Source organism: Arachis hypogaea, chromosome 19 (genome assembly GCF_003086295.3).
Source record: "Arachis hypogaea cultivar Tifrunner chromosome 19, arahy.Tifrunner.gnm2.J5K5, whole genome shotgun sequence".
Classification (NCBI taxonomy): Eukaryota; Viridiplantae; Streptophyta; class Magnoliopsida; order Fabales; family Fabaceae; genus Arachis; species Arachis hypogaea.
The window spans coordinates 100,219,116-100,363,294 of record NC_092054.1 but is presented as its reverse complement, the minus strand read 5'-3'; the positions used below and the strand labels follow the sequence as shown (position 1 = coordinate 100,363,294).

The following is a 144,179-nucleotide window of genomic DNA, read 5'->3' as shown; positions in this document are numbered from 1 at the left end:
TAAAAATCTAGTCTAGAACTAAGAGAAGCATCTTCATAAACACTTGGAAGGTAGAAAAGTAAAACATGGCAAGATTACAAGAATAATAAAATCTACAACTACCAAATGTAAGAAATTAATAACAATAATTAAAAGAAGCAACAATAAACATGAAAACATAAATGGCATTAAAGAGAATCAAAATCAACAAAAGAGTTCATAAACTAAAATGACAAAATAGAGAAATTAACAAGTAACAATAAGAGAATTTAGATGCTAGAACAAGAAATTGTAAATGAAACTACATTTAAACAAGAATTAAATCCTAAACTAAGAAGAAGACTAAACCTAAAACCCTAATTTCTAGAAAGAAAAGAAAGCTTCTCTCCCTAGAATTCTAACCTAAAATATGGCCTAAAACTATCCTAATTGCTCTTTGATGCATGAGCATCTTTACCCTATTTTCCCCTTATGTTCTAAGTAAATTGATGCACCGCTATTTGGTGGTGCATCCTATGCTGAATTTAGGGGATTTTATCACCCTTTTCCCACATTTACCCACTAAAATAGCATGGTTTCATGTTTGTCTCCTAATTTGTGCTTAAGTGTGAAAACATGCTTTTTAAGCCTTAATTAGCTAAATTTAATTCACCTTTGATTCCACTAGATGACTTGATGTGTGTGTTAGTGATTTCAGGTTGAAAAGGTCTAGGAATGGATCAAAGGAATGAAGAGAAAAGCATGCAAAGTGGAGAAATCATAGAAAATCAAGAATTGTATTTCAATTCTTGTAATTCTCTACTTTTATGTTGATGCACTTTTGTTTCCTCTATTTTTCTTTTAATGCAAATTATGAATCATGTTCCTTTATTGTTGAATTGCTTTGTTGTTGTTCAATTCCTTTTATTTTCCTCTTATGCCTCTCAAGTGTTTGATGAAATGCTTGGTTGGATTTTAGTATAGATTTTTCTCCTCTTGGCTTTGGTAGAGTAATTAGTGACTCTTGAGTTATCAAACTCCCTTGTTGATTGATAATTAGATGTTGCTAATTGACTTGAATGCCACTAAAGCTAGTCTTTTATCATGATTAGGCTAGGACTTGTGGAATCAAGTTAATTCATCCACTTGACTTTCCTTCATAGTTAGAGGTTAACTAAGTGGGAGCAATGGACAATTCTCATCACAATTGATAAGGATAACTAGGATAGGACTTCTAATTCTCATACCTTGCCAAGAGCTTTTCTAGTTGTTAGTTTATTTCCTTTGCCATTTACATTTCTTGTCTATTACCTCAAAAACTCCAAACATACTTCATAACCAATAACAAGAATACACTATTGCAATTCCTAGGAAGAACGACCAGAGGTTTGAATACTTTGGTTATTAATATTAGGAGTTTGTACTTGTGACAAACAAATTTTTGTATGAAGGGATTATTGTTGGTTTAGAAACTATACTTGCAACGAGATTTATTTGTGAAATTTTAAACCACACAAAATTCCACTTATCAAAATGGCGCCGTTGCCAGGGAGTTGCAACGGTGTTGTGTTATTGGTTATTGTACATTTGTGAATATTGTGAATAGTTTGCTTGTTTGATTTAGTAGCTAGATTTATCTCCTTTTTTATGCTTTTTATTTTTGTCTTTGCTATCATGAATTCTCACTTTGGCTATGAGTTTGGCTCTAACTATGTTGTAGGAAATGGAAGCTACAATAAAGATGTGTATCAAGGATGGAATAATCAAAGGTGGAGGAGCCATACGTATATGATCAATCTTCATGGAAATAACCTCCCCCAATGCACTATGAACAAGAGCCATTCTATGATGCATATCTATCCAATGGCTATGGTGAATCTCCTTGTGACTTTCAAGAACTGCCACCGTATGCCTATGAGCCATATCCTCAACATAACCCGCAACCACACTCACAAGCCCCTTTTCACTAACCACCTTTCGAGCCATATGAGCCACATATTGAACCACCACCATCTCAACCTCAATACTTCCAAGAACCACCTCCTCCATACTATTACCAAGATGAACCACCACATCCTTATTATGATGAACCACCTTCCTACTATGAGTCCTTCTTCCAAAATGATGAACCCTTCCATCCACCCCAACCTCCAATGGATGACATCCTTGATGTTCTTATTCAAGGACAAAAGGAGATGAAAAGGGAGGTACTAGAATTCATGGCTGTCTTGTCCGAGGTAGTAAACCGATTAGCCTCCCAATGCTTGGACACTCAAGGAACTCCCATGGCAACACGTGGAGAATCAAATGAAGAGCATAGCATGAAGAAGAGATTGGAAACTCCGGTGGGAAATGAGGGAAGTTGCTTTGTGTTGGAACAATTGGAGGAAGCTATAATTGTTGAAGATAAGGAAGAAGTAGTTGAAGACTTAGGAGATGCGGAACCTCCATGGGAACATAGAGTTGAAGAAAACCCCTCCAAGAAGATTGAATTTGATGCTAAGGAGGAATGTGCACAACCTCCAAGGCATATTCCATATGAATAATTGGACGGGATAGAGCAAGAATTGAGTTCCCTTGGTGATGAAGATCAAGCATCAAGACTTAGTGGTGAAGAATCCTTTGAGTATGAAGAACCTTCTCCCGATGACATAGAAAATAATGTGGAGGTAAAATTCTCTCACCCTCCCATTTATGATTTGAGTAAGGGAAAAGGGTTAGATAAAATTGTGGAATAAAAGATTGAGATTAAGAGATCTTGTGAGGAGGTGGAGGTCCACAGAAAAGGGAGGACGGGATACGCTTTGTCAAGATCCTTGGAAGCCTCTTTACCTAGGTTGTCATCTACTCCTTCATTTGAGTGGGTAAAATTCATCTCTATTAGCTTTATTATCCCACTTGAGTATGTCTTGCTTGAAACGGATGGTCAACTTAGGATGCTTTGCGGGATGAAGCGTAAGAGAAAGATGTTTCGTGGTTGGCGTTGTAAATCAAGGCTCATTATGGTTGATACATCAAAGATGGAATATAAAGGTTGGAATCGTGCTGGACTAGATGGGTCTAGGAGGATTGTTGGGCACTTCATTGAGAATTCATCTTGCTTGCCACCTGGATGGACTAATAATGACTGTTCCGAGGGTTACCAGAAACTGTAGGTCGATCTCGGACGAGATCTTCTGTACCGGTCGGTGCTATTGTATCCGACTTGATGATGGTGGCCGGAGCCGCCGTGTCCAACTTGTTGGACTTGGTGGTGGTGCTGATCCTTTGTCACCGGAGGAAGGTGGTACCTGCAAGGGACTCCGATGCTTAAGTTAGCAAGGGTATTAAGCAGATTTTTTGTAGAATCAGAGTGTGAGTTATACCTGGGTGCTCCAGTGGATTTATAATGGTGTGGAGTGACCTTTCTGGGGATAAGATAGTTATCTTATCTTATCTTTGAGTGAAGTCATCTTATCTTTAAGGGAACCGCCCTTATCTCTCTAGGCTTGGGCTGCCTTTGGATTTGGGTCGTGTTCCTATGTTTGGGCCCTTTTTGGGCTTCTTCTTGGTGATTTGGCCGAACTCTTTAAGAAGAGGTCGGATAGTCCTGACCTGAAGAGGTCGGTCGACTTGTCGTTAAACATCCCGAGTCGGACAGCTCGATCCAGGATATGAATAGTGCCCCTGCTTGAGCGTGGTCTTCCTTTTGAGGTTGAGTCACTAGTTTCAGGACTTCAACCCTTCTCTGTAGAAGCCGAGCTCGAGCATTGTCAATTTCTTTTTGTAGAGATCCCTCTAAATGCGGAACGTCTTTTTCTTTTTCCATTATCCTTTGAAAACTCGTGTCTCTTTGCTTTGGGAACGTGCGAGGGTTTAATAACCCATTAATGCTCCATTTCTTTTGCCTCCTACTTTCATTTTGAATTTACACCAAAAACTGTTTTCCTGTAACTTCCCCTTTTCTCTTCATTTTCTGTTTCGTTTGGCTTGCCTGGGACTTGCATTTTTTCACGCTTTCTCTCTGTGACACCTTTGGTAGTTTGCTGTGGCTTTGTTTGCTCGAAGGGTGATTCCGGATTTCGTCTCTTCGTCTTCACTTTCAGAACGTTCCTTCTTTTGCAGGTTGGTTCTTTCTTTCTATCTCTTTCTTTTACTTCTTTCGTCGCTCTTACCTTGTGCTTACATTTGTTCGATTCTTGGAAAAGTTTCAGTTTTGCTTGAGTTTGCGTTGGAAAGCTTGAACCTTTTCGTATTACCATGCTTGGTTGTCACTGTGATGTATGTTTTCTGGTTTTCTTTTGACCTTATGTATGCTCTTGGGTGGATTTCCTGATAGTTTTGACACTTTTAGGGCTTTGCATGTTGTCGCTGCTTTTCTGATCGTACTTTTGATGAACTACTGTTATCTTTTTAAGAAAGATTGCTCCTTTGATGAATTTCGCCATGTTAGTAATTTTCTTTTTGATAAACTTGTAGAAGATAACGATTTTCTGGTGTCTTGCTTTTGATTTATTTTGATGCTTGTTTGGAAGGGGATTTATTTTGCTGAGAGTTTTGTTGGGGTGTAGCTTTGTAGACTCTATCCCTGCCTCCAAAGGATACCCCTGGACCTTGGTATGTGTCTTGGGGTTTTCTTTTTACTGCTTGTATTGCTCTGAGTCATGTTTGTCCGAGATGATTTGATTCTGCCCGAGCTGCTTTGGTTAGTAATCTATTTTCTTTTTCTTGCTGTAGGACTAGTTGGTCATGTCTTCCAACAAAAATATTGTTGAAATGTCTTCCAAGGTTCCTGAGGGTATGTCCGAGTGGCTGGACTCCCTTGTTATGATGTGTGTCTCAGTAGTTAATTCCGAGTATCTTGTGGAACTTTGAAAACGTCATCGTATCTGTAGTCGTAGAGACCAGGAGAAAGATTATGAATTGGTGGCGCCAGACTCCGATGAATGAGTTTGCTTTCCATCTTTGACCCAAGGGGAATGTCCCTTCTTCTATGCTTACGACTATTTTTTCAGCCAGCTGAACATTACTTTTCCTTTTACTTCTTTTGAGACCAACTTGTTGTGGTCGTGTAATGTTGCCCCATCTCAGCTCCATCCGAACTCCTGGGGCTTCATCAAGATCTTTCAGTTGCTTTGCCAAGAGTTGGATGTCACACCTTCTCAAACTCTCTTTCTGTATCTTTTTATTTTGACCAAGCCTGGGACTACCAAAAAGAAAGCTTCTTGGGTTTCTTTCAGGTCTACCCAAGGGCACAAAGTGTTTTCTATGTACGATGAGTCTTTTAGAGATTTTAAGAATTACTTCTTCAGGGTCTGAGCTGTTGAGGGAGCTCGATTATTTTTCTTAGAGTCAAATGGTGAACCTGCCTTCCCTTTATGTTGGCAAAAGAAAGTTGTAGTATCTAGATATACGTGAGAAATGCTTGATGAGGTTGAGGAGGCTTTTGTGACTTTGTTGGAGGGGATTTGGGGACAACCTCCTCATCTTGACACAAAGAGATTTTTAGGAGACCCTTCTCTTGTCCGAGCCGAGCTGGGTAGTGGTCGACTTCTTTTTGCTTTGGCTTACTTGTTTTTTCCTTCATCATTCTTAACTTTGTTTTGTTTGTATTTTTCAGAAATGGTTAAAAATAATGACTCCATGAGGGCCTTCAAGAAGGAGAGGAAGGCTACAGCTGCCCAGAACATCTCGGCCAAGGTGGCTTAAGAGGGATCCTCTCATGTTCCTCCGAAACAACCGATCTCGAGTTCTTCTGGGTCGAAGAAGATGATTCCTACTCCTCGAGTTCAGTTGATTGATCCTTCCCAGGCTTCAGCCACTACCTCCTCTCCTACTACCGTTCCTCCTCCAAAAAGACAAAGAACTGTTGAGCCCTTCAATCTGGATGCCCCCGACTTTGATGCTGTCGGGTTTGTTGATCAACAAATTACTCCTTATGTTGTCATTCCTACTGACGATGTTTCCCTCCTTCGTCACTTGGACTTCATTACCCGAAGTAGCCTTAAGATGGCACATATGGGGGCAGCTCTATACCGAACTGCCCAGGATCTTCCTATCTATGCAACGAAGGCCTTTATAGAGGAGGCTAAATCAGAGTTCGACTGGATGAAGGGTCTGAAGGAGGAGCATGAAGTAAAGGTGGTGAGGCTAGAAAAAGAGTTGGAGGGTGAGATGACTTGGGCTACTGCTGCTGTGGCTTCTGCCAAGTTGGCTGAGGATATGGTGCTGAAACATAAGGAGAGCTATGTCACAACTTATGGGAAAATGATGGATCTCAGGAAGAGTTTGGAATCTGTCCGAGCTGACTATGCCGAGCTCCAGGGTCATCTTGTAGGCAGTGTAACTGCTGCTTATGAGAATTTGAGGGATCAGGTTCGGGTTCTTGCGCCCGAACTCGACCTCTCCCTTTTTAGCTTAGACAACATTGTCAAAGATGGTAAGATTGTCCCTGATGACCCTGATGATGATGATGATGTCGACATTCCTCCTGTACCGTCTGCCAAAGCTTCTGTTGCTCCGCCTTCCTCGATTCCAGCAGCTGAAGTCGTTCAGCCCGAGTCTGATCCTGATGTCCGGATCTTAAATTGGGATGATGGGATAGTGGATGCGGTTCCTCTTCAGACTTGTCCTCCTTCACCCCGAGATGCAGCTACTGGGAAGTCTTTGGATCCTTTATAAGTATTTCTGATGTATTGTGTATAGCCCAGCCTGTGGGCTTTGAATTCTTTTATTTTGTAATTTGTGGTCTTGACTTCTGGATACTTTAGTTGCTTTTTTTAGCAACCTTATTTTGTAAAATGGTAGTTTTTCAAGCCTCCAGGGGTCAATCTTAGGTGGCCTCCTTTATTATAGCAATTTTGTTTCTGCTTGTTGATTGCTTGCTTAATATTTTTCAAGTATCTCCAGGGTGTTGGAATCTTGTTTTCAGACCTCTTTTGATTGCCTTCGTATTTTCATACTTGTGGCTTGATTCTTTTGAGGTCATGGCTTTCTGGGTCCAACTTGAAGTCCCTTATAGCGCATGCCTTTTGTCCGCCGACTTCTTTATCTCGGTCTTTTCGAAGTTATTTCTTAGTAATCCGTTTTATTTGGACCTTGGTCGGGTCTCTTTTAGGGATTTACTTTTTATAACTTTGTAATTTTGTTAGGCCGACTTCATCATGTCGGTTCTTTCTAAGTTATTTTTAGTAATCCTCTTTATTTGGACCCTTGTCGGGTCTCTTTTAGGGATTTACTTTTATAACTTTGTGATATTGTTGGGCCGACTTCATCATGTCGGTCCCTTCTAAGTTATTTTTAGTAATCCTCTTTTTTAGGGCTGGCCAGGCCTCTTTCCAGGGATTTACTTTTTATAACTTTGGTTATTGTGGTCGACTAGTCCGACTTCTTTATGTTGGCCTGTCTTTAAGTTATTTTTAGCAACCCATTTTTATTAAGACCTCGTCAGGTCCTTTCTATGGATCACTTTCGATAACTTCTTGCATTATTCTGTTTTTGTCGCCTTTTCATCTTTGCCGATTTTGTAAAAATTGGGTTTGATCCCCGTTTGGTCGACCTTTTGATGAATTTGGTTTTCATCTTCGTTGATCTTTATCATGATCGAACAGTGAATTTGATTTTCACTTTCTACCGATCTGTAGCTCCTTAAGTTGCAGGCGTGCCATGACCTTGGAAGCTCTCACCCTTCGAGTTCAGTCAACCTGTAGTATCCCTTTCCGAGCACTTCTACAACTCGGTAGGGTCCTTTCCAGTTTGCTGCCAATTTTTCTTCTCCAGGTTGACTTGTTCCGATATCATTTCGGATTAAGACGAGATCGTTCTCGACAAAACCTTGCTGTACTACTTTTCGGTTGTATCTTGAGGCCATCCGACGTTTTAACGCATCTTCCTTGATCCGAGCTCTTTCTCGAATTTCTGGAAGTAGGTCGAGTTGTTCCTTTTAAAGTAGGGAATTGGCCTCTTCATTGTAGTGGATTACTCTGGGTGGTCCTTCTTCAACCTCCACTGGGATCATTGCCTCCATTCCGTAAGCTAATCAGAAAGGTGATTCTTTTGTGGTAGAGTGTGGAGTTGTCTGATATGCCCATAAGACTTGTGGGAGCTCTTCATCCCAGGCTCCCTTTGCATCCTGTAATCTTCATTTTAGTCCGGCTAATATAACTTTATTGGCGGCTTCTGCTTGTCCATTGGCCTGGGATGTTCTACGGATGTGAATTGATGTTTTATTTTCAAGTCGGCCACTAATTTTCTGAAGCCTGCGTTTGTGAATTGAGTGCTATTATCTGTGGTAATGGAGTAGGGGACCCCAAACCTTGTGATAATGTTTCTATATAAGAATTTTTGACTTCTTTGAGCAGTGGCGTTAGCTAGGGGCTCTGCCTCAATCCACTTTGTGAAATAATCTACCCCAACGATGAGGAACTTGACTTGTCCTGATCCTTGGGGGAACGGTCCAAGGAGGTCGAGTCCCCATTTTGCAAATGGTCAGGGTTAGGTTATGCTGATGAGCTCCTCTGGTGGGGCGATATGAAAATTAGCATGCTTCTGACATGGTGGACATGTCTTTACGAATTCCATTGCTTCTTTTTGTAAAGTAGGCCAATAGAGTCCGGCCCGGAGTACTTTTTTAGCGAGGGCTTGTGCTTCAAGATGGTTGCCACAGATGCCACTGTGTACTTCTTCTAAAACTTCTTTTGTGTTGGAAGTCGGCATACATTTTAACAGTGGTGTTGAAATCCCTCTCTTGTATAGAGTATTGTTTATGATGGTGTAGTATTGTGCTTTCCGTTTTAACCTCTTTGCTTCCTTCTTATCTGTAGGGAGTGTTTCTATTTTGAGGTAGTTAATTATGGGAGTCATCCATCCTTGATCCAGACCTGTTATGGATAGGACCTTTTCTTCTTCCGAGATTGACGGGTTTTACAGCATCTCTTGGATGAGGCTTCTGTTGTTTTCCCTTAGTTTAGTGCTGGCTAGTTTTGAGAGCACATCAGCTCGAGCATTCTATTCCTGGGGTATGTGGCGGACCTCATATTCCCCGAGTTGTCCGAGTTGTTCCCTGGTTTTGTCTAAGTACTTTTTCATGGTGGGATCCTTGGCTTGGTAACTCCCTGCTATTTGTGAGGTGACTACTTATGAATCACTGAAGATAATAAGCTTCTGAGTTCCAACCTCCATAGCCAGCTTCAAATCAGCCAGTAGTGCTTCATATTTGGCATGGTTGTTTGAGGCAGTGATAAACCCATATTTCATGAGTTCTTTTGGGCTTAATTAGAGTGATTTATTCAACTCTTCACCTACTTATTCACATTAATTGCATGATTTTACTTTCCCTTCCTTATTATGTCATATTGTGAAAAACATGTTTCCTAAGCTTTAAAAAAATTAATTAATTTAATTACCTTTATTTCCATTCGATGTCGTGATTAGTGTGTTGAGTAGCTTCAGGTTTCCTAAGGCTGAATGACTTAAAGGATGAAAAAAGGAAACATACAAAAATGGAAGGAGAAGGCAAAACGGAGTTTTAAGGAAACTGGTATCCACGCGATCGCATGGACGACGCGATCGCGTGCCAGAAGCAAAGAAGCAGCGATGCGGCCGCATGACTGACACGACCGCGCGCCTTGAGTAGAACACCCACGACGCGGACGCGTGACTGACCTGACCGCGTGGAAAGGAAAAGCTCCAGATGACGCGACCGCGTGACCCATGCGGACGCGTGACAGAGGCTGTAAGTCCCACATCGGTTGGAGAGGGGAACGAAGCATGCCTTATAAGGGTGTGGATACCTCTCCCTAGCATGACGCATTTTGACGAGTGAGTGTGGGGGGCTTTGGCTAGCATCCCTATCGTCAAAGGCAAAACCGTGAGGCCTTGTGTGCCAAAGCGGACAATATCGTGCTAGCGGGTGGTTTGGGCTGTTACAAATGGTATCAGAGCCAGAACCCGGATCGATGTGCCAGCGAGGGCGCTGGGCTCCCTTAGGGGGGTGGATTGTAAGGCCCACATCGGTTGGAAAGGGGAACGAAGCATGCCTTATAAGGGTGTGGATACCTCTCCCTAGCATGACGCGTTTTGACAAGTGAGTGTGGGGGGCTTCGGCTAGCATCCCTATCGTCAAAGGCAAAACCGTGAGGCCTTGTGTGCCAAAGCGGACAATATCGTGCTAGCGGGTGGTCTGGGCTGTTACAATTAGGGCCTTTGTGGTATAGGCTAGAATTAAGACCTTGTTCAAACCAACAATCTCTATGGGATCGACCCTCACTCACCTGAGGTATTACTTGGACGATCCGGTGCACTTGCCGGTCTATCTGTGCAAATATTGCGGAATCAATTTCGTGCACCAAAGGCAACAACAATAATGAATGAAGTTGTCAAGTTCTTTTACACTTGTTTTACCTTTTATTTCTTTTATTTCCTTCTATTCAGTTTGATTTTCCTTTTGCTTTTGCATTGTTTTTATGTTTCTTATTTCTTGTCTTGTCTGCTAAACTTACTACTTGTAAGTTCCTCTTAAGCACTCTAAACACATAAAAAGAGTTGTTTAGATGAAAGACAGTTAAATCTGATAAATAAAGTCAACTTATGAAAAGTGGTGGTACATACTTGTGATTGTCATGGATTGAGTTAAAATGTTGATGATCTTATATGAAAAGAAAGAACGATTCTTTAAGAGCATGAGGCCTAAAGATGTATTATGAGACCTCTGACCAAACAAAAAGATCCTTGAACTTGAATTAAAAAAGAAAAAAAAAGAAAAAAAAAAGAGAAAAAAAAAAGAAATAAAAGAAACAGTATAAAGAAAAGAAACCAAGATAAAGATTAAGGGCTGCAAAGCTCTGAGCATCAATAGTTAAAGAGCCCATTTATATATCTGTGGTGTTTATTGCCCAAGGATAGGGCTCGGGTAAATAGATCTGTAGGGTGCCTCATAACCTGATAACTTGGGCTAATAGGTCCGGGATTATCGATCGAGAACCCACCATCAAGAGTTTCCTTGAGACAAAACATTTAGAAGTCCAAAGAGGCTATGGACATTGATGGCTGAGAATTTAAAGTCTTTAACTATATGGTTGTGGTGCAAATGTATCAAGGAGTGTCTCGGATAACTAGATCAGAGATGTGCCTTATCATCCGGTAACTTGGGCCAACTAGTCCAGGATTATCGATCAAATGTCCAAAATTAAGAGTTGCCTTGAAAACGGAGCATTTAGAGTTATCAACCCAAAAATCTCTCTATTATAAATAAGAGATTCAAGGATCAATCAAAGTTTAAAAGAAGAGTCTCATAATATCATCCGAGCCTTAACTCTCGGGGATCCTTCACTCCCAAGAATGCAAGATTCATCAAGAAGGAAGAGAAATTAGAGATAATTACATGATTTGCTAAACCCCACTCCTAAGAGAGACATGAGCTTCAGAAATGATTTAATCACCCTTTATCTAATGCAATTCTTTTCTTTTCTTCTCTTTTGCTTGAGGACAAGTAAAGTATTAAGTTTGGTGTTATGATGCATTCGTATCTTTAGTATTTTTCCTTTAGAATTCCAGTCAATAAACTAAGAATTCTTGTTAGATAAGCAAGGACATCATGGTTAAATGAGCAATACTTTGAGTTAGTTGACTTCATTTGTTACAGGAGAAATTGGAAGAGAATTGGCAAAAAAATCAAGAAAAAATAGAGACTAGGAGTCATCATGAACAAAAAGCACATGAAAGGAAATCAAATAGAGAGCTCTCTGGACCAAACAAAGAGCTCCCTAGACAAACAATAATGGTCGTGGAACATGGAAGACAAGGCATAACACAGCTAGGATCAAACAGAGAACAAAGTGGAAACAAAAAAGACTAGCCGTGGAACGTGGCACCCTAGGCATGGCACGTTGGGAAAATAAAAGGGTATCATGCATAAGCATGCTACATGCGTACGCACAATAACACCAGTCATTGCACACAGGAACATAGCCGTGCAATGTGAAGAGAAGTTTGCCCAATCATACATATGCATTTCTCATATGCAGCCGTCTAACACCTAGAACAAACAAAGAGCAAACTAGGAGCAATTAAAGGGTGTCATACGTACGCATCTAGCATGCATACACACGACCATAGCAAAAGAGGGACATCAAGCATACGCATCATGACACAGCTGTGCAACATGAGAACAAAGCTATGCAATGTGAAGAGAAGCAAACAGAGGCTGTATTGAAGCAAAATGAAGCCACGTTCAACGTGGAACTCTTCATGTCTAACGTAAGGATCAAGACAGAGAGCAAATTAGACCAAGATTTGGCTTCACGTACAACGTGAAGGGACTCACGTGTGACGTGGTACTATGGGTCCCCTCCCAGAGGCCTTAATTCATCCACTAAGTCCTCCAATTATTCAACACTTAAAATGATTTACTCAAGGCTCAACATAAGCCCATGAATTCTAGCATTGATTGCAGATCATGAGGAGAAAGATCTAAAGTCTGACTTGGGAAGAAAAAATATTAATGAGTTAGATTTGATTATGTTTTAAGTTGATTCTCTTTTAAGTTTTGAATTTTGAATTTGTTCAGGGTTAGTATGTAGGGAGAGAAGTCACATACACGCTCTCCTCTTGGGCAGTTTATACAACTCAAGATTTTTAGGTTTTCTCTTGAAGCATGAGAAACTAATCTCTTTCGTTAAGGTTAGAAGCTCTGTTAATTCCTAAGGACTAATATTATAGCTTTTCTACCTTTGATTAATACATTTCTGTTTTCTTAAGAAAAAGTTTGAATATGTTGGGAAACAATTCTTTTCTAACTTGAATTCTCTTAATTTCTTGGAAATGTTAGTTAATTGAATTATACTTGAAAATTTCTTCTCACAATTCTTGAGTTTGAAAACTAGACTTGATATGTGACATCGAATCAACTAGGAATAATTCTTGTGAATAGTGTGGCTTTTAAATCAGTGAAAGCGCTTCACCTCTTTTCTTAAATAATTGACTAGGGGATTAGCGATTAATTAAGCTAAAGAGAAATTGAATTACTAAGGGATTGGGGTTTGATTACTAATGATTTGTCATAGATACATCTTTGCGTAATCAAGGTGGAAAGTGAAACGTGTTTTTCCAGAAGTCTCAACATCTCTAAAACCTCAACTTTCTTAATCATATTATTTTCTAAACCAATTTTAGTTTACTGTTTCATTCTCTGTTTTCATGCTATTTGATATTGAAACCCTTAATTTTGATTGTTTGACTAGAATAATCAATTGACTATTGCTTGCTTAATCTGTTAATCCTCGTGGGAACGATAACCCACTCCCGTGGTATTACATGGTACGACACGATATACTTGCAAATCGTAAGTGTGAAAATTCCGCATCAATCATTCCATATTTTTAATTTCTATATTTGATATTTCACATCAATTTTAAAGCACTATTTTATTTATTAATTATTGGAGTACATTATAGATAGACAAAAAAATTATTAAAATAAAATAATCTACCGTTGGAATATACTAACGATAACAGCCCAGTTAATTTTCAAAAAAAAATTTACAAAAAATATTACCGTCGGATTAATCCCACGGTAAGGTGGCGCAAAGCCGTATGCTCTGGCGCTAACGTTACCGTCAGAAAATTTCTGACGGTACATTGCAACAGATTTTGTTTTCTTAACATCCATATTTTGCCACTAAATCCTATGCAAATTATCATCGGATGGATAAATCCAACAGTGTGCCATCAAGGTGTATTTCGTCAAATAAATTTGTTACCAGTAAGGATTATTCTGTCGAATAAATTTTGACGCAAAATCCGACGGTAAATAGTCTACATCGGATTTAATCATTTTTTCGACGGTAAATCTGACAGTACTCAATATTTTTCTTGTAGTGATATATATATTTTATACATAAATATATTATTTTATTATATCTAGCTCATTCTTAGTTGAACCTTGGTTGAACTTTTAAACTTTTGAACTTTTAATTCTACCGGTTCAATAACTGATTCTTGGTTGAATCTTATGGGCTACACTAATAAATTGGAAAATATATGACCGAAGCTCAGATTTGTTAAAATGGAACAATCCAACCCATCATAGAGACCACTGAATTTGCTTAGGCCAGTTTTAAGTCAATTTTGATTGGATTGAGCTAATTTTAACATTATATATAGTTGAATTTTACATGCATTGTTAGGGGTTTGAATATTAGGGCTTCCTACTAGTTGTCAATCTAAATTCTAAAGACTTAGATGTTCTCAAATATTCTTTAATTAAGAAGTTAGAAGTTCGATATCTATGTTGAGTATATAGAATTATATTTGCCGCAAAGATAAGTTAAAAAACTAGTCATTTCTCTCTGTACAACCAAGATTGTTTAAGCCTCTGCTACCTTGAGATTGTTATAGGGAGCCTAGGACTGGCTCATTATGAACATCAGTCATCACCAAAAGAACAATATAAATTATAAAAGGCTATTGAGAAGGTGAGAAAACAAGTAGAAGCTTTCTTAGGGACTCAAATCTTCATTCCGAGAGAAGAGGAATGGATGTGCGACAATCCTGGAAAAGGTATAAGTCAAGGAGAAGAAGGAACTTTTGCTCGAATGGTGAAGAAAGTACTAAATAAATACCATATGGAAGATGATAAATTTGATTCAGAAGAAGGGAAAGGCGAAGAGAGCAAAGAAGAAACAAAAATGATGAAGAAGCAAGAAGAGGGAGAAAAGGATTTGTCATTAACACTAAGGGGTATGGTTTAAGAAAATAAAAGAGGGCCTTTTCAAGATAGTCATTAGTGAGACTACTAAAAGAAAACTTTGGAAGCCATGGTGGGATTCTCTAATAGTGAAACCGCTAAGTAGCAAAGTAGGGACACAGCTATAAAGCGAAGGCTAGAAAGCATTTGGAGTAACAAACGGAGCATATATGTCATTAATATGAGTAACAACTTCTATCTAGTCAAATTCTATATGAGCGAAGACTTTGACTTTGCTTTAATGGAGGATCCTTTAATTTGAAGATATATGATCATTAATTACCTCACAGCGAGAATGTGGGAACTGAACTTCAACTCGTTGAAAGCTACAATAGCCAAAGTTACAACTTGAGTTAGACTCTTAAGTCTCCCCCGTTGAGTCGTATGATAAGATCATTGTCTTAAAATAGATTGATAACCTAATAGGAAGAATTGTCAAGGTTAACAACAATATCAATGGTCTATATAGGAAAATTTTTGCTAGAATACATATAGTGGTGAACCTTACTAAGCTAGTATAGGAAGGTACATGATTAATGGGAGAGGGTTCAATGTTGACTATAAGAGTAACCACCAAATCAACTTCACTTGCAGAAGGATTGACCATGATAAAAAAAATCACTATCTTATCAATAAAGAAAAGTTAGAGGTAATAGGAGTAGAAGAAGAGAAACAAAATATAGAAGCTAGTATTGAAAATCAACATACAAGGAAGCCCTAGAGAACATCCCAAGAAGAATCCATGATGAGTGCTAGCTCTAGAAAACAAAAATAAAGGGAAGCAAGTGATGATGGATAGTAATGACAACTTTGGGTCTTAGATGCTAGAGCAAATGCCAAAGAAAGGAAAGAAAGGACACAAAGAAGATCTGAACAGGAATGAAAGGGAAACAAGCAAACAAAATGAGAATTTACATGCGAAAGATTCTTTTAGCAGCAGAGCAAAGTGAAAAAAAATGAAGAAAAACATGAGGGGGAAAAGAGAATAGAAGGAGGGGAAAGAAAGAATTACAACACAAAAACAAAGATAGACGCAAATAAGACAGAAGAAAAAAGGGAGGAACAATCAAGTAAATCTAAAAGGAAAAGAGTAAAACCCCTTTCCGGTCCCTAAGTTTTTTGAACTTATATAATCTGCACCTTAACGATTGGAAAATGACAACCCGCCCCTTGTCCTTCTTTTTCATTAGAGACATAAGTCCTTCTATAATAATTTTCGGCAAAGGATGACGGATAATGCATACGTGTGATGTAACTTGTATGACCTAGCCTTCATCAGTCCTACATGGATGATAATCATTTGATTGGGACTATTTAGCTCCTATATAATCATAAAAACAACGTCCCAATCAAACGTTTATCATTCATCTGCAATGTCTTTTTGATAACTATATAGGCAATCAACAATCCCAATCAAAAGACACAAAAGCATTTTCCGCTACTTTTTGTCGGGGCTCATATGTCTAATAAAAAGAAAGGATAGGGGACGGATTGTTATTTTCCAAGCTTTAAGGTGTGGGTAGTCTAAATTAAAAAGAGACAGGGGCCGAAAAGGGATTTTACTTAAAGGAAAAAAGATAGAAGAAGAAAAGGGAAAAGGACAAGAGGAACATATGCTCTTAGTACTTATATGAGATAATTGGACAACGATGGAGACTTCCCCACATGACAGTGGCAGTTTATGTCCAAAAACTCATTCGTGAGTGCCTCTACTCATTTTTTAACTGGCAACTTTCTCCAAAGAAAAGGAGGACATTTTGGATTTAAAGCACAATGAGGCTTGTTTATAGCTATTGAAATCATGAAGCTCTGGGATGGTAAAATTAAAAACGTATCCATTCGCCTCTTTCCAGCTTGTGTAAACATCAAGACGACGACCTTTTATGACTACAAAAATAGAAAATTCTACATTCTATCTTCTATTTTGTATCAACACATTGTAATTCACTGGAACTCAATGGAAATGTTCTCTCCTAATCCTTAGTTAATATCTTAAATCCCGATTTCAGCAACGCATTCGAAATCAACGTGTCATCACCCCGTATCATCATGAATTAATGCATTATCCTTTTCAACGACCACGTTTCACCGGCCTGGACTTTCATCAATTCATGCATCATCATTTTGTTTAGTGACCAGGTGTTGTTGCCGTGGAGTTAACTGTAATGGTGGGGTAAAGATTTAATTTCACAATTTTACTTTATTTTATTATTAATATATTTATGTATTTATACATTTATTTTTCTTATTTACTATAAGTCTTATTTGGCTACTCACATTTATTACCAACATTATTGGACTGGTGAGGTTATTGTTGTTCTGGCTCTCATAGAAACATAAAATATATAAAATATAAATTATCTAAATTATAAATTACTGTAAATTAAATATATGCAAGCGTATAAGCCATTAGTAACAGAATAAATATTTATACATTTACATGTAGTTTATATATATATATATATATATATATATATATATATATATACACACGTACTATTTGTACTATTAATAATATTAAAGCATTAATTAAAGGATTAATAATATATAATATACAAGGATAAAAGGATTAAAGGAGTAAAGGGTTAAATGAAGAAAATATATCTATATATCTATATATCTATATCTATATTTTGTTGGTATGTATTTAAGAAGAACCAGACTCACCGTCTAGCCATATCACACCACGTAAAGATCTCATTTCCCCATTAACCTAGCATTTGTCTTCTCTCTTTCTCGTACATTATCCCTTATCTTTTTCACATTTCCTCCTCAACGGCTAGCATGGAAGATCAGCACCTAGTTGGAAGCTCCCGATCATCCACCACACAGATTGATGCCGTCTTCGACGGTGGCCATTCTCGGGATCCAACCAATTCCAACTTCTCGGTGCTGCCAACGGACCTGATTCTGAAGATATTTCTTCTATCCAATGGAAAAACAATTGGAAGGGGCAGATGCATGTTGCGTGATTGGCACAATAGGTTGAACCTGGCAGATAACATGGTCACTCATTTGAAGTCAAAAGGAGGGAAGGCGGTGGTCCTTCATTTGGACAATCCGCTGAAAGAGGTCGATTGTGGATAGCTGTCTCTGTAAGTCTTCGAAACTTGTGTGGAGGTTCTGATGACCGCTCCTCTCGTCTGGACGTGGTTTTCCTTGGTAGGGTCTGTCATGGGCAAGCTTTGTGCTAGGTATTCTACCGATGGCTGTTCCAGTTCGTTGGTTATATGGGATCCGTTGGGCTCCTAGAGGTCTATTATTCCAGATCCAGGGTCTGACTGTTACCACTTCAACCATCATAATGACTGGTCTGTTTATGCCTTTGTCGGCGTGGTTGGTAGTGATGATTATAAGATTCTCAGCCTCGCCAAGTGTCACCTGGCAGCTACTAGATACGACATACAGATCTTTAATTCGAATGCGGGTCAGTGGAGTCACTCTGTTCGGACCCCACCAATGGTTGATAGACTGGGCAGTAGTTATGCAGTTGCCAATCATTATATTTATTGGGTCAATAATGAAGGGAGATTTCGTAAGAAAGCGGTTTCTGTGGTTAGGTACTCCACGCTAGATTCTACATGGAATGAGATTGAAATAGGTATAGGTGTACGTGTGGAGCATCCTACTTTGATTGGGCACCATGATTGTGTGGATTTTGTTACCTATGAGCGGTCCTCTGCTAGGTTCGGGATCCATCTGATGACCATCAACTTTGGACCTTCTGGTGGAATGGAGTGGGGTTGGCATCTCTTTGTTGGTGATCCTAACCAGATCGATACACCATGTGTTATGTTTGATCTCAACCTCCATGGAGTGGGGTTGGCATCTACACCATTTAGCTTCGATGTCTTTGATTCGTCACTTGATGCCGTCATATCGGAGGCGCAATTCCGTTCTGTTGGTCTGACTAATGGAGTCGTCAGATTTGTTGGTCGCATAAGATGGGCCAGAGTTGTTTCCATCAAGGGTAGCATGGAGTTTTCTGCATGTGTGTGAAAAAAAATGCTGTGGTGTTTTGTGCGTTGTTTTATATGAACTTATCTTCCCATTAGGTGAATAATTTAGGCGTTAGGCATTAGTCATTAGTTATTGTATCTCTGCCTTTAATTGTATGGTGTCGCCTCTGTGTGATGCGTTTCCCATGATTGGGCTTGCTAGCTCCATGTTTTATTTATGAATGTTTTTTAATTTGCGTTGTGTATTTCATGGTTATTGTGTGATCCATATTAGTAAGCCCTCGATGTTGCTTTAATGGTAACAAATATGTTTGGGTGGGTGTGGCATTCTCTTTCGAGGTTCACGTTTTGCGTGCTCTATACTGTTTGTTTTTACACACAGCAGTTTTGTGTTGCTTTGTACTCCTATTTTGTTTGAGGATTTCTACTATTTGGGTACTAATTGATGCTTCAGTTCAAATTCAACGATAACCGGCCTGTTGGCGCACATCAACCCAATGTGATATTTTTTACTATGTGGTTTACGTGAGCGACGGCCCACTAAGCTGTTATTTCCTTAACTTGGCACTTTCAGACTGCATACACCCTGAAACCCTTGATTTGGCCAATGCTCTCAATACTTAGTCCGGCTCATTAGGGGCTTCCGTGATCGTTCCGAGGCCGATTCTTTGACCCGTCGTTGTGGCGGCTACTCCTTCACCATCGACAGCTTACTCCCTTTTTTATGTGTTCAGTTATGTGTTATCTATCTCTTCTCTGGTTATATGATTCTTGGCTATTCTATGAAAATAGTTTCACAAAAATAATGGTCCCACAAGGTTATCATGCTATGCTCACTTCGCATTCTTCCATAAAGTGCGCAGTCCGAGTTTATGCATGTTAATTTTTTTTAAATCTTCTTGCATGAGCAATCCCATCTTTTGTTTGTGCACACTTTCTTTGACTTGGATGAGTTCAGATCCTTGACTTTTGATTTTTCCTCTCTTCATTTCCAGCTCCGGCGTATACATGGGCAAGGCTAAATTTCGGGCTTCATGTGGGTGTATGGGGGTGTTAACAGGTTTTGGAGCGAATTTGGAATCGTCTCTGTGCATGTACTTGGTTAGCTATTTTTTAGTTTTCACACCTCCAAAGAATAGTCATCGTTAGACTTGCCTTCTACTTCGTTGTTAATGTTATTCAAAATACTTTTTTATCTGCTGATATGCACCATTAACAAAAGTTTAGCTAATAAAGTTTAATGGGATCTTAAACTGTTAAACAAGCGACTATATGTTATCAAGCTATGCCTTTCATCGTGTGCCGTTAATATTTGGCCTCATAATTAATTCTTCCATTAGCTTCTGCTATACGTATCTTATAAACTTGATTTTATCTTGCCCATACTCTTTTTATTTTATGCCGTATTTTTCTTTGACTCTAATGTGTCAGTTTCTTTTCTGATTGATTCCCATTTATCCCTTGGTATACCGTGTTTCCCCTGGACCTGCCCATTCAGCTATTTTTCCCCCATCCCAACCATGTTGGTGATTCAATGCAATTAATTTTCTTTACCTGTGTCCCTTACTTTCTCATTCAGCGTGTTCAACCCGTTGGAGGAACTGGTGACAAGACGTTTTCCTACCAGGAGTAATTAAAGTTAAACTTCTTTCCCCATTGAACATTTACTTTCATTTTAATTTAATGGTATTCTTTCTTCCTTCAGTGCAACTTATCTCTGGAGTATTGGAACTGGGTAATTGTCTCTGCTATTATCCTACTTCAACCCTTGGTTTGCTTACTGATCACAGTGAATAACTTACATTTAATGACGACCTGTCCATTATTAATTTTTCTCGGTCTTTCTTCAAAAGGTGGGAACACCTTCCCGTTCAATTTTTCACTTGGAGCCACGGATTACTATAAAGTGATCCGTCAACTATCAATAATAAATTTTGATCTACAGAGATAAACTCTGTACTTACTTTATTATGATTATGATTATTATTATTATTATTATTATTATTATTATTATTATTATTATTATTATTATTATTATTATTATATTATTATTATTATCATTATTATTATATGTTAAATATTATTTCAGGTTAATCCATTAAGCCATTTAATCTAATGTCATTCTTTGTATCCGGGTCTGGGGGCCCAAATATTATCACTGACGATAGGCTCCATTTCTTGGATTTCATTACAATATTTGCTCAATTTGTTTGTTCATTTGTTAGTATTATTATCTAATATTTAAATAATAATATTCATATATTCATACGCATCTCTTAGGCTTTATTATAAATATGTCAATGTTAGCCATACCAATTTAATTTCGGTCTACGCTATATTTCTTTCTCATCGCAAAATATTCACCACCCTCCCCGACCATTCCCCACCCTTCCCCTGTTTCCCTCGGCTTTTGGATTTATATTTGTCATGCGGTCACTTTCTTTAATGATTCAAAAGTTTATTTTCACATTGGTGGACCATGGGTAAGTGACCAAAATTTATCTTACTTCATATTTATGTCCAGACACACACGTATATTTGTGCCTTTTATGGCATTTTTTGTTGATACTCTTACCCAATATGTGAGGTTCTTTTCCGTATATAGTATCTGATGTCGTTACTCTCATTTTGTGAAGTATGTGTCTTTGGCCATCTGCTGACTCAAGCGAAAATGGTGATCCCAACCCTGATTTCTATAGACTTCTCTTCCTTACATTGGATCCCGTGGCCGTACGTTTCCTTCTGCGTCAATACCATATCTTATTCATATATGTGAATATTCCTATGAAGCCTCATCTTTTATGGATTGCAATGCTCCTTTCCTTTCTTTTTTCGTTAATGTCTTCATGCGTCATTCTTCCCAGTTTCATTTAATTTATGTCATATATTTATATATAACACCTTATATAGCTGATATACATTGTATACATATAGATAAAGTAAAAAGCTTTGGATCATACATACATACATATATATATATATATATATATATATATATATATATATATATATGAACATATTGCCATTAATGAAAAGGTCTTCATGCACGTACTTATACTTGGCTATTCTAATTTTATAAATATATCAAGGTATGAGTTTTACGTTCCCAGTTATTTTTAATTTGTCTGTGTTCTCCGTATATGTTTCTCAGAGACGAGTTGCAATTCTCGGCCCCTTTTATCATGCATTTCATCATGAACTGGGTGATTTCATGATGTTTAAGGACAATCATGGAAATGAGTTTCGCATTATGTTAGACAAGGTTGGTAACAATGCATTTTTTTCTAAAGGATTCTCTTCTATGGTTGCCGCCTATAATATCAGGCATGGGGCTTGGTTGCACGCCTACTACCAAGGTGATGGCACTCTATGCATCTCTATAAGGAACCTTGATAGATCCCGTATTGTTTATCCAAGACCACATACTCGAAGCAACTCCACTGGTCTAACACTGATTAGCATGGATCCATGTCGTCCAGGCGCCCTTTCTTGTGATGTGTTTCGGATGGGCGACGTGATACCTCCATTTGCCATCGAATATACTCCTCCCCCCTCTCCTGTACGTAGCAACACCAATGGCAGTCCAGAATACCGAACCAACATCCTTGGTTGTCCTATATATTTTGCTTCCACCGCTTCCCATGCAAGTCTGGTTAGCCAAGTCGACATCGGTTCGCCATGGCGAGCACAAAGTCCACCAGTTGCACAAGATAACGGCCGCATTTATTTATCTTATCCAATAGGGTCGTATTTGTCTGTATCCCACAAAGCAGGTGTTTTTTTCTGGGGTTAACTAAGCATTATAAGTTGCTGATAATATGTTTAGATGCAGATCCTAGCAGCTTCTCCGAGTGATTCGTCGCTAAAGTTGTTTTGAATCTTGCTTTGCGACCAATGATGCTCCCAAGCATGTATCAACGTGTCATTTTCCTGTTCTACTCTTCGTTATTTCCTGAATGGTGCTTTGCCATATTGTTGGTAATTTTTTTTTATTTCATCCCCAGATTTGTTATCAACGGCGCTTCAACTCTTTATAGTTTCCCAGACCGGGATGGTTAATTATGCTGTATGCCGCAAATAGCCATCATTTCCATCTATGTATCTAAATGCATTAGTGTTGTAATGAAGTTATCTATGCATGACCTACACGTTGATATGCGTATCCTTATAATAATATATATATATATATTATATTTATATCTTATTTTTTGTATATATATAAATTATAATATATATAATATGTAATTCATATTTTATTATTCATGTATTATATAATATCTAATATATATTATAATAATGTATAATATATAATTTATCATATATACTATGTTTATATATTATATAATTATATATTTATATATAATATATAAATATAATATATATATATATATATATATATATATATATATAATAAATGCTGGTGTGGGTTCTTATCATTTTTCCCTTATCTTTTGATTCCTGCATTGAATTATACACAGTTTTAATTGCCCTAACAAAGTCTAATGCGGTGGGTTGAAACTGACGCCTCGGCCTACCTTTTGGATAAACATTATAGAAGATCATAACGAAACAACCTAGATAACAATAATCATTATCATTATCATCTTTTTAATCACCGGTCTACCATAACAATACTTTCTTAAGCTTGTTCGAACATGGCTTTATAATGGTGACACTAATTTTGGTTCAACAATCTTGATCATAATAATCATAAATATATTAATATTATTTGTTAGGATAACTCTACATGACTGACCGTCATCGGGTTCAGCATCATTAATTCCCTTAACTTCCGTTTTGATACAAAAAATTTAAAGAATAGGAAACCCTGTACGCTCTTGGTTCTACAATAAATGCAGTTCAGGTGACTTATCTCAAATAAACTTTTATCTTCGGGTCTGTATAAATAATTGAAGCTTCAATATTGATAACACAAATAAAAACAAATTAATAAATAAGTAAATGCATAAATAAATATAAATATAAAATATGAAACATGAATTAATATATAATATATAATTGTATAGTGTAGCTGTATTTATACTGTATTACTATATTACTATATATAATATAGTATTATGTAATATACTTTTTAATATCGCGTATAATATATATATATATATATATATATATATATATATATATATATATATATATATATATATATATATATATATATATATATATATATTATATATTTCTATGTTTATATATTATATTCTATTCAACGGTTAAATTAACACTATTACCTACGCCACCTTGACAGCCACTTCCATTCAATAATTGCATGATCTACTTTAACTTTGGCTTTCTCCTATCCCAACCCCTCTAACCCAAAAAAGTGAACAGCCCAAGTCGTGCTCCTTTCAAATTGCTTCTTTATCTCTTTGCCATCGTAGCTCATTTGCTCTCATCCTGGATATCTTTAATCAAAAGGTGAGTTGGCTAACCATTATTTTTTTATGTGATAGCTAATTTTGTGGTTTTTCTCGGCCAAGCAATCCCTTATTTTAGGTTTTGGCTGTTCTAATATTTTTTTCCACGAGATCGGTCATACCTTGAGCATAGTTTTGTTTCCCACCATCACACAAACATCGTTTGGGTTTGCTGGGTAGTTCATGTGAGATGGTTTGATGTTGGATATGCTGCTTAACACTGTGTTAGCTTTAGCACCCTTCATGCGGTCAAACTTTCTTCGTTGTTGATGATTCGAAAAACATTGCTGTCTCATGGTGACATAATTCTTTCTCGTGTGCTCGGTTTATGTTTCAGGGAACATGTCCACCTTTTGTGTCTCAGGAATTGCATGCAAATGCATTTTTTTGTGTGGACTCATATTTGGTGCGTTTCTTTACTTCATCATATAAGCGTATGCTCCAAAAATTATCGTATGTGATTCATGTTCAAGTTATTGTAGTAACCACGAATTTTATTTTCAGGTCACCGTTTCTCTTCCCCACGTTTTTAATAGGCAATTTCGGGCTGAACTGCTAGATGAGGATAAATTTGTTGATTTCTCCGGTCGTCAATTCACCATGCTGCTCCAAAAGACTCCTTCTCTTTGTCTAATAGCGGGAGGATTGACTTAATTAATTCATTCCTTTAAGATCAAGGCCAGATGTTGGTTTTTTCTGGCTTATGTCGGTAACGCCGAGTTCGTTATCATTCATGTCTTAGATGCAAATGCACGTTATGCCGATGCTGAACTATCCTTGCACGAGCCTTTTATTGTTGGTGAACTATTCGGGGATATTTATAATTTTCCGCCTCATTTTGTACGCGCATTGGGTGATGTTAAGGATTTGTTACTATCTGATGTGTTCCACTTTAATTTGGCTTCTCCTATATATCCCAATGGTGATACATACACCATCTAGTTGGCATCTATCATACAAAATATGCCAATACTGTGGTTACTTTTGGAGTTGTATTTGACCTCTGTAACTGCGTTTGCTGTACCACCTATTGATTATCGTATTGTTGCTTCAATGCTTGGTCATTATTCAATTGCATACCCCCGAATACTACCCTACTTGCTACCAAACTGTGAGGTTGTTGTCGACAAAAAGATTACTAAATACCAAGCTAATGCCAGGGCATTTTGGCCAGTTTCACTGACCTTTTCTTTACTGTTTTTAAGGTAGTTTTATGCATTTTCTTAGGAAATAAGCTAGTTTTGGGTAGATATTCACTTACATCTTGATTCAAGCATACATTGTGCACTTTACATGATTTCATGAGAATTTTTCATGAATTATATGACAAATTAGAGGATGCAGGTCTCATGATTTGGATTAGAACTTTGATGCACTTTATTGCTTGATTTCAGGACAAAGGAAGCAAGGAAGAACCACGTTAGCAGCCACGTTAGTCTAACTAACGTGACCACTAACGTGGAATGGGAGCTAGCTTGCAATGTTAATGAGAAAAGTAATCGCCAATAACGCTCTCAAAGCCATCATAACCCACGTTAAGAGTCACGTTAACTAAGTTAACGTGAACTCTAACGTGGAAGAAAGAAAATAGAGCCAACGTTAGTGACACTTACCTTTGTCACTAACGTTGGACCAAGCTCATAAGTGGCCACGTTAAGAGCCACATTAACTTAGTTAACATGGACTCTAACGTTAAGAAGCAAAAGAGAAGCCAACGTTAGTGACATTCACCTTTGTCACTAACGTTGGCCAAGCCTCCATAAGCCACGTTAACTCCCACGTTAACTTAAGCTAACGTGGAGAGAGCAATTGATAGCCAACGTTAGTGACACTTACCTTTGTCACTAACGTTGGGGTGAACCACCAAGAGCCACCATGAGCAACGTTAACTCCCACGTTAACTTAGTTAACGTGGAAGCTAACGTGGATAAAGAGATGATGAACCAACGTTAGTGACACTCACCTTTGTCACTAACGTTGGAGATGGCTAGCATGACTACATTAGAAGCCAAGTTAACTTAGTTAACGTGGACTCTAACGTTGGAAATAGGGGCACATTGGAACGTTAGTTACAAAGGTAAGTGTCACTAACGTTCTCGAAGAATTGGCACTGCTACGTTAGAAGCCACGTTAACCTAGTTAACGTGGACTCTAACGTAGGGACAAGGGAGGACTCTCCACGTTATTGGGAAAGGTAAGTCCCAATAACATGTGCGAAGGACTAAAAGGCAACGTTAGTGGTCACGTTAGTGCCACTAACGTTGAAGTCAACGTGATCATATTTGAGTTAGGAACGTTAGTGAAAAAGGTGATTGTCACTAACGTTCTCGAACCTACACTTTCACTTAACGTTGACACCACTAACGTCCTGAGTCAAAGTCCCTGCATACTTCACCTTTTCTCTCTGAAAGCAAAGCTAAGCCCAATGAAAAGGATAACTGCTTCAAACTCAAGATTCAGAGGCCCATACCCAAGACTTGAAGAGCCAACTAGAAGATGAGAAGAGTAGTATATATAGGAGTAGCTTTGAATTAGTTGGGAGTTGGAAATTTTAGGGAGCCTTTGGCATTGAACTACTCTCTGTATTTTACTTTCTCTGCACTTCTGGTTTTACTTTCATCATGTATTCTCCATCTTGGTTTTCATTTTCCAGAGCTATGAACAACTAAACCCCTTTCATTGGGTTAGGGAGCTCTGTTGTAATTTGATGGATCAATATTAGTTTTCATTCTCCTTCTTCTATCTTTTCTCTTGATTTTACTAGAAAGCTTTCGATCTTCATCCAATTGGGTAGTTATCTTGGAAAAGAAGCTATTCATACTTGGATCTCTTCTGAACCTTGAAAGAGGAATGAAGAGATCATGCTAGAAATGGTTTCTCATGCTGGACCAAATTGGGTTTGGATGGATATATGACTATAATCCTACCAACACTTGATTTGGGAAATACATGTGGTATAATCAGTGACCATACTTCATCTCTTCTCATGAGCAATTGACCAAGGAATTGGCTATTGATCAAGATTTGAGAGATTGAATTACCAAGAAATTGGAATTCGATCACTTAAGATTGCCAAGGAGATCAATGAATGCATTGATTGAGGAAGAGATGAAAATGAACTTGATCCAGAGAATGCAACATCTCCTGAGCCCAATGAACTCCCCATTTCTGATCTTACCCATTCTCTTTAATTTCTGCCATTTACTTTTATGAGCAATTACCCCATTCCCGTTTAAGATTCTACAATTTACTTTCCACTATTTACATTTAGCTCTTTATTTCTAGCATTTACTGTTTCTGCTATTTACTTTTCCGCCATTTAATTTTCTGCAAATCTCAAATCAAATTCTGGTTCGCTCAACTAGAACATTCCTCTAATTAAAGTTGCTTGATCAATCAATCTCTGTGGGATTCGACCTCACTCTATTGTGAGTTTTACTTGACGACAAATTCGGTACACTTGCCGAAGAAAATTTGTTGAGAGACAAGTTTTGTGCGTATCACAAGCTGATGAGTATATTCTGGTGAGATTTTCTTCAATGGTTCTGTGTTTATGTGTATACTTTCCTATCGGCTTTCGTCCTTCATATCTATATCTAAGTAGCCACAATCTTTTCTTCAATCTTAAAAGATTTTGTTTCATTTGTTTTGTAGACCCTTCTGATCAGTTTTGTTCAAAGGGCTTTCCGGGTTAGGCCTGATCAAGTCGACGTAGTTGATGAGGCCGGGGCATGTTACAAGGTCGATGTTCGCTCCAAACCCAGTCGCCCCGAGAGTGTTATTTTGGAAAGAGCTGGAAGCCTTTTTGTTAGCAGCACATGCTTCGAACAGGGAGCATCATCAGGCTAACCGTTTACTCGCTCAAAAACTGGCGTGTCCATTGACATGTCTTATGTATTTGATATTTTGTTTAGTAAAACCGAATTCTGTGTTCCCAACATCAAGTATGGATCTTGGTATTTCGGAAATGTGTCAATTTAATTTTCAGACATTATACGCGTTAAATTATTATTACAAATTATACTGATGGTGAAGCTATAATTAAGATGATATTAAATCCACATCTAGTATAATATATCCTTATTTTTTAACATAAGTTATGAGAATGCTCTGTATTGATTCGGAAGTGATTGTGATACAATAATGTTAAAAAAATTTAACTATTTTGGTTAATGTATATCATAAGCATAATGTTATACAAGTTTATAGCTTTTATGTTTTTTTCTTTTTGTGTAGATCAGATACTCATCATCAGTATTATATATGAAAATTAGATAAATAATAATTTCCAAAAACCTTGAATTCTTCCAAATAATATCTTTTTCTTTTCACGATTTCCTACAGTTTGACTACTCGCGATTAAGAACCTTTTTTGTACTCAAAACTAAAGTAATTTGATTTAATCATGGACGTAACAAAAAAAGTGAAACCATGTAAAGAACTTGGCACAATTTTTTATAATTCCATTGACAAAGAGTGTTAGTATTTTACTCACGTGTTGACATGTGTCCGTCTTGTTCAACTAAGTTACTGAGTATTCAGACTGAGCTGTCTTGCACCTAGAAGAGTGAAATCCTTTTGGGTTACCATTTATGCTTTTCGAAATAATTCATAACAACTTTGAGTAATTACCTTGGCCTTATTATGCAGAAGAACTGGGAGTCTTTTTTTTAATTTTGTTAAATAATCCGCGTAAGGCGACAAAAAGTTGTATTCGGTTAGATTGGATAATCATTTGGGCCATCGTTCCGATACTCTGGTTTAGATTATGAATCTCGTATCCATATTGTTTACCATACCATGGGCCGTAACCCACATTTCCGGTCTAATGCAGCAACGGAGACCATTCGGTAAAATCCAAAAAAACTTCCATCAAAAGAGATTTACACGGCTCACCTTTCATGACAATCACAACATACTGTTAACTATTTATGCACAGTGTGACTTGATCACTCTAAATAAATAGCAGTATGGCTACTTCGTCCATTCATGGGATACAAAACTGGGTTTTTACCGCAGGCTCCGATCGGGTGCAGGTTTTCCTGTAACCGGGCCTGGTTCACGTACTGACCTGGTTCATGCTCAAAGCCAGAAAAAAATAAAACAAGAGTTTCAGTCATTTGCTAGCGTCACACCTTACGTAGAATATTTTCAGATCCAAGTGTAGCTCATTACTCATGCATATGCATATGCATATATCTGTATTAACTGCCACTTACATTAGGGTCGATATAGGTAGTATATGCATAACAATTTGCAAATTTTATAATAACACTCATATTATTATTAATTCAAATTAAATGGCAATTTCAAACTTAATCTCAATTCAAGTTTTCAACGGTTTCGTTCAAGGGTGAATTTAATTTTTTCCCACATTCAAACGGTACGTACCGTAGTCCGGCTCGCAGTTAGGTATATGGCCCTTCATTAATGCAAGGACCTCCTTTTCTATAAATTGTTCTCTAACTTGCATGATGCTTCCACACTTACTTGCTCTAATACTTTTATACTAGTCAGTTTTATATCTTAGCTTGCTTCTCTCTCATGTGTATTGTGAGTGGGATAAATACATATGTGAAAGCTTAGCCTTTACTGCCTTAGATATAACCGTTTCAGGCATAACATAATACTTAACTAAATTCTTGAGTTTTCAACATATTTTGAGGTTTTGGAATCTCTTAGATCGTCAATTTCTTAATATATATTGTTAGTATCATTTAGTCTATTTTCATGGCATCTTAATAACAAATTAAACTTATTTTAATGTGTCATTTATATTCTTTAATTATATTAGACGTATTACGTATATATATAGTATATGTTACAAAATTTGCAGTTTATTCTTATATGTTTATTTATATATATGTACCTATATATATAAATAGTAATATATGAATGTCTGTATATTTTTTTACATATTTCTGCTGTGTTGGCCATATGTGCGGTAATTATTTTTTTTCACAATTCTTCTTAAATTTCACCAAATGACATCCACTATTAGAAAAGCAATATCTTCACCTGATTTTGAGTATATATTATATATATTTATGCCTTTAATTACCACCATAATTATTTTGTGTCCATTTTTCTCTGATTATTATAATAGCTACAATCATTGTTAGGCAAATAATAAAACATTAATTCATCGATGCTATTATCAAAAAGGAAATTAATGAGTGTGATGATTATTATCATATGCATAATTATTGTTAAACTTCTTATCATTATTTTCATCCCCCCTCCATGTAGATTGTTGTGTTACATGTATAATTGTGCCTACTCATTTATATTTAATTTTACTAATTTCTATAACTGTCTGTACTTATTTATTCCTATTCTTATTCTAATTGATCCTACCTTTTTTTTTCGTTCCGATTTATGGAAACACCATCATAAAAACGGTCTTCATGTTTCTAAAACCTAACAGGGTTTATAAGGTTCCCATCTTATATTTTCAATTCAAGTTCCTCCATGACCGAAATCCGACATATGGATCAGACTTTTGATTTTGTTAAAGACGTTTGACCTATTCCCGATAAAAATTGGTGTCTTAAAGTCAGGATTTTAAAGATGTGAAAGGTTCCCTCATATGAAAAGAGTTACTCTCATCCTTCAATGGAGTTGGTTGTCCTCGACAAAGAGGTCAGTTTGTACATTTTTTTTTATTTCTTTTATGTTGTTGCCTTTAGCTTTTAGTCGCTCCTTTGATATCATCCTTACCTTTATATTTTCTTCAATCGTTGTCAGGGATCTCGAATCCATTGTTTCATACGATCCTTTTATTATCGTCTGTTTGAACCGATCCTTGAGGAGGACAAGGCGTATTTTCTGGCTAATTTCACAACTGACTCAAACACGTTGAAATTCAAGCCCACTAAGCATAATATAAGGATCATATTTAAGAGGGACACCATGGATATCCTATCTTCGGTCAGAGATGACTTATTTCTTATTGGTATGCACATTGGTATCCTCAGTGTGTCGCCCACATTCATGTTATCTGCCTAGAATATCATTTCTATTATATGTGATTATGTAATATGTGATGAGTCATCTAATTTTTTTTCTTTACCTCTTCCAAGTGTTTGTTAACGCGATGTTATCTTGTGTTTATCTTGCTTAGATTTTATTGGTCTCCTGTCCGCAAAGACTGACTTAATACCTTTTGAAAAAAAGGCAAAGAAACCACACTACATGAAAATTGAGCTCGATGATCTGAGGTCAATTTTTCCATTTTATTAGGAATAAAAGTTTGGAGTACACGTAAATACCACAATTCATACTTACCACTAATTATGTCGTATATTGATTTTTACTGTTTTATACTAATTGCCGTCAAAATACTTGTTGACCCAAAAGTGGCAGCGAGAAGTTATCATGCACGTTGTGGGAGAATTATGCATCTGACTTTGTCACTCTTCTTGTTGCTTACAAGGCCACCGAATATATAATTGTGCTTCAATTTGCAAAGATGAAGTTATACATTGGTAAATTTAAAGTTGGTAAATTTGCAAAAATTGTCCTTCTATGTAACCAACTATTTATCGAATCAGATATAATTTTGTTTCAGGTGTTATGACTGTCACCAACACAAACTTCACAACAAAGATTATGGTGAATGCTGACCTAGAAATGGTTAAGAAATTTCATCAAAGTACGGTTCCTTAACAAATCATTTCCTGTTGTTCAGTTACTTTTAACAAACAAGTTAACGCTTTTAAATCTTATTTGTGATCTGATGACTTCTTTTTTTCCCATAAGGCTGATTGGATTTGGTGGCAAGCATAGCACCAATGTTGATGTTATAGGCTGACTGGTAAGGCATTCTCCTACTGAAGATTTTCTCAGCCATACCCCGTATGCATCAAACTGTCAGATAAAGCAAACTATCGAGGTGTGTTCATTCGGTGCTTCCTATTTTAAAACAATATCCCTATACCCTTTTTCATATGTTGTTAGTGGATTCCTTCATGATGCAGTTCAATATATGTGTTCCCTTTTTACATCGGATACATGGTCATTTGAAGAAATTTTCACCTAATTGTACTAACTCCATTTGGTTTCTTTTTTTTATATCTGTTCTTTTCTGCAGAAATCAACCTATGTGACCTGTGGAACTGTTATCGACATTGACAGGAATCATGCATGGTGGTACAAGGCTTGCAGGAAATGCACACAGGGTCTAGAGTCACTCACTGACCAATTTTATTGTGCTAAATGCGACATTTATGGTTCAACTTTTGTAACAAGGTCGGTCACCATTCATACGTGGTATTTTTTCCTATGTTCTCTCCTTATAGTTAAAAACTGGCACCATGTTTTTTTTATTAATACGATCCTAGAATCGACGTTCGTATTTACGAAGGGATCCATTTCAAGTCTGTTATTGTGACTGAATCTGCTGAGCACGTGTGTATCGTCACCAAACATGACCTTTTGTTTCATTGTGACTTTACTTGTGCTTGAAGGTTTTGCATTCAGGTTTGAGTTGTCGATGACTCCGATACAGCAACCTTTGTGCTCTTTGAGAATTCTGCTTCAAAGTTCTTAGGTGTCTCTGCCACTGACATCTGTTACGATCTACTTGCTAAGGTTCATGATTTGTAGTTTGTTTTCTTTTATCTTAAACTTTGTGAACTCTGCTCTTGAAGACTGACCTTTTCTTTTTTGCACAAAAAGGGTTATGGAAGTGATCATTTCCCAAGGGACCTTAATGCACTAATTGGGAAGACGCTTCTTTTCAAGCTAACTTCTAGGCCTGATAGCCTGAATAAATTTCAGCCGTGCGTGATCACCGTGTCTAGGATATGTTCTGATCCTGAAATTATCATGTCCCTTGCTTCAGATAATAATATTAATTTGGTACGTTACTTTGATTAATAGATGATCCCATTTCTGATTGCTTTTCTAATTCAATTGTTGGACACCTCTGTGTACATAAGCAGTTTCCAAGTTGACTTTTGTGTGCCACAGGACGTGTTGCAGAAGGTGGCCATAACCCCGGTCAACGCAATGATGAAGCGATTGGAACTGGCAACATCGGCGGGGTTGCTGGTTCCATCACCCCTCCGATCTCGAATGCCACAACTATTTGCACCGTGGACTCTGAACCCATGGTCACCCATACACCTGTGAAATAGATCTGTATTAGAACCGATGATAGCGGTTCCTCTCGTGCTCCCTGCACTGCATCGAAGAATCTACTCCCTGCGTTTGAGAAGTGCATGATAGAGAATGCCAACAATCCTGGAGCCGAGGATATCTGAGCCCATCATCCCTTGGTTCATGATAGAGCTCTAATAAAAATAAAGCCAGTTGAATTAATCGGTGTTAAATAAAGAGCTTCGCATTTTTCATTTTATGCAATTGCTATGGACCTTCCACTTTAAATATGTGCCAGCTATTCTGTGCCTTATGTTACCCTGACCTGATTACTGTAATGCTTCATGGTTTAAGTGAACTTTTTTCTAGCCCAGTGTTGCCAAGGCATCTTGGCTAGTTTCACAAGCCATTTTTTTGTTTGTTTTAGAGTAGTTTCATGCATTTCTTAGGAAATAAGTAAGTATTTAGATGAGAATTTCATGCACTACTTGATTCATGCAAACTTGGTTATTTATGTGCTTTTCTTAAGATTTTATGCAACTTGTGTTTGATGATTTAATGATGCAAAGATCTTATGAATTATAGAAAACTTTGATGCAAATGTTTGGTTGATGATAGGTGGAAAGGAAGCTAAGAAAAGGGAAGGCTGATGAGCGGATATTTTATATGCTTTTTGAGGTATTTTCATATAGTTTTTAGTAGGATCTAGCTACTTTTTAGTATATTTTTATTAGTTTTTATGCAAAAATCAAATTTTTAGACTTTACTATGAGTTTGTGTGTTTTTCTATGATTTCAGATGTTTTCTAGCTGAAATTGAGAGACTTGAGCAAAAATCTGATACGGAGGCTGAAAAAGTACTACAGATGCTGTTGGATTCTGACCTCCCTGCACTCAAAATGGATTTTCTGGAGCTACAAAAGCCCAATTGGCGCGCTCTCAATTGCGTTGGAAAGTCGACATCTAGGGCTTTCCAGAAATATATAATAGTCTATACTTTGCCCAAGCTTTGATGACGAAAATTGGCGTTTAATGCCAAGTCTTTACCCTATTCTGGCGTTAAACGCCAGAAATAGGTTGCAAACCAGAGTTAAACGCCAGAAACAGGCTACAACCTGGTGTTTAACTCCAAAAAAAGTCTCTACACATGGAAGCTTCAATGCTCAGCCCAAGCACACACCAAGTGAGCCCTGGAAGTGGATTTCTGCACTATCTATCTTAGTCTACTTAATTTCTGTAAACCTAGGTCACTAGCTTAGTATAAAAACTACTTTTAGAGATTTATTTTGGATTTGATGACATTTTCATGTTTTACATTGTATCTCTACAGTATGAGTCTCTAAACTCCATGATTGGGAGTGAGGAGCTCTGCTGTGTCTCAATGAATTAATGCAATTGCTTCTATTTTCTATTCAACCCGCTTGTTTCTGTTCTAAGATATTCACTCGTACCTAACCGTGAAGAATGTGATGATCTGTGACACTCATCATCATTCTCAACCTATGAACACGTGCCTGACAACTACTTACGTTTTATCTGTAATAGCTTGAGTGTATATCTCTTGGGCTCCTGGTTTAGGAGTTTGATTGCCTCTCTTGACAATAGAGCGTTCAAATCCCTTAATCCAGAGTCTTCGTGGTAAAAGCTAGAACTAATTGGCAGCATCCCTGAGATCCGGAACGTCTAAACCTTGTCTGTGGTATTCTGAGTAGGATCCGAGAAGGGATGACTGTAACGAGCTTCAAACTCACAAGTATTGGGCGTAGTGACAGACGCAAAAGGATCAATGGATCTTATTCCAACACAAGTGAGAAACGACAGATGATTAGCCATGTACATGGACCCTTTTCACTGAAAGGACGGATGGTAGCCATTGACAACGGTGATCCACCATCATACAGCTTACCATGGAAGGAGCCTTGTGCGTGTGAAGAAGGAGATGGGAGGAAAGCAGAGATCCAGAAGACGAAGCATCTCCAAAACCTCAATCTGTTTTTAATTACTGCATAACAAGTATTTATTTGATGCTCTTTTACTTTTTACTATTGAAATTAAGAATTATCATTGATATCCTGACTAAGAATTACAATATAACCATAGCTTGCTTCAAGTCGGCAATCTCCGTGGGATCGACCCTTACTCACGTAAGGTATTACTTGGATGACCCAGTGCACTTGCTGGTTAGTGGTACGAGTTGTGAAAAGTGTGATTTACAATTCGTGCACCAAGTTTTTGGCGCCGTTGCCGGGGATTGTTCTAGTTTGGACAACTGATGGTTTATTTTGTTGTTTAGATTAGGAAAAATTTATCTTTTATTGTTTAGAGTCACTAAAATTGCGTCTTCTATTATTGTTTTTGGTTGAAATTTTTTTCAGAATCCTTATTTTATTTTTCATTTTTTTTGAAAATTTTTATAAACTAATAATTGAGTTTTTCTGTTTGAGTTTAATTTCATATTTTAAGTTTGGTGTCCTTTGTGTTTCTGTTTTCTTAAAAATTTTTCAAAAGTTGTTCTTAGCGTTCATCGTGATATTCAAAGTTTTCCTGTTTGTTTTCTTTGTTTTGATCTAAAAATTTAAGTTTGGTGTCATTTTTACTGTTTTTCTCTTTCTTCATTAAATTAAAAAATATCTTTTCTCTTTATTTTAATTAATTTTTGAATTTTCCTTTAAAAATTCAGATTTTTATTTTAAAACTTTCTATTCTATCTTATCTTAGTTTGAAATTTCAAAATTCAAAATCCTTTTCAAAAATCATATCCAAGGCTTTTCAAATCTTCTTAATTAAGTATTTATTTTCGTTTTCAAATTTATTTTTCTCATACCTTTCGAAATTTATATTTTAATTTCTAATTATTTTATTTTATCTTATTATTTTTATTTATTCTTAATAATTCGGTTTATTTCTACTTAAATAAAATAAAAACAAAAATATACTTTGTTTGCAATTTATATCAATTCCATTTTATCCATCATGGACCTAAATAGAAATGAACAGTCTAGAAGGACTCTGGGGTTATATGCTAACCCCATTACTACTGCATATGGGAGTAGCATCTATATACCTCCCATCAAAGCGAGCAGTTTTGAGCTAAATCCTCAGCTTATTGTCATGGTGCAGCAAAATTGCCAGTATTCTGGTCTTCCACAGGAAAAACCTACTGAGTTTCTGGTGCAGTTCCTGCAAATTGCCGACACAGTGCGTGACAAAGAGGTAGATTAGGATGTATACAGGCTGTTACTGTTACCATTTACTGTAAAAGATCAAGCTAAGAGGTGGTTAAATTACCAATCCAAAGCAAGCATAAGAATATGGAAACAGTTATCAGATAAATTCCTGAATCAATATTTCCCTCTAAAAAGGATGACACAGCTAAGGCTGGACATCCAAGGTTTTAAACAAGAGGATGATGAATCCCTTTATAACGCTTGGGAGAGGTACAAAGGGATGCTAAGGAAATGCCCCTCTAAAATATTTTCAGAGTGGGTGCAATTAGACATCTTCTACTATGGACTTACAGAAAAAGCTCAGATATCTCTAGACCACTCAGCTGGTGGATCTATACACATGAGAAAGACTATTGAAGAGGCTCAAGAGCTTATTGATATAGTTGCTAGAAATCAACATCTGTACATAAGTAATGAGTCCTCCATGAAAGAAGAAGCTAAGGTAATATCAACTGACTTTAGTCCTCAGGAACAAGTTGCTGAACTCAATCAGCAACTATCTTCTATAACAAGGCAGCTAGCAGAATTCAAGAAGATGCTACAAGAAACCAAAATTTCTAACAAGGATATGGAATCACAATTGAATCAAACAAAGCAGCAGTTATTAAAACAGATAACAGAGGAGTGCCAAGCAGTTCAATTAAGAAGTGAAAAAACGTTAAATACCTCAACTCAAAGCAGCAGAAAGCCAAGAAAGGAACAACTGACAGAGGATGAGCGACCTGCTACACAAAATTCCTCTGAGGACTGTAAGAGCCCAGAGAGGAATAAGTTTGACGTTCAAACGCCAGAAACGGGTGAAAAACTGGCGTTAAACTCCCAATCCATGTCCAGTTCTGGCGTTCAAAGGTCAGAAAAGGGCAGGAATTTGGCGTTAAACGCCCAATCCACGTCCAGTCCTGTCGTTCAAACACCAATGAGGGATCAGACACCTGCAAGTGCTGATAATAACTCCCTCAAGAAGGCTTCTCAACCTGCCTCTGTAGGAAATAAACCTGCAGCAACTAAGGTTGAAGAATATAAAGCCAAAATGCCTTATCCTCAGAAACTCCGCCAAGCGGAATAGGATAAACAATTTTTCCGCTTTGCAGACTATCTCAGGACTCTTGAAATAAAGATTCCGTTTGCAGAAGCACTTGAGCAAATTCCCTCTTATGCTAAGTTCATGAAAGAGATCTTAAGTCATAAGAAGGATTGGAGAGAAAAAGAAAAAGTTTTTCTCACTGAAGAATGCAGTGCAGTCATCCTAACAAGCTTACCAGAAAAGCTTAAGGATCCCGGAAGCTTTATGATACCATGCACATTAGAGGGTATTTGTACCAAGACAGCCCTATGTGACCTTGCGGCAAGTATCAATCTAATCCCTGCATCCACTATCAGAAAGCTTGGCTTGACTGAAGAAGTCAAACCAACCCGGATATGTCTTCAACTTGCTGATGGCTCCATTAAATACCCATCAGGCATAATTGAGGACATGATTGTCAAGGTTGGGCTATTTGCCTTTCCTACTGACTTTATAGTGCTGGAAATGGAGGAGCACAAGAGTGCAACTATCATTCTAGGAAGACCTTTCCTAGCAACTGGACGAACCCTTATTAATATCCAAAAAGGGGAAATGATTTTGAGAGTCAATGAGGATAAGTTCAGGCTGAATGCTGTTGAGGCAATGAAGCATCCAGACACATCAAAAGACTGTATACGTGTTGATATTATTGACTCCCTGGTAGAGAAGATTAACATGGCTAAGAGTCTCGAATCAGAGCTAGAAGACATCTTTAAAGATGTTCAGCCTGATTTGGAGGAATCAGAGGAAATAAAAGAGCCTCTGAAAATTCTTCAGGAAGAGGAGAAACCTCCTAAACCTGAGCTTAAACCACTACCACCATCCCTGAAATATGCATTTCTGGGAGAAGGTAACACTTTTCTGGTGATCATAAGCTCTGCTTTAAATCCACAGGAAGAGAAAACACTACTTCAAGTGCTAAGGACACACAAGGCAGCTCTTGGATGGTCCATAAGTGATCTTAAGGGCATCAGCCCAACAAGATGCATGCACAAGATCCTATTGAAGGACGATGCTAAGCCAATAGTTCAACCACAGAGGCGGCTAAATCCAGCCATGAAGGAGGTGGTGCAGAAAGAGGTCACCAAGTTACTGGAGGCTGGGATTATTTATCCTATTTCTGATAGCCCCTGGGTGAGCCCTGTCCATGTTGTCCCCAAGAAGGGAGGCATGGTAGTGGTTCATAATGAAAAGAATGAACTGGTTCTTACAAGAACAGTTACAGGGTGGCGTATGTGTATTGACTACAGAAGGCTCAATACAGCCACCATGAAGGATCACTTTCCTTTACCATTCATAGACTAGATGCTAGAGAGACTAGCAGGTCATGAATATTACTGCTTTTTGGATGGCTATTCAGGTTACAACCAAATTGCAGTAGATCCTCAGGACCAAGAGAAAACAGCATTCACATGTCCTTCTGGAGTGTTTGCCTACAGAAGGATGCCTTTTGGTCTGTGCAATGCACCTGCAACCTTTTAGAGGTGCATGCTCTCTATCTTCTCTGATATGGTAGAGAAATTTTTGGAAGTCTTCATGGATGACTTTTCAGTATTTGGAGACTCATTCAGCTCCTGCCTTAACCATTTAGCACTTGTTCTGAAAAGATGCCAAGAGACCAACCTAGTTTTAAACTGGGAAAAATGTCACTTTATGGTGACTGAAGGAATTGTCCTTGGGTATAAAATTTCAAACAAGGGAATAGAGGTGGATCAAGCTAAAGTAAAAGTAATTGAAAAATTACCACCACCTGCCAATGTTAAGGCAATTAGAAGCTTTCTGGGGCATGCAGGATTCTATAGGAGGTTTATAAAGGATTTTTCAAAAATTGCAAAACCTCTGAGCAATCTGCTAGCTGCTGACACACCATTTGTGTTTGACACAGAGTTTCTACAGGCGTTTGAAACTCTGAAAGCTAAGTTGGTCACAACACTTGTTATCTTTGCACCAGACTGGACATTACCATTCGAGCTAATGTTTGATGCCAGTGACCATGCCATTGGTGCAGTATTGGGACAGAGGCATAACAAGCTTCTGCATGTCATTTATTATGCTAGCCGTGTCTTAAATGATGCATAGAAAAATTACACAGCCACAGAAAAAGAGCTGCTTGCAGTGGTTTATGCCATTGACAAGTTTAGATCATACTTAGTAGGATCAAAAGTGATTATGTACACTGACCATGCTGCTCTTAAATATCTACTTACAAAGTAGGATTCAAAACCCAGGCTCATAAGATGGGTGTTGCTTCTGCAAGAGTTTGATATAGAAATAAGAGACAGAAAAGAAACAGTGAACCAAGTGGCTGATAATCCCAGATAGAACCAGTAGAAGGGGCATCCTCCCCCTCTATTGAGATCTTTGAAACCTTTCTGGATGAGCAATTGTTTGCCATTTAGGAAATACTATGGTTTGCAGATATTACAAACTATAAAGCTGTAAGATTCATACCCAAAGAGTACAGCAAGCAGCAAACAAAAAAATTAATTACTGATGCAAAGTACTACTTGTGGGATAAACCATATCTCTTTAAGAGATGTGCAGATGGAATAATCTGTAGGTGTCTGCCCAAGGAAGAGGCACAGAAGATCTTATGGCATTGCCATGGATCACAATATGGAGGCCATTTCGGAGGTGAGCGAACAGCCTCCAAGGTTCTCCAATGTGGCTTCTACTGGCCTACTCTCTATAGAGACTCCCAAGAGTTCATACGTAACTATGACAGCTGTCAGAGAGCGGGTAATCTACCTCATGGTTACGCCATGCCTCAACAAGAGATCTTAGAGATTGAGTTGTTTGATGTATGGGGTATTAACTTCATGGGGCCTTTCCCACCATCATACTCAAACACGTATATTCTGGTGGCAGTAGACTATGTATCTAAATAGGTAGAGGCAATTGCAACACCCACTAACGATACTAAGACAGTTTTAAAGTTCTTCCAGAAATATATCTTCAGTAGGTTCGGTGTCCCTAGAGTATTAATCAGTGATGGGGGCACTCACTTCTGCAATAAACAACTTTACTCTGCTATGGTCTGATATGGAATTAGCCACAAAGTAGCAACTCCATATCATCCACAGACAAATGGACAAGCTGAAGTCTCTAATAGAGAACTAAAAAGAATCCTGGAACAGACTGTAATTACCCGTAGAAGGGATTAGGCAAGAAGTCTGGATGATGCTCTGTGGGCATACCGAACAGCATTCAAGACTCCCATAGGGACTTCTTCATACCATCTTGTGTATGTGAAAGCGTGTTATTTGCCAGTGGAACTGGAACACAAGGCCTACTGGGCAACCAGATTCCTAAATCTTGATGCCAATTTAGCTGGAGAGAAAAGATTGCTCCAGTTGAATGAGTTAGAGGAATTCAGACTCAATGCTTTTGAAAATGCAAAAATTTACAAGGAGAAAGCAAAAAGGTGGCATGACAAGAAACTGTCACCCAGAGTCTTTGAGCCAGGACAGAAAGTTCTGCTGTTCAACTCTAGGCTCAGATTGTTCCTCGATAAACTAAAATCTCGGTGGAAGGGACCATATGTGATTACGAGTGTGTCACCATATGGGTATGTAGAGCTTCAAGATATTGACTCTAATAAGAAGTTCATTGTTAATGGACAGAGAATCAAGCATTATCTTGAAGGCAATGTTGAGCAAGAATGCTCAAAGCTGAGGCTAGATTAAAAGCTCAGCAAGGTCTAGCTAAAGACAATAAAGAAGCGCTTGCTGGAAGGCAACCTAGCCATTAGCAAAGCTTATTTGTTATTTAAATAATAATTATACGAGTTTAATATAAATAATCCTCAAGGTAAAGTATCAATTGCATAAGTTCACAGAGCTACAGAAGGATTCAAAGCACAAAACAGGGAAAAGGAGCTCACTGGCAAGAAAATGCCAGTAAGAGGTATATTTGGGCATTAAACACCCAAAAGAAGCTTCTACTGGGCGTTTAATGCCAGTAAAGATACCTTTTGGGGCGTTAAACACTAGAATGGGTGCCATTCTGGGCGTTTAACGCCAAACTTGCAGCATCCTGGGCGTTCAGAAAAACGCCCAGTGACAAAAGATTTCTGGCGTTTAACGCCAGCCAGAAGCTACAGCTGGGCGTTAAACGCCCAAAAGAAGCTACAGATGGGCGTTAAATGCCCAAAACAAGCAGCAGTTGGGCGTTTAATGCCAAGATGGTGGAGGAGAGGAAGTTTTGTTTTCCAACTCAATGTTTTTCAAATTTTCATGATTTCATCCATAATTTATTGCATAAACATGTTACAAATTATCATCTTTCAATTTCAATTTCAAAAAAAATCTTTCTTCATTCTTCTTCAACTTCTTTTCAAATCTTTTTCAAAACTCATCTATCTTTTTAAATTCTTTTCAAATCTTTTTCAAATCATCATTCTATCTTTTCAAAAATTAGATTTATCTTTATCAAATCTCTCTCTTATCTTTTCAAGTTCAAAACTACATCTTTTGCATATCATAATTATCTTTTTACAAATCATATCTTCTAGCATATCTTTTTCAAAATTTTTGAACCCACCCCCTCCTCTTTAAATTCACATTCGGCCACCCCCTCTCCTCCACAATTCGAATTTGTCTCTCCTTCTATTCCTCTCCTTTCCTTTCTTTTACTTGAGGACAAGTAACCCTCTAAGTTTGGTGTGCTTTTTGTGATCACTTAGCTAAGACTCACTAAGATCATGGCTCCTAAAGGAAAATAAACCACTTCAAGAGGCAAGAAAGAAAATATTCCAAAACCACTTTGGAATCAAGAGAGGTTCTTAACCAAAGAATATGCAGACCATTACTACAAAATAATGGGTCTAAGATCAGTGATCCCAGAAGTTAAATTCGATCTGAAAGAAGACGAATATCCGGAGATCCAAGAGCAGATTCGAAACAGAGGCTGGGAAATTCTGGCTAATCTTGAGACAAAGGTGGGTAAAAACATGGTTCAGGAATTCTACGCAAATCTGTGGCAAACAGATAAGTAGAGATTAACTAGAGCCGCCTTTTATACCTTTCGAACCTTGGTCAGAGGGAAGATTATGTACTTCCACCAGGACAAAATAAGAGAGGTCTTCAAGCTGCCTCAACTACAAGATGATCCAGAATCCTTTAATAGGAGAATGGTGAGACTTGATAAGTGCTTAGACCAAGTTCTAGAGGACATATGCATCCCTGGAACCAAGTGGATAACCAATGCAAAGGGTGTCCCAAATCAACTCAAGAGAGGAGATCTCAAACCAATTGCTAGGGGCTGGCTGGACTTCATTGGGCGTTCTTATACTGCCCACCAGCAACCGCTCTGAAGTCACTGTCAAAAGAACAGTGATGATCCACTGCATTTTGCTGGAAAATAAAGTGGAGATTCATCATCTGATTTCTTGTGAGCTCTACACAATTGCAAACAAGAACTCCACTGACGCTAAATTGGCTTACCTAAACCTAATCTCGCTGCTATGCAAAGATGCTGGGGTGAAGATGGGAGTGGATGAGTATATCTCAGTCGAGCAATCAATCACCAAAAAGTTAATAGAGGGACAACAAGTGCAGGATAACTCCATCAAAAGGAGGGCACAGGAGTTCCTCCCAGAAATCCCTCAAATTGACTACTGGACCCGCCTAGAAGCATCTGTCACCAAGTTGCAAGAAGCTATGGATCAACTGAAAGAAGAACAGCAAGTTCAAAATAGCATGCTCTGCAAACTGCTGAAGGAACAAGAGGAGCAGGGGCGTGAGATACAGGACCTGAAGCGCCAGAAGCTGTCTCTTGAAGGGCCAAGCACCCCACAGACTAAAGGAGCATCCATCTCCTAAAATAAAGGTTGTTGAGTTCTAATCTTAGTCTTAACTCTGTGATAATTTTTACTATTAGAAATCTACCTTAGAAGTTATATGAGTAGTAGTAATTAGTATCTTTATTTTTATTCTTACTCCCCAAATAAGTTATAATTTATCTTTTTTTTCATCATTGAACATGAATAAAATAGCAGATTTTTAGAATAAGAAAGCAATTTTATTTTCGAGTTTTTAATAAGAAAAATTCAAATTATTTATATGTGGTGGCAATACTTTTTGTTTTCTGAATGAATACTTGAACAGTGCATATGTCTTTTGAATTTGTTGTTTATGAATGTTAAAATTGTTGGCTCTTAAAGAATGATGAAAAAGAGAAATGTTATTGATAATCTAAAAATCATGAAATTGATTCTTAAAGCAAGAAAAAGCAGTGAAAAAAAAAGTCAGTAACCCTTTAAACCAAAAGGCAAGGGTAATAAAAAAGGGGATCCAAGGCTTTGAGCATTAATGGATAGGAGGGTCCAAAGGAATAAAATTCTGGCCTAAGTGGCTAAACCAAGTTGTCCCTAACTATGTGCTTGTGGCGTAAAGGTGTCAAGTAAAAAGCTTGAGACTGAGCGGTTAAAGTCGTGATCCAAAGTAAAAAGAGTGTGCTTAAGAACCCTGGAAACCTCTAATTGGGGATTTTAGCAAAGCTAAGTCAAAATCTAAAAAGGTTCACCCATTTATATGTCTGTGGTATTTATGTATCCGGTGGTAATACTAGAAAACAAGGTGCTTAGGGCCATGGCCAAGACTCATAAAGTAGCTGTGTTCAAGAATCAACATACTAAATTAGGAGAATCAATAACACTATCTGAATTATGAGTTCCAATAGATGCCAATCATTCTGAACTTTAAAGGATAAATGGAGGTGCTAGAACTGTTCGGAAGCAAAAAGCTACTAGCCCCGCTCATCTAATGAGAATTTGAGCTTCATATAAAACTCTGAGATGTTATTGCCTCTTGATTTTCTTTCTATCCTGTTTTATTTATCTAGTTTCTTGAGGACAAGCAATAGTTTAAGTTTGGTGTTGTGATGAGCGGATATTTTATATGCTTATTGGGGGTATTTTCATATAGTTTTTAGTAGGATCTAGGTACTTTTTAGTATATTTTTATTAGTTTTTATGCAAAAAATCATATTTCTGGACTTTACTATGAGTTTGTGTGTTTTTCTGTGATTTCAGGGTGAAAAAAGACTGTAGATGCTGTTGGATTATGACCTCCCTACACTCGGAGAGGATTTTCTAGAGCTACAGAAGCCCAATAGGCACGCTCTCAATTGCGTTGGAAAGTAGACATCCAGAGCTTTCCAGCAATATATAATAGTCCATACTTTGCCCAAGCTTTGACGACGAAAATTGGCGTTTAACGCCAAGTCTTTACGCTATTCTGGCGTTAAACACCAGAAACAGGTTGCAAACCAGAGTTAAACGCCAGAAACAGGCTACAACCTGGCGTTTAACTCCAAAAAAAGTCTCTACACATGGAAGCTTCAATGCTCAGCCCAAGCACACACTAAGTGGGCCCCGGAAGTGGATTTTCGCACTATCTATCTTAGTTTACTTAATTTCTGTAAACCTAGGTCACTAGCTTAGTATAAAAGCTACTTTTAGAGATTTATTTTGGATCTCATGACATTTTCACGTTTTACATTGTATCTCTACAGCATGAGTCTCTAAACTCCATGATTGGGGGTCAGGAGCTCTGCTATGTCTCGATGAATTAATGCAATTACTTCTATTTTCTATTCAACACGCTTGTTTCTATTCTAAGATATTCACTCGTACCTAACCGTGAAGAATGTGATGATCTGTGACACTCATCATCATTCTCAACCTATGAATGCGTGCCTGACAACCACTTACGTTCTATCTGTAATAGCTTGAGTGTATATCTCTTGGGCTCCTAGTTCAGGAGTTTGATTGCCTCTCCTGACAACAGAGCGTTCAAATCCCTTAATCCAGAGTCTTTGTAGTAAAAGCTAGAATCATTTGGCAGCATCCCTGAGATCCGGAACGTCTAAACCTTGTCTGTGGTATTCTGAGTAGGATCCGGGAAGGGATGACTATGATGAGCTTCAAACTCACAAGTATTGGGCGTAGTGACAGACGCAAAAGTATCAATAGATCTTATTCCAACCCAAGTGAGAACCGACAGATGATTAGCCATGTACATGGACCCTTTTCACTGAAAGGATGGATGGTAGCCATTGACAACGGTGATCCACCAACATACAGCTTGCCATGGAAGGAGCCTTGCGCATGTGAAGAAGGAGATGGGAGGAAAGGAGAGATCCAGAAGACGAAGCATCTCTAAAACCTCAATCTGTTCTCAATTACTGCATAACAAGTATTTATTTGATGCTCTTTTACTTTTTCCTATTGAAATTAAGAATTATCATTTATATCCTGACTAAGAATTACAATATAACCATAGCTTGTTTCAAGCCAACAATCTCCGTGGGATCGACCCTTACTCACATAAGGTATTACTTGGACGACCTAGTGCACTTGCTGGTTAGTGGTACGAGTTGTGAAAAGTGTGATTTACAATTCGTGCACCAAAGGCAAAGAGGCAACAAGAAGGCCATGAAAGGAGGCAAAGGGAAGCAACGTTGGAGCCAAAGTTGGTGCTCCAATGTTTCTGGAAACGTCGCTCCCCACAGCCTGAAGAGGTATACTTTCAAGAAGAATAACATGAGCTACAGAGATCCAAATGAGGTGATTCCAAAAGCATTGGAAAGTAGGAATCGAGAGCTTTCCAAAAATATATGGCAATACATGGTGGACAATAAAATTGAGGGAGAAAACTACCCCGAAAAGTGCATAAACGGACATGGTACCAACCTATAGTAAGGCTAGCTGACCTCTGCATCTTCTATGGAGTATAACTCGAGCTGTGGAGCTCCAAATGATACGCTTCCAACGGCATTAAAAAGTAGAAATTCAGGGCTTTCCAATAATATATAACAGTATGGGGGTGGACAGCACGTTTGAGATTCCAAATTTGGCAATGTTCCCAACGTTGGTGTGCCAACGTTGCCTCCAACGTTGCACACCGACGCTAGCGACCCTGTCCCCGTCAAAGGAGCATAACTTGAGTTGTAGATATTCAATTGAGGTGATTTTAGTTGGGTTGGAAAGCTGACATTCAGATCTTTCTAACCATATATAATAGTCTATAGTCGGCATCAAATTGGCAACGTTGACAAGAGGACAAAGTGACATCTCAAGGCTTGATGTGTGGTGCACGAAATTGCGATCATCAACAATGGCTCCCAAAGACTTGGTGCTCTTAAACATGAATCACACTTTGTCACAACTCCGCATAACTAACCAGCAAGTGCACTGGGTCGTCCAAATAATAAACCTTACGTGAGTAAGGGTCGATCCCACGGAGATTGTCGGCTTGAAGCAAGCTATGGTCACCTTGTAAATCTCAGTCAGGCGGATTCAAATGGTTATGGTGAATTGATAATAAAAACATAATTAAAATATAAACTAGGATAGAGATACTTATGTAATTCATTGGTGAGAATTTCAGATAAGCGTATAGAGATGCTTTCGTTCCTCTTGAACTTCTACTTTCCTGCTGTCTTCATCCAATCTTTCCTACTCCTTTCCATGGCAAGCTTTATGTAGGGCATCACCGCTGTCAATGGCTACATCCCATCCACTCTATGAAAATGGTCCAATGCGCTGTCACTGCATGGCTAATCATCTGTCAGTTCTCGATCATACTGGAATAGGATTTACTATCCTTTTGCGTCTGTCACTACGCCCAGCACTCGCGAGTTTGAAGCTCGTCACAGCCATCCCTTCCCAGATCCTACTCGGAATACCACAGACATGGTTTAGACTTTCCGGATCTCAGGAATGGCCATCCATGGGTTCTAACTTATACCACGAAGACTCTAATATCTCGGACTCGGTCCCCTGTATTAGATACCTAAGAGATACTCATTCTAGCTTGTTTGCATGTAGAACGGAAGTATTTGTCAGGCACGCGTTCGTAAGTGAGAATGATGATGAGCGTCACATAATCATCACATTCATCATGTTCTTGGGTGCGAATGAACATCTTAGAATAGGAATAAGCTTGAATTGAATAGAAAAACAATAGTACTTTGCATTAATTCATGAGGAACAGCAGAGCTCCACACCTTAATCTATGGTGTGTAGAAACTCTACCGTTGAAAATACATAAGTGATAATGGAGTTCATTGGTCTCGGCCCCAGAGGGGAACTGGAGTGACCAAGACTTTGAATACAATAATAAAAAGTCCTATTTATATAGTAAACTAGTTACTAGGGTTTACAGAAATGAGTAAATGATGCAGAAATCTACTTCTGGGGCCCACTTGGTGTGTGCTTGGGCTGAGTATTGAGCTTTACACGTGTAGAGGCTTCTCTTGGAGTTGAACGCCAGTTTGTAACCTATTTCTGGCGTTTAACTCCACTTTGCAACCTATTTCTGGCGTTTAACTCCAGAATGCAGCATGGAACTGGCGTTGAACGCCAGTTTGCGTCATCTAAACTCGGGCAAAGTACGGACTATTATATATTGCTGGAAAGCCCTGGATGTCTACTTTCCAATGCAATTAATAACGCGCCATTTGGAGTTTTGTAGCTCCAGAAAATCCACTTTGAGTGAAGGGAGGTCAGAATCCAACATCATCTGCAGTCTTTCTTCAACCTCTAAATCTGATTTTTGCTCAAGTCCCTAAATTTTAGCCAGAAAATACCTGAAATCACAGAAAAATACACAAACTCATAGTAAAGTCCAGAAATGTTATTTTTATTTAAAAACCAATAAAAATATACTAAAAACTAACTAAATCATACTGAAAAGCATGTAAAAACAATGCCAAAAGCGTATAAATTATCCGCTCATCACAACACCAAACTTAAATTGTTGCTTGTCCCCAAGCAACTGAAAATAAAATAGGATAAAAAGAAGAAAATATACTATGAATTCCAAAATATCAATGAAACTTAGCTCCAATCAGATGAGCGGGACTAGTAGCTTTTTGCCTCTTGAATAGTTTTGGTATCTCACTTTATCCCTTGAAGTTCAGAATGATTGGCATCTATAGGAACTTAGAATTCAGATAGTATTATTGATTCTCCTAGTTCAGTATGTTGATTCTTGAATACATCTACTTTATGAGTCTTGGCCGTGGCCCTAAGCACTTTGTTTTTCAGTATTACCACCGGATACATAAATGCCACAGACACCTAATTAGGTGAACCTTTTCAGATTGTGACTCAGCTTTGCTAAAGTCCCCAATTAGAGGTGTCCAGGGTTCTTAAGCACACTCTATTTTTGCTTTGGACCTTGACTTTAACAGCTCAGTCTCAAGTTTTCACTTGACACCTTCACGCCACAAGCACATGGTTAGGGACAGCTTGGTTTAGCCGCTTAGGCCAGGATTTTATTCCTTTATGCCCTCCTATCCACTGATGCTCAAAGCCTTGGATCTTTTTTATTTACCTTTGCCTTTTGGTTTTAAGGGCTATTGGCTTTTTTTGCTTGTTTTTTCTTTTTCTTTTTTTTTCGCTATTTTTCTCTTTTTTCCTTTTTTTTCGCAAGCTTTTGTATTCACTGTTTTTTCTTGCTTCAAGAATCATTTTTATAATTTTTCAAATCTTCAAATAACATTTCTCCTTTTTTCTTATTCTTCAAGAGCCAACATATTTAGCATTCATAAACCACAATATCAAAAGACATATGCACTGTTCAAGCATTCATTCAGAAAACAAAAAGTATTGTCACCACATCAAAATAATTAAACTAGTTTCAAGGATGAATTCAAAACCATGTACTTCTTGTTCTTTGTTTTTAGAACATTTTTTCATTTAAGAGAGGTGATGGATTCATATTCATAACTTTAAGGCATAGACACTTAGACACTAGTGATCATATAGTAAAGACACAAACATAAATAAAACATAAATCTCAAAAATCAAAAAACAGTAAAATAAATAGACAAGGAGATTAAGGAATGAGTCCACCTTAGTGAGGATGGCGTCTTCCTCTTCTTGAAGAACCAATGGTGCTTTTGAGCTCCTCTATGTCTCTTCCTTGCCTTTGTTGGTCCTCCCTCAAAGCTCTTTGATCTTCTCTAATCTCATGGAGAATGATGGAGTGCTTTTGGTGTTCCACCCTTAGTTGTCCCATATTGGAACTTAATTATCCTAGGGAGGTGTTGATTTGCTCCCAATAGTTTTATGGAGGGAAGTGCATCCCTTGAGGTATCTCAGGGATTTCATGGTGGGAAATTTCCTTATGCTCTTGTTGAGATCCATGCTCTCTTGTTTGCTCCATCCTTTTCTTAGTGATGGGCTTGTTCTCTTCAATAAGGATGTCTCCCTCTATGTCAATTCCAGACGAATTGCAGAGGTGGCAAATGAGGTGAGGAAAGGCTAACCTTGCCAAAGTAGAGGACTTGTCAGCCACCTTGTAGAGTTCTTGAGGTATGATCTCATGAACTTCCACTTCCTCCCCAATCATGATACTATGGATCATGATGGCCCGGTCTATAGTAACTTCAGACCGGTTGCTAGTAGGAATGATTGAGCGTTGAATAAACTCTAACCATCCTCTAGCTACATGCTTAAGGTCCAGTCTTCTCAATTGAACCGGATTGCCTCATGAGTCAATTTTCCATTGAGCTCCTTCTACACATATGTCCATGAGGACTTGATCCAACCATTGATCAAAGTTGACCCTTCTAGTGTAGGGGCGTGCGATTTCTTCCATCATTGGCAAGTTGAATGCCAGCCTTACATTTTTCGGACTGAAATCTAAGTATTTTCCCCGAACCATGCTGAGCCAATGCTTTGGATTCGGGTTCACACTTTGATCATGGTTCTTAGTGATCCATGTGTTTGCATAGAACTCTTGAACCATTAAGATCCCGACTTGTTGAATGGGGTTGGTGAGAACTTCCCAACCTCTTCTTTGGATCTCAAGTCGGATCTCCAGATCCTCATTCTTTTTGAGCTTGAAAGGAAACTCAGGGATCACTTTCTTCTTGGCCACAACTTCATAGAAGTGGTCTTGATAGACCATTGAGATGAATCTCTCCATCTCCCATGACTCAGAGGTGGAAGCAATTGCCTTCCCTTTCCTCTTTCTTGAGGATTTTCTGGCCTTAGGTGCCATTGATGGTTATGAAAAAAGAAAAAGCAATGCTTTTTACCACACCAAACTTAAAATGTTTGCTCATCCCCGAGCAAAAGAAGAAAGACAGAAGGAGAAGAAGAAGAGAAATTTAGGAGAGGGAGAGAGGGGTGTATTCGGCCAAGGGGAATAAGAGAGGGTTGTGTAGTGTGAAAATGAAGAAGGAATGAGGGGTTTATATAGGAGTGTGGGGAGGGTTAGGGTTTGGCCATTAGGGTTGGGTTTGGGAGGGAAAAGATTTTGAATTTTGTAGGTAGGTGGGGTTTATGGGGAAAAGTGGATGAATGTGAATGGTGAAGAGGTGATGGAGAAGAGTGATTGAGGTGATTGGTGAAGGGTATTTGGGGAAGAGGGTTATGAAAAGGTGTGAAGAGGAGAGAAGAAAAGATGGGGATCCTGTGGGGTCCACAGATCAAGTGGGGTCAAGGACTTAACATCCCTGCTCTAATTAGGCATGTAAAACGCCCTTGCTGTGCAATCCTGGCGTTTAACGCCAGGCAGATGCTTGTTTCTGGCGTTAAACGCCAAACAGATGCTTGTTTCTGGCGTTTAACGCCAGACTGCTCTTCCTCCAGGGTGTGCTGTTTTTCATTCTATTTTTCATTCTGTTTTTTTATTTTTTAGTAGTTTTTGTGACTTCACATGATCATCAACCTAAAGAAAACATAAAATAACAATAGAAAATAACTAAATATAATTAGATAACATTGGGTTGCCTCCCAACAAGCACTTCTTTAATATCAATAGCTTGACAGTGAGCTCTCATGGAGCCTCACAGATGTGCAGAGCATTGTTGGGACCTCCCAACACCAAACTTAGAGTTTGAATGTGGGGGTTCAACACCAAACTTAGAGTTTGACTGTGGGGGCTTTGGTTGACTCTGCAGTGAGAGAAGCTTTTCATGCTTCCTCTCCATGGTTACAGAAGGAGATCCTTGAGTTTTAAACACAAGGTTGTCCTCATTCAGTTGAAGGACCAATTCTCCTCTGTCCACATCAATCACAGCTTTTTCTGTGGCTAGGAAGAGTCTTCCAAGGATGATGGATTCATCCTCATCCTTCCCAGTGTCTAGGATTATGAAATCAGCAGGGATGTAAAGGCCTTCAACCTTTACTAACACGTCCTCTACTAGTCCATAAGCCTATTTTCTGGAGTTGTCTGCCATCTCTAATGAGATTATGGTAGCTTGCACCTCAGGGATCCCAAGTTTCTCCATTACAGAGAGTGGCATTAAGTTTATTCCTGACCCTAGGTCACACAGAGCCTTCTCAAAGGTCATGGTGCCTATGTTACAGGGAATTAGGAATTTGCCAGGATCCTGTTTCTTTTGAGGTAATTTCTGCCTATCCAATGCATTCAGTTCCTTGATGAGCAATGGAGGTTCATCCTCCCAAGTCTCATTGCCAAATAATTTGGCATTTAGCTTCATGATTGCTCCTAAATATTGAGCAACTTGCTCTTCAGCAATGTCTTCATCTTCTTCAGAAGATGAATAGTCATCAGAGCTCATGAATGGTAAAAGGAGGTTCAATGGAATCTCTATGGTCTCTAGATGAGCCTCATATTCCTTTGGTTCCTCAAAGGGAAACTCCTTATTGGTCACTAAACGTCCCAGGAGGTCTTCCTCACTAGGATTCACGTCCTCCTCCTCCCTTGTAGGTTCGGCCATGATGGTCAAATCAATGGCCTTGCACTCTCTCTTTGGATTTTCTTCTGTATTGCTTGGGAGAGTACTAGGAGGAGTTTCAGTGACCCTTTTACTCAGCTGGCCCACTTGTGCCTCCAAATTTCTAATGGAGGACCTTGTTTCATTCATGAAACTCACAGTGGCCTTAGATAGATCAGAGACTATATTTGCTAAGCTAGATGGGTTCTGCTCATAATTCTCTGTCTGTTGCTGAGTGGATGATGGAAGAGGTTTGCTATTGCTAAACCTGTTTCTTCCACCATTATTAAATCCTTGTTGAGGCTTTTGTTGATCCTTCCATGAGAAATTTGGATGATTTCTCCATGAGGGATTATAGGTGTTTCCATAGGGTTCACCCATGTAATTCACCTCTGCTATTGCAGGGTTCTCAGGATCATAAGCTTCTTCTTCAGAAGATGCCTCTTTAGTACTGTTGGATGATCCCTTCAATCTATTCAGACTCTGAGAGATCATATTGACTTGTTGAGTCAATATTTTATTCTGAGCCAATATGGCATTCAGAGTATCAATTTCAAGAACTCCCTTCCTCATAGGCGTCCCATTACTCACAGGATTCCTTTCAGAAGTGTACATGAATTGGTTATTTGCAACCATGTCAATGAGTTTTTGAGCTTCTGCAGGCATTTTCTTTAGGTGAATGGATCCACCTGCAGAATGGTCCAATGACATCTTTGATAACTCAGACAGACCATCATAGAATATATCCAGGATGGTCCATTCTGAAAGCATGTCAGAAGGACACCTTTTGGTCAGTTCCTTGTATCTCTCCTAAGCTTCATAGAGGGATTCACCTTCTTTCTGGTTGAAGGTTTGAACATCCACTCTAAGCTTGCTAAGCTTTTGAGGAGGAAAGAACTTGGCTAGGAAAGCTGTGACCAGCTTATCCCAAGAGTTCAGACTATCATTAGGTTGAGAATCTAACCATATTCTAGCTCTGTCTCTTACAGCAAACGGGAAAAGCATGAGCCTGTAGACCTCGGGATCAACCCCATTGGTCTTAACAGTATCACAGATTTGCAAGAATTCAGTTAAGAACTGAAAAGGATCTTCTGATGGAAGTCCATAAAACTTGCAGTTCTGTTGCATCAGAGAAACTAATTGAGGTTTCAGCTCAAAATTGTTTGCTCCAATGGCAGGGATTGAGATGCTCCTTCCATGTAAATTGGAATTTGGTGCAGTAAAGTCACCAAGCATCTTCCTTGCATTGTTATTATTTTTGGCCATGTCTCCTTCTTTTTCGAAAATTTCTGTCAGATTTTCTCCAGAGAGTTGTGCTTTAGCTTCCCTTAGCTTCCTCTTTAGAGTCCTTTCAGGTTCAGGATCAGCTTCAACAAGAATGTTCTTATCCTTGTTCCTGCTCATATGAAAAAGAAGAGAACAGAAAATATGGAATCCTCTATGTCACAGTATAGAGATTCCTTATGTAAGTATAAGAAGAGAATAATGGAGGAAGGAAAAGATAAGAATCCAAACACAAGGGAGAGGAATGCGTTCGAATTCTTGGGTGAAAGAGGGGTGTTAGTAGATGAATAAATAAATAGAAGGGAATGAAAGATGAGAGAATTCGAAAATTAAATAAATTAAAATAAAAGTATTTTTATTTTTAAATTGAACTTAAAATAAAAATTCGAAAATTTAAAAAGAAAAATAAAATTGAATCAAATTAAAATTTAAAATAAATAGTTAATTAAAAGGAATTTTGAAAAAGAGGGACGGTGATTTTCGAAAATTAGGTAGTTTTGAAAAAGATATGATTGAAACAAAAAGATAGGATTAGTTGAAAAGGATTTGAAATTTAATTTTGAAAAGATAAGAAGTTAGAAAATATTTTGAAATTAATTTTGAAAAAGATGTGATTGAAACTTATTTTGGAAAAAAGATTTGAAAAAAAAAATTCAAAAGATTTGATTTTTGAAATCAAAGTTGATTATTTGACTAACAAGAAACTAAAAAGATATGATTCTAGAGTTTAAATATTGAACCTTTCTTACTAGGCAAGTAACAAACTTAAAAACTTTTTAAATCAATCACATTAATGGTTAGTAAAGATTTTGAAATATGAACAAAATAAGAAAAATATTTTTGAAAATCAATTTGAAATTTTCGAAAATTATGAAAGAAAAATGAAAAAGATTTGACTTTTGAAAAAGATTTGAAAAAGATAAGGTTTTTAAATTGAAAATTTGACTTGACTCATAAGAAACAACTAAATTTTAAAATGTTTTGAAAAAGTCAACTCAAATTTTCGAAAATTTATTAGAGAAAAAAGGAAGGATATTTTTTTTATTTTTGAATTTTTAATGATGGAAGAGAAAAACATGAAAAAAGACTCAATGCATGAAAGTTTTGGATCAAAACAAATGATGCATGCAAGAACACTATGAATGTCAAGATGAACACCAAGAACACTTTGAATGTCAAGATGAACACCAAGAACTTATTTTTGAAAATTTTTAAGAAAAGAAAAACATGCAAGACACCAAACTTAGAAATTTTCAATAATTAGACACTAACAAATTGAAAATGCATATGAAAAACAAGAAAAGACACAAAACAAGAAAATACGAAGATCAAACAAGAAGACTTGTCAAGAACAACTTGAAGATCATGAAGAACATATGCATGAGTTTTCGAAAAATGCACAAATTTAAAAAAAAAACATGGAATTGACACCAAACTTAAAAACTGACACAAAACTTAAACAAGAAATATAAAATTATTTTTTTTGGTTTTATGATTTTATTAATTTTTTTTGTATTTTTTGAAAATTATTTTGAAAAAGAAAATAAGGATTTCAAAATTTTTAATAGGAATTCCAGGAATCTTGCAATGTTAGTCTAAAGCTCCAGTCCAGGAATCAGACATGGCTTACTAGCCAGCCAAGCTTTCAGTGAAAGCTCCGGTCCAAAACACTAGACATGGCCAATGGCCAGCCAAGCTTCAGCAGATATTGATACCTCCCATGTATACAACAACTATGTGTGTAACTGGCAAATGGGTGAAGATCAAAAAGCTCTTGTGATGATAAGTTGAAACCCCGGTTCAAAAGATTAGACATGGCTTACAGCCAGCCAGGATTCAACAGATCATCATGAAACACTAGAATTCATTCTTAAAAATTCTGAATAAAATATATTTTTGAAAATATTTATTTTTATTTTTTTTTGAAAATAAGAATAATAAAAACAAAAAGCTTAAAATTAAAATAAAATTACCTAATATGAGCAACGAGATGAACCGTCAGTTGTCCAAACTCGAACAATCCTCGGCAACGGCGCCAAAAGCTTGGTGCACGAAATTGCGATCATCAACAATGGCTCCCAAAGACTTGGTGCTCTTAAACGTGAATCACACTTTGTCACAATTCCACACAACTAACCAGCAAGTGCACTGGGTCATCCAAGTAATAAACCTTACGTGAGTAAGGGTCGATCCCACAGAGATTGTCGACTTGAAGCAAGCTATGGTCACCTTGTAAATCTCAGTCAGGCGGATTCAAATGGTTATGGTGAATTGATAATAAAAACATAATTAAAATATAAACTAGGATAGAGATACTTATGTAATTCATTGGTGAGAATTTCAGATAAGCGTATAGAGATGCTTTCGTTCCTCTTGAACTTCTGCTTTCCTGCTGTCTTCATCCAATCATTCCTACTCCTTTCCATGGCAAGCTTTATGTAGGGCATCACCGTTGTCAATGGCTACATCCCATCCTCTCTGTGAAAATGGTCCAATGTGCTGTCACTGCATGGCTAATCATCTGTCGGTTCTCGATCATACTGGAATAGGATTTAATATCCTTTTGCGTCTATCACTACGCCTAGCACTCGCGAGTTTGAAGCTCGTCACAGCCATCCCTTCCCAGATCCTACTCAGAATACCACAGACAAGGTTTAGACTTTCCGGATCTCAGGAATGGCCATCCATGGGTTCTAACTTATACCACGAAGACTCTAATATCTCAGACTCAGTCTCCTATACTAGATACCTAAGAGATACTCATTCTAGCTTGTTTGCATGTAGAACGGAAGTATTTGTCAGGCACACGTTCGTAAGTGAGAATGATGATGAGTGTCACATAATCATCACATTCATCATGTTCTTGGTTGCGAATGAACATCTTAGAATAGGAATAAGCTTGAATTGAATAGAAAAACAATAGTACTTTGCATTAATTCATGAGGAACAGTAGAGCTCCACACCTTAATCTATGGTGTATAGAAACTCTACCATTGAAAATACATATGTGATAATGGAGTTCATTAGTCTCGGCCCCAGATGGGAACCAGAGTGACCAAGACTTGGAATACAATAATAAAAAGTCCTATTTACACTAAACTAGTTACTAGGGTTTACAGAAATGAGTAAATAATGCAGAAATCCACTTCTGGGGTCCACTTGGTGTGTGCTTGGGCTGAGCATTGAGCTTTACACGTGTAGAGGCTTCTCTTGGAGTTGAACGCTGATGAGCGGATAATTTATACGCTTTTTGGCATTATTTTTAGTATGTTTTTAGTAGAATCTAGTTACTTTTAGGGATGTTTTCATTAGTTTTTATGTTAAATTCACATTTCTGGACTTTACTATGAGTTTGTGTGTTTTTCTGTGATTTCAGGTATTTTCTGGCTGAAATTGAGGGACTTGAGCAAAAATCAGATTCAGAGGTTGAAGAAGGATTGCTGATGCTATTGGATTCTGACCTCCCTGCACTCAAAGTGGATTTTCTGGAGCTACAGAACTCAAAATGGCGTGCTTCCAATTGCGTTAGAAAGTAGATATCCAGGGCTTTCCAGAAATATATAATAGTCCGTACTTTGGCTGACTTTAGATGATGTAAAAGGGCGTTGAATGCCAGTTCTGCGCTGCTGTCTGGAGTTAAACGCCAGAAACACGTCACAAGCCAGAGTTGAACGCCAGAAATACGTTACAAACTGGCGTTCAACTCCAAGATTTACCTTTACACGTGTAACATTCAAGCTCAGCCCAAGCACACACCAAGTGGGCCCCGGAAGTGGATTTATGCATCAATTACTTACTTTTGTAAACCCTAGTAACTAGTTTATTATTAATAGGACTTTTTAATATTGTATTACACATCTTTGATCAGTTTTATGCTATCTTAGACTTTCATGGGGGCTGGCCATTCGGCCATGCCTGAACCATTATCACTTATGTATTTTCATACGGTAGAGTTTCTGCACTCCAAAGATTAAGGTGTGGAGCTCTGCTGTTCCTCAAAGATTAATGCAAAGTACTACTGTTCTTCTATTCAATTCAACTTATTCCGCTTCTAAGATATTCATTCGCACTTCAACCTGAATGTGATGAACGTGACAATCATCATCATTCCCCCACGAACGCGTGCCTGACAACCACTTCCGTTCCACCTTAGATTGAATGAGTATCTCTTGGATCTCTTAATCAGAATCTTCGTGGTATAAGCTAGATTGATGGCGGCATTCATGAGAGTCCGGAAAGTCTAAACCTTGTCTGTGGTATTCCGAGTAGGACTCTGGGATTGAATGACTGTGATGAACTTCAAACTCGCGAGTGCTGGGCGTAGTGACAGACGCAAAAGGAGGGTGAATCTTATTCCAGTATTTGGACCATTTTCACAAGAGGATGGGATGCAGCCATTGACAAGGGTGATGCCTCCAGACGATTAGCCATGCATTGACAGCGCATCAGATCATTTTCTAGAGAGGATAAAAAGTAGCCATTGACAACGGTGATGTCCTTACATAAAGCCAGCCATGGAAAGGAGTAAGACTGATTAGATGAAGACAGCAGGAAAGCAGAGGTTCAGAGGAACGAAAGTATCTCTATACACTTATCTGGAATTCTCACCAATGATATACATAAGTGTTTCTATCCTTATTTTCTATCTATTTATTATTTATGTTCGAAAACTCCATAACTATTTTATATCCGCCTGACTGAGATTTACAAGGTGACTATAGCTTGCTTCATACCAACAATCTCCGTAGGATCGACCCTTACTCACGTAAGGTTTATTACTTGGACGACCCAGTGCACTTGCTGGTTAGTTGTATCGAAGTTGTGAATGAAAAACGATTTATTAAGACGTGCGTACAGAGTTTCTGGCACCGTTGCCTGAGATCACAATTTCGTGCACCAAGTTTTTGGCGCCATTGCCGGGGATTGTTCGAGTTTAGACAACTGACGGTTCATCTTGTTGCTCAGATTAGGTAATTTTCTTTTTGTTTTATTTTCAAAAATTTCTCATCTGTTTTCGAAAAAAAATAATATAAATCTTTTCAAAAATATATTTTTCTTCAGAATTTTTAAGAATAAATTCTAGTGTTTCATGAAGCATGGCTGGCTATAAAGCCATGTCTAAATTCTTTTGGACTGAGGTTTTGGCCTAAAATTGAATGAATTACTCGCATATTCATGCTAAAGCTTGACTGGCTATTAAGCCATGTCTAACCCTCAGATTGGAGCTTTAGACTAAGATTGCAAGATTCCTGGAATTCATATTAAAAATTCTGGAATCCTTATTTTTCTTTTTCACAAATAATTTTCGAAAAAAAAATCCAAAAAAATTAGAAAATCATAAAAATCAAAAAAATATTTCATGTTTATTGTTTGAGTCTTGAGTCAAGTTCAAAGTTTGGTGTCAATTGCATATTCATTTTGCTTTTTTCGAAAAAATTCATGCATTCATAGTGTTCTTCATGATCTTCAAGTTGTTCTTGGTAAGTCTTCTTGTTTGATCTTGATGTTTTCATGTTTTGTGTCTTTTCTTGTTTTTCATATGCATTCTTGCATTCATAGTGTCTATACATGAAAAATTTTTAAGTTTGGTGTCTTGCATGTTTTCTTTGCATTAAAAATTTTTCAAAAATAAGTTCTTGATATTCAAAGTGTTCTTGGTGTTCATCTTGACATTCATAGCATTCTTGCATGCATTCATTGTTTTGATCTAAAAATTTTCATGCATTGCATCATTTTCATGTTTTTCTCTCTCATCATAAAAATTCAAAAAAATCAAAAAAAAATATCTTCCCCTTTTTCTCTCTTAAAATTTCGAAAATTAGATTTGACTTTTTCAAAAAATTTTAATATCTAGTTGATTTTATGAGTCAAATCAAATTTTCAATTTAAAAATCTTATCTTTTTCAAAATCTTTTTCAAAAATCAAATCTTTTTTATTTTTCTTATTTATTTTGGAAAATTTTAAAAATATTTTTCAAAAATCTTTTTCTTATCTTTATCTCCTAATTTTTGAAAATAACATCATCAATTAATGTTTTGATTCAAAAATTTCAAGTTTGTTACTTGCTTGTTAAGAAAGATTCAAACTTTGAGTTCTAGAATCATATCTTGTGATTTCATGTGAATCAAGTCATTAATTGTGATTTTAAAAATAAAATATTTTTCAAAACTAATTTCAATCATATCTTTTCAAAAATATCTCTTTATCTTATCTTTTTCAAAATTTGATTTTCAAATATCCTTTCTAACTTCTTATCTTCTTATCTTTTCAAAATTGATTTTCAAATTTGTTTCAACTAACTAACTAACTTTTTGTTTGTTTCTTATCTTTTTCAAAACTACCTAACTAACTCTCTCTCTCTCTAACTTTCAAAAATATCTTCCCTCTTTTTCAAAATTTCTTTTTAATTAACTAATTGTTTTAATTTTTTATTTTAATTTTCGAAAAATTGTTAACCTTTTTTAAAAACTATTTTCAAAAATCACTAACTCTTTTTCAAAAATAATTTTCGAAAATTCTCCTTCTCTCTCATCTCCTTCTATTTTATTTATTCATCTACTAACATCTCTCCCTCACTCCCCAAAAATCCGAACCCTATCTCTCTCCGAGTTCAGATTTTCTCTTCTTCTTTTCTTCTACTCACATAAGGGAACCTCTATGCTTGGGCAAAAAGGATCTCTATTATTATTATTTTTCTGTCCCCTCTTTTTCATATGAGCAGGAGCAAGGACAAGAATATTCTTGTTGAAGCAGATCCAAAACCTGAAAAGACTCTGAAAAGGAAACTAAGAGAAGCTAAATTACAACTATCCAGCAAGCACCTGTCAGAAATTTTTGAACAGGAAGAGGAGATGGCAGCCGAAAATAATAATAATGCAAGGAGAATGCTTGGTGACTTTACTGCACCAAATTCCAATTTAAATGGAAGAAGCATCTCCATCCCTACCATTGGAGCAAACAATTTTGAGCTGAAACCTCAGCTAGTTTCTTTGATGCAGCAGAACTGCAAGTTTCATGGACTTCCATCTGAAGATCCCTTTCAGTTCTTAACTGAATTCTTGCAGATTTGTGATACTGTTAAGACTAATGGAGTAGTGATGACAAGTCATCCTAGCCTATTTTAGCTAGTCTTTTTCTCTTGTTTTCATTAGAATTATGCACTTTCTTGAGCTACAAGTAAGCTAATTGAGTAGATTTTCATGTTTCCCTTGATTGAATCAACCATATATGAATTCATGCCATTTCATGAGGTTTTATGCTATATTTGTTGCATATTATGAAAGAATGAATATCTCATGATTTTGAGCATAGCTTTGATGAGTTTGGTTGATTAATGATAGGTGAAGAAAGCTTGGAGGAAGGTTGAAGCAAGAAGGAATGGCTAGGAGTGAAGAGAGGACAATGGAATAAGTGAAATTGAATCGGGAAGCAAGAAGCTGGACCTAAAGTTAGCATCAAACTTTTGCACAAACTTTTGGTTGAAAAGTTAGCCCCAACGTTAGCCCCCTAACTTGGAGGCTAACGTTGGAACTTGAAAATTCTCCCCTGGGCTCCAAAAGTTAGCCCCAGCGTTAGCCCCCTAACTTGGAGGCTAACGTTGGCACATGAATTCCTCCCTGGCCATCCAACGTTTGCGCCAACGTTAGCCCCCTAACTTGGAGGCTAACGTTGGCACATGAAATTTCAATGGGGAAGAGCAAAAGTTTGCGCCAACGTTAGCCCCCTAACTTGGAGGCTAACGTTGGCGTCACTAGCACACAAGGCAAGGCCAACGTTAGGGTCAAAGTTAGACCCCTAACGTTGGCACCAACGTCCATACCAGCAGAATGTGCTAGCTGATATGAAAAGTTGGAGCCAAAGTTAGACCCCTAACTTTGGCTCAAACTTTTGGTCCAACTTTTGCTAACCTCAAAACCGGTTCAATTGGTTCACTTCGGTTCTTCTCCAAACTTCAAGAGCAATCAACCAAGGCCTCTTTCAACCCAATTCCACCAAGAGCAAAGGCCCAACTCAAGGCTTGAAGATCATTTGAAGAAAGTGTATAAATAGGATAGAATTCAAGTTCTTCGGAGAGCTTTCCTTTTAGAATTTTCATAATAGTTTTCGGAGAGCTTTTGAACTTGAGTGAACTTTAATTTCTTGTTTTCATTGCTTTCAATTTCATTTTACATTTGTCTTGGATCTTGGATTGGAGAATTGAAGAAATTCTGTTTCAATCTCAATCTTGGATCTCTCTGTTTCTTTACTGTTAATTGAATTTCATTTCCGTTTCTGTTACTTGCTCTTCATCTATTCTCTTTGCAATTTACAACTCCCTTGCAATTGTTCTTGTTGGATCTAGGAAGGCATTGAGATCTAGACTTGGTTTTCTAGTCTCTGGGTCCTGAGATCTAAATCCCAAATTTACATTCTGTTTCTTTCCTTTCTATGTTCATTTACCTTTCTGCTTCATATCCGGTTCAATCTCAATTCCCTTTCCCTCTTCTGTTTAATGCAATTCAACTTTTCTTTGTTTAAATTCTGCAAATCCATTCCCCAATCCCCTTTACATTTCAAGCAATTTACATTTCTTGCACTTTAAGATTCCGTAATTTACATTCTTGCACTTTAAGTTTCTGCTATTTAATTTCTTGTCCTTTACGTTTCAGCAATTTATTTCTTGTTCTCTTTACTTCAATGCAATTTAATTCTGCAAGTCACAAAACCATCAACCAAATCTTGATTCGCTTGACTAAATTAACCACTAAGCTAAAATTGCTCAATCCTTCAATCCTTGTGGGATCGACCTCACTCCCGTGAGTTTTTATTACTTGATACGACCCGGTACACTTGCCGGTTAGATTTGTGTGTTTTGGGAGAGATTTATTTTTCCTCCAAAATACTCATCAAGTTTTTGGCGCCGTTGCCGGGGATTGATTAGATTGACAATGATTAAGTGAGGTGGTGATATAGATCAAGCACTTTTTCTTTAATTTTTGACTAACCCACTAACTGTTTGAAGTTTTGTCTCAACCGGCTACACTCAATTTTCAAGAGAATCGCTGTGTGTTCCGTTGTTGATTTATATATCACAGGGAAGAAGGAGTTTCTGAGAAAGAAGAACATCACAACATGAAGCCACAACTCATTACACTAATAGAAAACAATTGTTCCTATAGTGGAAATCCCTTGGAGGACTCTAAACAGCACCTATCCATTTTTCTGAAAACTTGTGGGGCTGTCAATCTCAATGGTGTAGACCATGACACCATTAAGCTCTTGTTATTTCCCTTCTCACTGAAGGATGAAGCGGCACAATGGCTTGAAACCTTTCCCCAAGGAAGTATAACTAGTTGGGATGAATTGGTTGCAAAGTTTCTAGCCAAATTCTCCTCACCCCAGCGACACATCAAGATGAAAGAAGGAGTACATCCATTCATACAAAGAGAGGAAGAACCACTGTTCAAAGCATGGGAGAGATACAAGAAAGCAAATGACAAGGTGGATTTTCGAGCGTTCTATGAAGGATTAACCTCCGAAACAAGAAAAGCAGTAGATTACTTCTCAGATGGCCTACTCAAGGCAACAGCAACCATCCAAGGAACTGCAGAGTTCAGTGACAAAAGAGCCAATAACCAACACTCATTTGAGACGCCACAGAATGCAACTTCAGAAAAGGAAGTAATGAATCTTGAAGGAGTGAGAGCAATCATGAATCAAAACAAGCAGCTACACCAGCAAACTCAGCAGCACTTGGAATCAATAGCTAGACAAATTGATTCTCTACATTCTGCCACAGTGAATACACAATTTCCACCATGGAAGCCACACTCTTATTTAAGAATGAGGGAATCTCAGCATCAGGAACAAAGGGACTTCAACTATAATAACCCCAACTTCCCAAACCTGCAAAAACACCACCATACCAACAAAAATCACTACACACCACCCCAATATACACACCTCCAACCCTATCCTACCTCACCACCTGCCCAAAATGACTTACATCAATCACCACAATTAACACAGTCACAACCAATCCTAAACTTCCAAAAACTCTATGTTCTAGAAATGATGATGGAAAGGTTTATGAAAATTCAAGAAATGACATTAATAGAGCAGGAGGACATAAGGAAAAACCAAGAGGCATATCTCAAGAGAATTGAAAGGTACATGGAACAAATGGTTCAAAACCCTGCTAAACTGGGTGAGAGAGAGGGAAATATATCCCTAAAAGCCACTGAAGATGACTCGAAGAACAATGAAAAAGCTGCTGAGTTGAAAGGGAAAGCAGTTATGGAAAACAAGGAGAAGCCTACGGTAAGAGGAGGAAACCAAAGGCAACAGAGACCTCAACTTCCATGATCAGAGGATGAAGGATGTCAAGCTAGTGACAATAAAAGAGCGCTTGTTGGGAGGCAACCCAACCTGAGGTAGTTTTCTGTTCACAACTATTTTAATAAAAAGGATAATTAGTTTTATCTATAATGCAAGAAGCTAAGTTTGGTGTTGCACACCAAAACAATCTAAGGGAGAATGAAGGATCCTAAGTTTGGTGTTCCACCAAAATCCCATCATAAAACACATGCTCACTTTCGGCCATAATGCTAGCTTCATGCATTTAGACGAACTAGTTAATTATTTTACTGTTTCCTAGTTTTTAGTTCTATTGCTTTTGAAAAAGAAGAAAAAGAGTTTCACACATGGTTAATCTGATGCATTGGCAAGGTACTAAGTTTGGTGTTCCCACACCAAAGTAAGTTCAAAAAGCCCGCAAATAAATCATGAAAATTAACCATTGTTTCCAAGTGCTTGGGGAACAAGCAACTTTCAATATCATTGCAGAATGACATACAAGCTTTTGGAAGTTTGAACATCATCAAAAAGGAGAAAGATGAACATGAAGGTCAGCAACAATGATGATGAGAAAAAGGAAAGCAATTAAACTCCAACAGGTTGTATTGTTAAGTGATTGTTCTACACCAAATATTGCTGTGATTGAAAGTTGGATTGTATCCTGATCTGCCCTACCTATCTGCATAGCATAGTTTTTTTTTAATTACCCATGCATGCCTGCATAGCATAGTCTTTCTTTATAATTCAATAAGCAAGAGGCTTGATCATTCACAACATTCTCATCTTCAAAACTTGTTTGCACTCAATTTTCAAGAAATGCATCACATGAAAGTTCTTTGAAAAGAAGGATTGAGGAATTAAACAATTTTGAGGCAAGCAAAAGATTAGGAGAAGTGGTGGTTCTAGTTGTATGATCATGTATTGAGGTTGCATGCTTGTGAAAACTTGCATGGGAGCTCATAGGCGGGACATGAAGTTCAAAGAAGTATTGTGGAGATTCTCAAAAATCTATTGATCCAAGAAGCATCAAACAAAACAAAAAGAAAGAAAAGAAAATGCAAAAACAAAAAGAACATGGCCCAAGGCTCTGAGCATCAATTACTAGGCAGAAAAGAAAGAAGAAATAATGACTCAAAGAGTTGGTAGCCTAGTAAAATGCTTGTGGTTGAGTTGTGTCAAAGAAAGAGGCTTGAGCAAGTAAATCCTTAGGGGTGCTTTAACACCTAATACCTTAAAACCAACTGGTTTAGGAGTATTGATTGAAAGCTTATCTAAAGAGCCGCTTTGAGACATGATACTTAGAGTCGAGGCCAAAGCACAGAAACTATAAGCTGCTTCAAGGTGATTACATATAAAGAGATCTCCATGATACCATTTGGATGAAAATCCTAAGACCTACGACTCCCAATATGTAAGGACTAGTGAGCACTGAAGTCCTTGCATGAGCATATGATTTAGAGTTCACCCCACTGATACTTGATCCCTTCACTCACTGCACTTTACAAGTGTTCCTCAAACCATCTTGACAGAAAGAATCTCTGAGCATAATTCATTTCTTGCTTGGGGACAAGCAAGCTTTAAGTTTGGTGTTGTGATGACAAGTCATCCTAGCCTATTTTAGCTAGTCTTTTTCTCTTGTTTTCATTAGAATTATGCACTTTCTTGAGCTACAAGCAAGCTAATTGAGTAGATTTTCATGTTTCCCTTGATTGAATCAACCATATATGAATTCATGCCATTTCATGAGGTTTTATGCTATATTTGTTGCATATTATGAAAGAATGAATATCTCATGATTTTGAGCATAGCTTTGATGAGTTTGGTTGATTAATGATAGGTGAAGAAAGCTTGGAGGAAGGTTGAAGCAAGAAGGAATGGCTAGGAGTGAAGAGAGGACAATGGAATAAGTGAAATTGAACCGGGAAGCAAGAAGCTGGACCTAAAGTTAGCATCAAACTTTTGCACAAACTTTTGGTTGAAAAGTTAGCCCCAACGTTAGCCCCAACGTTAGCCCCTAACTTGGAGGCTAACGTTGGAACTTGAAAATTCTCCCCTGGGCTCCAAAAGTTAGCCCCAACGTTAGCCCCCTAACTTGGAGGCTAACGTTGGCACATGAATTCCTCCCTGGCTATCCAACGTTTGCGCCAACGTTAGCCCCCTAACTTGGAGGCTAACGTTGGCACATGAAATTTCAATGGGGAAGAGCAAAAGTTTGCGCCAACGTTAGCCCCCTAACTTGGAGGCTAATGTTGGCAACACTAGCACACAAGGCAAGGCCAACGTTAGGGTCAAAGTTAGACCCCTAACGTTGGCACCAACGTCCATACCAGCAGAATGTGCTAGCTGATATGAAAAGTTGGAGCCAAAGTTAGACCCCTAACTTTGGCTCAAACTTTTGGTCCAACTTTTGCTAACCTCAAAACCGGTTCAATTGGTTCACTTCGGTTCTTCTCCAAACTTCAAGAGCAATCAACCAAGGCCTCTTTCAACCCAATTCCACCAAGAGCAAAGGCCCAACTCAAGGCTTGAAGATCATTTGAAGAAAGTGTATAAATAGGATAGAATTCAAGTTCTTCGGAGAGCTTTCCTTTTAGAATTTTCATAATAGTTTTCGGAGAGCTTTTGAACTTGAGTGAACTTTAATTTCTTGTTTTCATTGCTTTCAATTTCATTTTACATTTGTCTTGGATATTGGATTGGAGAATTGAAGAAATTCTGTTTCAATCTCAATCTTGGATCTCTCTGTTTCTTTACTGTTAATTGAATTTCATTTCCGTTTCTGTTACTTGCTCTTCATCTATTCTCTTTGCAATTTACAACTCCCTTGCAATTGTTCTTGTTGGATCTAGGAAGGCATTGAGATCTAGACTTGGTTTTCTAGTCTCTGGTTCCTGAGATCTAAATCCCCAATTTACATTCTGTTTCTTTCCTTTCTATGTTCATTTACCTTTCTGCTTCATATCCGGTTCAATCTCAATTCCCTTTCCCTCTTCTGTTTAATGCAATTCAACTTTTCTTTGTTTAAATTCTGCAAATCCATTCCCCAATCCCCTTTACATTTCAAGCAATTTACATTTCTTGCACTTTAAGATTCCGTAATTTACATTTCTTGCACTTTAAGTTTCTGCTATTTAATTTCGTGTCCTTTATGTTTCAGCAATTTATTTCTTGTTCTCTTTACTTCAATGCAATTTAATTCTGCAAGTCACAAAACCATCAACCAAATCTTGATTCGCTTGACTAAATTAACCACTAAGCTAAAATTGCTCAATCCTTCAATCCTTGTGGGATCGACCTCACTCCCGTGAGTTTTTATTACTTGATACGACCCGGTACACTTGCCGGTTAGATTTGTGTGTTTTGGGAGAGATTTATTTTTCCTCCAAAATACTCATCAAGTAGATCCTAAAGTCTACAGGCTCATGCTTTTCCCTTTTGCTGTAAGAGACAGAGCTAGAGTATGGTTGGACTCTCAACCTAAGGATAGCCTGAACTCTTGGGATAAGCTGGTCAAGGCTTTCTTAGCCAAATTCTTTCCTCCTCAAAAGCTGAGTAAGCTTAGAGTGGATGTTCAAACCTTCAGACAAAAAGAAGGTGAATCCCTCTATGAAGCTTGGGAGAGATACAAAGAACTGACCAAAAAGTGTCCTTCTGACATGCTTTCAGAATGGACCATCTTGGATATATTCTATGATGGTCTATCTGAATTGGCTAAAATGTCATTGGATACTTCTGCAGGTGGATCCATTCACCTAAAGAAAACGCCTGCAGAAGCTCAAGAACTCATTGACATGGTTGCTAATAACCAGTTCATGTACACTTCTGAGAGGAAACCTGTGAGTAATGGGATGCCTATGAAGAAGGGAGTTCTTGAAATTGATACTCTGAATGCCATATTGGCTCAGAATAAAATATTGACTCAGCAAGTCAATATGATTTTTCAGAGTCTGAATGGAATGCAAGCTGCATCCAACAGTACTCAAGAGGCATCTTCTGAAGAAGAAGCTTATGATCCTGAAAACCCTGCAATAGCAGAGGTGAATTACATGGGTGAACCTTATGGAAACACCTATAACCCCTCATGGAGAAATCACCCAAATCTCTCATGGAAGGATCAACAAAAGCCTCAGCAAGGCTTTAATAATGGTGGAAGAAATAGGTTTAACAATAGTAAACCTTTTCCATCATCCACTCAGCAACAGACAGAGAATTCTGAGCAGAATCCATCTAGCTTAGCAAATTTAGTCTCTGATCTGTCTAAGGCCACTGTGAGTTTCATGAATGAAATAAGATCCTCCATTATAAATTTGGAAGCACAAGTGGGCCAGCTGAGTAAAAGGATCACTGAAATCCCTCCTAGTACTCTCCCAAGCAATACAGAAGAAAATCCAAAAGGAGAGTGCAAGGCCATTGACATAGTCAACACGGCCGAACCTGGAGAGGAAGGGGAGGACGTAAATCCAAGTGAGGAAGACCTCCTGGGACGTCCAGTGATCAATAAGGAGTTTCCCTTTGAGGAACCAAAGGAATCTAAGACTCATCTAGAGACCATAGAGATTCCATTGAACCTCCTCATGCCCTTCATGAGCTCTGACGAGCATTCATCTTCTGAGGAGAATGAGGATGTTACTGAAGAGCAAGTTACCAAGTACCTTGGTGCAATCATGAAGCTGAATGCCAAATTATTTGGTATTGAGACTTGGGAAGATGAACCTCCCTTGTTCACTAATGAACTAAGTGATCTAGATCAACTGACATTACCTCAGAAGAAACAGGATCCTGGAAAGTTCGTAATACCTTGTACCATAGGCAACATGATCTTTGAAAAGGCTCTGTGTGACCTTGGTTCAGGGATAAACCTCATGCCCCTCTCTGTAATAGAGAAACTGGGAATCTTTGGGGTGCAAGCTGCTAAAATCTCATTAGAGATGGCAGACAATTCAAGAAAACAGGCTTATGGACAAGTAGAGGACGTGTTAGTAAAGGTTGAAGGCCTTTACATCCCTGCTGACTTCATAATCCTTGATACTGGGAGGGATGAGGATGAATCCATCATCCTTGGAAGACCTTTCCTAGCCACAGCAAGAGCTGTGATTGATGTTGACAGAGGTGAATTAGTCCTTCAATTGAATGAGGACTCCCTTGTGTTTACAACTCAATGTTACCCTTCTGTAAACATGGAAAAGAGGCACAGTAAGCTTCTCTCAAAACAGAGTCAACCAAAGCCCCCACAGTCAAACTCTAAGTTTGGTGTTGGGAGGCCACAACCAAACTCTAAGTTTGGTGTTGAACTCCCATATCCAAACTCTAAGTTTGGTGTTGGGAAGTCTCAACAATGCTCTGAACATCTGTGAGGCTCCATGAGAGCCCACTGTCAAGCTATTGACATTAAAGAAGCGCTTGTTGGGAGGCAACCCAATTTTTATTTATCTAATTTTATTTTTCTTGTTCTTTCATGTTTTATTAGGTTCATGATCATGTGGAGTCACAAAATAAATATAAAAATTGAAAACGGAATCAAAAACAGCAAAAGAAAAATCATACCCTAGAGGAAGACCTTACTGGCGTTTAAACGCCAGTAAGAAGCATCTGGCTGGCGTTCAACGCCAGAACAGAGCATGGTTCTGGTGCTGAACGCCCAAAATGGGCAGCATCTGGGCGTTCAACGCCCAAAACAAGCACCAATCTGGCGCCGAACGCCCAGAGTTGTGTGCAAGGGCATTTTGCATGCCTAATTTGGTGCAAGGTTGTAAATCCTTGAACACCTCAGGATCTGTGGACCCCACAGGATCACCTCAGGATCTATGGACCCCACAGGATCCCTACCTACCTCCACTCACTTCTTCTCACCCCTCTTTCACACAATCCCATAAACACTCTTCCCCAAAACTCTTCACCAATCACCTCAATCTCTCTTCCCTATCACCACTTCACCACTCACATCCATCCACTCTTCCCCATAAACCTACCTCATAAACTCCACCTACCTTCAAAATTCAAAATCAATTTCCCACCCAAACCCACCCTTATGGCCGAACCTTACCCCCCTCCATTCCCTATATAAAGCCCTCCATTCTTCTTCATTTTCACACAACACAACCCTCTCTTCCCCTTCTTGGCCGAATACACCCCTCCCCCCTCTCCTCCATATTTTCTTCTTCTTCTTCATCTATTCTTTCTTCTCTTGATCGAGGACGAGCAATATTCTAAGTTTGGTGTGGTAAAAGCATAAGCTTTTTGTTTTTCCATTACCATTGATGGCACCCAAGACCGGAGAATCCTCTAGAAAAGGGAAAGGGAAGACAAGAGCTTCCACCTCCGAGTCATGGGAGATGAAAAGATTCATCTCCAAAGCTCATTAAGACCACTTCTATGATGTTGTGGCCAAGAAGAAGGTGATCCCCGAGGTCCCTTTCAAGCTCAAGAAGAATGAGTATCCAGAGATCTGACATGAAATCCAAAGAAGAGGTTGGGAAGTTCTAACAAATCCCATCCAACAAGTCGGCATCCTAATGGTTCAAGAGTTCTATGCCAATGCATGGATCACTAGGAACCATGATCAAAGTAAGAACCCAAACCCAAAGAATTATATTACAATGGTTCGGGGGAAATACTTAGATTTTAGTCCGGAAAATGTGAGGTTGGCGTTTAACTTGCCTATGATGCAAGGAGATGCACGCCCCTACACTAGAAGGGTCAACTTTAATCAAAGGTTGGACCAAGTCCTCATGGACATATGTGTGGAAGGAGCTCAATGGAAGATTGACTCCAAAGGCAAGCTGGTTCAATTAAGAAGACTGGACCTCAAGCCTGTGGCTAGAGGATGGTTGGAGTTCATCCAACGCTCCATCATCCCCACTAGCAACCGATCTGAAGTTACTGTGGATCGGGCCATCATGATTCATAGCATCATGATTGGAGAGGAAGTAGAAGTTCATGAAGTCATCTCCCTTGAACTCTACAAAATAGCCGAAAAGCCCTCTCCTTGGGCAAGGCTAGCTTTTCCTCATCTTATTTGCCATCTATGTTACTCAGCTGGAGCTTTCATAGAAGGAGACATTCCCATTGAGGAAGAGAAGCCCATCACTAAGAAAAAGGATGGAGCAAGCAAGAGAGCCCATTCATGGATCTCAAGAGACGCATGAAGCTCATCACCATGAGATCCCAGAGATGCCTCAAATGCATTTTCCTCCACAAAACTATTGGGAGCAAATCAACACCTCCCTAGGAGAATTAAGTTCCAACATAGGACAATTAAGGGTGGAACATCAAGAGCACTCCATCATTCTTCATGAAATAAGAGAAGATCAAAAAGCAATGAGGGAGGAGCAACAAAGACAAGGAAGAGACATAAAAGAGCTCAAGGACATCATTGGTTCCTCAAGAAGGAAACGCCACCATCACTAAGGTGGACTCATTCCTTATTCTTACATTCTCTGTTTTTCGTTTTCTCTATGTTAAGTGCTTATCCATATTTGTGTCTTCATTACATGATCATTAGTATTTAGTAACTTTGTCTTAAAGTTATGAATGTCCTATGAATCCATCACCTCTCTTAAATGAAAACTGTTTTAATTCAAAAGAACAAGAAGTACATGAGTTTCGAATTTATCCTTGAACTTAGTTTAATTATATTGATGTGGTGACAATACTTTTTGTTTTCTGAATGAATGCTTGAACAATGCATATGTCTTTTGAAGTTGTTGTTTAAGAATGTTAAATATGTTGGCTCTTGAAAGAATGATGACAAGGAGACATGTTATTTGATAATCTAAAAAATCATAAAAATGATTCTTGAAGCAAGAAAAAGCAGCAAATAACAAAGCTTGCAGAAAAAAAAAAAAGAAAAAAATAGCGAAAAAAAATAAAATAAAAAGAAAAAGCAAGCAGAAAAAGCCAAAAGCTCTTAAAACCAAGAGGCAAGAGCAAAAAGCCAATAACCCTTAAAACCAAAAGGCAAGGGTAAATAAAAAGGATCCCAAGGCTTTGAGCATCAGTGGATAGGAGGACCTAAAGGAATAAAATCTTGGCCTAAGCGGCTAAACCAAGCTGTCCCTAACCATGTGCTTGTGGCGTGAAGGTGTCAAGTGAAAACTTGAGACTGAGCGGTTAAAGTCAAGGTCCAAAGCAAAAGAAGAGTGTGCTTAAGAACCCTGGACACCTCTAATTGGGGACTTTAGCAAAGCTGAGTCACAATCTAAAAAGGTTCACCCAATTATGTGTCTGTGGCATTTATGTATCCGGTGGTAATACTGGAAAACAAAGTGCTTAGGGCCACGGCCAAGACTCATAAAATAGCTGTGTTCAAGAATCATCATACTGAACTAGGAGAATCAATAACACTATCTGAACTCTGAGTTCCTATAGATGCCAATCATTCTGAACTTCAATGGATAAAGTGAGATGCCAAAACTATTCAAGAGACAAAAAGCTACAAGTCCCGCTCATCTGATTGGAGCTATGTTTCATTTATATTTTGGAATTTATAGTATATTCTCTTCTTTTTATCCTATTTGATTTTCAGTTGCTTGGGGACAAGCAACAATTTAAGTTTGGTGTTGTGATGAGCAGATAATTTATACGCTTTTTGGCATTGTTTTTAGTATGTTTTTAGTAGAATCTAGTTACTTTTAGGGACGTTTTCATTAGTTTTTATGTTAAATTCACATTTCTGGACTTTACTATGAGTTTGTGTGTTTTTCTATGATTTCAGGTATTTTCTGGCTGAAATTGAGGGACTTGAGCAAAAATCAGATTCAGAGGTTGAAGAAGGACTGCTGATGATGTTGGATTCTGACCTCCCTGCACTCAAAGTGGATTTTCTGGAGCTACAGAACTCAAAATGGCACACTTCCAATTGCGTTAGAAAGTAGACATCTAGGGATTTCCAGCAATATATAATAGTTCATACTTTGGCCGAGTTTAGATGACATAAAAGGGCGTTGAACGTCAGTTCTACGCTGCTGTCTGGAGTTAAACGCTAGAAACACGTCACAAGCCAGAGTTGAACGCCAGAAATACGTTACAAACTGGCGTTCAACTCCAAGATTGACCTCTACACATGTAACATTCAAGCTCAGCCCAAGCACACACCAAGTGGGCCCCGGAAGTGGATTTATGCATCAATTACTTACTTCTGTAAATCCTAGTAACTAGTTTATTATAAATAAGACTTTTTACTATTGTATTACACATCTTTGATCAGTTTTATGCTATCTTAGACTTTCATGGGGGCTGGCCATTCGGCCATGCCTGAACCATTATCACTTATGTATTTTCATACGGTAGAGTTTCTGCACTCCATAGATTAAGGTGTGGAGCTCTGCTGTTCCTCAAAGATTAATGCAAAGTACTACTGTTCTTCTATTCAATTCAACTTATTCTGCTTCTAAGATATTCAATCGCACTTCAACCTGAATGTGATGAACGTGACAATCATCATCATTCCGCCATGAACGCGTGCCTAACAACCACTTCCGTTCCACCTTAGATTGAATGAGTATCTCTTGGATCTCTTAATCAGAATCTTCATGGTATAAGCTAGTTTGATGGCGGCATTCATGAGAGTCCGGAAAGTCTAAACCTTGTCTGTGGTATTCCGAGTAGGACTCTGGGATTGAATGACTGTGACGAACTTCAAACTCGCGAGTGCTGGGCATAGTGACAGACGCAAAAGGAGGGTGAATCCTATTCCAGTATGATCGAGAACCTCAGATGATTAGCCGTGCTGTGACAGAGCATTTGGACCATTTTCACAAGAGGATGGGATGCAGCCATTGACAAGGGTGATGCCTCCAGACGATTAGCCATGCAGTGACAGCGCATCGGATCATTTTCCAAAGAGGATAAAAAGTAGCCATTGACAACGGTGATGTCCTTACATAAAGCCAGCCATGGAAAGGAGTAAGACTGATTGGATGAAGACAGCAGGAAAGCAGAGGTTCAGAGGAATGAAAGCATCTCTATACACTTATCTGAAATTCTCACCAATGATATACATAAGTGTTTCTATCCTTATTTTCTATCTATTTATTATTTATTTTCGAAAACTCCATAACTATTTTATATCCGCCTAACTGAGATTTACAAGGTGACCTTAGCTTGCTTCATACCAACAATCTCCGTGGGATCGACCCTTACTCACGTAAGGTTTATTACTTGGACGACCCAGTGCACTTGCTGGTTAGTTGTATCAAAGTTGTGAATGAAAAACGATTTATTAAGACGTGCGTATAGAGTTTCTGGCGCCGTTGCCTGAGATCACAATTTCGTGCACCAAACGCCAATTTGTAACCTGTTTCTGGTGTTTAACTCCACTTTGCAACCTGTTTCTGGCATTTAACTCCAGAATGCATCATGGAACTGGCGTTGAACGCCAGTTTGCATCGTATAAACTCGGGCAAAGTCTGGACTATTATATATTGCTGGAAAGCCCTGGATGTCTACTTTCCAAAGCAATTGAGAGCGCACCATTTAGAGTTCTGTAGCTCCAGAAAATCCACTTTGAGTGCAGGGAGGTTAGAATCCAACAACATCTGCAGTCATTCTTCAACCTCTAAATCTGATTTTTGCTCAAGTCCCTAAATTTCAGCCAGAAAATACCTGAAATCATAGAAAAACACAGAAACTCATATTAAAGTCCAGAAATGTGATTTTTATTTAAAAACCAATAAAAATATACTAAAAACTAACTAAATCATACTGAAAACCATGTAAAAACAATGCCAAAAAGCGTATAAATTATCCGCTCATCAATGTGCAACATTCAGATTTAGAATTTGAGAATTTAGCATCCATGCGCATGCGTAGGCGACGCGCACGCGTGGATGTACGAACGTTGGAGGCCAACGATGCCTCAAATGCTAGCCTCCAACGTCCGCGATAAGATTTCAGAAATCGGAGTTGGGAATTGTGCATAGACGCGTACGCGTCAATGACGCGTACGCTTGTACATACTTTATCAGCCTAACCGTGCGCACGCGCACGCGTGAAATGGCAAATTCGACTATTCACGTGTACGCGTAGGTCACGCGTACGCGTGAATAGCAGAACATTGGCCCTCCAACATTGAGTCAAACGCCAATGACAGCAAGCAGAATTGAATTTTCAAAGCGGTGTTTGATTCAACGTTTGCCCTCAAAAGTGATCACCAACGTTAAGGCCAATTCAATTCCAAATTGCACCTATGCCCAATATGAAAGTGAGTTGCCAATGCCCATCACTGGAGAATTGCTCCTAACTGCTTCAACCAAGGCCCACATCCAAATACTTGATCCAATTGAAGATGAGAGGATGTCTATAAATAGAAGAATTATTGAAGATTGAGAGAGCTGTCGGGAGACCCTGAAGGGGGCTTCCCTTATTTTCCATTCCTGCACTTTTCTTTTAATTTCTTTTGTACTTTCTTTATTTCTTTCTGCACTTTTCTTTTTCTATAAAGTTGAATTGAGCTATGAACAACTAACCCCATTTCATTGAGTTAGGGAGCTCTATTGTATTTCAATGGATCAATAGTATTTTTCATCTTCTTCTTCTTTCTTTTCTCTTGATTTTTGTTAGAAAGCTTTTGGTCTTAATTCAATTGGATATTTGTCTTGAGAGAGAAGCTATCCATAATTGAAATTCTTCAGATCCTTGAGAGAGAGATGAAGAATTCATGCTAGAATTGCTTTCTCACATTCGATTAGATTGGGAGTTGGATGGATATAGTGACATGTAATCCTACCAATACTTTGATCTATGAATTTGTGTGGTATAGTCAGTGGCCGAACCTCAACTCTTCCCATGAGCAATTAAATCAAGACATTGGGCAATTGTTCATGCTTAGAGAGATTGGTGAGCCAAGACATTTGGATCTAATCATCTAAGATTGCCAAGCAATGTCAATGAATGCATTGATTGAGGAAGAGGTGAAAATAATTTGATCCGGAGAATTCAATATCTCCTGAAACCCAATGAACCCCCATCTTTGATCTACCTATTCTATTTACTTTTTGCTCTTTAATTTCATGCTAATTCCCATTCCCATTTAATTTCTTGCAATCTAAGCTTTTGTCATTTAATTTCTGCAATTTAATTTATGTTCATTTAATTCTTGCAATTTAAGTTTCCCGCCAATTTACTTTTCTGCAATCTCAATTTTAATTCCGATTTAGCTCAACTAGCATAATTCTCCAATTAACATTGCTCAATCTACCAATCCCTGTGGGATTCGACCTCACTCTACAGTGAGTTTTTACTTGACTACAATCCGGTGCACTTGCCGGAAGAAAATTGTTGAGAGACAGTTATCAAGCAAATCAAGTTTATGACGCCGTTGCCGGGGATTGGTTTTGTATTGGCAATTATTAAATTGGAGGATAACTAGATTGAACATTTATCTTTTCTTTTGTTAATAGTTTTTGTTTCAGTTTGTTACTGCTTTTTTCTGCACTTTGAGTTGTTTTTTTTTTTCTTTGTTCATTTACTTTTTAGCACATTAACCACTAGTTGTTTGTAATATTGCTTCACTAAGATTTTATCATTAATGACAATGGAGATTCCAATGTCTTTTGGTGATTATTGTTTGAGATAGAGCATCTTGCAAGAAAGAAGGAAGCATCCATCATATTCTGGTCAATCAAATTTCTGGGAAGCTTCCCACCACCACATGATGATTCATGTTATTATGCTCATGGTGGGTGGGAGCATGAAGAAGCTGAAATAGGGTACTTCCCAGAGCCACAAAATGGTCCATATTTTGGTGAAATTGATCGCTACTCAAGTTGTGTCTGGTAAGATCAAAATCAAAGGAATTTCACTCATTCATACCCCATTCATCAAAAGTCATCACCTCTTAATTATCCAACCTCACCTCCTAGTTTTACATGTCCAAGTTCTTCATCACTTGAGTATGCTTCAGCACAAAATTCCTTCCCAGACCCATACAATTCATTCCACCACTCACAAAATTTATTTCACTACATACAAAATTCCTTTCACAGTCCACAAAACTCATTTCATTACCCACAAGAGCCATACCACTTTCAGAACACATAACCACAAAATAACCAACTCCATTCACAAGCCAATCAGCCTCAACACCCCACTTCCAACCAACTATCACCGCATGATGATGACAGAATGTCCAAAATAGAAGCTATGCTTGCAAACCTTTGCAAGGAGTGTGAAGACATGAAAAAATTCTGGGAAGAAGTAAGATCCAATCTACAAAATCAAGATGCTGCTACTGAGAAACTTGAAGCACAAATTAGATACTTATCCAAGCAAGCTCCTGGCCACAGTTCTGGTAATGCCACCAAGACAAGTACAAGGGAGGAATCAGAAGAACAAGAAAAAGAGGCACCCATCCCAAGTGAGATCCCTATGAAGAAGGAGGAGGTTGTGAAAGTATATAAGCCTAAGGCTCCATACCCACAGAGGCTACTAGGGGTGACAAAAGAACATGTAAACTTACTCCCAAAAGACTCAATGCAACATCATGTAGAAGAAAGGGAGGAAGCCAACCAAGGGAGTCCACACTCCAATGAAACAGAGTTGCATAGAGGGTGAGTTCATTGAACCACCAATTCAAGAAGCTCTTGATGAAAATGATGCTCCAACTATCCAACATTATCCAAGTTCTGAGATCAAAGATGTGAAGGCAGTAGAAACAAGCACCATAAAGAGGATTGTGACCGAGCTACCATTGACCATATCAAGGAAGAAGAGAAGGTCAAAAGACAATCCAACTCCTAATCCAACAAGCAAGTTTACTCAAGCCAATCACAAAAGGAAGCTTGCTGGAAAGAGGCACTCACAACAAGGGGCATTAACTGGCTCCTTTTTCCACTAGAGGTCATTTCTCTTAACAAACTGGAAGAAGAGGAAGAAATTCATGACCAAAATGTCAAGCTAATGACATTAAAAGAGCACTTTTTGGGAGGTAACCCAACCAAAGGTAGTTTTCTTTTCCTAGTTAATTCAATAAAAGAGTTAAGTAGATTCTCTGTATTGCAAAGAGCTAAGTTTGGTGTTGCACACTAAAGTAATTTAGGGGTGAATGTGTAATACTAAGTTTGGTGTTCCACCAAGGATTTCATTAAGAACACATTGTAACTCTCAGCATGACTAGTCATTAGCTCCAACCAATCAGGGAAACTACTTAACAATAGTTTAATTTCTAGTTCATAGTTTATTTTTCTAGTTCATAGTTGTTTTCTTAATAAAAGCACATGAGGTTTTCTGCATGTATTCAATCTGTTGCATTAGGCAAGGAACTAAGTTTGGTGTTCACACACCAACTTGAGTCCAAAAAATCACAAGCATACATGCATGCTAACCATCTTTCAAGTGCTTGGGAAACAAGAAACTTCCAATAACTTTGCAGGAATTCAATCAATCTCTTGGAAAAAACTATGCACCATCATCCAAGGAGACAAAGAATGATGCAAAAGTTATGGATAATGATGACAAGAAAGAAACAAGAAGAAACCAAGAGGTTGTATTGTACTTAACTGTCTCTAATTTGTAGTGCTTAAATTAGAAGTATGATTGTATCCTGTTTTCATAAACCTTTACACTTTGTTTGTCTTTGCTTATTGTCAATTTTGGGCTGCTTGTCTAACTACCTGCTTCATTGTCATTCTGCTTGAATTGTATGCTGTGTCCTTGAGCTCAATAAAAGAGTTTTTGAGAATTTACTGTGAAAAACAAGAGTGAAATCCAATGTGCAGAGTAAAGTCCTAGTGTTGTGGTGGTATTTGTTAGCTAAGTTGGTTCATCAATAAGTAAAGGGCTAAGATATCTCTTGAATTATGAGCTTGAAGTGCATTTTATAAGACTTAAATGAACTAATAAAGATCCTAAAAAGAGAAAAAGAGAGTGAAAAAGAAAGAAAAGAGCAGAAAAATAAAGCTAGGCACCAATAGTTTGGATCTTGAGGCATGTGTCTGTGGTATTTTTGTGCAAGGATCTGCTTGGATGAGTAAGTTCTTAGGAGTGCTTCATCACTTGACAAGTTGGGTTAACTAACCTGGGATTGTCAACTGAAAGTCCACTATCAAGAACAACATTGTCACAAGGCATTTAGCAACCCAAAGAGGTGCTGGACACCAAGGTCTAAGGAATGAATAACAAACCATGTGCCTATAGTGTGTATGTGCTGAGGAGAGACTTGGGTGATTAAGTCCTTAGGAGTGTTTCAACACCTAGCACCTTGAACCAACTGGTTTAGGAGTGTTGGCTGAAAACCTATCCTAAAGAGTTGTCTCAACACAGAACACTTAGCTACAGAAAGCAATAAGCTCTAAAGAAGAAAAGAAAACAAAAACAGAGAAGTTGAGGATCAAGAAAAAAAGTCTCATAGAAAGGCAATAGTGAGAATTCAAGAGCATATGAGAGCTTAGAAACCAGCATGAACATGAACCTAAGTTGCCATGCATGAAACTCCATGAGCTAAGGATTTAAATTCTCTAAATAAGGACTTGTATCTCTTGTATTTTCATGTTCTATCACTTGCCAGGGCATCTTGGCTAGTTTCACAAGCCATTTTTTGTTTGTTTTAGAGTAGTTTCATGCATTTCTTAGGCAATAAGTAAGTATTTGGATGAAAATTTCATGCACACCTTGATTCATGCAAACTTGGTTATTTATGTGCTTTTCATAAGATTTTATGCAACTTGTGTTTGATGATTTAATGATGCAAAGATCTTGTGAATTATAGCAAACTTTGAGGAAAATGTTTGGTTGATGATAGGTGGAAAGGAAGCTAAAAAAAGGGAAGGCAAAGATGCAACAAGAAGGCCATGAAAGGAGGCAATGGGAAGCAACGTTGGAGCCAAAGTTGGTGCTCCAACGTTGCTGGAAACGTCGCTCCCACAGCCTGAAGGGGTATACTTCCAACAAGAATAACTTGAGCTACAGAGCTTTCCAAGCATATATGGCACTACATGGTGGACAATAAAATTGACGGAGAAAACTGCCCCGAAAAGTGCATAAACGAACTGTAAAGACCCAATTTTTAGTACGCCTAGGACATCCCAGAAACTGAGTGCTACCAATTTGTCATCCTAATTATTATCTATTATTTATTATATGAGCCTGATTCGTTGTTAGAAGCATATTTAGTTAGCGAGGTACTTTTTTTTTTTGAAAACGTTTGAATTAATAAACAAAATCATTTATAATTAATTCACAAATAATAACAGATAAAACAGTTATAAACAACCACACATAAATACATCACAAGTAGTTGACAACATTCGGTGATTCAGCCTTTATTAGAATATAGACTGTTAGTTAGAACACCCCTAGATATAGCTAAATAATATCTATATACATATATATACATACAACATCCCAGGTCCTGACCTGTTCAAGAGGTCCCTAAGCTGGCACCTAGGCTAGCCTAGACTCTATACTCACCTAGTCCCTCTAAGCTACTAAAGCGAGGGAAAGTACGTTCTAGGTCTTCAAAACTCAAGTCAGGTGGATCATTATTAGAACATCATCTGCTACTCCTCTGCATGATCAGACTTTTCCACATGACGTCTCTCTGGTACCTCATGAAGTAGCCACACAACAGGAGTCTCGTACACAGGATTTAAGCTAAAGTTCAAGAACAAACGGGGTGTAGACATTGGCTGGTCTCACAGTATATACATATAAACAGGGAACGATATTCACCTTAGACTCAGAAGACTATCTAGAGCAAAATCCTCTTTGCAAAACCATCATCAACGAGCTACTGTAAGGTACTCTTACTTCCATCTGAAGGGGGAAGGGAGAGAGAAGGGGTAAGAACTGGGGAGTTCTTAGTAGGGTCGGGGTTAATAGTTAAGTTCATTAATTATATGTTGTTTTGCAAACGAATGGCAAAATACAGAAAGCAGTAAATAGAAGATGAAGATAAATAGAGGAAATAGAGAAATAGAAAACAGAACACAAATAGAAAGATACAAGAAAATACAAAACAGACACAGATAATAGAATATAAACAAGGAAATCATACATTCATACCACAATCATAACAAAGGAAATGCACAACCAAGTATGATGCATGTCTAGCCCTAGCGCAGGTAATAAGCTCATCTGTCGGTTTCTACCTGCTCCCGACGTAACCCGAAGCAGCTGAAACGGGTATGGTTTTCCAGTCAGCATAGGTACAGTTCTCACTAACCGACGTATGCGTCATATCCTCTGTAAGCAAACTCTGCCTTATAGGTGGCGGCATTCCAGCCATGTATGAAATCATATTCTCTGTAAGCAATCCTTGCCTTACAGGTGCGGCATTCTAGCCGTGTATGAATTAATATCCTCTGCAAGTGATCCCAGGTTATCAGTTGCAGGTACAGCTCTCAATAGCTGTGTAACACTGGAAAACGTTCTGTGGTCGTACCACTATCTATCTGACTGCCTTCACACAGCAGATCATTACATAATCATTCTCATTATCATCATTCATCATCATTCTCATTATTCATCATCACTTTCACATTCTTATGCAGTACCTCTTTCTTTCTCTGTTCAATCATGCTATACAAACTTTACAGCTTTTACTTTTACAACATCGTAACTCAAACCATTTCTCTTTATCACATTAATCTTTTCTCTTTGTCTTTTTACTCTGCTCTGATTACTCTTTTCTCTGTATCTCTTTACTTTTTTCTGGTTACTCTGTTCTCTGTGTTTCTTTACTCTGCTTTGATTTCTCTTCATAACATATGTATTTAAAGTTTATGTAAATTTTGATATGAATAGTTATCCTGTCCCAAGTATAGGTTCATTAAGTCTATACTGAAACAGTTTAACTTTTCATATAATACCTAACCCTAGTCGCAACTCAAGGACTAACTATGTTGCCCTAATTCGTTCACTAATTTCTGTCTGTTTTTCTGTCATTAAAACTTTACAGAATTTTCTTTGGTTTCTGTCTTTTCTTTAACTTTTTATCTTTCATTTATCTTTGCCTCACTAACATGTTATTACCACTCCCTAAGTGTTTTATGAAGGTAATTATGAGATTCTACGCTTAAAGTTGTCTTTCTAAAGCTTTTATAGAAAACTCCCTTTTCCGCATTATTTTATTATTTTTATTAAAATATTATTTTTAATTAAATATTATTATTTAATATTTTATTATTATTTATTATTTTATCATTAAATTTTCGAAAATTACCCCTTTTTAACTTTTAACCTTTAAAATTCACTTTTTACTACCCGTAACTTTTAATATTTCTACTTTAACCACTCTAACTTTCAGAAATTACAAAATAACTCCTCAAACACCAAAAATTTTACTTCCTTGCCCTTTTCAAGATCTAAGGCCTGTTCTTCCATGTTCTTCATCACACTCAAAGTGTTCTTCATGTTCTTCGTATATTCTTCAGATTCTTTCTCTGTTTTTACCCGTTTTTCAGTCTTTTCAGCAACCGATTTTTACCAAAATTCATAATAAATTTCCAGCCACTAAAACTCCATCTTTTCTACATGATATTAACACAAATTGAACCCCAATTTAAGGCCTAGGGTTCGTTTTTCCCGCAGCCCTCAAGAACAACATTCATAGCTTGAATATCATCAAATTTCATCAAAATTTCAACAAACTTTCACCAAGAATAACTCATATAAGCAATCAAGCAATCAATTTCAAGCATAACCAAACCATATCATAATCACACATCTCAAACACAATAAATCAAGATTAAATTTGTCACACCCTACCTTGATTTGCTGCTCCAAATTCGGTTACTCTTTGAAGTGTTCTTAAAGCACTTTTTCCTCCTAAAACACATCAAGAACAACTTTAAATCCACAAACTCTCAACTGACCAAATCTTTCTCAGCACGTTAGGAAGGGATATCTCACCTTATAATTGCTAGAAATTAACGTTTCTTGGCCCTCAAGTCAAGTTAAGCATGATTCCTAAGGAAGAACATCAAGAAAACACATGTTTAAGCATGTTTCCTTGAAAACCGAATTGAAGAGGGAGGGAGACAGCCATCTCACCTTATTTCCAGCCTTGATAAGTTACATGGTTATGTAGAGGAAGAAGAGAGGATCATTTTGGTGAAATCGGAGTTTTGATTTGAGTTTTGGTTCAGAAGAAATCAAGCTTTGAAGATTAAGTGTTCATGAAGTTTTCTCTCTTTTCTCTCCTTTCAATTTCGGCCAAAGGGAGTAAATGACCAGCCTTGGAGTGTCTTGGGGGTGTAAGGTGAGTTGTGATTGGTTGGCTTGGAGGTGGGTTAAAATAATATTAAAATATCTCAGGTGTATAACTACTAAAACCAGGTGTATCGGAACACTTGTAAAAACATCTCTAAAAATTATTTTCTGAGCTACTAGCATAAATGACACTAGTAACATATTTATTATGAGAATAAAACATGTATAATGAGGCCTTAGCATTGCTAAAGTCATCAGAGAGTGCTGGTGCTAAGCTGCGCCAGTAAATTGTGAACCCGGTTAAACCGATTTCTTGTTTTTAATTAAAACAGACCAGGTAACCTTATAATATCATTCAAGCATCTTCTAATACTAATATAATGATAATATTATACTATTATATCTCTTCTCTCATGAGTCGAGTCCGGTTCGTCAAACTGGGACTATTTACGAAAACTACAATCAAAATTCCTAACCGATACGGTTCAAAAACTAGGTTCTTTGCGATTGCGTTGTCGGGCTTGTCTCAACTAAGGTCCTGAGTTAAAGATAATATAATGACAATGAGGATTGAGATGCTTGATGATACATCAGAGGTGTTCCCTTTACTGATCTTCCGGAGAAATCAGTACTTTCAGAAAAGATCTCATGTACTCGAAAATCAGGGTTGTTACACGAACATGGTACCAACCTGTAGTAAGGCCAGCTGACCTTTGCACCTTCGATGGAGTATAAATCGAGCTGTGGAGCTCCAAATGATACGCTTCCAACGGCATTGGAAAGTAGACATTCAGTGCTTTCTAACAATATTTAATAGTATGGGGTGGACAGCACGTTTGAGATTCCGAATCTGGCAATGTTCCCAACGTTGGTGTAAACGTTGGTGTGCCAACGTTGCCTCCAATGTTGCACACTGATGCCAGTGACCCTGTCCCCTTCAAAGAAACATAACTTGAGTTGCAGATGTGCAATTGAGGTGATTCTAGTTGGGTTAGAAAGCTGACATTCAGATCTTTCTAACCATATATAATAGTCTATAGTGGGTGTCAAATTGGCAACGTTGACAAGAGGACAAAGTGACATCTCAAGGCTTGATGTGCAACATTCAAATTTGGAATTTGAGAATTTAGCATTCACGCGCACGCGTAGGTGATGCGCACGCGTGGATGTGCGAACGTTGGAGGCCAACGTTGCCTCAAACGCTAGCCTCCAACGTCCGCGATAAGATTTCAGAAATGGGAGTTGGGAATTTTGCATCGACGCGTACGGGTCAATGACACATATACGTGAACATACTTTTTCAGCCCAACCACGCGCACGCGTACGCGTAGGTCACGCGTACGCGTGAATAGCAGAACGTTGGCCCTTCAACGTTGAGTCAAACGCCAATGATAGCAAGAAGAACTGAATTTTCAAAGCGGCATTTGATTCAACGTTTGCTTCAAACGTGATCACCAACGTTAAGGCCAATTCAATTCCAAATTGCACCTATGCCCAATATGAAAGTGAGTTGCCAATGCCCATCATTGGAGAATTGTTCCTAACTGCTTCAACCAAGGCCCACATCCAAATACTTGATCCAATTGAAGATGAGAGGATGTCTATAAATAGAAGAATTATTGAAGATTGAGAGAGCTTTCGGGGGACCCTGAAGGGGGCTCTGGGAGTTCAATTCCCTTATTTTCCATTCCTGCACTTTTTTTTTTAATTTCTTTTGTACTTTCTTTATTTCTTTTTGCACTTTTCTTTTTCTGTAAAGTTGAATTGAGCTATGAATAACTAACCCCATTTCATTGGGTTAGGGAGCTCTATTGTATTTCAATGGATCAATAGTATTTTTCATCTTCTTCTTCTTTCTTTTCTGATGATTTTTGTTAGAAAGCTTTCGGTTTTAATTCAATTGGATAGTTGTCTTGAGAGAGAAGCTATCCATAATTGGAATTCTTCGGATCCTTGAGAGAGGGATGAAGAATTCATGCTATAATTGCTTTCTCACATTGGATTAGATTGGGGGTTGGATGGATATAGTAACATGTAACCCTACCAATACTTTGATCTATGAATTTGTGTGGTATAGTCAGTGACCGAACCTCAAATCTTCCTATGAGCAATTAAATCAAGACATTGGGCAATTGTTCATGCTTAAAGAGATTGGTGAGCCAAGACATTGGGATCCAATCATCTAAGATTGCCAAGCAATGTCAATGAATGCATTGATTGAGGAAGAGGTGAAAATAATTTGATCTGGAGAATTCAATATCTCCTGAAACCCAATAAACCCCCATCTCTGATCTACCTATTCTATTTACTTTTTGCTCTTTAATTTCATGCTAATTCCCATTCCCATTTAATTTCTTGCAATCTAAACTTTTTTCATTTAATTTCTGCAATTTAATTTCTGTTCATTTAATTCTTGCAATTTAAGTTTCTCGTCAATTTACTTTTCTGCAATCTCAATTTCAATCCCGATTTAGCTCAACTAGCATAATTCTCCAATTAACATTGCTCAATCTACCAATCCCTGTGGGATTCGACCTCACTCTACAGTGAGTTTTTACTTGACGACAATCCGGTGCACTTGCCGGAAGAAAATTGTTGAGAGATAGTTTTCGAGCGAATCACCCTGTCGATGCAAAACCATTTGACATCAATTAATCGCGGCACACTGATTAACGTGATCACCATATTCGACTATATTGTTCTGGTATAATAGAAGTTCAGATAACTGTGTTTTCTGGCGTGATCGAACATATCATTCATTTGTTTGGGTTTGTTCGTCGATGGAATTATCACCACCTTATGACTCCATTGGCGTTTGCTTTGTTGCATGTGATTCTATTTTTCCCCTCTCTTCTATGTTCGGTTTTCTCGATGTTGGATTTCAGAAATTTTTTGAATGCTTTGCTGCTTCCTCTAACTCTTGTGAAGGTTGATTTTGTGCCTCTAAGTTTATTGTTTGTCGTTTCCTACCATATATTTTTCTCTACACAATCTTTCTCAGTTCGCCTTATTCCAGCGTTGTTGGTCACTTCTTCGTGATTTTGCTGGGGTGTTATACAGCGTGACCCTAATTTTTTCTCTGTATTTTGGGGGTACGGGCCTTATCTACTTTGTTTTCAATGTCTCTAATCATCCGGTGCTGGTCACTTCTTCTCCCCATATTTTTTCCTCTCTATATAGAACCAAGTGACTTATATATATTTATAATTTCAAGTTTATTCATTAGTCTTCCTGGTGTTACATTTGAAATTGTCAATTATTTTTCCACCTACACATCAGCAAGGTTTATCTCAACTTCAGATTCACGTTGTAACGCCTCATGTTTGTAATTTTTAGTGGTTTTGAATGGTCAAATGTTAAAATATACTGGTAGATCTTGATGGGGCTATTGGCATGGCCTGGATTGAAATGCCACATGTTAATATCATGGTCAGTTTATGCGTCAATGTGGAATTATATTCTCCCTTTTTTGTTATGTCACTTCTTCATATGGCAATCAAAATATAACTGATGTGGTTAACATCTCAATGTTTTTTTTGTTGTTCTATTATTCCATGCAACCAAATGAAAGTATGATGTTAAATATCAAATTACACAATGGAATTTGTTTAATTACCTTGCTTTCCTATGCCCTAGGTAGTTTGTCAGTTGGTGTTTCTGTTATTAGATGCTCTACTAATTTTTTCCTGAATTATTTATGCTGGAAAGCCGTTCGGTTAGGTGACTAATGGACCTTTGTTTGAAGCAGGGTGCTCATTCACGTTCTCTGTATCGACCCAATTTTCAATATGTCTAGATCATACCAGAAACTGAGCGCTACCAATTTGTCTTCCTAATTATTATCTATTATTTATCATATGAGCCTGATTCGTTGTTAAAAACGTAGTTAATTTGCGGGGTTTTTTTTTTTTGAAAACATTTGGATTAATAGACGGAATCATTCATAATCAATTCACAACTGATAACAGACAAAACAGTTATAAACAACCACACATAAATACATCACAAGCAGTCAACAACATTCAGTGATCCAACTTTTATTTAAGTATAGACTTTTAGTTAGAACACCCCTAGGTATAGCTAGATAATAACTATATACATATATATACATATATATACATACAACATCCTAGGCCCTGACCTGTTCAAGAAGTCCCTAAGCTAGCGCCCAGGCTAGCCTAGACTCTATACTCACCTAGTCCCTCTAAACTACTAAAGCGAGGGAGAGTACGTTCTAAGTCTTCAAAAATCAAGTCAGGTGGAACATCAGCAAAAGGTAGAACATCATCTACTACTCCTTTGCACGATCAGACATTGCCATATAACGTGTCTCTGGTACCTCATCAAGTAGCCACACAACAGGAGTCTCGTACACAGGATTTAAGTTAAAGTTCAAGAACAAATGGGGTGTAGACATTGGCTAGTCTCACAGTATATACATATAAACAGAGAACGATATTCACCCTAGACTCAGAAAACTATCTAGAGCAGAATCCTCTTTGCAGAACCATCATCAACGAGCTACTGTAAGGAACTCTTACTTCCATCTGAAGGGGGAAGGGAGAGAGAAGGTGTAAGAACTGGGGAGTTCTTAGTAGGGTCGGGGTTATTAGTTAAGTTCATTAATTCCGTGTTGTTTAGCAGATAAATAGCAGAATATCGAGAAGCAGTAGACAGAAGAAATAGATAAATAGAGAAAATAGAAAGCAAAATACAAATAAAAGAATATAAGAAAACAAAACACAGACACAGAGAATAGAATGAAAACAAAGAAAGCATACATTCAAACAACAATCATAACAGAGGAAATGCGCAACCAAGTATGATGCATGTCTGTCCTATGCAGGCCATGAGCTCACGTGTCGGTTTACACCCTGCAGCCCGACATTACCTAGGAACTAGTCCTAGATATGGCTTATTTTCTGTAGGTGAACTTCGGCCTACAGAAATAGCACTCCCGTAAGTGAACTTCGACTTACAGGAATTGTCTAAACATAACACAACAACTTTCTGTAGGTGAACTTCGGCCTATAGAAATAACACCTCTGTAAGTGAACTTCAGCTTACAGAGATGGTTTAATCACAACAACTTTCTGTAGGTGAACTTCGGCCTACAGAAATAGCACCTCTGTAAGTGAACTTCGGCTTACAGAAATAGCGCCCCTGTAAGTGAACTTCGGCTTACAGGTATCACAACTCTCTGTAGGTGAACTTCGGCCTACAGGAGCAACACCCTGAGATACACAATTGATATTCACTGCAGGTGAACTTTGGCCTACAGGAATAACAACTTACTGTAGGTGAACTTGGGTCTACAGGACCTCTAGGGCCAATAGAAAAGCATCAGATGAACATATAATAGAATATCATGCCACAAGGCTTAACTCTTTATTTTTATACTCTTCTCCTCTATTCTCTTTGTTATATTACTCCTTTTTCATTATCATCATTCAATATCATTCTCATTATTCATCCTCACTTTCACATTCTTATGCAGTACTTCTTTCTTTCTCTATTCAATCATACTATACAAACTTTACATCTTTCAATTTCACAATATCTTGGCTCAAACCATTTCTCTTTATCATATTACTCTTTTCACTTTGTCTTTTTACTCTACTTTGATTACTCTTTTCTCTGTATCTCTTTACTTTTCTCTGGTTACTCTGTTCTCTGTGTTTTCTTTACTCTGCTCTGATTTCTCTGCTTAACGTATGTATTTAAAGCTTATGTAAATTTCGGTATGAATAGTTAGCCTGTCCCAAGTATAGGTTCATTAAGTCTATACTGAAACAGTTTAACTTTTCATATAATACCTAACCCTAGTCGCAACTCAAGGACTAACTATGTTGCCCTAGTTTGTTCACTAGTCTCTGTCTGATTTTCTGTCATTAAAACTTTACAGAATTTTCTTTAGTTTTTATCTTTTCTTTAACTTTTTATCTTTTCTTTATCTTTGCCTCACTATCATGTTATTACCACTCCCTAAGTGTTTTATGAAGGTAATTATGAGATTCTGCACTTAAAGTTGTCTTTCTAAAGCTTTTACAGAAAACTGCCTTTTTCGTATTATTTTATTATTTTTATTAAAATATTATTTTTAATTAAATATTATTATTTAATATTTTATTATTATTTATTATTTTATTAATATATTTTCGAAAATTACCTTAACTTTACCTTTAACCTTTAAAATTCACTTTTTATCACCCGTAACTTTTAATATTTCTACTTTTACCACCCTAACTTTTAAAAATTACCATATAACCCCTTAAACACCAAAAATTTTACTTCATTGTCCTTTCTAAGATCTAAAAGGTGTTCTTCAATGTTCTTCACCACACTCAAAGTGTTCTTCGTGTTCTTCGTATATTCTTCAGATTCTTTCTCTGTTTTTACCCATTTTTTAGTCTTTTCAGTAACCGATTTTTACCATAATTCATAATAAATTTGCAGCTACTAAAACCCCATCTTTTCTACATGATATTAACACAAATTGAACCCCAATTTAAGGCCTAGGGTTCGTTTTTCCAGCAGCCATGAAGAACACAAATTCAAAGTTGATTATCATCAAATTTCATCAAATTTTCACCAAAATTTCAACAAGAATCACTCATATAAACAATCAATTTCAAGCATAACCAAACCATATCATAATCATACAATTGTGTTAACATTAATTTTACCAAACCCTACCTGGTTTTGCTGCTCCTAATTCGGTTAAACTTTTAGGTGGTCCTTAAACACTTTTTCCTCCTAAATCACATCAAGAACAACTTTAAATCCAAAATCTCTCAACTGACCAAATCTCACTCAGTATGTTAGGAAGAGATATCTCACCTTAGACTTGCTGGAAATTCACGTTTCTTAGCCCTCAAGTCAAGTTAAGCATGATTCCTAAGGACGAACATCAAGAAAACACATGTTTTGCATGGTTTTCCTTGAAAACCGAATTGAAATGGGAGGGAGACAGCCATCTCACCTTATTTCCAGCCTTGATAAGTCACATGGTTATGAAGAGGAAGAAGAAAGGATCATTTTGGTGAAATCGAAGTTTTATTTGAGTTTTAGTTCAGAAGAAATCAAGCTTTGAAGATTAAGTGTTCATGAAAGTTTCTCTCTTTTCTCTCTTGTTATTTTCGGCCAAAATGATGAAATGGGACAGCCTTGGAGGTCTTGGGGGTGTAAGGTGAGTTGTGATTGGTTGGCTTGGAGATGGGTGATAAACCACTATTTTATGGTTTATCTTGTACTCAATTGAGTGGTTTTTATTAACTCTTTACCCACTTATTCATACTATTTGCATAGTTTTATATTTCCTTCCTAATTATGTGTTTTGGTTGAAAACATGTTTCTTTGATCTTATATTTGCTTATTATTAATCCTCTCTTATCACCATTAGATGCATTGATATGTGTGTTAAGTGTTTTCAGATATTATAGGGCAGGAATGACTTGGAGGATGGAAAGGAAGCATGCAAAAGTGGAAGGAATACAAGAAGTTTGAGAAATTGCTAAGCTGTCCAGCCAGACCTCTTCGCACTCAAACGGCTATAACTTTAGCTACAGAGGTCCAAACGACGCAGTTCTAGGTGCGTTGGAAAGCTAACGTCCGGAGCTTCGATTTGATATATAATATGCTATAGTTCCTCTGATGCTAAGCGACGCGACTGCGTGATCCATGCGGCCACATTGCAGTGACAAAAATCAGCGTGTTTGAATTCGCAACCAGCGAATTCTGGGCTGTTTCTGACCCAGTTTGCGGCCCAGAAAACACAGATTAGAAGCTATAAAGTGGGGAAATGCATCCATTCATAGGAGAGGCTTTCATATTCACAATTTTAGGAGTAGAGAGAGAGAGGTTCTCTCCTCTCTCTTAGGATTATGATTTAGGACTTCTCTTAGTTTTAGGAGTGACTCTCAATCCCAGGTTCTTTATTTTTATTTAATTTATGAACTCTTCCATGTTACATATAATTTTCTTAATTAATGTTATTTGAGGTATTTCAATTCATGATTGCTTTCTTTTATTTACATGATTACTGCTTCCCATCTGAAGACATTTTTATTCCAGTAGATTTGCTTTTCTCCTTTTGGTTTTGGTTAAGAAATCAGTAACTCAGGAGTTATCCAATTCAACAGCATAATTGTTAATTGTTATCTTGCCAATTGAATTGAACTTCAATAATCCCAATCTTTTCTTAGGAAATAAATAGGATTCGAAGATCAAACTAATTAATCCCTTGACTTTCTTTTACTTTAGTAAAAGTTGACTAAGTGGAATTAAGATTCAATTTTCATTATCATTGATAAGGATAACTTGGTCTGGACTTCCAATTTCTCTTACCTTGCCAAGAGTTTAGTTTACAGTTATTTATTTATTTTACTTGTCATTTAAATATATCTGTGCCCATTGCCCAAACTCAACATTCCCCAAAAACACATTTTTTTCATAATCAATAATAAGAACACCTCCCTGCAATTCCTTGAGAAGACGACCCGAGGTTTAAATACTCGGTTATCAATTTTAAAAAGGGGTTTGTTACTTGTGACAACCAAAACGTTTGTACGAAGGGATTTCTGTCGGTTTAGAGACTATATCTACAACACAACTATTTTTATGAAATTCTTTACTGGCAAAAATCCTAATGTCAGTGGGTTAAAATAATATTAAAATATCTCAGGTGTACAACTACTAAAACTAGATGTATTGGAATACTTGTAAAAACATCTCTAAAAATTTTTTTCTGAGCTACTAGCATAAATGACACTAGTAACATATTTATTATGAGAATAAAACATGTATAATGAGGGCTTAGCATTGCTAAATTCATCAGAGAGTGCTGGTGCTAAGCTGCACCAGTAAACCGTAAATCTAGTTAAACCGATTTTCTGTTTTTAACGAAAATAGACCAGGTAACCTTATAATATCATTCAAGCATGTTCTAATACTAATATAATGATAATATTATACTATTATCTCTCTCCTCTCATGAATCGAGTCCGGTTCGTCAAACAGAGACTATTTACGAAAATCAGAATCAAAACTGCCAACCGATATGGTTCAAAAACTAGGTTCTTCGTGACCGTGTTATCGAGCTTGCCTGGGAAAAGGTTCTAGCTTAAGGATGACATAATCATAATGAGGATTGAGATGCTTGATGATATAACAAAGGTGTTCCCTTTACTGATCTTCCGGAGAAATCCGTACTTTCAGAAAAGATCTCATGTACTCGAAAATCAGGGTTATTACATTCTCTCTTTGTTAATTATTTGTTAATTACTATTGACATTGTTTAATGTTCTGGAGTTTCATGATCACACTGCCAAGGAATAGCCATTTCATTTACATCTCACATGGTCTGACATTTACATATCTGTGTTGTGCATCATGGTAGATCCATCAACAAATAGTCGCTTACAATGTGTTTCCCGAGGCTTCTTACACATTAGTTGCATATAATCTCTGTCCGACAAGGAATCTTTTACACTATCTGGTCTACGAGTAATTACGATTTGCATGATTTACTGTATAGTTTTCTTCTATTTTGCTTCAAAAGCTAATGATTAAAAGCATCTGGAGTTGCTATAACTGCTTCCAATATGCAAAATCCTTTACGGTGCAAGCTGTGCTTTAAGAACATGTCTTCATAACCATGTAATACAAATAATCATGCAATCCTAAGCCTTCAAAACTTCCTATTATTATTTAGCTGCTTGAACCTGGGCACTGTTGAATCACAATGAATAACCAACTCGCAAACCACGCACCCGGAGTTGCCAACGACTAAAATTATCAGATGCAGCTATAACATGTCTTATCCTTGCAGATGCATAAGAATATATATCAATTAAACGCACACCCATTTGACCATACTGTCAGATTATTCACACGATTAAATTTGAATAAGCATCACATTCTTCATACACACATTCCACAATAACCTTTGCCAACTACTATTTGCTCTGTAAGCATAGAGCATAAATGCTTTAACTTGAATGCAATAACGTAAATTTAATCTGCTGTGATAGATATGTCCTTTGGGTGAGACCATCAAGATTTTTTGCATTCAAAAATCAAGGTACAGCAGTCAAACTAAACTTTTGGTTACCCGGACTCCTGTATTCATGTTCCAGTCTTCATTTTGATATCACAATTAGATAGAATGACAATCTTTTTGCTATTACAATTTGCCATTATGATCCAACTTCATCCTTTTTTTTTCATTATTTTAAGGTCATCGGTCGATTATGTCTTGGCCTCATTGTATTTTCAATTTCTTCGAGGTCACAGAATAGCAATTTGATCCTTTCCCTTTGTGAAGTGGTTTCTATTACTTTATAGTCAAAGATAAACCAAACTGCTGACGACGAGTGGGTTTTATTGTCCAAGTTTGACCTTTTCTTTGAGACAGCGCTTTCGGTCGTTCCCCATCTTGACATTCTTTGATGACTTTTAGAATTACATGTCGTTGTTCTTGGTCGGCCAAGTGCTATTGAATTTTGGCATTAACTGAACTGATTTTGCACAGCTGTCTCAAAAATCTTCCCCATGTCTGGCCTTTTTGCCAAGGTTTCTACTTTCCTTCCACTGGCTTGGTTCCAGGGACCACCATGCTAAGTTTTCACGGCAACGACGGATGAATTTGCTGAGCAATAAGAGGCGACGAGTGAATGGGTTTATGTGCCCAGCCGGGCCCGAGAATGGTTTGTTATTGGTTATCTGTGGGTGAATTCGCTCAGTGTTCACCCTCATTTTGCTCTGCTATCTTTCTTTTTGTGCATAATCCATGTCTTTCATACGATGAAACAAGTTAGCTTATGTTGGCAGTTTTGCGTTCATCTGAGGTCGTTGGTCTTCTGATTTGTTTATGTATGCCTTATTAACGTTCAACTTTGATTTAAGTTGTTGCAGATGATCCTAACATACATATATATGTGCCACCTCAGAGCACTATGGGTGTGCCGGACCAATTACCCTCCACGGTTATTGCAGTGCAAGGTTACCTTTACTTCGTTATTTGAACATGGTTCTGTTTGTAAATTCTTTCTTTGGTTCATTGACTTTCGATCGAACGTTAAGGTTTTCCCCCCCCCCCCACATGCCTGGATTACCGCTTATCTTTCTTAGTTGATGTATTCATTCTGGTTATTTAATTAGCTTTGGTGATATTTTTTTTCCTGTCTGACAACACCAAGTTAACTTCTCCCTCCGCGTCTAACACCCTATTTCCCTTGCAGGGTCGTCTCCATGCAACGTTTCTAAGATCAGGGGCAATCCAAAGTGTGCCATAACATATAGGACGTAAGTTATGGCTGAATAATATCTTCTTCTTGAACCTTTGACACAACCAATTAGGTCGCACTGCAACCTATTTTTCCATTAGTTGATTCGGTGTTGCTCATTATGAGCATGGAAGCTGTCTCCCCAATCATAACTGCAGCCACGGTTGTGCAGTGCTCTTGTAGCGGATTGTTCCACACACCAACTCCACTTCTTTTAATTGTCTCGAATTCTACTCCGACAATTGCTAACTGGTGCTGATCAAATACGCAGGCATGTTGTGCATTCCCCTTTATCCCAGCCGACAAATTCTCATTTGCCTGAGGCCAGCAGTGTCAAAGTTTAAGTCTCTGATGCATCTGCTACTGAACCAAGCCTTACTCTCATTCACTATGAGTTTTTTGTTACTTAGACCGATGCATGCACAAGTAGATCACTTAATTTCTCTTGATTTTCTTTGTCAACTAGATGTTTGCTTAACTGGGCTACCCATGCAAAGTTGTGTTTTTTGTGGTGCGAACATGTGGATGCACGAGCGCCTTGCGAAAGCTGGAGCCAATAACACTATATTATTTGGCATTTGTTCATGAGTGGGAAGGTCACACTGCCTTTGTTGCCGGTTCCGCCTACATTGTTGGTGTTGTATTTGGATGGTGTTGATGAACAAGCTATGCATTATCAGAAACATATCAGGGCCTTCAATGGTATGTTTTCCTTCACATCCATGGCTGGAAAGATTCAGTATACACTTAACAAGGGAACCGCTCCTCCGATGTTTGTTATTAGTGGCCAAAATTACCATTCCATTGGGAGTTTGATGCCACAACAGTCTAGCAAGCCAAAGTTTGCACAACTCTATTTTTATGATATGGAGAATGAAGTTCAAAATAGGATTGACGCAATTGGGTGAGTTGGTTTTATTGGTCATTCTCCCGTATTTTCTCAACCCTTTATATTTTAACTACGTATCATATGCTTTATTGGGTTGTTACCTTGATTTATCCTTTTGTCTTTATTTTTTTTGTAGCTACTCTTATCATCATAATTCCATTGATCAGACAATTGTGGCCGACCTCAACGGCATGCTTGATTCCCATAACTCTCTTGCTAAGTCTTTCCGGTATGCTAGGCAAAGGTTCGCTAGAGATTCAACCATTCCGCTACAGCTTCGTCTTATTAAGAAGAGGAATACAGATGGTAGAAGATATAATCTACCATCAGCATCTGAAGTTGCAGCTTTTATTGTAGGTGATTTTGATACAGAAAACCTTGTGAGGGATGTTATCATTCAGACACGTTCAAATCAGTTGAAACGAATTGATGTTAATCATCCTCAGTACCTTGCTCTACAGTATCCCTTGCTATTTCCATACAGATAAGATGGTTTTAGGAGCGACATTTTAATATCCGAAGAAAGATCTAAGCAAAATATACATAAGCGAGAAACCATTAGCATGAGAGAATTTTTTTTCTTTTTGACTTCAAATGAGGGCACATGAGTTGCAAGTTCTACTAAAATCAAGACGTTTGGTTCAACAGTTTTTGGTGGATAGTTACACTATGGTAGAGGCTGAAAGACTTCAATATCACAGGCACCACCAGAACAAGTTTTGCTCCCGTCAATTGCAGGGGCTTCATGAGTGCCTAATTCATGGGGAAACACAAGCTGCCAAAACTGGAAAACGAGTTATTCTACCGTCGTCCTTTGTCGGTGGTTCCCGATACATGTACAACAATTGCAAAGATGCATTTGCTATATGCAGGTATGCCGGTTATCCTAGCTATTTTATTACTATCACATGTAACCCATAGTAGAATGAGGTTAAAGAATGTGTTGCCAAATATTCATTAAAGCCAAATGACAGGCTGAATATCATATCTAGAGTGTTTAAGATCAAGTTAGGCGAATTACTAAAAGACTTAAAGAATGGGTCTATATTTGGAAAGCCAAAAGCAAGTAAGCATTCCTCATTGAGTCTCTTTCAAGTTCAGACTAGCAGATTAGTCCTTTTTATCATTTGTTATTTGTCTCCTAACATAGCGTATTCTTTTTTTCCCTTTCTTTGATTTAGTTGTCTACACAGTTGAATTCTAGAAGCGTGGACTTCCCCACTATCACATTTTGTTGTTCATTCAGCCAAACGAGAAGCCTAGATCCTCCGATGATATTGACCATCATATCTCAGTTGAGATACTTGACGAACACATGCAACCTAAGCTATACAGATTAGTCCATAAGTTCATGGTTCATGGACCTTGTGGGGTTTTAAATACGAGCAGCCCATGTATGGTTAACGGAAAGTGTTCCAAGTTCTATCCGATGGCCTTCTGTGAGAAAACAGCCATAGACAATACAGGTTTTCCAAAGTATAAATGTTCGGATAATGGCCGTAAAATGTGCAAGAAAAATGTTGACATTGATAATCGGTTCATTGTTCCCTATAATGTGACGTTGCTTGTTAAGTATGGTTGTCACATAAATGTTGAGTACACTTTCCAGACGTCAGCTATAAAGTATTTGTTTAAGTACGTGCACAAAGGTAATGACCGCGTCACAGCTTCGTTTTTCCGATCACGTGATTCAGATGATTCGGTTGTCATTGTGGATGAAATCCAAAATTACTACGATTGCTAGTATATATCTTCCTGCGAGGCATCCTGGAGGCTATTCGGGTTTGAGATTCAGTTCAAAGAGCCTAACGTCATACGCCTTCCATTCCACTTGCCGAATGAACAGAATGCTTTGTACGAAGATCATCAGCTTATTCAAAATGTAATCGAGAATGCGGTTTCAAAGGATAGTATGTTTATTGTATGGTTGAAGACTAACAAGGATTTTGATGCTGTCCGTACCCCTTGCCTACGTGGAGATGTCGTCATATTTTGTTTGGGATAAGCAGGGGCATATATGGAAGCCACAGAAGTAAGGGCATGTGATTGCTCGTCTCACACATATTCCTCACTCGCATGGAGAGGAGTAATATCTTCGTTTGTTATTGAACTATCAAAAAGGGTGCCACACATTTGCTGATATTCGTTCTATTGGTGGCTTTGTGTACAACACATTCAAAGAAGCCTATTATGCTCTCGAGCTGTTACAAGATGACAGGGAATTTATCGATGCAATTAATGAAGCCAGTTCGTGAGCTTCACCGAATTATATTAGGAGGTTGTTTGCAATGCTTTTGATGTCAAATAACATGGTCTGCCCCGACATGGTCTGGGAACAATGTTGGCAATATTGTGCAGATGACACGATGTTGGATAGGAGACATAATTTAGATGAAGTTTGCATTTTTTTGCACAATTATTTTGCTATTTCACCAAATTCACATCTAGCTATTTAAAAACTGCCCTTTTCTTTTTTCATTATATTGTTGTGTTTTATGGATTTATTCTTTAGCACTAGGGCAAAGTAGTTTGTGATGTTAACCTTTTCTATTATAGGCTTAGGTTTCGAGCATTCCGCTGATGAGATCAAGTCCACCACTCTCGCCAAAATTGAAAAATTGTTGCAGCCGAATGGTAGGACACTAAAAGAATTTACTGACATGCCGTTTCCTAATTTGGTGGATTCCATTGAACCTCCCGACACAATCTTCTTTGATGAGCTCAATTTCAATAAGACCGAGTAGGCAAGTATTTCTGTCGATTTAGTTTCCCGCTTGAATCGAGACCAGCATGTCGCGTACGACACAATATTCAATGCAGTCAGTCGTGGCATGGGTGGTTTTTTCTTTGTTTATGGATATGGTTGAACTGGGAAGACTTCTCTATGGAATGCGCTTTCCGCTTCAATAAGGTCGAAAGGTCATATCGTTATAAACGTGGCATCCAATGGCATTGCAGCGCTATTGTTGCCTAATGGGCGAACTGCTCATTCACGCTTTAAGGTTCCACTCAGTGTTAACCAAGATTCCATTTGTAATATAAGGCAAGGTACACCTCTCACACATCTTATTTCATCTGCAAAATTAATTATATGGGACGAGGCAACTATGTTAAACAAATTTTGCTTTGAAGCGCTCGACAAGTGCCTTAAGGATGTGCTTCGTTTTGATCATGAATATAATCCCGATGCTCCGTTTGGTGGAAAAGTTTTTGTTAGGAGGTGATTTCTGTCAGATATTGCCTGTGATTCCTCGTGGTTCCCGGGAGGAGATTGTTCATTCGTGTATTAATGCTTCGTACATGTGGCAATCTTGCCAGGTGTTGCAATTGACCAAAAACATGAGGCTGGGTCGTGGTCCGCAAGATATCCACAATGTACAGTTAGAGGAATTTGCTGTCTGGCTGCTTCAAATAGGTGACGGGTTATTCGGAGACAGTACTGATGGCGAATCGGTGATTAGAATACCAGACAACTTGTTATTGGATATTGAGTCTCTGGGTCTCCATGATTTGGTATTGTTTGTTTATCCTGACATTTTACTCCGTACTTCTAGCGTGGATTATTTTAAGGACAGGAGTATATTGGCACCAACACTTGATGTTGTTACTGAAGTTAATAATCATGTGATGTCTTTGATCTCTGGCAATGAAAGGGTTTACCTGAGCTCTGACACACTGCTTAACGAAGATGGTCACTTAGAATTTGAATTATACACAATGAGCACAGAGTCGTTGAATGCGATGAATTGTACTGGAATTCCTCAACACATGTTAGTTCTTAAAATTGGTGTTCCTGTCATGCTTCTTCGCAATATTGACCAATCTAATGGACTATGCAACGGTACGCGAATGCAAGTTAGGCGACTTGGTGATCATGTCATTGAGTGCGTCATATTAGCAGGTCGTAATATTGGTGAAGTTGTTTTTATTCACAGGATGAATATGGTCCCTAATAATGAAACATTACCGATTAGGTTTACCTGGAGACAGTTTTCGATTGCGCTTTGCTTTGCAATGACCATAAACAAGTCCTAGGGACAAACACTGTCAACTGTTGGCGTATATCTTCCAAGACCTGTTTTCACTCATGGTCAGCTTTATATTGCACTCTCTCGGGTCAACAGTTATTCTGGTCTGAAGATATTAGTTGTTGGTTCTAATGGCATAATCTCAAATCATACTATTAATGTTGTCTACAAAGAGGTTTTTGTCAACTTACTACATTCCATTCCACCTTGAATGGTACGTTTGTTGTCTGGCTCTTTGGTCATCTTTTCAAGGTGTTGTTTGCATTCCGTCTCCTTTAAGACTGTAGTTACTGCTTGCGAATATGCTATTGTTGAATGTTGCCACAACGAGATTCCATTATTTATGCTTAGAAGCCATTGCTTTTATGTCTCCGTGCCTGGCACAGATCTTAAAACTAGTATATCTATATATTTGGGATTGGGAATTTTGTTTTTATGGACATGGGGATTCTAAGAAAGTGAACTTCTAATTCTCTGTCAAAAGAAATTTAGCTATTACAATATGTTTCATCATAAATTATGGGCTTCAAAAAATACACAAGCCCTAAATATTGGTACAACAGAAGTCCAAGTACAATACACAGAAAAAATTAAAAAAATATTTCATATTTTGACATAACAACATTGTATATTAATAAAATAAATTTCAACTGGAATAAAAATCATTTTCATATAAAATCCATACAACCGTTGTAGGGTCATAAAGTAACCCACATTTTGCCAGGTCATCAAAAATAGTTTACACGTGTCAACAATGTGAACGAATAAAAATGCAGAAACAACGAGATTTATGATTAATTTCATTCTGTTAAGTGCAGACTAAAACTCAACTATATGAAACTATTTTAAAAGACAAAGATGCAGACATAAACAAAAAGTACTTTTTCTTTATGTATATTTTAAGGAACATTGAGATAAAGATTAAAAAAAATTTACAATGTTTCCTTAAAAGAATCTTGAAGTTAAAATGTTGAAACGAAGTGCTTTAAAATTTTCGTATTTTAGACTAAACAAGTATACCTTGTAAACATCTTTCGAACCATTATCTCTTATTTTAAAGATTTATCTTCTTTCGTGAGATTTAGCTTTACTTGTAATTTTCTAAAAAATACTGCTGAAATTTTTCTAAAATCAACAAGATCTTTGAAAGTATGCCTTATGATCTAAAAATTTTAGATATCTTTTTAAAGATCCTGTCAAAGCTTTCGAATTTATATTTTAATAATTTTCGCTGCATACAAATCTTAAGTCTTGAGAAGCATCTAAGTTCATATTTGTAGTTTTTAAAAAAAGGAATACTCATATGACATCTTTATATGAAGATGATATTATGAATCTTTAGATATTAATCAAATATATCAACTCATCCAATAATTTATAATATTATCTTCATGTGAAAATGTCATTATAGGACTATGGGAGTATCCACCTTTAAAAAAAAAACAGACGTATGATTCAACACATTTCGTATGATTCAAATGTCAGTGGATTTGATTAGATTGAGCAAAAAAGAAATTTCAGTCTTGCACAATTTACAAATTCATTGGATTATTCGATTCATATCAATTGCTCTAAATCTAAGAATGCGATATTAAGCTCGATAAGTGTCTACTTAGTATATTATCCACGAATGATTCTATTTTTATCTTTTTAACTAATTTTATGAAAGCTATAAAATTTCTTCTATAAAATAATTAAAATAACGTTATATAAATAAAAATAGTCTAATTATATATACAATAATATATATATATATATATATATATATATTGAAGTAATATAATCTAAAATACTTAAATTTATTGAAGTGAAAATAAATAATATTTTCTTTGTCAACTTCTAATAGATTTCTATTTTATGTTAAATAGATTTTTTATTTTAAACATTTTAACAAATTTGATATGATAAAAAATTCAAGAATTTTTTTAATAAATAAAATAAATATAATAATTACCAATAGATACATACGTGAGAGAATTTAGGTATTTTTATTTAAATAAAATAAAGGGTGACCAATATTACTTGATTTTCCTAAAGCAATTTTTAAAACGTGATTTTTCTATTTCTAATAATATATAAATCATCTTAGGACCGTGTGCTTTGAATTATATGTTAACCGTTACACCCTAGAACGACTTATGCTTGGAAGTGCTCTAAAAAAATACACATAAATCGTCCTAGGCTACTAAGCTTTCAAAATCAACGTAAATCATTTCAGGGTGTGATGATTTACACATTTTACACCTAAAACACATTGGGAAAGGACGATTTATGTGCAAAAGCTAACCCTCAGTAGCCTAGAGCGATTTATGTGCAACTTGCTAATGTACAATAGGCTATGACGATTCACATGCGGAATGATAAAGCTCAAGACCCTGGGATAATTTATGAAGACAATGAGTCTATAAATAAACAAGTATGGTGTATACGACTCAAACGTGAAGTTAGAGAGTTTTCGGAAAGATGGCTGAGAGTGTGTTTTTGCTAGTTCATCACCAAAAAAATTGATGAAAACACAGGGTGTTACATTCTCTAATAAAAAGCATATTAATGTGTTTGTAAATCCATCAACGAGTTTGATGGATTTATAAAATAGTATTTTACAGAAGTTAGAAAAGTGCGGCAAAAAACGTGTGAAGCAAGTATTTTTTCGGATTCCTATCTCACTAAAGCAAGGTTATGTTAAGTTTGGAAAATATGAGATGCTAGGTGATGACAACATGCGAGTTATATTTCACAGTCAAGCTAGATTTCCAGATTTGGGTGCTATGGAGTTGTTTGCGAGAATGGTTAATATAGTTGGTAGCTCTGGCGGATCTGCTCCGAATTCACCAACCGGCGTGATAGAAGGGAGTTCTACCACTATTCCAGTGGGTCAACATGTTACTACCTATGTTTTCTCTCCATCATTTGCAGCAGATATGCCCGTTCAGGTAGATAATGCAGACGACTTGGGTGATTGGTGCGGAATTTATAACCCATAAACTAACCGGCAAGTGCATCGGGTCGTACCAAGTAATATCTCAGGTGAGTGAGGGTCAATCCCACGAGGATTGATGGACTAAGAAATAATAGTTAAGTGATTTACTTAGTTACCCAAACAGAAAATGGTGTTTTGAGAGTTCAAACGCATTAACAGTAAATTCAGAAAATCAGAAAGTAAGTAGTAAATTGAGGTGAAATATATATGGAGAAAATAGTTAAGGTTTCAGAGATATCTATCTTCCGGATTGACTTTTCTTACTAACTATTTTAATCATGCAAGATTCAATTCATGGCAAGCTATATGTGACTAAACCCTAATTCCTTAGACCTTTTTAGTCTCCTCTAACCTTCATCAACTGCCAATTACTTGGTCACTTAATTCCGATTAGAGGGTGAAGTTCAATTCTAGTTTATATGCCACAAAAGCCCTAATTACCCAAATATAAGAGGATTATATGTCACGTATCCCGTTAAGTCCAGATAATTAGTGATTTAGGAGAATATGTTTTCAAGTCGTTGTTCAAGTAAAGAGCTTTTCCAAGTTATACAAGAACTCAATTGGAACAAGGGTTATACTTCCGTTCCACCCAAATTCATAAGATAAAGAATGAAAATAATTCTTGAAATATAAATCAGTACATGAATTAAAATAGAAAAATAATAGTATTAATCCATACAATAGACAGAGCTCCTAACCTTAACAGTGGAGGTTTAGTTGCTCATGGTTCAGAGAGAAAACTAGGATTCTGAAAACTGTAAGTTGCGGAATGAGATAGAAGAGAAGAGATGAGCCTGAAGGGCTGATTCTTTTCCTTTTTATATCTAATCTTAATTAATGTAAATTATATTTCCTAAAACTAAATAATATCTTTTCCTATTTTTAAATAAAATAAAGTTTAACCAGAAATCTAAATAAATCTTCAAATGCCTTCAATTTGGACGCTGGGACCACTTGATTCATTAATATCCATGCCTAACTTGGCAAAGGATTGCGCCTAACTTAAATGGTGCAGTGAGGAATGGCATGGAATGCTTGAGGTGTGCGCCTAACTTGAGGGGAGGCTACGCCTTACTTGAAGCCATCAAAACCAATGTGCGTGTTGATGTTGTGTCTTGCGCCTAACTTGAGATTTTTCAAGTTAGGTGCAGCCTTGGCAGCCTCCCTTTCATGTCTTGATCTTGTCCTGGCACCTAACTTGAGAACTCTTAAGTTAGGCGCCACTTGTGTAGCCTTGGAGTTATGCATATTGTTGATCTTGGCGCCTAACTTGAGAAATCTCAAGTTAGGCGCCACCCTTGCAGAGTTGATGGAAGAGAAGTATGGACTATTATACATTGTTGGAAAGCTCTGGAAGTTAGATTTTCAATGCTACCAGAATCACGTCAATTGGACCTCTGTAGCTCGAGTTATTCAGGTTAGAGTGCAGAGAGGTCAGGGTTGATAGCATCATTCGCTTCCTTCTTTTTTTCTACAGAAACTCCATCAAATCCATCCGAATGCTACCTGAAATAAACAGAATTTCACACGACTCAAAGTAGCATCCATAGTGGGTAAAAGATAATTAATTCTTGATTAAACTCAATAATTTGAATGCAAATTCACTAGAAAAAGATAGGAAAGATGCTCATGCATCACAACACCAAACTTGAACTGTTGCTTGTCCTCAAGCAACCAAAACTAACATAGGCTTAGGATGTGAATTTGCATGAGAGTGAGAGTTCAATTAAGCTCTTGTCTCTTCTTGAAGTGGGGTTTACAACCTACAATCCTGAATAGTTTTGGCATCTCACTCTCCTTTGAATCAGGGGAATGTCATTGCCATTCGGAATTAGAATCCGGATAATATTATGATTTCTCCAATCTTTTACACTTCAGTTTAATCCTTGAACACAACAAATTTTCTTTAATTATCTTTTCTTTGGTGCTTTGCACTTGAGCCTAGCCGTGACTTTAAATTCTTTGTCTCAAGCTTCACTTGACACAAAAACACCACAAGCATTTAACTGGGAAACTCTCTTTAGGTTTTGATTTTTCTTTCAATTACTCCCAGACAGTGGTGATCAAACCCTTTGGCATACTCTGTTAAATGTACTTGATCTTGACTCTTAGTGCTCTGTCTCAAGGATTACTTGACACAATTACACCACAAGCATATGACTAGGGAAACAACTCTTTGAGCTTTTAATCACGTCTGACCTCCCTAGTCATTGATGCTCAGAGCCTTGGACCTTGCTTTTATTTTTCTTTTGCTGTTTCTTTTGCTTCAAGGATTAAGCTTTTGTTTACTTCAGAGAATTCATAATAGTTCTCTAAATTTTTGTTCCTCATACATCAACATCCTTTGATTCAAATTCAAATATGCACTGTTCATATCATACATTCAAAATCACATATAATACCACCACATCTAAGTAAATAAGACTACTATTTAATATAAACTCAATTTCTCATGCAATACATCACTTCTTTTTCTTTTTCTTCTTAGATTCAATCTCAGTGAGCAGTACAAGAGACAAATTTTTTCTTAAACTAAAAATAAATAACAGAATGAAACTAAATCTAAGAATTGAAAGTACTAAAGATCATGCAGGAAATCAAAGAAACAGAAAACAGAAGACAATAAAACAAGAATGGAAAGGAAAATAGAATGAAAGGAACTCAACCACCTCTGTTATGTTGGTGGCCATCTCATTCCTCCGGCTTTGCTCCTCCATGAAGAACATTCATCTCCCCATGGTGCCACTGATAATAAGCTAAATAGAGAGCACACTCTACAATACCAAACTTAAAAGGTTGCTTGTCTCCAAGCAAAGAAAAACTCCAGGGTGTCAAAAATTCCTTTTAAATGCTCCTGTTCCTGTTTTAATCACTCTGCATGACAAAAACACATGTAAAACATGAAAATTCTAAAAAAAATTGAGATAAAGTAATTTAAAACCAGAACTAAAATAACTATAATGCTAAAATCAAAATAACTATAAAGTTAAAACCAAAGTAATTGCAGAACCAAGGATACTAGTAGTTGAGTTACCTCCTAACAAGTGCTTCTTTAATGTCACTAGCTTTCTCCCAAGTGGGGAAATATTAAAATTAGTGCCCTTGGACTTGAATTTCTCCTAACAAGCTTTCTTTTATTGTTATTAGCTTGATTCACCTTGCTTTGTTGGGGTAGAGGTTAGATTGCTTCTTGTTGACTTTCTCTTTTTCATGGATATTGTCTTTTGTTTCTTGGTCACAATCCCCTTTTTAGTGCTTTCCTTGGTTGCCTTCACTTCATTGATTTCAAAATATGGGTGTTGTGTGATGGTTGGAGTGTACCCTTCTTCAAGAATTTCTTAAATTGGTGGTTCAATAAACTCACCCTCTATGCCAATCTCTGCTTCATTGGAGTGTAGATTCCCATAATTGTTTTCATCTACTCTTACAACCTCCTTTGTTTGTGCATCTTCCTTCTTTGTTTGTGCATCTTCCTCTTCTTCCATATGTGGGAGTGGAGAGTTCTCTAATTCACTTGGGTATGAACTCTTTTGATTGATTTCCTCACTTTCTTCTATAGGATCTTGCATTATATCTCTTAGAAAGGAATTTGCTTGTTCCTTTCCCTGGGGGTTGATAATCAACTCCACATATTTATCTATATTTTTAACACTCATCCTCATATCATGTATGAATTCTTTCATGAGAAGTTCAAGAGCTGATGGTTCTTGATATGAATAAGGAGATGGTAGCTCTTGATATGAATAAGAAGGAGATGATGGTTCTTGGTATGTATATGGAGATGGTGGTTCTTGATATGAATAAGGAGATGGTGGCTCTTGATATGAATAAAAAGAGGAGGATGATTCTTGGTATGTATATGGAGATGGTGGTTCTTGATATGAATATGGAGATGGTGGTTCTTGATGTGAATAAAAAGAAGAGGATGGTTCTTGGTATGTATATGGAGATGGTGATTCTTGATATGAATATGGAGATGGTGGTTCTTGATGGATAGGATATGGGACATTGAAATCTTTTTGCTCTTGACCTTGCTAACCAAAATCTGGGTAGTTCCTCCATCCACAATAATATGAATCACTCCTTGGGTGTGAGTAATAACCCATGTGATCTCTCTCCATTATTTTTTCTTAGCACAAAATACCAAACAGAATTAAACGCACCATGTGGTAAACGGGCAAGTAAAGAAGAAAGAACATAAAGAAAAAAAATAAAAATAATAAAAAAATAAAAATAAAATAAATATAAAGGAAAAAGAAAATAAAAGAAAAATAAAATAAAGAAAATAAACTGAATAATTAAGAAAATAAAACAACTAATAAGCAAAACGGAATATAAAATTCAAACTCAATAAGTAAAATAACTAGGAGGAATAAAACAACTAAGGGGACACCAAACTTAATTTCAGAAATTAAGCGAAAAAATTAAATAAAATAAATAATATATATAGGTTGTAAATAATATTAAAGTAAAAATGCCTAATCTAAGAAATCAAACAACCAATAGTTGTTAATCACAGTCAATCTGACGAACGGACTTTTGTGTGGTCTAGAAATTCGCAATTAAATTTTCGTTGTAAGTATAGTTTCTAAACCAACAAAGAATCCTTTCATACAAAAACTTGTTTGTCACTAAAGCAAACCCAATAAAATTTATAACCGAAGTATTTAAACCTCGGGTCGTCTCTCAAGGAATTACAGGAAAGTATGATTTATTATTGGTTATGGAAAAAGGTATATTTTTGGGTTTTTGAAATAAGGAACACGAAAATAAATTGACAAGAAAGTAAATTAATTATCATGAAAACCATTGCAAGGTATAAGAACTGGAAATCCCATCCTAGTTATCCTTATTAAGGGTGATGAAAATTGTTTATTGCTCCCACTTAGTTAACCCTTACTAAATAAAGGAAAGTCAAGTGGACTAATCAATTTGATTCCTCAAGTCCTAGTCAACTCCTATGGAAAGACTAGCTTTAGAGGGATCCAAATCAATCAGCAAATTCCAATTTTCAATCAACAGCTGAGTTTGATAACTCAAGTGTCACCAATTACTCAACCAAAGCAAAGGGAAAAAAATCTAAATTAAATTAAAAGCATCAATAATCTTAAATAGAAGAGACAATCATAAATCTGAAATACCTTAATTTGTATTAAATTGAAAATCAATTTCAACATAAGGATTCATAAACCAAATTGAAAAAATAAACAACTAGAGTCATAGAATGAATAAAAGTATAAGAGAACATAAATTGAAGGAACATTGAACTTGGAATTGAGAAAATGAAAGAATCCTAATCCTAAAACCTAAGAGAGAGGAGAGAGCCTCTCTCTCTAGAAAAACTACATCTAAAACCTAAAAATTGTCAATATGAAAGTTGTCTTCTTGAAAAAATGGATTCCCCCACTTTATAGCCTCTAATATGTGTTTTCTGAGCCAAAAACTGGGGCAAAAACAGCCCATAAATTGCCCCCAGCAATTTCTGATACGTCCAGCATGCGGCAAAGTCACGCGTATGCGTTGTCCACACGTACGCGTAGATTGAATTTTTGCCAGGTCACGTGTACGCGTGATCCACGCATGCACGTCGCCTATCTTTGGGGCAGCTAAGGGAAATTATATATTGTTGTGAAGCCCCGGATGTTAGCTTTCCAACGCAATTAGAACCGCCTCATTTGGACCTCTGTAGCTCAAGTTATGGTCGATTTAGTACCAGGAGGTTAGGTTGGACAGCTTTAGCAATTCCTTCAATTTCTTGTATTCCTTCCACTTTTGCATGCTTCCTTTCCATCCTCTAAGCCATTCCTGCCTTATAAATCCTGAAATCACGTAACACACATATCACGGCATCGAATGAAAGGGGAATTAATTTTTGGTAATTTTAAAGACTTGGGAAGCAAGTTTCCAATTATAGAACAAAATTAGGAAGGAAAATGTAAAACCATGCAATTTATATGAATACGTGAGTAAAGACTTGATAAAAACCACTCAAATAAACACAAGATAAACCATAAAATAGTGGTTTATCACAATCCCCGGCAATGGCGCCAAAAACTTGGTGCGGAATTTATAACCCACCAACTAACCGGCAAGTGCACCGGATCGTACCAAGTAATATCTCAGGTGAGTGAGGGTCGATCCCACGAGGATTGATGGACTAAGTAATAATGGTTAAGTGATTTACTTAGTTAGAAAAACAGAAAATGGTGTTTTGAGAGTTCAAACGCATTAACAGTAAATTCAGAAAATCAAAAAGCAAGTAGTAAATTGAGGTGAAATATATATGGAGAAAACAGTTAAGGTTTCAGAGATATCTATCTTTCGGATTGACTTTTCTAACTAACTATTTTAATCATGCAAGATTCAACTCATGAAAAACTATATGTGACTAAACCCTAATTCCTTAGACCTTTTTAGTCTCCTCTAACCTTCATCAACCGCCAATTCCTTTGTCACTTAATTCCGATTAGAGGGTGAAGTTCAATTCTAGTTTATATGGCACAAAAACCCTAATTACCCAAATATAGAAGGATTATATGTCACATATCCTGTTAAGTCCAGATAATTAGTGATTTAGGAGAATATGTTTTCAAGCCGTTGTTCAAGTAAAGAGTTTTTCCAAGTTATACAAGAACTCAATTAGAACAAGGGTCATACTTCCGTTCCACCCAAATTCATAAGATAAAGAACGAAAATAATTCTTGAAATATAAATCAGTACATGAATTAAAATAGAAAAATAATAGTATCAATCCATACAGTAGACAGAGCTCCTAACCTTAACAGTAGAGGTTTAGTTGCTCATGGTTCAGAGAGAAAACTAGGATTCTAAAAACTGTAAATTGTGGAATGAGATAGAAGAGAAGAGATGAGCCCGAAGGGCTGATTCTTTTCCCTTTTATATCTAATCCTAATTAATGTAAATTATATTTCCTAAAAATAAATAATATCTTTTCCTATTTTTAAATAAAATAAAGTTTAATCAGAAATCTAAATAAATCTTCAAATGCCTTCAATTTGGACGCTGGGACCACTTGATTCAGTAATATCCACGCCTAACGTGGCAAAAGGTTGCGCCTAACTTAAATGGTGCAGTGAGGAATGGCGTGGAATGCTTAAGGTCTGCGCCTAACTTGAGGGGAGGTTGCGCCTTACCTGAAGCCATCAAAACCAATGTGCATGCTGATGTTGTGTCTTCCGCCAAACTTGAGATTTCTCAAGTTAGGCGCAGCCTTGGGAGCCTCCCTTTCACGTCTTGATCTTGTCCTGATTCTCAAGTTAAGCGCCACTTGTGCAGCCTTGGAGTTATGCATATTGTTGATCTTGGCGCCTAACTTGAGAAAACTCAAGTTAGGCGCCACCCTTGCAGAGTTGATGGAGAAGAAGTATGAACTATTATACATCATTGGAAAGCTCTAAAAGTTAGCTTTCCAACACCACTGGAATCACATCAATTGAATCTCTGTAGCTCGAGTTATTCAGGTTAGAGGGCAGAGAGGTCAGAGTTGACAGTATCATTCGCTTCCTTCTCTTTTTCTACAGAAACTCCATCAAATCCATCCGAATGCTACCTGAAATAAACAAAATTTCACACGACTCAAATTAGCATCCATAGTGGCTAAAAGATATTTAATTCTTAATTAAACTCAACAATTTGAATGCAAATTCACTAGGAAAAGATAGGAAAGATGCTCACGCATCAGTGATGTGCGTACCTTTGGAGAGCTTGTAGCTATAATGAGAGCAGCACCTGTATTGGATAGTGCACCGGCATTCATGGAGGTCAGAGATAGAGATCCACATTCGGAGGACATAGGCAATGATAGGTCAGATTTGGAACCACCTATTATTGGTGATGATAGCAATGGCGAGGAAGACACAACATGTGTCAGGATATCACAATCCCAGTCAAACTCTTAAACACAACATTACCTTCCTTGCTTCTCTAATTTAGATCTTGAGGCAATGAATCAATCTGCATTTCCAGATCAATAGCTCTCTGCTATTTGTGGAGATGAGCCTAGTATTCTTGGCATAGAGGATTTTTAAATCGGCCAGTAGTTTGAGAGCAAAGAGGAAGCTATACTGACAGTAAAGAGTTATAATAATTGTCGGGATGTTGAGTAAAAGTGTTTGAGTCCGACCAATTGAAGTATCATGGAAAGTGTGTGTAGTTTGGGAATGGATATAATTGGATGATACGTGTGACTATACAATAGAGAAAAGGCTACTTAGGACGTTAGAAAGTAAAATAGGCCGCACACATGTCTTGCAATAGAGATATCCACCGATCACAAGCAGCTCGATTATCATATCATCTATGCGACAATTCTATCATCAGTCATGACGGATGCAACAATCTCCATGAAAGTATTGCAGAATTCAGTCTCATCAAAATTTGGTTTCAAGCACAATTACGTGAACGTTTGGATAGCTAAGCAGAAGGCGATTGCAAAGGTATATGGAGATTGGGAGGAGTCTTACAAGCTAATTCGAAGTTAGATCATCGAGGTTCAGATATATATGCCTGGCACTATAGCAATGTTGCAGATTTCGACAGTTAGGGCTGGTAATACAATCGACGAAACGAGGGTTTTCTTTCATCAATTATTTTGGACGTTTCCTCCGTGTGTTTAGACCTTCAAGTATTGCAAGCTACAGATATCTATTGATGGTACTCATCTATATGGCAAGTATGGGGGTACTTTACTAATGGCGATTGCACAAGATAGAAACTCAAACGTACTCCGAGTTGCATTTGGGTAAGTCGAGGGCAAGAAGATGAATTCGTTAAAGTTTTCCTCAGTCACCTTCATCAGCATGTGACTTCTCAGCCTGGCATTCAAGTTATCTTTGACTGCCACAATGCAATCAAGGCTGCCTTGGTTGCCGAAGACAGTAGGTGGCTTCCACCGACGGCATATTGATAAACCCCGATTTCGTGGTTTATCTTGTGCTTATTTTAGGGGATTTTATCACATTTTCCTATATTTATTCAATGAAATAGCATGATTTTGTAATTCTCCCTTGAATTGTGCTTAAGTGTGAAAACATGCTTTTTAGGCCCTTAAATTGGTGATTTTAACTCACTTTAATTCCATTCGATGCCTTGATGTGTTTGATGAGTGATTTTAGGTTCATAAGGCAAGTATTGGATGGAATAAATGAGGAGAAAAACATACAAAGTGGAGAATGCATGAAGAAACAAGAATTGGGACTGCATCGATGGGTGCGCACGCGTACAAGGCGCGCGCGCAGAAGTGGTTTCGCATAGAGATGCGCACGCGTACATGACGCGTACGCACTGATGAAGAAACAGCCAATCGACGCACACGCGCACATGGCCCGTACGCGCCGATACTCACACGTGACCCACTTAAAGGCAAAATGCTGGGGGCGATTTTTGAGCTGCCCAGGCCCAAATCCAACTAGTTTCTGAGTGAATTTCATGCAGAATTGAAGTCCAAGCAAAGGGGGGGAGCAATTAGTTAGTCAACATGAGCCTTTAGTTAGTTTTCTAGAGAGAGAAGCTCCCTCTTCTCTCTAGAATTAGTTAGGATTAGGTTAAATTGTCTAGGATCTTGAATTAATTACTTGATTTCATCTTGTTTCTTTTACAATTTCTCATATCTACATCTTGATTTTCTTAGTTGTAATGTTAATTTCTCATTTTGCTCACTTGCTTGTTGATGAACATGTTGGATCTAATCTCCTTTTAATGCAATTTCACGTTTCTATGCTTCTTTTATGATGATCTTGCTTACTATTATTGATTTCTCACTCATGTTGGTTATGGGTTTCCTTTAATTCTTGCATTTTATGATGTTTACTTCTCTTGCACACTAGGTGTTTGATAAAATATTTCTTATAATTCTTGAGTAGTATCCTTCACTCTTGGCCTAGGCTAAGGGAATTGAGTGATCTCGAGTCCTTGGGCTTCATTGAATTGGTAGTTCTAGAACCCTTGGGGATCAATTTGATAACCATTGACTCTACTCTACTACTAAGTTGATTAGTAGCTAGGTTGGGACTTATGGATTGATGTTGACCAAGCCATTTGACGTACTCCAAGCCTAGGAGTAGACATTACGTACTTAATGCTTTAGTGAGTAGACCTAATGCGCTCGGTTCCTCATAATTACCAATATTAAAATTGTTGATAAGGATAGTGATCTCAGTTACCTAAGTCTAGCCAAGAGTTCCACTTTCTTTTATATTGTTCTTTTACTTTGCCTGCCATTTATTTTCTTGCCAAAATATAAAACCAAACCCCCTTGCACTTTCATAGCCAATAATTATTCACTTCATTGCAATTTCTTGTGAGACGACCCGGAGTCAAAATACTTCGGTTAATTTTCGTTGGGATTTGTACATGTGACAACTCAAAATTTTGATGTGAGAATTGTTTGTTGGTTTGGAGCTATGCTTGCAACGAAGTAATTATTTTCTATAAGAAGAAAATCTAGACCGATATAACTCAAATCTTCATGCATAAAAAAATGGCGCCGTTGCCGGGGATTTGCAATGGTGCTATGTTATTAGCTATTGTGTATATTGTGAATAGCTTGATTTTTGATTTGTTGTTGGATTTTGCTAGTTGTAGGACTTAGTTTTCTTTATTTCTTGTTAGCCTTTGTTTTTATTTTCTCTTTCATCATGAATTCTCATCACCTTGGCTATGAGTGTGGTTCAAACTATATTGTAGGAAAGGGAAGCTTCAATGAGGATATGCATCAAGGATTTGGAACTCGAAGATGGGAGGAGCCCCAAGCTTATGAACAATCTGCTTTACAATAATCTCCTCCGAACTCTTATGGGTATAATCCTAATCCTAATGCATACCAATCCAATGTGTGTGATGACCCTTATTGCGATTGTCAACCACAACCACCACATGCATATGAACCCCATCCTCAACATAGCTCCCCACCATACTCACAAGCCCCATACCACCATCCACCTCCATATGATCCTAAGCCATACCCACCATACCAACCACCATATGAACCATATCTAGAGCCACCACCACTCCAACACCAGTACTCCCATACACCACAAAGTCCAGACACATCACCTCAAGAATTTCACCAATATAAACCACCTTCCAATTACAACAACCTTCCCTCAAACAATGAATCCTCTCTTCCACCACCACCTCCCGATGAAACCCTCATGTTAGAACTGAGAGACCTTGAATCTCGTATCTTAAGGCGACAAGAGGAGGATGAAAATAAGTTTAAGGAGTTAAGAGCAAGGATGGCTAGCATGGTAGAAGCCGTGAGTCACCTAACATCCCACCTATGCTCATGCATCTTAAGTACTGCCATTATTGAATATGGAGAAACAATCAAGGAGCCTAATGACGGAGTGAACTTGAAGCTCCATGATGAGGAAGAAGAGTTAAAGCAAGAAGTGCAACAAGAGGAGGAGGTAGAAATTAGTGAACGAAAGGATGTAGTGGGTGGATGTTTGGTATTTGTTGAACACATAAAGGGATCTCAAGCTGAAGAGCCCTCTTCCAAGGAGTTTGGAAGAGATGTTAAAGAGGAGAGTAATGTTGCGGAAGTAGGCAGAGAGTTGAAGGAAATTGATCAAGAAGTGGATTCCATCATTAGTGATTTTTTGTCCACATTGATCAATCCCCTTGACGATCTTGTTGAGCCTTCTCCCAGTGGGCTAGAAAGCAATGTTGAGGAGGATGTGCAACCTCCAAGGCCTATTGTGAAAGAAGAATTGGAAGAAGTGTTCCAAGCAACAAGCTCCCTTGTATATGATGATTCTACATCAATGTAAGACCATTTCAAGTTTGAAGAGTCCTGCCCCAATAGGCTTGGACTTGATGATGAAGTAGACTTCACTAGACCTCCTATCTATGATGAGAGTGATGAGAAAGAAATAGAAGAAATTGGTGAAGAAGAATGTGAACTTGAGGAAGCTTAGCAAGAGGTAGAACTTGAAAAACCTTGCCAAGTGGAGAAAGCCTCTAGAAGAGGATGGACGGGAGTGGAGTGTGCTTTGTCAAGATCATTGGGAACTCCTCCACTAGGTTGTCATCCAATCCTTCATCTGAGTGGGTAAAACTTCTAACTCTCAGCTTTATTGTTCCACTTGAATTTGGTTTGCTTGAAACGGATGGCCAACTTAGGGTATTTTGTGGAATTAAGCGAAAGAGGAGAATGCTTAGTGGTTGGCGTTGTAAATCTAGGCTCATTATGGTTGGAAGCTCAAAATTGAAGAGCATGGATTAGTGTAGTGCTCAATTGAATGGGTCTAGGAGGGTACTTTGGTGCTTTCAAGAGAATTTGGCTTTCTTGTCACCCGGACGGAATCAAGGCAATCAACTAGAAGATGGGTGCGAAGATAAGATATGGGACCCTGGATCACAACATGGAAATCAATTTTGGGAGCTCATATCTTGGAAAGAACCTCATCCAAGCTTGGTGAAGGTGGTTGGAAATTCTGACGACCGCTTGAAGGATAAGCACTCTTGGGGGTTCAAGGATGGATACAAACATAAGCCACCTTGACAAGGAGCCTCCCGAATGTCCAACTTAAGGACTTAAAGTAAAAGTGCTTGGTGGGAGACACCCCACCATGGTAAACTCTTTCCATTCTCTTGTAGATATAATGAATGAATGAATTGGGTTCCATTGTATATAGCTTCCTTACCCCCTTAGTATATTTTGCCTTGCTTATTAAGTTGTTTATACACTCTGTGTCTTAATTAGGGATGATTCTCTGAATTTGAGTTTTTGCTTGAATTACAAGTTTCCTCAAATTGTTTGGAAAATCCCCAAAAATTCAAAAATATGTTTGATTATGCATTTTAGCTGGTTTAAGAGTCCTAGAGGAGGTTGGGAGGATTATGAGCTCTTCTTGGTGCCTTTGAAAAAAAATAAATAAAAAAGAAGAATAAGCCATGCGCAAGCGCACAGTGCACGCGCATGTCGGCTGTGCATTTCACACTTTCCGGGCCAAGGACCAAAGAGTTGTGCCACTTTTGGGCTAACTCTACGCCTTAAGCCACGCGGATGCGTGCATGGCGCGTCCGCGTCCCTTTGTGTTCCCTTACCCATGCGTAGGCGCACTGATAAACCCCATTTTTAGGGTTTATCTTGTATTGAATTTAGAGTATTTTGATGACCCTTTCTCGCATTTAACCTATGAATTAGCATGGTTTTGTTATCTCTCCTGTATTTGTGCTTAGGTGTAAAAACATGCTTTTTAGGCCTTATTTTGATGAATTTTGATTTCTCCTTGATTCCATAAGAGGCCTTGATGTGTTTGCTAGTAATTCCAGGATTGAAATAGGCTAGGCATGGATCAAAGGAAGCAAGGAAGGAAGCATGCAAATGGAGAGAAGCACCAAAAGCCAAAGAATTGATCACGGCCAAGCACGCGCACGCGCACAAAGCGCTCGCGCACACATTGCGGAATTAGCCAGGGACGCGCACGCGTACCGTGCGCGCACGCGTACCGTGCGCGCACGCGTCGATGTCTGCACATGACTTCATTAAGGCAACACGTGCTTGGCGATTTTGAGGGGTTTCTGAACCCATTTTTGGTGCCAATTGCTGATAGAAAGGAATAAAAGGATCAAGGCCTAAAGGGGAGACATAACAATTGGAGAAGAAGGAAGTGATAGCTTTAGTTTTAAGTAGTTTTAGAGAGAGAAGCTCTCACTTCTCTCTAGGATTAGGATTAGGTTTAGGTTAATATCTCTTCTTAGATCTAGGTTTAATTCATGCCTTAATTCAATTCTCCTTTGCCAATTCTTAATCTTCTCCTCTTCCTCTCCCTAGTTATGTACTCTAATTCTTGTAATTCTTCACTTTGTTTTGGATAGATTGTTGTTTCTTTTATTCCCTTTTAATAATGCAATTTGAGGTAATTCATGATAATTGTGATTTCCTTGATTGTTGTTGTTAATTCTTTACATTCAATTGTAGTTAGAATTCACTCTTGTTGTGATTGACTATACTTTTCTTTTGTGCCTTCCAAGTGTTTGATTAAATGCTTGGTTGAATTTTTGTATAGATTTTGTTCCTCTTGGCCTAGGTAGAGTGATTAGTGACCCTTGAGTTATCTAATTTCTTTGTTGATTGATAATTAGAGATTGCTAATTGATTTGAATGCCTCTAAAGCTAGTCTCTCCTTTAGGAGTTAATTAGGACTTGAGGAATCAAATTGATTCATCCACTTGACTTTCCTCCATGGTTAGAGGTTAACTAAGTGGGAGCAATGAACAATTCTCATCACAATTGAGAAGGATAACTAGGATAGGATTTCTAGTTCTCATATCTTGCCAAGAGCTTTTATAGTAGTTAGTTTATTTTCATTGCCATTTACTTTTCATGCTTCTTATCCAAAACCCCAAAATAACTCATAACCAATAACAAGACACTTTATTGTAATTCCTAAGGAGAACGACCCAAGGTCCAATACTTCAGTTTATAAATTTTAGGGGTTTGTACTAGTGACAAACAACTTTTTGTATGAAAGGATTATTGCTTGGTTTAGAAACTATACTTTACAACGAGATTTCATTAGTGAAATTCTAAACCGTCAAAAATCCAATCATCAAAATGGCGCCGTTGCCGGGGATTTGCAATGGTGTTATATTATTGGTTATTGTACATATGTGAATAGTGTAAATAGTTTGTCTTTTGCTTGTTTACTAGATTTTGTTAGTTTTATTTTGCTTTTCCACTATGAATTCTCACCTTGGCTATGAGTTTGGTTCTAATTGTGTTGTAGGAAATATGAACTTCAATGATGACACTCATTATGGATGGAACCAACAAAGATGGAAGGAGCCTCAAGGAATTGATCACTCCTATTGGCAACAACCTCCGGATACTTATAGGTATAATTACCATCCTAATACATGTCAATTCAATGGCTATGGTGACTCCTTTTGTGATGATCAAGCACCACCACCATATGCTTATGATTCTTATCCTTAACATGAACCTCAACCATACTCACAAGCCTTCCAAACACCACCTTATGATCCATATCCATTATATAACCAATCATCCATACCATATTTTTATGGCCATTATGAGCAAGAACCTCTAGAATCACCACAACCATATCAAGATTACTCCCAAGAACTACCTCAATACTCACCATCTCCATACCTTTACCAAGAAGAATCACCTTCCTACTATGAACCCTCTCTCCAAAATGATGAACCTTCCTACCCATCCCAAGCCCCAATAGACAATCCTCTCACTTTGTTACTTCAAGGACAAGAAGCTATGAAGCAGGATACACTTGAGTTTGTGACCAATTTGACCAAGGTGGTGCACACTTTAGCCCACCAATGTCTGAATACTCAAGGTGCTTCCATAGCCACATTTGGAACTGCAAAAGAAGAGCAAAGCATGAAGGAGAGATTGGAAACTCCGGTGGGGGATGAGAAATGCCATTTTGTATTGGAGCAACTAGAGGAAGCTATAATCATTGAAGAAAAGGAAGAAGTGGTTGAAGATTTAGGAGATGTTGAAAGTCCAAGGGAATGTAGTCTCATGGAGCACTCTTCCAAGGAGCTTGATATTGAAGTTGAAGAAGGTGCGCAACCCCAAGGCATATCATCGTTGGAGACTTGGAAGAAGTTTATCAAGAGATGGATTCAATCATGGATGAATTTCTCTCTACAATGGAATCCTCTCCCATTGGATATGGAGTTGAAAGTATAAAAGAGTGTGCACAACCTCCCATACCCTTGGTGAGCAATGAGAAAGAGAGCTACCAAGAGGAAAACGTTGGCATGGTGTATATCGAAATTGAAGAATATGAAGAGGTTGACCAAGAAATGGATTTATTCATCAATGAATTTCTATCCAAAATTGAACCACCTCCCATTAGGCAAGAAATCAAAGTTCTTGAAGACAACACCAAGCTATGTGATAAGAGGGGAAAGGTTGAAATCAAGGAAGCTCGCAAAGAGGTGGAAATACACAAAGAAGAGCACAAGGAAGTAGACCTTGCATTGTCTAAGTGTGGGGAGGTCTCCCTTCCCGAGTCACCATCCAACACAACATTCAAGTGGGTAAAATTCTTATCCATAAGTTTTACTTTCTCTCTTGAATATGGTTTGATTGAAACGGATGGACAACTTAGAGCTCTTTGTGGAATTAAAAGCAAGAATGAGTTGTGTAGTGGTTGCGAGTTAGGAATTAGGCTCATTAAGGTCAAAGCTTCAAGGTATAGGAACGATGATTGGAAGAATACCACTTTGCATGGGTCTCGACGGAAGGCTAGGTGTGCTAAAGAGAATTCTATATGTCAACCACCTGGAAAGAAAAAGTATGAAGATCAAATTGAAGACCGGTGCGAAGATAAGATATGGGACCCCGGATCGAAGAATGAAGACCAACTATGGGGACTCATATCTTGGGTTGAACTTTGCCCAAGCTTGGTGAAGACGGTTGGATATTCTGTCAACCAATTGAGAGGCAAAGATCCTTGGAGATTCAAGGATGAGTACAAACATAAGCCACCATGACAATGAGCCCCTCAAAATGTCCAACTTAAGGGCTTAAACTAAAAGTGCTAGGTGGGAGACACCCCACCATGGTAACCTCTTTCCATTCTCTTTTGGTTTTGTATAATAAGTGATTTGAGTTGCCATTTTAGGTAGATTTTCATTTCATATTGATTTGTTTGTAAAGATTGGTTGTTAGTATGTTGTATTCATTAGTAGTAGATGAATAAATCCTAAAATCAAATTGCATTTTTGTGAATTGTTTGATATTTGATTGAATAAAGAAGAGTTTTGGACATTATAGGGAGCTATTGGGCATTCTTTCTGCTTTTTGGGCAAAAAAAAAAAAACGGCCATCGGCGCGCTAGCACGCTGTGCGCGCACGCGCGCACATTGCACTTCCGCAACTTCTGGTACAAAAACCAGTAAGTTGTGCGCGCGTTGTGCCAGCATTGTGCTGGGAGTACAAGCACATCCACGCGTAAGCGCGCTGTGCACGCGCGCGCGGATCGTCCCTGCTGCATCCACGCGTGAGCGCGCTGTGCGCGCGCGCGCAGATTTGCACCCTGCTTTTCTCCTTCCTCCTTTCTCCTTCTTTCCTCTTCTCTTCTTCTTTCTTTCTCATTTTTTTCTTCTTCCTCTCTTGAAAGATTTTTTTTCTTTTCTCTTTTAATATAAATAAAAAAAAAAGAAAAATTTTTTTTAATAATAAAAAAATATAATAATAAATAAATAAATAAATAAATAAATAAAATACTAAAAAAAATTAAAAATATAAAAAAAAAAATTTTTTTCTCTTCTTCCATGTCCTTTTGTCTATTACATTTGCATACTTTTATTCTTTGCATTTTAATTCTATTTGTTCTCATTTTATTTTCTAAATTTCTCATTTTAATAATGGTGTTGAATTCTCTCACTCAATTGTTGAGAATTTCTTGCATTTGTTTTGGTGCTTCATGACTTGTTACATTAATTGTAATATTTGTCAACACACAAGATTAGTGCTTTAGTCCTTCCTAATTCATTACCCTTTGTTTTTTTCTTGTACCGCTTCATCATTGAGTTAGGATAGAATCAAATGCTTTCATGCGTATCACTAATCTTGTTTGTGTCAATTCTTATTTGATCTTGATGCTCAATATACTCTCCATGCTTTAACTTTACTCTTGCATCAAGTATCAGTTGATATGCCTTTTGCTTATATTGATTTCTCACTCACATGTTGTAGCTACCATGTAGTAGAGAATCATACTCTTATTTGGCATTAGCCCCGTCTATGTTCTATTTACTTTGATATCTTTGTTGTAGGCTTAATTTTCTTTCTTTTTCTCTCCTTTTAGGCTGGCCACCAAGAAAGGAGGAAACGGAAAAGCTTTTAAATGGGGCAACGAACAAGTCATCCGCACAACCTTTCGAAGAAGCTCATCAATTGTAGCAACCCATTCACCTTGCTCTTCTTTGCATGCACCGAGGACGGTGCAATCTTCAAGTGTGGGGAGGTCATTCGACTGATCTCCATGGGTAACAATTTCCTTTTCGACACCAATTTTTTTTTTATTTTCTTTTTTTGCTTTTTTTTTGCTTTTTTTTTTGCTTTTTTTGGTTTTTTTTTATTTTTTTTATTTTTTTTTTTGCTTTTTTTTCTTCTTTTTTTTTGTTTTTTTGTTTTTTTGTTTTTTTTGTTTTTCTTTTTTTCTTTTGTTTTTCTTTTTTTTCTTCTTTTTTTCTTTTTTTTTATTTTTTTATTTCTTTTTTTTCTTTTTTTTTCTTTTTTTTTCTTTTTTTTATTTTTTTTTATTTTTTTTCTTTATTTTTTTCTTTTTTTTTATTTTTTTTATTGCATTATTGAAAGAAAATAAAGAGAACAAGAGTATCTCAATTACAAAACCTAGAAACAAAATAAGAGAAATTACAACAAGAGAATAGGGATAGAGAGAAGAACCAAAGTGTAGCAATCATCAATTGAAGGTAGAAGTAGAAGGAGACTTGAATTAAACTTAGAACTATGAGATCCTAATCAAACCCTAATTCCTAATCCTAATTCTAGAGAGAAGAGAGAGCTTCTCTCTCTAACTCTAACTACTTCTAAAACTAAACTATGACTAATGATTAAAGTATATCGATTCCTCTTCAATCATTGGCTTAAATAGCATCAGAAATGAGTTGGATTGGGCCCACAAGGCTTCTAAAATCGCTGGCCACGTGTTGCATTAAGTGAGTCATGTGCCACCAACGGCGCGTCCGCGTACCGTGCGCGTGCGCGCCCCTATGCGCGATGATACTATGGCAAATCTTATATCGTTTCGAAGCCCCGGATGTTAGCTTTCCAACCCAACTGGAACCGCATCATTTGGACCTCTGTAGCTCAAGTTATGGTCAATTAAGTGCGAAGAGGTCAGGCTTGACAGCTATTTGGTTCCATCATTTCTTCATGAGTTCTCAAACTTTACATGCTTTTTCTTCATTCCCTTAATCCAATCTTTGCCTCCTAAATATGAAATCACTTAAAAAACATATCAAGGTGAATTAAATGGGGCAACGAATAAGTCATCCGCACAACCTTTCGAAGAAGCTCATCAATTGTAGCAACCCATTCACCTTGCTCTTCTTTGCATGCACCGAGGACGGTGCAATCTTCAAGTGTGGGGAGGTCATTCGACCGATCTCCATGGGTAACAATTTCCTTTTCAACACCAATTTTTTTTTTTATTTTTCTTTGTTAGAGTAGCTATTGCATTGCATGATAGGTTGCATGTTAGTTAGAATTTGTACATATTCTTACCACTTCTTTCATATTAGGACTACTTGGTTATGGTGATGATTTCTTTTCCAAAAAAAAAAAACTATGTTTTTAGGGCACCCTACCAATTTGAAAATTTTTGTTGAACTTGCTTGAAAGAATTTATTTTGGAACATGGTTTTGAGCTAAGAACACAAGCTTGTGAGATTTGAGCCTAATGGTGTGGTTACATCTTATAACCACTTATTTTCCTTCTTGCGTGTAATTGTTCTCTTTTTATGATTGTAATCTTTGATTTGTTTGAATCTATATGTCCCATTATTCCTTGTATTCATGCATTTATATGATTGAGGCCATCATTTCATTAGCTCACTTATCCAAATAGCCTTACCTTTTACTCTCCTTTGTTAGCCGATTTTGAGCCTACGCTTAACCCACTTGTTCTTATTTTAGCACATTACAAGCCTTAAAGCGGAAAACAATGAATGTCCTTTATTTAGATCTTTGATTGGCTTAGGCTAGTGAGTGTGAGTGTCATCCAAGAGTGGAAAAACTTTGGGACATTAGTTGGGATAAAAGGGTGTTTGTGTTTTGTATTTTTATATTGGGGAATTGGTACATACTCATGTATTGATTAAATGTATAGACCTTATGCATTGATGTTCTTGTGTATAGTTTGAAAGAAAAAGAAAACAAATGAAAAGAAAAAGAAATAAAAGTGAAAAAGAAAAAAAGAAAAGAAAAGAAAAAAATGTATATAGAAAAAGAAGGAAAAAAAGAAGAGCAATAAAGGGGACAAAATGTCCCAAAGTGAAGCTCAATAAGAATCAATGCATAAGTGTTGTGAAATGAAAAGAAAATGCATGAGTATGTGAAAAAGTGAGGAATGGGTAGTTAGATTAGTACTTAATTGTATAGGTCATTATATAGGTTAGGTGGGAAAGTTTAAGTTAATCAAAGATTCAAATCCTAAGTCCACTAGCCATATATGATCCTACCTTGACCCTAACCCCATTACAACCTAAATGAAAGACCTCATGATGAATGTATGCATGAATTGGATAGGTGTTGATTGTTAGAAGAAAATCAAATTTTGGAAAGCATGATTAGAAGAGAATTGAGTGAATTAACCCTTAAACACTTGAGTGAATAGAGCGGATACACATCCGGTGAGGGTTCAAAAGTTCAAGTACATGTGCTCACCCATGTTATTTATATTCTTGCAAGTTTGAACTCTTTTTGATAATTCAATACAATTGTGGATTGGACTTAACTCCTATTGCCTTAGCTATTGTGCCTATACATGTCTCTTGGGAATTGATTTGTTTGAACTAAGCATTTGCACTCACACTAGGTAGTTGCATTTAGATAGGACTCATATAGTTTAGTTGCATTTAATAAATGTCATACCCCTTAGTTCCTTCTTCTCTTAGCATGAGGACATGCTAAGGTTTAAGTGTGGGGAGGTTGATAAACCCCATTTTTAGGGTTTATCTTGTATTGAATTTAGAGTATTTTGATGACCTTTTCTCGCATTTAACCTATGAATTAGCATGGTTTTGTTATCTCTCCTGTATTTGTGCTTAGGTGTAAAAACATGCTTTTTAGGCCTTATTTTGATGAATTTTGATTTCTCCTTGATTCCATAAGAGGCCTTGATGTGTTTGCTAGTAATTCCAGGATTGAAATAGGCTAGGCATGGATCAAAGGAAGCAAGGAAGGAAGCATGCAAATGGAGAGAAGCACAAAAAGCCAAAGAATTGATCACGGCCAAGCACGCGCACGCGCACAAAGCGCTCGCGCACACATTGCGGAATTAGCCAGGGACGCGCACGCGTACCGTGCGCGCACGCGTCGATGTCTGCACATGACTTCATTAAGGCAACACGTGCTTGGCGATTTTGAGGGGTTTCTGAACCCATTTTTGGTGCCAATTGCTGATAGAAAGGAATAAAAGGATCAAGGCCTAAAAGGGAGACATAACAATTGGAGAAGAAGGAAGTGATAGCTTTAGTTTTAAGTAGTTTTAGAGAGAGAAGCTCTCACTTCTCTCTAGGATTAGGATTAGGTTTAGGTTAATATCTCTTCTTAGATCTAGGTTTAATTCATGCCTTAATTCAATTCTCCTTTGCCAATTCTTAATCTTCTCCTCTTCCTCTCCCTAGTTATGTACTCTAATTCTTGTAATTCTTCACTTTGTTTTGGATAGATTGTTGTTTCTTTTATTCCCTTTTAATAATGCAATTTGAGGTAATTCATGATAATTGTGATTTCCTTGATTGTTGTTGTTAATTCTTTACATTCAATTGTAGTTAGAATTCACTCTTGTTGTGATTGACTATACTTTTCTTTTGTGCCTTCCAAGTGTTTGATTAAATGCTTGGTTGAATTTTTGTATAGATTTTGTTCCTCTTGGCCTAGGTAGAGTGATTAGTGACCCTTGAGTTATCTAATTTCTTTGTTGATTGATAATTAGAGATTGCTAATTGATTTGAATGCCTCTAAAGCTAGTCTCTCCTTTAGGAGTTAATTAGGACTTGAGGAATCAAATTGATTCATCCACTTGACTTTCCTCCATGGTTAGAGGTTAACTAAGTGGGAGCAATGAACAATTCTCATCACAATTGAGAAGGATAACTAGGATAGGATTTCTAGTTCTCATATCTTGCCAAGAGCTTTTATAGTAGTTAGTTTATTTTCATTGCCATTTACTTTTCATGCTTCTTATCCAAAACCCCAAAATAACTCATAACCAATAACAAGACACTTTATTGTAATTCCTAGGGAGAACGACCCGAGGTCCAATACTTCGGTTTATAAATTTTAGGGGTTTGTACTAGTGACAAACAACTTTTTGTATGAAAGGATTATTGCTTGGTTTAGAAACTATACTTTACAACGAGATTTCATTAGTGGAATTCTAAACCGTCAAAAATCCAAACATCACGCACCTAGCGCCTCCGCGTCCCATCATCGTTCAACTCATCCACGCGCAAGTGCAAAGTTCGCGCGCACGTCGATGCGTTTTTGCATCACCAAGGCCAAAGACCCGAGAGTTATACCAACTCTGGGCCACTTTTGTGCCTCTGGCCCAGCTCACCCGCGCAGACGCGCACCGTACGCGTCCGCGCCCATTCCCACATCTCTCATCCATGCGTAGGTGCATATGACGCTCCAGCGCAACTTCCTTATTTTCCCACCCACGCGGACACGCACGGTGCGCGCACGCGTGGATTCAAAATTTCACTTACCCCAGGGACGCGAAAGCCCTAGCATTCGTGCACTCTCACTCTTTCTCCCAACATCTCTCCCTCTTCTCCTTCTCCCTCCTTCACCATCATCTTCTCTGCAACCAACCACCCAGCCACCTCCGGCAACCACGTTCTGCCACCCCCAACCGCCACACAACCCTCTCTTCCTTCCCTTCCTCCTTCTTTCTCTCTTCCTCCATTTCCAACTCACCCCAACTCCACTGCCATCAACCACCGCGACCCCATTGTCGCCGGCAAGCCTTCACCGCGACATCAACCTTCGTCCAACACATTTCTCCTCTATCTTCCTCTCTCCATCAAACTTCTGCCCTGTCTGTTCTCTGCTCCCCAGGTCTCTGCCTTTCCCCTGTTTTATTTCAATTCGTTACCACAGCCAATTAGTAATTTTTGTTAACTTAGTTTAGTTAGAAATGCATGTTAGTTGATTAGGTGGTTAGAGAATCTGAGCTAGATAGTGGATTTAGGTTTGTTTTGAATAATGTTGTTATTTGGGATGTTGTTGTTCTATTGATTTTCCTGCTTTGTTTGTTGCTGTATGGTTTGCTCCTGTACTAATTTGGCTTGTTTGATGCTGCTGCATACTGGTTTATTGCTGCTTTGTCCTACCTGGTTGATGCTGAGTATTGTTTTAATTTGAACCTAATCACTGGATTCAGTTAGGAGCATTTATTGGGATTCATGTTACTTGCTTGTGCAGTGAGGATTTTTGCTGAATGTATGAATTTAAGTTGTCTTTGCTGCTGTTTTGTCCCATTTTGAACTCAATCACTTGAATCAAGATACTTAGTTGTTCAAATTCATGTTGAATGCTTGTGATTGGTTGATAAATTCAAGAAAAAGAATGCTGCTGGATTGTTCCCTGTTGTTGTTCCGATTTGAGCCTAATCATTGAATTCAATCTGGTTTAAAGTGTTTGAATTCAGACTGCTTGCTTATTGAATGGTTCATTGTCGATGGAGTGATACTGTTTTTCTTGAATTCGAATTGAATTGTCAATTGTTCCACTTCAAATTTTCGTTTTGTTCTTGCTTCAAGACCCTATTGTTGCTAAATTCCTGTTTTAGTTTGTTCATGGTGCTGTTTTGGTGCTGTGCTGTAAGCCAGTATTTCTGTACATTGTTTAAAGAAAGAATGTTATTGTTGCTGGCTGGTTTGGTTTAAATTACTTTTTGATGTTTAGTTGCTGAAGGATTGGCTTATTTCTTTGGATTCATATGAATTCAGACATGATTTTTTTGTGTTTTTACTAGTTAATGAATTCATATGGAATCTGAATTGATTGATTGAAATTGGAAAATAGCCAATTTACTGCTAAAATGCTGCCGGATTTTTCCTAACCATGTTTTATGAAATAACATTGTTTTATTTGGTGCAACAAGCTTCTATTTGACGAAATTCTGTGTCAATAGAATTTTGTTTGCTAAATGGTTTTGGAAACTCCTCAAGAACTTGTTTACAAATTTTGGTCATGCTTATCATATTCTTTGCTTGTTTATAATGGTGATTTACTTCTATGCATTGAATAGTTTGAGTGAGTTTTCAGATTGACCATAACTTAAAACTATTTTAAGATTTTTGTGCTTCTTTTTCATAAACTCACAAGATTAAAAGTTTTAAATCCATGTGGCTGAATTAGTTCATTCTATTCATACCTAATTCACACTAAGTCACATAGATCATGAGGTTTTCCATTTTTGTTTCAACTTGTGACTTTTATGCCTCATTGGATTTGGTGTTGAATGTTTCTTGGTTAACTTGTTTTTCAATATTTTGACTTTACCAACACCAATTAAGGCAAGCCTAGTGACCTTTACATTGATTGATGATTTGATCCCCATATACATGCTCTTGTGCAAATTTTCATATTTCATCATCAATGACTAAATGTCCCTCATGATTTTGAGTGTGCTTACAACATACTTTGTGCTTTTCTTTTGAATTGAACCAAGAACCGACGTACCACTAATCTTTGATCCACTTTTCTAACTTCTAACTTGTTTAACCAACTAACTTCTCTTTTGATTTTCAACTTAACTCTTTTAATCATTCTTTTAAATATGGTGTTTCTTAGGCTTGATGAACAAGTATTGTGCAATTATAGTTTGAATTCTTAGTTTGTGACTTGATTTGAATCTGAATTTTGTTACTTGCATTCCAAGAATTCTCTTTTCTTCACTCACTTCATGAGTATGTTTTACCTTGAGTGCTATACATCTACTTAGCTAGTTGCTTATATCATATCACATCTATTTTCAGGATGTCAGATAAAGGAAAAGCCATAGCTACCACCTCAAAGAAAAGGAAGCGCTCCAAAGCCTCTACCCCTTCTCCTTATGCCAATTATGCTAAGAATCCACTGAATGAAGTGGATAAAGAGAATCAATTATTACCATCCACTGACCCAATCAAGTTTTCCAATCTCTACTGTGAGCTTCACTTCCTCAAATATCGGAAGACGAACCTGAACATTGAAAAAAAATAGTCCTTCCCAACGACGTGAGACGCACTATCAATGCCCGTATTCTAGAATTGGGCTTGGATTTTGTTGATAGGGATTTGGGGAGGATAAACACTTCGTGGGTGAGGGAGTTCTACTGCAACTTCTTTCATGCCACTCTTGATTCAATCCACCTGAGGGGTAGGGAGATCTTGATTACTGAGGTAACTATTGGGGAGGCATTGCTTTGCCGACCTCGTACTGATAACCCATGCGCCTATCAGCAGGTAGAGGTAGCTATCCACTACAAGACCTTTGATTATGAGGCACTGAAGTGCGTGATTGCCACACCATACGCCCCTTGGGTAATGAATTCTGGCAATAAAAAACCCAAGGGGATGCTATTCACTTATCTGTCGAGAGAGGCCAAGACTTGGAAGCATATATTCGCCCATTATGTCTTGCCCACCACTCACTTTTCAGAGATTCTGATGGATATGCTAGTTCTTATTGGGTGTGTCATGGAGGGGAAGGAGGTAGACTTCCCCCGATTGATCAGGCAGAGCATGTGGTGCGCACACATTCGTGGCCTACTGCCATTTCCTACATTGGTCACCAGCATGATTGAGCTAGCCGATGTCCTATGGAAGGACGATGACGTGACACCACCACCCCCCAGATGACGACGACAAGGAGGTTACTGTTCCATGGGGTGAGCGTGGGTGCACGAGAAGCCTCCATCCAGATGTCATTCTCGAGCTAGAGTAGTGGTAGAGGCAGCTCCGCCTTCATCTTCCGCAGCAGCAACAGGACCCTCTTCCCCTTCGGCAGCCGCAGCACCCTTGCCACCACTACCTACACCTAAGCCGACATACTTGCTCGTATAGCGCCTGTTTCACTTCATGGAGCGCAGCGAGCGTCGTATCATGCGACGTCTCGATCGCATAGACCTGGTCTTTGTATCACAGGGTATTGAGCTACCTCCGCTCCCAGACTCTCCCGCCTCCGATGAGCAGGATCAGGAGGAGGAGCATGTCGAGGAGCCGACTCAGCAGGAGGCACCACCAGAGACACAGGCCACCACGAGGTTCTGCAGCCCCCTGAGGACTCACAGCCAGTACCACAGCCACAGCCTGAGCCTGAGCCACAGCCCGGCGCGCCTGTTGACCCCCAGCCCATGCTTCACCAGTAACATCGAGGACGATGCTTCATCCTAAAGTGTGGGGAGGTCACCGTTCGTGACCGGTGGATAGCATGTGTGTGGTGAACTTTCAGACATTTATCCTTTAGCTTCTGCTACTTTATTTCATTTTGCACTCTATCTTTGAGATTACCTTGAGATTTTTGTATATATTTGTTATCTTGGGATTACTTTATCTTAGTTGTCACATTTTGCACCTTAGATTGTATATATTCCATATTTTGGTTGGATTTTTTATTATATAGTTGTTTTAGCCCTTTTGGTTGTGAATTGGAAAAACATTGTGAATTGTTGAAACCTAGTTGATCCCCTTTACATATGAAATGTGCTTTGATTGGAAAAAGGGTAAACTCCGAAGTTTTTTTTTTAGTTTTCTGAATCACAACCTTGCATTAGAATAAGCTTAGTCAATATGATAACAATTTTCAAGAATTCCATTTCTAGGGCACCACCCCAATTGGTTGAAATTTTTTTTAGGACTTGCTTGGATTATACACTTTGTGGATCATGTTTTGAGCAAAGAACACAAGCATACGAGTTTTGAGCCTAGTTGTGTGGTTACATCATATGACCATTTATTTTCATTCTTGTGTGCATTATTCTCTTCCTAAGAGTGTAATCTTTGATTTTTTTGATTCTTTATGTCCATTATTTTGTGTATACATGCATTTATATGATTGAGGTCATTATTCAAATAGCTCACTTACCCAAATAGCCTACCTTTTATCTTCGATTGTTAACTAATCTTGAGCCTATGCTTAACCCATTTGTTTTTAATTGTAGCACATTACAAGCCTAAGTGAAAAACAATAAATGTACCTTGTTTGGATCTTTGATTAGTTTAGGCTAGTGAGAGTGTTCATCATTTGATTTTGGGAAAGTTGGGAACATTGGGTAGAGATAAAAGTGTGTTTTTGTATTTGTGTTGAGAATCTTGGGAATTGGGAACATACTCATATATTAATCGCGTGAGTGATGCGATCGCATGGAATGGGTACAAGGATGAATGACGCAGTCGCGTTAGGCATGCGACCGCATCGCTGGAAATTGTGCTAAACACGCAATTCCAGCGTCGTTTCAGCGCAACTCTCTGTCTCCTTTGGGGTGTTGTGCAATCCATGCGATGCGATCGCGTCGCTCACGCTGTCGCATGGGATTGGTGTTGTGCAAGTGATGCGATCGCGTCATGGACGCGACCGCGTGGATCATTTTGTACGAAACGCACAATAGCCGCACGATTCCAGCCCAACTTTCTGGGCGTTGGATCCTTACACCGATTTCCAGGTCACGCGGCCGCGTGAATGACGCGGATGCATGGGGGTTATTTTCGCAACTGACGCAATCGCATGAGTGATGCGGTCGCGTCGCACGCCTACTCTCTCTCTTTTTTTTATGCAGGTATGCAATTATGCAGTATGCAATGCGAATGAATAATATTCAGGTTCAATTGAAAAGGGAATAAAAATAAATAACACGAAATAAAACTGAAAAAGAAATGACCATACCATGGTGGGTTGTTGGTATGCGAAATTGTTACTCAGGTTGTGAATTATTGTTCGAAATTGATTCCCTGGCGATGGCACCAAAAACGGATGCACAGAACCATGGTCTAAACATATCTTCACAACTTCGCATAACTAACCAGCAAGTATACTGGGTCGTCCAAGTAATACCTTACGTGAGTAAGGGTCGAATCCCACGGAGATTGTTGGAATGAAGCAAGCTATGGTCACCTTGTAAATCTCAGTCAGGCGGATATAAAATAGTTGTGTAGTTTTCGAAATTTAGTAATAAAAGAAGGATAGAAATACTTATGTAAATCATTGGTGAGAATTTCAGATAAGCGTATGGAGATGCATTCGTTCCTCTGAACCTCCGCTTTCCTGCTGTCTTCATCCAATCAGTCTTACTCCTTTCCATGGCTGGCTTTATGTAAGGATGTCACCGGTGCCAATGGCTACTTTCAATCCTCTCGGGAAAATGGTCCAAATGCTCTGTCACAGCACGGCTAATTGTCTGGAGGCATCACCCTTGTCGTTGGTTGCATCCTATTCCTCTCTGTGAAAATGGTCCGATGCGCTGTCACTGCATGGCTAATCATCTTGGAGGTTCTCGATCATACTGGAATAGGATTTACTATCTTTTTGCGTCTGTCACTACGCCCAGCACTCGCGAGTTTGGAGTTCGTCACAGTCATTCAATCCCAGAGTCCTACTCGGAATACCACGAACAAGGTTTAGACTTTCCGGACTCTCATGAATGCCGCCATCAATCTAGCTTATACCACGAAGATTCTGATTAAGAGATCTAAGAGGTACTCATTCAATCTAGTGTAGAACGGAAGTGGTTGTCAGGCACGCGTTCATAGGGAATGATGATGATTGTCATGTTCATCACATTCAGGTTGAAGTGCGAATGAATATCTTAGAAACTGAATAAGTTGAATTGAATAGAAAACAGTAGTACTTTGCATTAATCCTTGAGGAACAGCAGAGCTCCACACCTTAATCTATGGAGTGCAGAAACTCTACCGTTGAAAATACATAAGTGATAATGGAGTTCATTGGTCTCGGCCCCAGAGGGGAACCGGAGTAACCAAGACTTGATCACAGGATCAAAAATACAATCCAGGATCTCTAATACAATAGTAAAAGGTCCTATTTATAATAAACTAGCTACTAGGGTTTACAGAAGTAAGTAATTGATGCATAAATCCACTTCCGGGGCCCACTTGGTGTGTGCTTGGGCTGAGCTTGAAGTCTACACGTGGAGAGGTCATTCTTGGAGTTGAACGCCAGCTTTTGTGCCATCTTGGGCGTTGAACTCCACTTTGCAACTTGTTTCTGGCGCTGGATGCCAGAATTGGGCAGAGAGCTGGCGTTGAACGCCAGTTTGCGTCGTCTAAACTCGGGTAAAGTATAGACTATTATATATTGCTGGAAAGCCCTGGATGTCTACTTTCCAACACATTTAGAAACGCACCATTTTGAGTTCTGTAGCTCCAGAAAATCCATTTTCAGTGCAGAGAGGTCAGAATCCAACAGCATCAGCAGTCCTTCTTCAACCTCTGAATTTGATTTTTGCTCAAGTCCCTCAATTTCAGCCAGAAAATACCTGAAATCACAAAAAAACACACAAACTCATAGTAAAGTCCAGAAATGTGAATTTAACATAAAAACTAATGAAAACATCCCTAAAAGTAACTAGATCCTACTAAAAACATACTAAAAACAATGCCAAAAAGCGTATAAATTATCCACTCATCAGTTGTCTCCCACCTAGCACTTTTAGTTAAAGTCCTTAAGTTGGACATTGGATGAGCTTCCTGTTATGGCGGCTTACGCTTAAATTCGTCCAGAAATCTCCACCAATGTTTGGAATGCCAACAGCCTCTGGGGTCCCAAACTAGGCATGTAAAGCTTCTGAGTATCTTTAAGCAGATTGTCAGGCTCCCGGGGTGACGAATGTCAGAATAGATTCCAGGATCCCAAACTTTGCTTTTAAATCCGCCTTCATCTTGATCTATATTTTTCCATCCGGGCAGTTTAGAAAGTAGATTTTCACCAAGATGACCAAACATTTTCCAAGAGCCATTCGATTGATCATGCTGCCAATCCGTGCACTTCGAATTGAAGCGTGGAACCTTATTGAACCTTGGGCACCAGCTCTGAGTGTGAGCTATTTCCCTCTTACTCTTAAAGCCGCAGAGAGCTTTAAGATGGCCATCTATTTCAAGCAAACCATATTCAAGTGAGAAAATAAAGCTAAAGGTTAAGGATTATACCCACTTGAAGCTTGTATTGGGTGGTAATGGCCTTGGGATAGGTGTTTCCAGTGGTTCTGTAAGTTCTACTCCCTTGTGCTCTTCGGTGAATTTCTTCACTTCCTTGCAGACTTCTTCAATTGAATCCATGTCCTGATCAAAGCCTTCTATGTCTTCCTCGTCACTTAAGTCATAAACGGGAGGTTGAGAGAAATCTACCTCCACATCATCTTCGTATTCACTTGGGAAAGATTCTTCGATCTCAGAGAATTCACTTGCTGATGCAAGTTCATTACTGAGAGAACTTGACTTGAGATTATCATCATCAAGGAAACTTGCTTCTTGGATTATTCCGTCTATTTCTTCATAAAAGACTTGCTTTGGGAGTTGTGCACTATCCTCCTTAGCATCAATTGTAACGTTTTTGACAGAATTCTCCATAACTCTGGATTCCCATGGAAGTTCAGCATCTCCTAAGTCTTCAACCAACTCTTCTTCATTTACAATGACAGCTTCCTCTACTTGTTCCAGTACGAAGTCATGCCCTGTTCTGTCCACTGGAGTTTCTAGTATCTCCTTCATGCTACGCTCTTCTTTAGATTGTCCACATGGGGCTGTGGGAGGTCCTTGAATGTTCGAACATCTAGAAGATAATTGACTTACAGCTTGCTCCAGTTGATGAAGGGTTATTTGAAGTTGATCTACTGTTTCCTTGAGGTGAACCTCTGATTCTCGGGGTGATGAATTTGGACGTGGTACATGGGGAAGTGATGGTGTTTGGGAGTAATTGGATTGGAATTGGGGTAAATGAGGATCATATGGTAGTGAATGGTGAAAATGAGCTTGTGAGTGTGGCGGTTCGAAGTTACGTTGAGAGGATGATCTATAAGCACAGGGTGGGGCTTGTTGGTAACTACAAGGTTGTCCACCATGTCTATTGGCTTGGTATGCATTGTAGAATGGTCTTTGTACATGATATCTTAGAGGATGTTGTTGCCTAAAGGGTTGATCAGATCCTTTTGGCTCCATCCATCTTTGATTGCTCTGACCTTGATGCATGTTCCTGTTACAGCTTTCACTCCTTTCAACAATATTAGAACCAAACTCAAAGCGAGGGGGGTGAGGATTCATAGTAGCTAATAAAAGTAAAAGGAGAAAATAAAGACAAATAAACAAGTAAAAGAAAAATATTTACAATAACCAGTAATAAGGTACATGATTGCAGTTCCCCGGCAATGGCGCCATTTTGAAGAACTGAAGATTGATGGTTTAGAAGTTATAGTAAACTCTCGTTGCAAGTATAGTTACTAAACCAAGCAATCAACCTTTCTTACAAATGTTTTGGTTGTCACAAGTAACAAACCCCTTTAAAATTGATAACCGAGTATTTAAACCTCGGGTCGTCTTCTCAAGGAACTGCAGGGAAGTATGTTCTTATTATTGGTTATGAAGATTGTAAATCGGGGTTTTGAAGATGAGGAACAAGTAATTTAAATTGCAATTAAAATAAGTAAACGACTATAAAATAAGTAAATAACTATAAAATAAACTTTTGGCAAGGTATGAGAAATTGGAAGTCCTATCCTAGTTATCCTTATCAATGATGATGAAGATTGAATCTTAATTCCACTTAGTTAGTCTTTACTTAAAGCAAAGAAAGGTCAAGTGACTAATTAGTTTGATCTTCAAATCCTAGTTAATCCCTAAGGAAAGATTGGGATTATTGAAGTTCAATTCAATTAGCAAAGATAACAATTATCAATCATGTTGAGTTTGATAACTCCTGAGTTACTGATTTCTTAACCAAGACCAAAGGGGAAAAGTAAATCTACTGGAATAAAAATGTCTTCAGATTGGAAGCAATAATAACATAAATAAAAGAGAGCAATAATAAACTAAAATACCTCAAATAACATTAATTCAAAGAACAATCTGTAACATAGAAGAATTCATAAACTAAATTGAGAAGATAAATAAAAAGAATTGTTGAACCTGATAAAAAGAGATAATCCTGAAAGCAAAAGAAATCCTAATTCTAAATCCTAAAAGAGAGAGGAGAGAACCTCTCCCTCAAAACTACATCTAATTGATGAAAAGTAACTAACTGGAGACTCCCCTTTGAATGGATGCATTCCCCCACTTCATAACCTCTGATCTGTGCCTTCTGGACTTGGATTTGGGCCAAAAAGGGCTTCAGAAATTGCTGGGAGCGTTTTCTGTACTTTCTGGTGCGTGGCCTTTGTCACGCGTCCGCGTGGGTCACGCGGTCACGTCATTTGGAGTTTTCCTTGTCACGCGGTCGCTTCAGTCATGCGTCCGCATCATATGCGTTTCGCTTATGGTGCGCGATCGCGTCAATCACGCGGTCGCGTCACTGCTATTTCGCGTTGGCATGCGGCCGCGTCGTCCATGCGATCGCGTCACTTCCAGTTTCTTCAAAAACTCCATTTTGTGCTTTCCTTCCATTTTTGTATGTTCCCTTTCCATCCTTTAAGTCATTCCTGAAACTACTCAACACACGAATCACAGCATCGAATGGAAGTAAATGGTAATTAAAATAATTATTTTTAAAGCATAGGAAATATGTTTTTCACATACATCACATAATAAGGAAGGGAAAGTAAAACCATGCAATTAACATGAATAAGTGGGTGAAGGATTGAATAAATCACTCAAATTGAGCACAATATATATCATAAAATATGGGTTTATCAACCTCCCCACACTTAAATAATAGCATGTCCTCATGCTAAATCCAAGACAAAGAGTAAGGTAAGGTTAAAGTGGTGAAATCTCATGCAATGCAATCTATTCTAAATGCAACTACCTAAATGAATCATGCAATTCTAATTTGTTATTCCGTTGTGTATAAAGCTTACATGTAGTTGAATTAATTCACATTCTCAAGGAATCTTATATATATAGCCAAACCTTAGATAGTGATAAAGTACCTTTACAATTGAGATGGGAGAGAAAAACATTTTACAATTTTGCAAGACAATTAATAATTTAAGCAGAGATATATGTTGATGAGCTATTGAACCCTCACTGGATTTTGTGTTGACTCTCTAGTCACTCAGTGTTTATTGGGTTAATCACTCTATTCTTCTTTTTATCCTTACTTTCTATAACTTTGTTCTTCATCTAACCAATCAACAATTATAGAATATAGGCATACAAAAATCATGAGGTCTTTAACTAAGGTTGTAATGGGGCCAAGGTAAAGGTAAGGGTATATGTATAAGGCTAAGTGAGCTAATTAAGTAAATCCTTGATTAGTCTAAGATCTCACCTAACATACATATTTTGTAAAGCAAAGCTTCTTTACCTATTTTCCCATATTTTTTCCACTTTTTATGTTACATGCTCATATTTTAACTTTTATTTATTTTTATCCTATGTGCATCGCTTTTTGCATTAGGGGAATTCTTTTGCATCCCCTTTATTCAAATACTGAAAAATAATTTTTTTTTAAATGCACATGGTAATTAAATTATTTTGATTTCACATGAGCATGCTTCCCAAAGGATTACATAAGAAGGGTAAAACAGTCTTTTAGTGCTAAAATCCACTTTTGGGTCCCAGTTGGTGAGTGTTTAGGTTGAGCTCTAATGAGATCCATGTGCTATGAGGCCTCTAGGGTGTTGAACGCTGGCTAGGGGTCCTCTTTGGGCATTTGGACGCTAGTCTCCTCCTTTGGGCGCTGGACGCCTAGAGTAGGGCAGGAAGCTGGCGTTGGACGGCAGTTCTGGGACTTTAATTTTGAAGAAAAGTGATGCCAAGGCATCTTAGCCTAGTTTTACTAGTCTTTTTCCTTTGTTTTTAATAGATTTTATACACTTTCTTGAGTTACAAGTAAGCCATTTGGGTAGAAATTCATATGTATTTGGATTCAATTAACCATGAGTAAATTGATGCATTTTCATGAGGTTTTATGCTTAATTGCTTATAGATCAAGGATGAGAAGAAGTCTCATGATTTTAGCATAGCTTTGATGCATTTGTTGATTGATGACAGGTGACCAAAAGGCTTGGAGGAAGGTTGAAGAAAGGGGATGGCAGCAATTGAAATGAAGGCAGCCAAACCACCCTGGGAAGAGCTCACGTTTGTGCCAATGTTTGCCTCAAACTTGAGGTCAAACGTTGGCTCAAAAATATGCCCAGGAGATGTCAACGTTTGCACCAAATTTTGCCTCAAACTTGAGGTCAAACGTTGGCTTAAGAAGAACCCTGGAGAAGACAAAGTTTGCGCCAACATTTGCGTCAAACTTGAGGTCAAACGTTGGTTCAAAAATAAGCCCTGGAGAAGCCAAAGTTTGCGCCAACGTTTGCCTCAAACTTGAGGTCAAACGTTGGTTCAAAAACAAGCCCTGGAGAAGCCAACGTTTGTGCCAACATTTGCCTTAAACTTGAGGTCAAACGTTGGCTCAAAAACAAGCCCAGGAGGAAGCAACGTTTACGCCAACGTTTGCCTCAAACTTGAGGTCAAACGTTGGCACAATTACACACCCAGGAGGACTAACGTTTGTGCCAACGTTTGCCTCAAACTTGAGGTCAAACGTTGGCTGCAAAATGGCCTTGGAGGGAGCATGTTTAAGCTCACGTTTGACCTCAAACGTGAGTGACAGAAAAGCACCGTTCTGCATAATTTTTAACACGCAAATGTTTGAGTTAAAGTTTGCCTCAAACATTAACTCAAACGTAAATGCTCCAAAGTCCAAATTGCAAACGGATTTCTTATCAAGTCCAAGAGCAATCAACTGAGGCTATCTTCAATCCAATTCCATCAAGGCCATGGCCCAAATTCAAGGCTTAATGATCAATAGAAGGAAGTGTATAAATAGAAGTTAGTTTGATTTAGAAAGGACCACAACTTTTACTTTTGAACTTTCACCTCTTTTAGAAATATTGACTTGTAATCTAGAACTTTCATTTTTTAGATCTTAGAGAATTGGGAGGGATTTGAGTTCTCTTTCCCTTTGGGTTTTTGGTTTTCTTTTCTGCAAAGCTTGCTTGAGTCTTGATAGTGAAGAGTTGAGGAAATTCTGTCTCAACCTCACCCTTGAGATCTCTTTGTTTCCTTTTCTTGCATACTTCAAGTTTCTTTACTGATTTCCACCTTTCATTTTATTTTCAATTGTGTTCTTAGTTGGATCAAGGAAGGATTGAGATCTAGACTTGTTCTCTAGTCTCTTGTAACCCTGAGATCTGTGATTTCTTTTGAACCATTGAAATTAATGTTACATTTTGCTTGCTGTTCAAATTTTCAAGCAATTGTTTTCTTCTGATTTGATCTGTTGCAATTTTAATTCATATTCCGCTTCTCTGTTTAATGCCACTTTACTTTTTCTTGTCTAATTTCTGCAATCCCAATTCCCAGTTCCTTTTAGAATTCAAGCAATTTATATTTTTTGCACTTTAAGCTTCAGTCATTTACATTTCTTGCAATCTAAGTTTCTTCAATTTACATTACTTGCACTTTAAGATTCAGCTCTTTTAATTCTTCTGCACTTTAAGTTCTTGTCAATTATCCCTCTCCCTTTAATTTCATGCAATTTAGCTTCTGTTGGATACAAATCACTCAAATCAACTCTTCTTCGCTTGAATAAATCAACCACTAAACTAAAATTGCTCAATCCTTCAATCCCTGTGGGATCGACTTCACTCACGTGAGTTATTATTACTTGATGTGACCCGGTACACTTGCCGGTGAGTTTTGTGTTGGATCATTTTCCACACATCATGTTTTTTGCGCCGTTGCCGGGGATTGATTAGATTGACAATGATTAAGTGAAGTGGAGATCCAGATCAAGCACTTTTTCTTTTCTGTTTCTTTATATTTTGCCTAACACATTAACTGTTTGAATTTTTTCCTAAGCTAACCAAAACTTCACTCTAACAATGGATTGAAGTGTTACTATTTTTCTGGTTTTGTGTGATTTTCTTTGTTTTAGTTGTATGTCAGGAACAAGGGGAGCTATACCCACTTTTTGTGAACAAGACGAAAGAACCCTCAGGAGATTAAGAAGAGTAGAAAGATGCAATTGCATTGTTGGAGAAGAGGATTCAGAAGAAGAGTTCCAAGATATGGAGGAACACTCAACAAACCCAACAAATCCACCAGGAAGAGTAGCCAACAACAACAACAATCCACCACAGAGAAGAGTTTTGGCTTCCTACACATTTGCAAATCCTAGACATTGTGGGAGTAGCATTCTTACCCCAAATATTAATGCAAACAACTTTGAACTAAAGCCACAGCTCATCACCTTGGTGCAAAACAACTGCTCCTATGGAGGAAGACCACTTGAAGACCTAAACCAACACTTATCCATCTTTCTGAGGATTTGTGATACTGTCAAAACCAATGGTGTACATCCTGACATTTACAAGCTGCTGTTATTTCCATTTTCCCTCAGAGACAAAGCTACTCAATGGTTGGAATCCTTTCCAAGAGATAACATCAACAATTGGGAAGATCTAGTGAGCAAGTTCCTTGCCAAATTTTACCCGCCTCAGAGGATCATTAGATTGAAGACTGAAGTACAAACATTCACACAGATGGATACTGAACCCATCTATGAGGCATGGGAGAGATACAAGGCTCTAATCAGGAAGTGCCCTCCTGAAATGTTCAATGAATGGGACATATTGCAGAATTTTTATGAAGGCTTGACATTAAAATCTCAGGAGGCTCTGGATCACTCACCTGGAGGCTCTTTGCAACTCATGAAAACTGTAGAGGAGGCCCAAAATCTCATTGATATGGTGGATAACTACCAATATTTTTTTGCTCACCAAAGGCAACGCCAACCATCACAAAGGAAAGGAGTGATGGAGTTGGAAGGAGTGGACTTAATCCTAGCTCAAAATAAAATGATGCAGCAGCAGATTCAGCAATAATTTGAGCAAATGGCCAAGAGGATTGATAGCCTCCAAGTTACAGCAGTAAATACAAGTCATCCATCAACCACATGGGGGCAAGGTGAAGAAGCTTGTGAAGATCAACAGCAAGAACAAGTGAACTACATGCACAATCAAGGCTCTGGACACAATGAGGTTTATAGTGACACTTATAACCCATCCTGGAAGAACCACCCCAACCTCAAATGGAGAGACAATCACACTCAGACTCAACAACCATGGTAAAGGAATTCAACCATAAATAGTTGGAAAAACACAAACCACAACAACCAGCAGAATAACAACCAAAATACATACAAAAAACTATAAAACAACTACCCACTTCCAACCATTATCCAACCACCAATCAAAACACTTACCATCAACCCTCAACATCTCACAACCAACCAATCTCTCAAGACTCTCAAAGGATCACCAATTTGGAGATGTTAATGGAGAAAATGATGAAGCACCAAGAGATGACAACAAAGAACCAGGAAGCTTCCATGAAGAATATGGAGAGGCAGATTGGACAGCTTTCCAAGCAAATTGCTATTAAGAAACCATCAAGATCATTACCAAGCGACACCATTCCTAATCCAAAAGAGGAGTGCAAAGCTATACAGCTGAGGAGTGGAAAAATATTGGTGGACAACAAAGAAGCAACCAAGAAGCCTAAGGAAAGCAACAAAGAACCAACAGAAAAAGAGGAAGCTAGCAACAAGGATGTGACAACAGGCAAGCAGGCTCAAGAAAAGGAAGACCAACCACAAATCTCAAGAAAGGGGAATGAAGCAATGGAAGAACCAACCAAGGATCACAGGCAGGGAGTGAACTTCACACCTCCATTGCCATATCCCCAAAGGTTCAACAAAGAAGCAAAGGATCAACACTTTCATAAGTTCCTTGAGACTTTCAAGAAGTTGGAGATAAACATTCCCTTGGCTAAGGCACTAGAGCAGATGCCTCTATATGCCAATTTTCTGAAAGAGCTTATTAACAAGAAGAGGAGTTGGCATGAGAACGAAACCATAATGCTCACTGAAGAATGCAGGGCATTAATTCAAAAAGGACTTCCACCCAAACTTGAAGACCCTGGAAGTTTCTTTCTGCCTTGTACCATTGGAAGATTGATCATCAACAAGGCAATGTGTGATTTAGGGGCAAGTATCAATCTAATGCCCTCTTCTTTAGTGAAAAAGCTTTGTATAGAGGAAGTGAAGCCAATACAAATGTCTCTGGAACTGGTGAATAAGTCAGTGATATGTCCCAGGGGTGTGATTGAAAACCTTCTAGTTAAGGTGGACAAATTCATATTCCCTGTAGACTTTGTGGTCTTAGACTCAGATGAGGATGAAGGTGACTCCATTATACTTAGAAGACCAATCTTGGCCACAGCTAGGGCCATTATAGATGTGGAGCAAAGAGAGCTGACCCTCAGAATGCATGATGAAAGCATCACTCTGAATGTATTTCCAGAAATATAGCTCATTGATAAAAAGAAGAATTGCATGAAAACTGACAAGGAAGACTTGCAATGGAAGGAAGGAAGCAACAAGACAACTAGTAATCACCTTCCAAAGCAAGAAACAGACAACACAGCAAGAAGAAAAGAGAATAAGATGATGCAGAGTGATGAAGGAACTCAAGAAGAAATTGAAGTGTTGACCACTAAGAAAGAAAATCCCAAAACAAGGTCCTCTGTAAAAAAAGAAGGATCAACAAAAAGAAGAAAGAAAAGCAAGAAAAAGACTCAGAAGGGGTGGAGGAACAAGAAGATCCCAACTGAGGGGTTCTCCAAGGGTGATGAAGTACAGTTGATTTATCAATAGTTAGGAACAAGCCAACAAGCTAATGACTACTACACAGTTTGCAAAATACTCTCACTTGAGCATGCTGAAATTGAGCATCAAGAAACAAAACGGAAGCTTACAGTGAGGGGGGATAAGCTGAGACACTGCAGTCGTCAACCACCCTAAAAGGGGGCCAATGTCAAGCTAGTGACAATAAACGAGCGCTTCATGGGAGGCAACCCATGATTTAGTTTTCTTGTCTTCAATATTTCAATATGAATAATAATTGTTGCACTAGCATGAATTCAATTCTTTTTAGACAAAATTGACAACTATTCATGACAGTGGAGAACATATGATCCAATTCTAAGTTTGGTGTGCCCAAATATGTTCCTTGGAATATGTAGCCAAACATTCAAGCCGAGTGTTGTACATATTACAAGAGCAAGTCATGAAAGTCAAAGGTCTTTTCAAGTTTTGAAACTCATGGAAGTACAACAATGCTTATAGTTGTTAGAAAAATTTTTTTTGAAATAAAACAAAGCATTTCTCATGAAGTTTTAACCAAAAGTGACGCTGAAATCTCAAAGGTAATAGTTGGAGGAAGTAACATCTTGGACTACATGACCAAACACTAAGTTTGGTGTCCTCCAAGACTATGCAAAAGGGAGTCACGGCTAAACTCACATAAGGAATGATAGTCAATTTATAGATTTAGATAGGAGATGCTCTCTTGCTACCGTTTGATAATACTTGTCCTTTAGTCTTGTTGTGATGGTTAGGTGGCCAAAGAACTATTCAATGGAGGGGACAAGACAAGGAAAGGCAAGCTAGCATAAGGACAAAAATGGATCACATGGCTTAAAGGGAGAATCTGTACAACCCTGGAGAAATGCTTTGATGACCGAAGAGATGCACTTCATGGAGAGGCAAATTTTTGTCCTTATTCAACTTTGCATGCACTACCTTGATTTGTAAATTGTCCAAATGATTCCTAACCATCCATCCCTCATTAAAGTGACTATAAAAAGCCTCCTTTAAACCATGAACATGAACGAAGAAGCTTCACACATCTTGGAGTCCAACCATTCAAAATTTGTGTTCTTCATTACCAAAGCCCTAACACCTTGGTTCATCATCATTTAACATACCACTGTAGCCTCAAACACTTTTCCTCCAAAAGCACATAAAAATTCCAACTTTCTCCACACACCCGTAACCTCAACAATATCAACCAATCAAGGGAGCATGGCTTCTTCTTCAAGAGCCATACGAAGAAGAGAAAAGGAACCTATGGTTGAAGAAAGTGAACCCGAATAGGATTGATGGAAGTTCAAATCATGGTATCATCAATTGTAACTGGAATGGATGAATGGTAAACATATATATCCAGAAGTCCCAATTTTATTACCGGATGAAGGATGCCAGGAAATGAAAGCCAAGATTAAAAAGAGGAGATGGGAAAAGCTCACCTCACCAATCACTATGATCAATGCAAACAACATAAGGGAATTTTATGCTAATACCCCAAGGCTTGACATGAATGAAGCCCCAACTTACAAGAGTTATGTACGGCGAACGGAAATGGATTTTAGTTCAAAGACTATCATGAAAGTCTTAGGACTAAAAATAGTCCATTTTGATGAGCCAGGGTACCACCAAAGAATAAATGAAGACCCTGATTATGATGAAATTGTTAGTGAAATCTGTGTGGTAAACACGGGGTGGATAGGAGATGCTGACAACAAGTACAAATACTTGAAAAGAGGAGATCTCACCCCTGAAGCAAAAGGGTGGTATGAGCTAATAAAGAGATCGATCTTAGGCACAGTGAACACTTCGGAGGTCACAAAAAAAAGAGCTATCATGTTATACTATATAATAATGGGAGGAGAAGTGAAGGTTCACGAGCTCATTGCAAGTGATATTCAAAGGATTGCAGAGAAGAGTTCAGCTAAAGCTTAGCTACACTACCCAAGTACCATTATGCGGCTATGCAGGAAAGCCAAAGTGCCAATGGAGGATGCAAACCCAATATGGTTGAATCCAGGCCTACCTGTAACCTTCGAGAGGATGATGATTGTCACAGAGGCACAACAGGGTCGAAGGCCATAAAGAGGGAGAAGAAGAGAAGAACCACAAGAAGAACCACAAGGAGAATAGGAGGAACAGCAACAATACCAACCACAGAACAATATGGACATGGTTCAGATGCAAGAGGCAATTGAGAGGTTGTCACAACAATACATGGGGATTCAAGAGAAGCAGGAAGAATTCCATTCACAGTATACAAGGTCTCAACAAAGACAAGAGGGGCTTCAGTTGAGGATGATAAGTCAACAAAGGGATTATGAGTCAAGATCCTTAGTAATGCAACAGGAACAAGCTTTCTAATTTCATGAATCATTTGACCAGTTGACCTAACTGCAAGCTGAGAACATGAGAGCTTTCAAAGAATTCACAACCCTTCAGGATGCAAGGTATGGAGTTCAATTTGACTATAACATAAATGGCCAAATAAAGTTGAGCTACATTGCGGATCATCTACACAATATGGAACCAGCATTTCCTACTTATGATGAATACTTCAAGGGGAGGAATGAAAGAGAAGTAGAAAAAGCATTATTCCTTGAAGACAGAGTAAAAGAGACAATGAAGAAAGCTGAATTCTGGCAAAAGCTAACAGGCAAGGGCAAGGGAGAAACAAGCAAACAAGCAAGTGAGAAGAAAAAGAAAGACAATTGAAAGGTGGAATTGCTCTTTGCTTATCATATTTAATAAAGAAAGAGCATGCCTGTTTAGTTGATAGTCATTTTATTTTAATAGTCTTTGCATCCTGTCTGTTTAACTTTGCAATAAATAGGCTAGCCTAAGTGTGTTCTTGTGTTTATTCACGCTCACCTAAATAATTGCATGCTTTGTCCCCTGTGCCTTTTTAATTTAATAAAAGAGAATTGTTTGAATTAGGAAGTAAATGTCCAATGTTGCGAAAGTGAGAATGAAAGTCAGTGGTGATATTTGTTGATTTAATGTATGGTTCATAAAATAAATGCTGCATAATAATATGTTCTTTGAAGTGTGAACTGGTTTGTTGTTATGAAGGCTTGTACCATTTAGGATCCCTTGAAAATGAAATAACAAAAAGAAAAAGGAAGAGAAAAAGCCAAAAGTGGCAAAGAAAATAAACAATAAGGCTAGGCACCAATAGCTTGGACCCTATGACACATGCCTGTGGTGTTTTTGTACTAGGATATGCTTTGACAAGTAAGTTCTGAGGAGTATTTCAAAACTTGGCCACTTAGATCAACTGATTTGGGATTGCCAACTGAAAGTCCACAATAAAGAGCAACCTTGCTACAAAACATTTAGTTATCCAAAGAGATGCTGGGCATCAATGATCCTAGGAAGAAAAGGGTGAGCCATGTGTCTGTGGTGAAGGAATGTTGAGCAAAAATTAAGCCAAAG

General features: G+C 37.8%; 1 protein-coding gene, 1 long non-coding RNA gene and 2 other non-coding genes across 4 annotated transcripts; 3 read left to right on the top strand and 1 right to left on the bottom strand.

Moving 5' to 3' along the window:
- The first annotated feature begins 23,860 nt into the window (after positions 1-23,860).
- On the top strand, positions 23,861-26,813 carry LOC112776530 (uncharacterized). The gene is made up of 4 exons (XR_003190033.3): positions 23,861-24,074; positions 24,411-24,479; positions 24,578-25,278; positions 25,468-26,813. It is a non-coding gene; the product is annotated as an uncharacterized lncRNA (long non-coding RNA).
- Positions 26,814-52,929: 26,116 nt separating this feature from the next.
- On the top strand, positions 52,930-53,037 carry LOC112780840 (small nucleolar RNA R71). Its single transcript, XR_003191651.1, has one exon. It is a non-coding gene; the product is annotated as a small nucleolar RNA R71 (small nucleolar RNA).
- A 14,301-nt stretch (positions 53,038-67,338) lies between these two features.
- LOC112780255 (small nucleolar RNA R71) lies at positions 67,339-67,446 on the bottom strand. Its single transcript, XR_003191105.1, has one exon. It is a non-coding gene; the product is annotated as a small nucleolar RNA R71 (small nucleolar RNA).
- Positions 67,447-95,773: 28,327 nt separating this feature from the next.
- LOC140182304 (uncharacterized) lies at positions 95,774-99,139 on the top strand. The gene is made up of 8 exons (XM_072228466.1): positions 95,774-95,976; positions 96,079-96,166; positions 96,351-96,806; positions 96,849-97,014; positions 97,226-97,351; positions 97,661-97,738; positions 98,063-98,310; positions 98,423-99,139. Exons 1-8 carry the CDS (start codon positions 95,774-95,776, stop codon positions 99,137-99,139), a joined length of 2,082 nt encoding a protein of 693 aa, XP_072084567.1.
- Positions 99,140-144,179: the final 45,040 nt, after the last annotated feature.

Excerpts from the sequence above, each read along its gene's own strand:
- LOC140182304 (XM_072228466.1), top strand. The coding sequence starts at position 95,774 with ATGGTAGAGGCTGAAAGACTTCAATATCACAGGCACCACCAGAACAAG. Across the intron at positions 95,977-96,078 it reads GATGCATTTGCTATATGCAG|GCTGAATATCATATCTAGAG; the intron begins GTATGCCGGTTA and ends GCCAAATGACAG. Across the intron at positions 98,311-98,422 it reads ATGCTCCGTTTGGTGGAAAA|GTGTTGCAATTGACCAAAAA; the intron begins GTTTTTGTTAGG and ends CAATCTTGCCAG.